We start from the raw sequence: 134,828 nt of genomic DNA on the forward strand, positions 1-134,828 counted from the left end.
AAACACTGAAATTGTGCAACTCTGGTTGTTCGCTGTTTAAAAGGATCATGAAAGCTGGAATTTTGACACAATGAAATATCCAGCATGAAAGTATCCCTTCGTTGTTGCCATCAAATCTGACACTACACAGCATCCGCAATGCAGGGATAACTGAGCAATGCACACACCAAGAGCGTATTACGCAGTTTGCAGCAATCTTAGGCGGGTTTCCTTAGAAGTCCCCTTGTATTGGCCACAGAATCGCGACCTCAATGCTAACAAAGCTTTTCTCAGCGGGATCCTTTTTCTCCGCCCCGGCACGAACCCTCGGACTTCTCAAGAGCAGATTTCCAGGTACTCTGGCTGGTTTTCTGCGGAACCGCCACAGGTTCCCTATCCGCTTATTGCCCGGCTATTCTAGTCAATACGGCACCAAATACCGCGGCTACCCCAAAGAGTTCGGTAGAGCCTCTAGCGGGCGCAATTAGGGAGATTCCAGCAGGGGCCGCTGCGCCATCGCCGCGTGACGACATCACCGCGCGCCGGCGCTTTCCTCCGCCGCTGCCGCCGCCACCATGGAATCCAACAGGGACGAGGCGGAGCGTTGTATCGCTATCGCGGTGGGCGCCATCAAGGCCGGCCAGGTCGAGAAGGCGCGTCGCTTCTTGGAGAAGGCGCAGCGCCTCTACCCGTCTCAGCGGGTCCGCGGTGAGCGGGGGCGGAGAGGGGCGGGAAGGGCTGGGGAGGCCGGCGGGGCCTGTGGAGGCTGGGGAATGACCTCTCACCCGCACTGCGCGTGCGCAGTGAGCTGCGACGCCGCGGGGCACCGTGGGAGTTGGAGTCCCTGGCGGTTCTGTGCCGCGAGCAGGATACGCGCCGCGAAGCGGGTCTTGGAGGGAGACTTCCCGGCGGGCGCGGGGGGTAAGGGGAGACCTGGCTGGGAGAGTCGCCTGGGAGTCCTGAGCAGGAGGAGTCAGCCGCTGGTCCTTGCGAAGCTGGGCTGGGGAGACTACAATTCCCAGAAGCCACCGCGCCGCGTGTGAAGGGGGGGCAACACTACATCAATAGAGGGAGCGGAATAGCCCCCTTGTATGCCCCCCGGCGCCCCCTTTCTCTGCTGCTTCCTCTGTTAGATCTGACACGCTTAGGCTCCCCCCGCACCCAAATCAGTGGCTCGCTATATCTTTCCTCTAGGCCTTAGTTTGGGGTTTCGCCCCCCAACCCCCTTCATCGTGGTCCCCCAGCCCTTCCCCGAAGCCCCCCGTTCGCTCTTGTATCCGTAGCAGCTGATTTCCTTCAGCCCCACAACTGAGCATCTTCCCCCGTCCCCTGTTTAGCCACTTCCTTTTTAGAAACGACGCCAAATCCATACGGTAAGCAGAAATCTGCCACCGTTGGCCCCCAGTATATCGCTGGAGATCGCGTGTGTCTCAAGTATACTAGGTGTTATTGGTGGCTGCTGCCTCCATTCCCTCCCTTATCGTGGGCTTCTGCGAGAGTCGTTTTGCTGGTCACTGGGGTGGAAGCAGGACGTTGGGCTACTGCTGTACGGATTGTTTGGGCTGATCCTCAGAGAGAGGCTCTTTATCCTCTCTGAAATGGTTACACACATCCTTGCCCACTGCTTGCCCCCCAATCTCCTGGTCTCCGGTTGACCCTTCAGCTCTTAAGCAACTTGTCCAGCTTTAAGCTAAGATGGCAGCACAGAATCTTTGCTTTCTGTGGTTCTGTTTTCTCAGCTTCCTCTCTTTCCCCCCTGGATGGAGTGGTCATCTCATCTGTTCTTGCTTCGCACTTTGCCACCCATCTCTCGGAGCATTACAACTTTCCAGCCCCTTAACTTACAGCATTGCTCTATATTCTTAGTTACAGCACAGAAACCCCTCTACACTTTACAGAAATATGGGGTTCCTCTGTCTTTCACTCAGCTTCAACCCCCCCCACCACCTTCCCACTGTCTAATTTCCCATTCCTACAATACACGTTTTTGTGGGGAGCCAAACAGATGCAATCTAGCTATACAGAATTAGAGTTGCTGCTTTTTCTGCCTTTGAAAGTTGAGTAAACAAGTTCACTTTCTAGTTGCTTCATCTCTAGGGATAGATACACGTATTGAATTTCTGTTTGTCATACAACTGTTAAAAAGGAAATGTTGCAACCCCTTGCTCTGCTGCTGTCAATTTTGTGATGTGGAGCAGAGAAAATTTCACATAGTGTTTTCTAACATCTATTTATTTCACCTTAGCCCTCAGACATGGAACAGGAATATTTTACAACTTTGAGAGAAAGGAAATGAATATTAAGAGACCAATCTTTAAAAGCCTTACCAAGAAAGACAGAAATAAAATAGTTACAGAATAAGGATGTATTGAATATTCAAATGTGAAATTATTTTTATTGTGGCCTTAAAATATTGCTGTGGGGGCTTGGCCCTCAATCTTGCTTTAAGAAAACTAGAGCAGCTGATTCATGGAAAGTGATCCCAGCCAATTGGGAATCAGGTAGTCAGCCTATCTCATAGCCAATCAGATTTGGTTACACAGTGATGTCATGATGTTCTTCCTGTTTTCACTTTGAATGAGGAAATGCTTTATCCTGTGTTGCAGGATAATACAAACAATAAGCAAAAGAGGAGGTTTGTTTTTGCAGATGGCCCTTTCTATATTTCAGCTTAACTTTATACAAGAATGCCTGTGTGGGGATAGTGTTCACAGATTTTGGTGTGTGTGACTGGGAAGAACTGCTCTGCTTCAGTTTTTGGTGTGTACACACTTAGGATTGATTTGGTAATCCACATGTGGATGCTATGCTTATTTCTATGAAGAAGTGCTTTCTTTTTAAGAATTTTGTGGCATTCAGGGAAAATATAACAAACGGCATTGTCCTACTGAAATCACTTTGTTTTTACCTGAACTTTCTTGAAAGTCATAAGCAGCTCAATCCTATAGTTCTGCTTGTGGATATGTTCCCTTCCTTTTTTGTTTCTGTCATAGTTCCTTGGGTTGGAACATTTTTAAAAGTTTGTTTTTAACCTATTTTTCCTTAATTAAAAATGGCTCGTTAAGGCTGGACAGGAACAAAACAAAATGAAGGCTTTTGATAAGGTGTCACTTATGTCTTCTGTAGTTTAAATGTATAATTAAGTACCTAAGAAGAACTTACTACATCACTTCAGTGGCCCATTTAGTCCAGTATTTTGTTCTCACAGTGGCCAACCAATGCCTATGGGAACTGTAGATCAATCTGCGCAATTGCTTGCAATAATGTAGGCTTGCAATAAGTGCTTATTTCCCCACTGCCGCCGCCACCCAGTTGTGAATCACCTCTTTAGAATTATAATCCCTTACAATTTATTTTTCATCATCAGATCTACCCTGTGAAATGGGTCGTTTTAAAAATCCCATTTGCTGATAGGGAACTCAGGCAAGGAGGCAGTGGCTTCCCTACAGCCATTAGGTCAATGGATGATCTGGTGTTTAAACTGGGGAGAAGGGGTGTGCATAGTGCCAGTGACCACTTTGTGACCACTTTGGCTCGCCTATAAATGTTGACAGAACAAATTATTGTATCCACTCTCCAGATTTGATGCTTGTTTTTGTTTTGTTTTGCAAGATAAGGGTAAAGGAGACCCCTGACCATTAGGTCCAGTCGTGGCCGACTCTGGGGTTGCAGCGCTCATCTCGCTTTACCGGCCAAGGGAGCCGCTGCACAGCTTCCGGGTCATGTGGCCAGCATGACTAAGCCACTTCTGGAAAACCAGAGCAGCGCACGGAAACGCCCTTTACCTTCCCGCCGGAGCGGTACCTATTTATCTACTTGCACTTTGACGTGCTTTCAAACTGCTAGGTTGGCAGGAGCAGGGACTGAGCAACGGGAGCTCACCCTGTCGCGGGGATTCGAACCGCCGACCTTCTGATTGGCAAGTCCTAGGCTCTGTGGTTTAACCCACAGTGCGACCAGCGTCCCTTTGCAAGATATAGAAACTTACATTAGATTTGATACAAAACCTATTTGCACTTATCTAGAAATACTTCCTTTATTTATGGCATTTATAACCCAACCTTTCTTCCAAGGAGCTCATGGTGCATGCATGACTCTCCCCCTCCTCAGTTTGTCCCCACAACAACTCTGTGGGGTAGGTTAGGCTGAGAGGCAGTGACTGGCCCAGGGGCACCCAGTGAGCTTCATGACCCCAAGTGGGGATTCAAAGCCTGATCTCCCAGGTCCTAGTCCAACATTCCAACCAGTACGATATAGAGAGATGATTTTTCCCTGCCCAAGGGTAAAGCATACAGCAGCACTAATCTGAAGGGAGGTGACATGACTGTGTTTGAGAAGTTGTATAAAATCATCGTGACTGGATTTCATGGTGCTCTTTTGACTGGCTTTTGGCGGTGCCACTAAGGGAAGCCTTTATTTGCTTCATTTCCTCTAAAGCTGGGGAAATAGACACATATGTTTGAACAGTGCTATTGGGCTGCCAACTGACCAGGACAAAAACGCAGCCTGGTCTGCTCTTGCACCTTGAACAGTAGTTTGGTATTGAAAATGTTTCATAGCATGGAGATAAATATTTCCACTTGCTGATGTCTGCACATTTAGCTATAAAAGACACAGCCCGGCTGGGTCAGATCTATAGTTGGCAACCTTAGCTTCTTGGGCCCAAGAACTTGGGGGAATTGGTGATGGATATTGATCCCTTTGTTCTTTCTTTCCTCCCAGTAGGAGGAATACAGGGACTGGCCTTTTATTTTTGCTGTTGCCTCCCTTGGACCCAGGACCTGGGTTCAGTGCTGTCCTGTGTTGAGCAGCGGACAGAGTACAGTCATCTAGCCACATGGCTGTGCTTCTTGCTGTTTTAGCCTTAAAGGCTGCTAGCCTAAAAGAGAGAAAATGAACAACCACTTAGCTTATGCTATTTCATTATCCCATGTGGGTAACTACTACTCACTGTCAGAGGCTAGCAAATTATTTTTAATTATTATATTTTACATTTGTATCCCACCTTTTCTTCAAGGAGCTCAAGGTGACATTTATAGTCGTTCCCCGGTCCCCTCCACCATCCATTTCATTCTCAAAACAACGCTGTGAAAGAGAGAGTGACTGGCCTAAGATTACCCTGTGAACTTGATAGCTACCTCACTCCAACTATGGCTAGTTGGTTGGAGTGTGGTGCTGATAACACCAATGTTGCAGGTTCGAACCCCATATGGGAGAGCTGCATATTCCTGCATTGCAGAGAGTTGGACTAGATGATCCTCAGGTTCCCTTCCAACTCTATGATTCTGTGATAGTAAAAGCAGGTCAAGCATACAATATTGTAGGATGAGTGATAGTACAAACAATATTACAACTAATCCAGAATGTGGCAGCTGGACTGGTGACTGGGAGCAGCCGCCAGGGCCACCTAACACCGGTCCCGAAAGACCTACATTGGCTCCCAGTATGTTTCCAAGCACAATTCAAGGTGTTGGTGCTGACCTTTAAAGCCCTAAACGGCCTCGGCCCAGTATACCTGAAGGAGCATCTCCTCCCCCATAGTTCAGCCCAGACACTAAGGTCCAGCACCGAGGGCCTTCTGGCGGTTCCCTCACTGTGAGAAGCGAAGCTACAGGGAACCAGGCAGAGGGCCTTCTTGGTAGTGGCACCCGCCCTGTGGAACACCCTCCCATCAGATGTCAAGGAAATAAACAACTGACGTTTAGAAGGCATCTGAAGGCAACCCTGTTTAGGGAAGTTTTTAATGACTGATGTTTTAATGTATTTTTAATCTTTTGTTGGAAGTCGCCCAGAGTGGCTGGGGAAACCCAGCCAGATGGGCGGGGTATAAATAAATTATTATTATTATTATTATTATTATTATTATTATTTTATTTTTTATTATTATTATCATTATCATTAGCAGAAGGATCTTGTTGGCATGTGGATCTTGCTAACAGTATCAATTCGGGGTGGTGGTTCTGCTTATTATTGAACACTGTCTAGTTTGGTGCTTTCTTTTAAATATTATAATCACTTTATATATTTGATTTTAATCACCGGGTTGTCTTTTTCTAATTTTCCTCTTGTCTTGTGCCCTCTGATTGAACATGAACCCTTAGATACATTCAAAGCTTAAGGGGTTATTGATTTGTTGGCATAAGTAGATTAGACAACAAATGATTTGCATTTCTTTCTGTAAGGATGTAAAAGAGTGAACATCTCAGCTGCCTAGATTTATTAAAAATAAAATAAAATTGGATGAAAGTACTGAAGCTTTTTGGAAGTGGACCAGCAAAGAGGGGGGGGGGATATGAGAACATTTGGTAGTAACTATGAAAGAAATGAAAATATTGAAAGAGCGGAAGAAATTTGACCCATTGCTGTGTTTTCTTCCTTGCAGTGCTGCTCGATTCTCTCACCAGGAGTGAAAAATCATCAAATGGCCATTCGCAAACCAAGGAATCCACAAACCCCCACCTTAGAAAAATGAGTGGGGACATCCCTGCAGCCAATGGAGAGGCAGGTGGGGATATCAGTAAAGGTTACACTCAAGATCAGGTAGATGCAGTTAAGAGGTAAGTGTACACATCAGATTTTGTTTGTGTATTGGAGGGCCCTAGCTTGCTATCACAGAGTCATTTTTTGGTCACATTTGGGAGGTAAGTTCAGGGTGCAGGTGCTGACTTACAATGAATTATGGCAACGTAGTCATGGAGAGCAACATCTACTGTAAGACAGGTCTGTTTACCTTAGGAATTGCTTCTTTGCATTCACCAAAGAGGAGCTGGGCTGCTTTTGCTGAAGTTGCTGAAATTCCACAATAAGGACTTGTTATTTTATTTGGTTCCCAAACTTCCACCCCCACAGACCACTTGAAAATTGCTGGGGGGGGGGATGTCTTGTGGGATACCTTACTGGTTATGATTATAATGCAGTAAATTACAACAGAAGAAATAGAAGATGTAATAAAAATGCAGTTAAAAAGAAACATGACTATTTAGCATGATGGCTGTGTCTCCCACCTTCAACTGCAAATCCACAGGCAGGCTGCGGACTACCTGAATGAAGCTCATGTATCACAGTTTGGGAACGCTGGGGTAGACAATACAGAGCTAGATGAACCAGCGGTTTGATTAAGGCAGCCTCCTTTTGTTCCTGTGTTACTTTTGAACTTTAAAAAAGGTAAAGGTACCCCTGCCCGTACGGGCCAGTTGTGTCCGACTCTAGGGTTGCGCGCCCATCTCGCTTAAGAGGCCGTGAGCCAGCGCTGTCCAGAGACACTTCCGGGTCACGTGGCCAGCGTGACAAAGCTGCTCTGGCGAGCCAGCACCAGCGCAGCACACGGAAACGCCGTTTACCTTCCCGCTATAAAGCGGTCCCTATTTATCTACTTGCACTTAAGAGTGCTTTCGAACTGCTAGGTGGGCAGGAGCTGGGACCGAACGACGGGAGCTCACCCCGCCGCGGGGATTCGAACCGTCGACCATACGATCGGCAAGTCCTAGGCGCTGAGGTTTTACCCACAGCGCCACCCGTTTTGAACTTTATACCCTTCCAAATAGCTCAGATGAGCCCCTAGGGCTGCGTACAATATATGCATCAGTGAATAAAACATGTACTAAAATTCAGTACATTAAAAGCATTATTATTCTTTTATTTATTGCTTAATGTGCAATAAAGTCTTAATGTGATTTACAAGAAAAACAACTAAAAATGTGTTTTAAAAGCATGCGGAAAACATTGTTTTAAAACCCACGATCCTAGGCAGAGACCTAAAAACAACAACATCCAGTTGTAAAAGCTGGGTGAAGTAGAACAAAACCATAAAGCTATAAAAATGCAGTCAAAGTCCATCAAAACAATATTCCCATTAAAGTCTCCTAAGGCGGCGTGGGCAACGGGTAATTTCTCTCAAAGTTTTCCAAAAGAAAACAGTCTTTGCTGGCTTCTAAGAATCAATTCAAGTAAACCCGCCAAGCTTCTCTGAAGAAGGAGTTGTGTAGCAAGGATACTAACACTGAAAAAGTGCGACCGCTTGAGCCAGACAAGCTGAGATATAGATATAGTATTAGCAGGTGGACTAGGGCCTCATTTGATGACCTTAGCACCTGGGGAGGCTGAAACAGGAAGAGGTGAGCCACAGCGGTTGGCAGGACCGTTCCCAATAGAGAACCCTTATCCATGCACACCTTTCAGCATCAGAGATTGCACACCCATTAGCCTTACAACTAGAATTTAAGCAAGCTGTGATCTAAGGGCTAGAGCCCTGTGGTTTTTTGTCTTTTATTATGGGGGTTAATTACTTGCTGGGCATTGTGTATGGTTTCTAAATTACACTTGCAATCCGCTCTTCCTCCAGAGAACTCTCTATGGCTTACATGTGATTCCTAGATGATCTCTCATTAGAGACAGATCCCTTTAGCTGCAGGAATAGAACTGCATCATGTGGCTTCAGACTTGGGAGGTAATCCTTTACACATTTACCTGAGAGTAAGTCCAGCTGAAATCAGTAGGGCTTACTGCTGAGTAGACATGTATAGGATTGCACTGTGAGTCTCAGTTAACTTTTGGTTTCTTATATTACGAAACCAGTTGTCTGTTTGGTCATTGACCTTCAACGAGGAAGGGTATTTCTTTATACAAGGCCATTTAATCTTTTGTGTTTTTTGCCTAATATGAAGGAAGTTCGTCTTGAAGCCCCGAATTTTAAAGCTAACAGAACATGCCTAAAGTTTGGGTCAGGATAAAGGCAAGCTGTTTCTGAGGTGTTTTTTTAGCGTAATGCACGGTTGTGTCACTTGGGGGCAGCATTTTCACTGCATTGCGTCTGATCTTTGAGGGCCAGTTCTCTAGAACTGAACCCAGAAGTCACATATAAGTCGCATACAAATGCTTATCTGTAAGTTGCTTTCTTGCACTTTGTATATTTGGGGTGTGGTTTTTTTGTAGCCAAGCTTTGGATTATCACCTGCACTGTAGGAAACCAGTTCATCGTGTGCATAATGTGCTTACTTGGCCCCCGAGCTTCACATGGTGTTCGTGTGCATACAGACTTCCTCATTCCTTTCAGTATAGGGAGCAGACATCTTCCTGCACCAATGAATGTGCATGTAGACCTGCTTATTCCTTGGGGATGGATAGGGAAGCCATTGAGGGTAGCGGCATCTCCACAGCTTTTGTGACCATAGAAATCTATTTTAATGTAGACTTCAAATGTATCTGCTATGGACATAACGTAGGCAGCTTCTGCCTGCATTACTGCTGCTTCTTAGAGGGAGAATTTGTCCTGCCACCTGAGAGCTGCTGCTTTAAATCTAGAAAAGACAGTGCTATGTCACGGTGGCAGCACCAGATGACTGGAAGCAGTGCAGAGTCTGGAGAGTGAAATTGCTGTTGCAAAGGCCCTTCTTCCCCAAAGTGATTTCCATGTCATGAAGCCTGACTATCCTGCATCTCGGAGAGTAAAAGAAACATTCCTCCTGACCACAGACATTGAGCTTTGCAGCCTCCAGACATCTCGTAAAGGGACAGGGAACATATGGCCGTTTAAGGTGGTGGCCGGACTTCTTCCCTGGTTGGCTGGTTTTGGGAGAGTGTCAGGGATGCCCTGCTCCTCTTTGAAAGCCGGTGTTGGATTAGTGTCCAAGCCCACAGATCTTTTTACATGCAAAGCAGCAGACTGCATACATGCAGCTCTGTGTGAGGAATCTGTGCCCCTTCCTGCTAAAGTAGTCGTCAGTGAGCTGAGACAGAAGAGTTTAAAAGGTTCAAATTCAGAAATGTTTGAGAAACCTTGCTTGCATCCCTTAAACGCAGCTCAGGGTTGAGCCAGCTTGCACACACAACTCTGCTTCTCTCTCTTCTGGCCTTAAAGGGACAGTAGAGGTTGAAGGCTAAAAGAGAAATCCTTGTGTGTAAGGCAGGTGCAGCTGGCAATTTAGGATTTGCAAGGGGTCAGGTGTTGCTTGCTGCAGGTGAGTAGCAAATGGTTAAGCTGGGTAGCTGAACCTCTGATGGGGAAAGGGTGAATGGATGTCCCAGTTAATGGTGTAGCATCAATGAATGCTTTTGAACCAGTTGAGGAAATAAAACTAGAGGACAGTATTAGTCTGAATTGTAATTTGGGGAAAATGGAAAGTTAAACTATTTTTTAGAGTAGATTTTCTGTCTCTTATTAACAGCTGCTATGTGCTCTTCTCTTTACTTTTTAGGGTAAAACAATGTAAAGACTATTATGAAATTCTGGGTGTGAGCAGAGACTCCTCCGACGAGGATCTGAAAAAGGCGTACCGGAAATTAGCACTGAAATTTCACCCCGATAAGAATCATGCACCTGGTGCAACGGAGGCCTTTAAAGGTAAAATGTAGTCTCTTTTTTGTGAGCCGTCTCTCAGGACCATGAAAGGTAGTGCCTTGGGGTGGCAGAGGTCAAGAGATGAGGGTTAGTAGCTTTTTCTTGGTTAGAATTAGTGGGTTTGTTGTTGATGTCTTAGCATTTAAGTCTTGGAGATCGGGGTTTAGTGTATTGCTTGTTGCCACTGTAAACACCTTGAAAAATCTAGGAGAGAGAGTGTGTAATAGGAGAGGCCAGCTTATTTGTCCCATTCGTGGATCTGACGCTGAGACTTTTCTACCACATCTTAAAATTGCAGCATCTAAGATTGTCCTGCAAGTCCCCTTGATTTCAGTGGCAGAAAGTTACCCTTGCACTAAGGGGGGTTAAACTACCTCTCTAGGTTCTTAATAGCTTCTTTACTACTCCTAATTGTATTGGAAATCATCATGGTGGCTGAGTTCAAACACAGCTTTAAAATCCAAAGGTTCTGGTTGTGGGGGGGGGGGTGTCCCTCCTGATTTTCAGAATTGGAACTGGATCAGAGCTCTCATTTGAGTAAAATAATGGAGGAGTAATTCTACAGAATACAGAATGTGTTCCCATATGTTATTGGAAAACAGAAAGCAAGTCTGTTCGGTCCCTTTTGGGATCCTAAATCTAGGCCCGTTTCATTTGACAGGAAAAGGGTCTAATTGACCCTTTGTGTGCTCAGGTTATATTAAAACTGCACTTGTCTAGACATCTGGCACAAAAAAAGCTCTTCAATAGTGTGTTCTCCAGGGTGGCGAAAGGCAGGTTTCTTCACCTATAGACTTTGTTATTATGTTTACTGAAGGCTTTGCTAAGAGTTGCATGTCACAACTCGGGCATGAAGCAAGATAATGCTTTATCCTCCCTGACAGGGCCATTTTTCAGGAGGTTATCTTTACCAAAGCCGATTTCATTCCTCCTTTTACCCTCTTTGTGTTAGCACCCACGTGCCCACTAAAGTTCACCTCTTTACCTTTGGGGAATGGAAAGAGGCATGCACTCCTTTCTGGAAATCTCTTGGTTAATATTTTTTCAGATGTTAGCTGGTGCTTTAGTGTTCCTTTTCCCCAGTGATCTCTGATAAGTGTGACATTTTTTGCCTTCGGACCTTGTTTATGGTCCTCTTCTTTCTTAGGAGTGTGCTTGCAAGAACAAAATAACTGCTTTGCTGCATCAGAATGTAGAGCCACTGACAGATATGTCCTCAATAGAATTGAACCAGGACATAAGAATATGTCAAGTCATAAAGGTGATCGGGATGGGGCCTAATAGCTTATCAAATTCTTGGCATAGCCTGTTTGGAACGCTTGGACTTCGTTCATCATTTATGAACTCCCTTTCCAATAAAAGCAGAACCATTATGAAAAGGCAGGCCATTAAAACAAAAACTTATTATTGTTATTCAGTTGGACTAGTTGACTCTTGGGGTCCCTTCCAACTCTACAATTCTATGATTCCATGAACTTAGCAAACCGGTTGCACCCACTGCATCAGTAGGCCAGATTTTTCTTTCATGCACATTTATCCTTTAGATGCCTTTTTAAAATGGAGATTTAGTAAGGGCTTTAAAATCAACTAGAGAAGGATGGAAAGCAGACAGAAGAGAGGCTGCTGTTATTACGAGTATCGAAAACACATTCTTTTAAATGCTTGAGGCACTTCATAATGAATATGTAGGGTATATCTGCATTCACTATCCCCATTCTACAGGTGGGCTGAACGAGACCACCCACTTACTTCCTGCCTGATGTGAGATACGAACTGGGGACTTTTCCAGTTTGCTGGCTTTAGGCCACTGGCTGACATTTGCTGTCGCTGGAGGCAAAAATACGAATCCTTTCTTCTTTCTTACATTTCAGCTATTGGTAATGCATACGCAGTATTGAGTAATCCAGAGAAGAGGAAGCAGTACGACCAGTTTGGAGATGCAAAAGTCAGTCCCACACGGCACGGGCATAGCCCTACGGACTTCAACCGAGGGTTTGAGGCCGACATCTCTCCTGAAGACCTCTTCAATATGTTCTTTGGTGGTGGTTTTCCTTCTAGTAAGCCTTTTGTTTTAAATCCGGTGGGGGGTGGGGAGGTTGGGGAAATGAGGAGTCACCCACTCAGCTGGCTTCCCTCCACAGTCACTTACCAGAACCAAAGCAGGCCCTAGATAAGGCAAGATAACCCCCCCCCCCAGTTGAGCAGGGATGTGCTAATAGAATCCAGATGTTAGAGCAACAACTCGACTTTCTAGCAAGCAGGGTGAAAGACCCTTCCGCAACGTATTTGGTGGCAGTTCCCTTTAAAGTTGAGTTGGAAAGAGACTACTGTTTTAAGGAAGCTTCCTTTCTCTCCTGTCTAACCTTGCATGAAAATGAAAACCATTCTGACCCAATACACCCTCCTAGGTTTCCTTATCGGTGCAACCAGGACCGGCCCTACTGTTAGGCAACTGCCTCAGGTAGAGGACATTGGTGGGCAGCAGCATTCCCTGGTGGTTCCTCCTCAGCCACTCCTCTCTGTTGTTACAAGGCCTGATATGACCTGCTGCCTTAGGTATGGTGGAGGACACGATCCTGTCACTGGTGTTGGCGCAAGAGTCGCTTACGGCCCCGTTGGCTTCTGCACATGAAATGAAGAGGGGGCGCCATCTTGTCCTTTGCTGAAGGCACCCGAATTCCTGAGCGCTGCACAACTCCAGCCCAGCACTGGTGCGGTTGCCTGCTTGGGCTGCACAAGCGAAAATGGAGCTCTTGAGTGAGAAAGATTCCCTCAGGGGCTGTGTTGTGCTTGAAGTACGCTTTCCCTCCCTGTAGGTAGAAGACAGGACCTGTCGCCCTCCAGGTGTGGTTGGACTTCCATCATCCCTGCTCAGCATGGCCAGGGGTCAGGGATGAAGGGAGCTGAGGTCCACCAACAACAGGGGGGCAACAGGGTCCCCATCCCAGGGGTAAGGAAAGGAAAATCATTGCTGCCTACTGGACAGATTATTCAGCCAGCTGAGTGGAGGTGTTGTGGGCCTCCCCCTCTCAACCTGCAGAACTCACAACATAGAGAGATGCTGTGTCTGAGGCCCAATATGATCACCATACTTGGAACTAGGAAGGCCTTTTCCTTGGGGTCGAAATTGACTAGAGAGGTGAAGGATGGAGTGTTTGGGAGAGGTTGCGTTCCCTGCAGCATGTGCCTTGGCTCCCTTGCTTGAATCCTTTGGAATTAGTTGCCATCCCGGTTCCTTTTCCGCAGCGTACACTGTTTGTGGTTTCAATAATTGGTAGAGCTGCTGGTGACAGATTGCTTAGTCTGCGGCCATTTGCCCTCGTAAGAGCTCCTTCCCGTTCTTCTTTCCGCACTAGATAATTCGGAGGCTCTGCCAACCGCCAGCAGGAATGGATCTGATCTGCATCATCTAGCTAAATTTAAACCTTGCAAGGGTAGCAGGTTATATAGGAAATGGTGCCGTAGGCCTTGCAACACATTAACTAGTTCTAAAGTCACTCTTGGGTTCCCATAAACAGCAGATGAGCTGGCAAAACTGTTCCTGAACTGTACCACTTCAAAGTACAGGTGGGGGGGTTGTGTGATTGAATGATCCTTGAATAAAAAAAGATCTCGGCACATAGAAAGCAGAAATATCAGAGAGAGGAGTTCTAGCCTATACATATACATCCACCCATCCACCCACAGGGTGAGTCCTTTAAAAGAGCCCCCGTGGATACAGAGTACGCATGTTCCACGGGCCCTCTTTTAAAAGACCCACCCTGTATATATATGCACTTCCTATGACCTGCTACCTTCAGTTCTGTACTAGCATTTGGATCCAAACTGATGCCATGAAACAATAAATACCCAGCTCCCATTTGACATTAGCCGACCCTCCTAAAACATGCACTATGGTGTGATTACGCATGGGAAAAGAGAATCCCATTTTTTCTCTATGGTCCCTGGCCATTGTGGTTTTGTGATTTCTTCCCCTGGTCACTTCGCTGGTGTTTGTGATCAACAAAGCTTGACGTTGAAACAAGACTCTGTGGCTTTCTAAATGTTTTGCATGCCACAAAGAAAGGCTTTGCGGTCCAGGGATTGGATTAAACCACCATATCTTGCTCTAGTTTAAAAATGCAAGTTGCTGGTGCTTTTGTGCTGCCTGGGCAATAGTCACTGTTAACATATCTCTGCTCCTATCTTTACTCGTGTGAAATATAAGTCTGCTGTACTGTATCCTAAAGGCAGAAAATCCCAGGCCTTTGCAAAAAGCTTTATTAGTTCCACAGCTGTGTGTTACAAAAGAAGTGCATGTTTCAATGGAAAAAGCCCTTCAGGTAGATGAGAGAAATGGATAGCGGCCCATTGATGAGATGCCCATTGTAGGACTTCGCAAATCTTCAGGGCATAAAAACAATAAGTGTGTTGCTAATATTACAGCTTGCAGCTGAATGGAAATAACAAATGGAAAAAGCAAATGGAAAATTACAGCTTTAAAAAAAATCTTAAAAAATATTTATATAGCATCAAAGCCAGTGTGTTAAATATGCACATTTATGTGTTGATAAAGACTCCTAGATGATGTACAGGTGCAATATTAGGGTGCTTTTCAAAGAAAAACACACATTGGCCAAATTACATTTGTTTTCAATGTTTCCACAGCACAGATCCTCGCCAAAAAGTACTCCTTGAGCAGTAATGTCAGATCCAAAGGGGGCAAGCACATGTTCAGTTTCCAAAACATCCGTGAACATGCACTGTTTACTCTCCATCTCTCGAGTGTGTCTTATGCCTGATATGCATGTTGGAATTCTGAGCTTTAAAAGCACTTAAGAAACAAAAATTAGGGACCAGACTGATGCATGTACTCCTTGCCCTCCACTTTCCCAAAGCTTTTGGCTCTCTAACCTATTGTGATCCCCAGCAGGTTGCTGTTCTCTATCATAAGCTTTTGGAGGGATTTTAGCATGCCTTAGAGCCTGGCTATTGAAAGCACTAAACATCCCCTAAAGATTGGAAAGCTCCGTAGTGGCAGATGTGTGACAGATGCAAGGGAGCCTAGCCAAGAAATCAGGAGGCAGATTTCCAGGAGCAAAGGTGTCATTGCCTGCACCAATCTTAAGAAAACCCCTGACCTCTCCCTCCTCTTTCTAAGGAGTAATTTCTGACCGGTGTATCGGTGTCAGTTTGGTGCCAGCTCCTGACCACGTCTAGGAGACGATATGGTGAACAGGTAGCCAGAGCAGGAAAGCGGGGGGAAAGAAGCAAGGGGGAACAGATGAGACTGAGGCCGAGTGACCTGTAGGGCTCTCAAGAACTGAGGAAGGGCTTTTGAGGAGAGGAGGGGGGTTGTACTTATCTGAGTCTCCCTGGCAGGCCCCACCCTTAATAGAGAGCCCAAAGGAAGACGACACAGGGAGTGCACCGTCTCTGCCTGCAGCAGGAAGCCTCCGAGAGTGGTGGAATCTACCTGGAGGGAACGTCGGGGAGAGCCACGTGAGATGATGAACCTCCTGGGAACCAGAGCCCCCCCCCCCCCCGGCTCAGGGAGTGGGGTGGCTGAATAGCAACCGCCTGGGGATCCTTTGTCTTAAGAGCCACAAAGTGGGACATGCAGGAATGAGGGGAACAGGCCTGTAAAAGTAATTCCAGGGGACTGTGAAGGTCCATTTCTATGACCACTGCCCATCTTTCCTGAGCGAGAGACTCACAACTCTGTGCCGGGTGACCTACCTGCCAGGTGGCATATGCCCTGCGATAAAAGTAAGAGTTGCAAATAAGACAAGGTTTTGTCATTCTTCTCTCGAGCCGAACTGCACCCATGTCAATAGCCTAGGCTACTTTTGCAGTTGTGACTTGAGCAGTTCTGCCGCTTACTTTTTGAGAAAGCCTTTAAAGTTGCATTGTTCTTCCATTCATATTTCCTTTGACACACCAAGGGGTTAGTTGCTAAAGGATTAGAACCCTGATCGTAAATACGACCTACCTGTTAGTGCAGTGGAACGCATCTTCCACACGAGCGTAACTCAGTATAAAGTCTTGGTTAAGCTGGTTTCTCTGTTGCAGCCTTTGGAACAACCCAGCCTGTCATCTCACCCATTATGGAGTTTGTCCTGTCATGGGGCTCTTACTATCACCTTCTAACCTGTCGCTGCACTTGTTAGGGCCTGGTTAAATTCCATTCCAGCAGTGAAATATTCCAAATTTTGCTGTGACCTCGGCCATACGCTGCCTCAGTTTGCTGACACCATATTATTGGTTGCTCTTAACAACTCCTGCTTTCACCCACAGGTAACGTTCACGTATACAGCAACGGCAGGATGCGATATACCTACCACCAGAGGCAAGACAGGCGGGAGCATCAAGGAGATGTAAGTTGCGGCCAGAAGGAAGAGAAAGTAAAAATGCTTCAAAACATACTGACCTGTTCCAGTAAAGCATTGCTTCTCCGTACTCCTCTGTCCCAGCTGGTTTGTTAACTGTTAATTAGCCGAAAGCTAAAGCAACCCCACTGGGTTTTTGCTTTTATATTTGATTGCGATTTTTTCCCCCAGGATGCAGCTTTCGCCCTTAGGACTGAGTTGCCAAATAGAGGACGAGTGACTACTAGTCTTCAATTGCGTTTAACTACCAGTACAATTGCATCCTCCAGTGCACTGCACTGAGTGCCTTTTTAAAGTTTCATAATTCAAATGCAGAAGAGCCAAGTGCCAGGCTGTGAACTAGGATGTTCACCTCTTGCCTCTGGACTTGCTTGGGGCATTAGGCAAGAGAGACTCTTTTCTCAGTCCCTGCCCCCATCTGTGGTACAGGTATAAGGATGATACTGGCCTACCTTACAGCCATGTTAAAAGGCAGGTTTGGGGGCCCTGTGGGCCACCAAATGATGTTGGGCTCAGAACGCCAGCCAGCCCCAGCCAGCATGTCCAGCCATTGTGGATGGCTGTCCATTGAGACTTACCAATGGCTACTAGTTATGATGGCTGTATATTTCCTGTAGTATTGGAAGCAGCGTGCTCTGGAATAGCAGTAGCTGGGGCACGCAAGTGGGAAAGTGTGACTGCACTCACATGTTGCTTGTGGGTTTGCAGTGGAATCTGGTTGTCCACTGTGGGAACAGAATGCTGGACTGGAGAATTCCTGGGTTTAACCCAGCCTTTCTCAACCTGTGGGTCCCCAGATGTTGTTGAACTACAACTCCCATCACCCCTAGCTAGCAGGGCCAGAGTTCAGGGATGATGGGAGTTGTAGTCCAACAACATCTGGGGACCCACAGGTTGAGAACCTTCCTTGTGTCCTTATGATTGTAGCTCCAACAACATCAGGAGGGCCACATCTCCGTTACAATTATTGCTGAGATAAAGCCTTCAAAATAACTTTTGAGTACTCTTAATGTGCTGTGAAATTGCTTGGTGTTACTACCATTGCAGTGGCTGGTCTTTCAACATTAAGTCCCTCCTTTCCTCCCTGCACCCAGGGCTTGGTCCGAGCAAGAATGATGAGGCCCTTCTGTGAATGCAAATGCACTGATGACATTCCCTTCTTCCTCCCTAGGGTGGCCTTGGGCTGTTTGTCCAGCTGATGCCTATTCTCATCCTCATCATCGTTTCTGCTCTCAGCCAGATGATGGTCTCCAGTCCACCTTACAGTTTGAGCCACAGACCGTTAGTTCCCTTTATTCTTCTACACAGTTGGCTTAAGTCTTTTGCCAATTGCTGTTTTTGTTTGATGCATTCTTTCCCCTGTGTTGCTTCTTTTCCTTTCCGTCTCTTTCTCTCACACTGATTAAACCTTTTAGATCTTCACGTGGTCAGAATACTCTGTGCACAGGACTTCAGGATGCATGGGGGGCAGGACTCACTTGTGTGAAACTTCCCCTTGATCAGAATCTGTCTGCACATGTCTTCTGTAGAAACCCGACTATATCTGTTATCATGAAAACGGTTGCTGTTTCAGAAAGAGACATTCTGTGGTCATTGCCCAAATGAATGTGTTACTTAACAAATCCCTTGTGTTGCTTTCCACATCGGCAGATCTTTGGTTTGGAATTTTTCATGCATTCATTTTATAAATTTTCCAAGTGACATTGGCACAAGCTTCTAGGTTCCAACATGGTTTGCATGGGTGAGTGTAAAGTGGCATTCCAAGTTATGCAGGGGTTAAGAAAAAACTATTCTTGGAAAAAAGGTTTTGCAGGAGTGAAGAGAACCCTTCACCTCTTCCTGCAGGCTTTCCCCTGTGGTGTCAAGTTGAGGTTCTTGATTCCTGCAAGCTGCTTATCAAATCTTGTGGGGAAAGACAAAACCTGTATCCTCTGTAATTGGTGTCTTCTCTGCCATGTGAAAGGTTTCATTAGTTGTAACGTGCTTGAGACTATAAGCTCAGCTCAGCTCTCATGGTGCAGTGACCAAGTTGACCAGCTGATTAAGGCTGACGATGGTGCTATCTGGGAAAGAACTAGATATACTGCAAGGAGAACATTTCTGAATGTTTAGTCCATGGACTCTTCTCCCCCCCCCCCCCCGCCCCCGTGCTTTCTCTGCAAGCCACAAGCTGGATCTGATCCTGTGATGAATGTGTCTCCTCTCTCATCTGCTACTTCCACTTCTAGAAGGGAAAGGGCATCTGGACACCTGAGCCCATGAGAAAGAGAAGATCTGTTTTGGTCTTTCCCTTCCATTCTGCCTTCCAGGAAGGAAGGGAGGGATGGCGAGGAGAACGAGATGCCACGGATGGAGAAGAGTGCTCCGTTTGGGCTTGTCCTTTGCAATGCACCTTTCTGGCCTAAACTCCACTTGGAGTGGCTCACTGGGAATGTTGTGCCCATGATAGGATGCTGTGGCGCTTATCTGTGAGATGGGATGTTTGAGAATTAGGCTGAGTAGGCAAGGGTAGCTTACTGCTAAGGGGCTCAGCAGTTAGCTCAGGTTCTGTATGACCAAGTGAAATCTGTCTCCACCCTTATTAAGTAGGTTGGAAACCCCCAGGGATGTGCTGTTATTTCTTGGAAGATATTCCCCTGACAGAAGGGAGCCATCTGAATGATTTGGAATATGTACAGGAGCCCAAATATGTAACACAGGGAGGATGATTAGATTTAAAATACTACCACCCCATTTTACAAACTGCAACATGGATGGTATGCTACATAGATGTAACACTAATTTTTGAGCAGTGCATAATAAGGTTGCAAAAGAGATACAATAGACATAATAGATTTACAGCTGAAGTCAGCTATAAAATCGGGGGGGGGGGGGGGGCTTACTTAAAATACATGCTGGTGTGTTGGCTTGTTTTTTTAAAAAAAGAAAATGTCTTCACCCAGAATCAGGAGTTCAACAGGGAGGGAACTGGTCTGATCTGAGGAGGGAGTTGCGCAGAATTGGGCCCACAGTACTGAGTGCATGGCTTCCGCTTGATACAAGCCATGGGGCAGGGGTAGATTTTGAATGAAAATCCACATCTGCACTATTTGCTTCCCTGAGCAGCAAACGTGCATTTGCTGCAGCATTATGTCGAAAGCAGTTACCAAAGTAGCATCAAACAGGAGGAAGCTAGTAGCTTGTAACACAGGCTTTTCCTTGTGTATATTTATTAAATAAAGGCTTTTTGGGTGATGTCGCTCAACTGCTTCCACTCCATCCATGGTAAGGATTGGATTAATTCATTTTGGTGGTCCTTACATTAGCTTCGTTGCTAAGGTTTGATACTTTGTTCCGGGTCCCTTTGTATATTTAGTAGTCTGGAAAAGGCCAGGAAAAGGGTCTGAACCCTTAAGCCTGTGATTTCCCCTTCATGCTTAGGGCCCTTGAGCTGCCTCCTTTCTCAGACTCCTTTTATCAAACTGCATATCCTTCCCCCATTGAGATTAGGATGGAAAGCCAAATGCATCAATTCCACTGTTGGCTCATCACAAGCAAATTAGCTGCCTCATCCAAGTGGCAAACATCTTGGCAGCAATCCCATCCCCTGTCTGAGCAACTGAATATAATATAAACGCATTCTGCTAGCGTTCCGTCATTGCAGCCGCAGCAATTATGACTGACAAATGTGCAGTGTCGGCCAGCAGGGGGCGATGCTGACTCGCCAGCTACTGCTTTGCACTAGACCCTGCTGCTGTTGGGGAAATCTGGTAAGCTGAGCTCACCATCTGTCTTGGCTGGTAAAAGGAAGTGCATTGCTGCTGAAAAGTTCAGAAGCCATCTAAATGCTTCCAAGTGATCAGTTTAATACTCTTTTGTAAATCGTCACCTGTGTAAATAAACCCTTGAGAAGAACCTCTAGCATGTTTTCTTAAAGTCCCCCCTTCATATTTGCTACTGCCCTATGCTCTGGGTACAGGTAGCCTTGCTTTTTGCATTTCCCTTGGCCTGTTGCTGGATTTTGATGCAAGGCCAAGTGACCTCATACTCTTCATTCTAGTGTGTCTGTGTCAGGGGTCAGTCGGAGATGGAGTCACTCCACAGATGATCTCAAAATTCCTCTTCTAGGAGTACAAGCTCCTGTAATTTTTGCCATGGGCAGATTTCTTGCATTAGAGATTAAAGGCAGCATTTTTTTAAAAAAAAGAAGAAAGAAAATTGAATGTATTTTGATTTTGTTTAAAAGACTGTGAAATTATACTCTGTTCCCTAGAAGAAGAAAAACTGCTTATTAGAGACAATGTTAGGGAATATTTTCAGGCAAGCATATCAATCTTGCCAGCAGCCTATTTTAGTCTGGTCTCCCGTTGCTTTAGGGGAAGAGCAGATCTTTTCTCTTTCCAGGTGAATAATGGGACTTGAAAGTCATTTCTTGTTAGCACAAGCTGGTGTTTTTAGGGTTGGTTGCCATCAGGAGGGGTGAAACCCCCCCCCCCCATGTTCCTCTTGCCATCAGCCATTTTAAGTGAATGTGAGCTAATGGGCACCCACCTCTTGTGCTGGAACCTATATCGGGAGTTCGCTTGCAGAGTGAAGAGGTTTTCTTGAAGATGGCTTGCCTGCCTCAGTTGGCAGCCCAGAGGTCCCAAGCTGATAAATGCGACCGAACATCTTTCAGGCATAGGATGATAAATGTGTGGGGAGGAAATGGCAAAAGAAGGTGCAAGAGCATACTGCTGGGTCTGAGGAGAGACTGATGAAGTCAATGACACTTTTTCTGTTCCGAAACACGTGTACTATTATTCACTTTTCAAAGTACTTCAGTGCAGTAAGTGAAATTGTAGTTGCTTAATAGATTTAGTATTATCCTGCTGGGAATGCCTCCCGTGTCCCTAGTCCATTCTGCCCTTGCAGTTTGTGTCCCATTGAGCAAGGTACTGTGGCTTGCAGGGTACTTCACAACCACTTTGGTTTTGCTAGACAGGGGGGAACAGAGGTTGTTGTTTTTTCCACCTTACAGGCCACCGTACATGGCCGAGGGTCCTGCATTTGGTTTGGGTGGGCCTCACATTTTAGCAAGACTGATCTATGGCTTATTATCTCCTTATTCAAACTCATTTGTGTTGTTGGTTTAGATCTTTCTTTTTCTTCCCCTTTCCCAGGTCGGTCGGCCATATATACAAGAGAACAACCGAACACTTGAAAGTATCTTACTTTGTAGCTGACAACTTTGCAGAAGAATACACTGGGACAAATCTGAAAAACGTGGAGAGGAGCGTGGAAGACGACTATATTGCAAATCTCCGAAATAACTGTTGGAAGGAAAAACAACAGAGTGAGTGTCCCAACCTTTGTGGAGCTAGATCTGGTTTTCAGGCTGGCTACTGGGCCATCCCTTAGAGAAAGCTGTCTCTCCAAGTTGACTTTTCCCATCCCTAGAGCTTGACAAAGGTGTTGGAAGGTTCTGATCCTAAAGAAAAGACAACCCTGACATATTTACAAGTCTGGTTCACGGAAGGACCTCGGTCCAGTGTATTCAGATGCTACAGCTAAATCTTGTTCTAGACAAAGCTGATCATCATCACCTATGGTCAGCACAATAACTTTGCTGATATAATCCTCCAAAAGGTAGAGACAAAGACAGGTTCTGATGTGCTTTCAGTAGTAACCAAGCTGTCTGCCCTGTTCCAACCCTACTTTAGAAATCGTCCCTAAAATAAGCTGTAGTTGCAATGTCTGAGGCAGGTGCATAGCAGTAGATGAATGTTTTTTGTTGACTCCCTTACAGCTCCCTGCTCAAAGGGACTTGTGACAAAATGGGATAGGTGGTGGGAAATGTCCTCTTTCCAGAAGCAACTAGGAAGCAAACCATCTCTCCAGTGGGGAGTATCTGGGAACAAGTATTATACAGGCCCAAGGGAATAATTATGCTTGCCAGCCTTCGTGACAATTGCTTCAATGGTAATGGCTTTCTTTTGCAGAGGAAGGCTTGCTGTACCGGGCACGTTACTTTGGAGATTCAGATCTGTATCAGAGAGCACAGAAGATGGGCACGCCAAGCTGCAGCAGGCTGTCTGAAGTTCAGGCATCTATGCATGGATAACTATTGCGGAAACAGTCCATAGAGAGCTAAGTAAGAGCTGGTGATTAATGCCTCCCCCCTCCCCCCCATGATTCTCAAGCACGGCACCATAGTCCTTATTTGCTGGCTTAGTCTAACTTATAGATGTAGGTCTTCTTTTCCACGCACAGACATCCCTTAATCAAGAAGTCACACGTAACGCCAGGACATTAGGCTTGGTTTGTACTTTGGCCTTTTGGGGTCCTTTCAGCTTCTCCTCCATAGCATTTGGGATCAAAACAAAATGACCTTGCAGCTGATTGGCCTGTCACATGTTTATTTGAGAGCATCCTTCTACTTTCTCATCTAGCTGAGAATTTCAGAACTTATCTGAAAAGAAAGCGGTTCCAGCTACTACCATGGAAGCGCCGTTAGTGGAATGAGCAGTTTAGTAACTTCTCATTCCGTTGTAGGTGCTTCTCTGACTTCTGAAGCTGCTCCAAGCAACTGGGCCACTTTGCCCACCTGTGATAAGCCCGTTTGTACTGCCTGCTGCCTCTTGAATGGGAAAAACGGTTCTATGGAACCAGCACAGAACTCGAAAGAACTAGAAAATGGGGGGAGGGGGAACTCTTTAAAGAGGAATTGTGATTTTTATTGTGTCGTTGCAAACAACCAAAAAAAGCAGGTTTTGCAGCAGCATGGTGACATCTCCGGAACCATTTGAGGAGCTGCTTGGTGTACAGATATGGCATACAATGTGTGCAAATGAGGTTGCAGAGAACGGCAAGGATTTTATCACTTTGTGGTGAGATTTCCCTGTAAATATTGGAATAGAGAGACGTAGAGAAAATTAAAACAATACAAAACCAGCACAAAGTTCAAAAAAGATCTGTATAAAAATATGCCAGTGAGGAGTGTATCTTCTCCTTCCCCATTAAGGCCTTAGTGCTTCGGGACTTCCGGGGGCGGCGCGAACGGCAATGGCGGTCCTCTTCCACTAGCGAGGAGGAGGCTCCGCAGAAAAGGGTCGTCCGCTACGGCGAAGCGGAGACCCACGTCGGAAACCCACAGGCAGTAAGAGCCTGTGGTCCTGAGGCTCGGTGGGCGCCAGAAGCGACCCTCTTAGCGTTAAAGGAACCCCGTAAGGGGCTCCGGAACGTGGAGGGGGGTTGCGGCGCTGTGAGCCGTTTCGCAATCTGCGGAGCGAAGCCGCGCTGCTGCTGCCGGTGAGCACTGATCCCTTTTCCTGCAAATTTTGGATCCGGAAGAAAACAACAACCTATTCGTGAGTAAAGACTGAAATACTTTAAATTCGAGACTAAAAGCTGAAACTAAAAGATTGAACTTGGCTGAAAGCGGAGAGACGTGGAAACAGGAAGTCCGTCTTCCGCTGCCATTGAACTTTAAAAAGCAAAGAGCTGGAGGAGTGGAGGCTGAAAAAAGAACTTTCAACCTTATTGATCTGAGCACCCACTGAATCTGCTATATAAAGTAAAGACTTTAAGTTTATGACTTGGAATTACTTATTTGCATTTGGCTTATCCTTCTTTTATTGGATTACAATTGAAAGGTGAAACCCAGGGTCCGGAGCTGCCTGAGCTCTTTGAGAGACTAAGCTGTCAGTTTTGCAGATTTGGCTATTGTGTATCAGAACTTGCAACAATCTGAGGGTATTTGGACCTGCTAATTTGAAACATCTTTTGGAGACCAGTAAGCACTGTTTGAAACAAAGTGACTATTAACATCAACTCTGCTAAATATTTGTATTTGAAGGTTCTTGGACATTAAATCAGACTCTAATTATATTAAAATTCTTCCCGAAAGACATCTTAAGCTCCCCCTAGAGGATTGGAGATTTAAAATAGTGACTTTACATTTACTTTCTATTTCCCGGCTGCTTGCTTTCTCTGGGCCTCTCTTTTCCCATGGGAATAACTCAGTGTGACCTTGACTGTTAGATAACGTTGGAATGAGTGGCACAAGAAGAAGAGGAAGAGCTAGACAAACAACTTTGACAACCCTAACCTCAGCCTCGCAGATACGTAGATCATCTGTACCTACTCTGCCTTCAGAAGTAGAAGAAGCCGTTCTGCCTCAGGCAAAAGAGGGAGAAATAGAGCAGTTACAATTGGAAGATATGGCCTCAGGATCATCTGCTTCTATTTTAGAGAAAATTTATGAAAAATTGGAAGCTTTGGATAAGAAAGCAGATGAGCAAACAGCTAAGATTGATCAAAATACAGAATGCCTAAATAAATTAACTGGACAAGTTGCACAGAACACACAGGCAATTGGACAGTTGACGGAGGCCACAGCAGAAAATCGGAAATTGGCTGAGGATACTAGACAAAAATTAGAAAACTTAGAACAAGAGGTAAGACCACTCACCAAACAAGTAGGGGAACATCAGATTTATCTTTCTATGATAGAACTGCGAAATCGTGAGAATAATCTAAGGATTAGGTCGTTACAAGAAGCAGAAGAAGGTAACCTAGCTGAGTTTTTAACTAAAGAATTCTCCAAGTTTTGGAATTTAGAGGAAAAGGATTTTAAAATTGTGTCAGCTTTCAGGCTTGGAAGATTGATAAAAAAAGGAGAGGCCCAGAGACTGCCTGATAACATTGAGATCAAAGGAGGAAAGGGACAAGATTTTGGGCCTACACTACGGAAAGTCACTGGACATTTTGGACAGAAGAATTGAAATCTACAAAGATATTCCTAGACAACTGTTGGACCTCAGAGCCGCCTATTCTGAACTTGCTAAATTACTAAGGAGCAACTCAATTGCTTTTAGGTGGGAATTTCCCCAAGGAATATCCTTTACCTTTAGAGGGAAGAAGGTCAAAATTAGAACACCGGAAGAGAGAGACAAATTTCTGTCTACATACGGAGAGGACCTCCAAAAAGGAATTGAACTACCTTCTGGGCCTGGAGCACCGGCAGTACCGGCACCTGTGGAACCTGAAGATCCTGTGAATAAGACACCACCCCTTGAAAAATAATCAGATTTATTCAGGATGTCTCTGCAACTGTTGAGCTGGAATATAAATGGCTGTAACATTCCAGAAAAAAGGAAGAAAATATTTCATATATTAAAAAAAGAACAATTGGACATTATTTGTTTACAGGAAACACATGTGACAAGGCTCCACAGAAAAGTGTTAATAAATAAAAGATTGGGCCAGGAATTTATATCTTCGGACAGAGTGAAGAAGAGAGGTGTGGTGATATATGCGAAAGAGAGCCTATCACCCAAACTCTTATTTAAAGATGAACATGGAAGAATCTTGGCAATTGAGATACAACACCAAGGAGAGAAACTTTTGATATTAGGAATTTATGCACCTAACGAAGGGAAATCGGAATTCTACAAGAAGTTGCATGAGACTATGCTGGATTATCTGGACTATAACAACATCATAATGATGGGAGACATGAATGGGGTCGTATCAACTAACATGGACAAGTCACAAAGTCAAAATGTTACAAAAGACGGCAGACTACCTAAAACTTTTTTTGAAATGACAGACAATATGGATTTGATTGACATTTGGAGGACAAAGAACCCACTAGGAAGAGAGGGAACATTCTTTTCTGAAGCCCAACTGACCTGGACAAGAATCGACCAAATATGGATATCTAGAGGCCTGGCACCTAAGGCTAGAAAAGTGGAAATCTGCCCAAAGACCTGTTCCGACCATAATGCAGTAAAGATGGATATGACACTATTACCAACCGGCTCTTTTAGATGGAAGATGAATGACAATTTGTTTAGAGATCAGGAAATTACCAAGAAGGCCCAAAAGGCTTTGAAGGACTATTTTGAGATAAATATGAATACTACGGTGGAAAAAAGAATCGTCTGGGACGCAAGTAAAGCTGTAATGAGGGGATTCTTGATACAACAGAATGCTGTAAAGAAAAGGACACAAAATGAGAAAAAAGACAAGATTCTGGACAAAATAAAAGAATTAGAGAAGAAGCTAAGATTAAACCCGAAGTCACAGCCAACTCTGAGAGAAATTAAACTTTATCAAACACAATATTCTAAATTGATAAATCAGGAAATAGAGTGGAAGGTTAAATTAATGAAACAAAAAACGTTTGAGTCGGCGAACAAATGTGGAAAACTGCTAGCTTGGCAGTTGAAGAGAAGACAAAGATTAAATACGGTTACAAATTTAGAGATTGAAGGAAAAAACATCCAGAATCCTGTGGACATTAGAAAGTGTTTCCAGAGATACTTTAAAAAATTATACACCCAAGGGCCGCAAGACGAGGCTGAGATTAAACAATTTTTGGCAAAAAATGGATTATCAAAATTGTCACAAGAAAATAGGACAATCCTGAACTGTAAAATAACACGACAAGAGATTGAACAAGCCATTCAGAACATGCAATTGGGCAAATCTCCAGGGCCAGATGGGCTGACCTCCAAGTACTACAAGACATTAAAAGATTACTTGATACAACCTTTGATGGAGGTCAGCAATGAAATTATGGAGGGGAAGAGGGCACCGGAGTCGTGGAAGGAAGCGTTTATCACATTAATACCAAAGACGGAAGCTGAAAAGACACAACTTAAGAACTATCGTCCCATCTCTCTCTTAAATGTGGATTACAAAATATTTGCAGACATTTTGGCAAGTAGACTTAAAAAAGTTTTAAATGAAGTAATTCACAAGGACCAGGCAGGCTTTCTCCCAGGTAGACATTTGCTTGCTAATACAAGGAACATTATTGACATTTTGGAACTTTTGCAAACAGATATAAACACAAAAGCAGTTTTAATTTTTATAGACGCGGAGAAGGCCTTTGACAACATCTCCTGGAAATTTATGATGGGAAACTTAAAAGAAATGGGAGTGGGACGGGGTTTTGAGAATGGGATCGAGGCGATATATTCAGAGCAGAAAGCCAAATTGATAGTTAATAATGTGGTTACAGAGGAGTTTAAAATTGAAAAAGGAACACGACAAGGTTGCCCTATCTCCCCTTTGTTATTTATTTCGGTTCTGGAAGTGCTATTGAATATGATCAGAGGGGACCGGTTGGTGGAAGGAATTCAGGTCGGACAGAAACAATATAAACTAAAAGCTTTTGCAGATGACCTGGTTTTGACCCTGCAGGAGCCAGAGTCTAGTACGAAAAGAGTATTACAACTGATTAATGACTTTGGTCGGGTGGCTGGATTTAAATTAAATAAACAGAAAACTAAGGTTTTGGGGGAAAACTTGACAGATACAGAGTCAGAACGGTTTCAGAAAGAGACAGAACTTAATGTGGTTAAAAAAGTAAAATACCTAGGGGTAAACATAACAGCAAAAAATCTAAGTCTATTTAAGGATAACTACGAAAAATGCTGGGCAGAAATCAAGAGAGACTTAGACAGTTGGTCAAAATTGAAACTTTCTTTGTTAGGCCGAATTGCTGCTATCAAGATGAATGTATTGCCAAAGATGTTGTTTTTGTTCCAAACACTTCAGGTATTGGACAGAACGGAGTGCTTTCAGAAGTGGCAGAGAGACATTTCTAAATTTATCTGGCAGGGCAAAAAGCCCAGAATTAAGTTTAAGATATTAACCGATACGAAAGAAAGAGGGGGCTTTGCCCTGCCAGATTTAAAGTTGTACTACGAGGCCGCAGCGTTCTGCTGGCTAAAAGACTGGCTACTTCTTGAAGACACTGACATGTTGGATTTGGAAGGGTTTAACAATGCTTTTGGATGGCATGCATACTTATGGTATGACAAGGTTAAAGCAAATAAGGCCTTTAAGAACCATATTGTCAGAAAATCACTGTTTAATGTCTGGACAAAATATAAAGACTTGCTGGAAAATAAAACTCCAAGGTGGCTTTCACCTTTGGAAGCTAAGGCCCGAAAAAGACCCAATATGGAGGCTAAATGGCCTAAATATTGGGAAATATTAGAAAAAGATGGAGACAATTGGAAATTGCAGAGTTTGGAGAAAATGAAGGATAAAGTGCGAGACTGGTTACACTACGCTCAGATTAAAGAAGTTTTTAAAAATGACAAGAAACTAGGGTTCCAGGTGGAGAAATCGAAACTAGAAACAGAATTGTTAGAACCAAAGACTAAGGTACTTTCAAGGATGTATAACTTGCTGTTAAAATGGAATACACAAGATGAAATGGTTAAATCGGCTATGATAAGGTGGGCACAGGACATTGGGTATAATATCATGTTTGAGGACTGGGAAAGGTTGTGGAGTACTGGATTGAACTTTACTGCATGCAATGCTTTGAAAGAAAATGTAATGAAAATGATATATAGATGGTATATGACCCCAGTCAAACTTGCAAAAATTTACCACCTGTCTGATAATAAGTGTTGGAAATGTAAAGAGAGTGAAGGAACATTCTTCCACCTCTGGTGGACCTGCCCTAAAGTGAAGGCGTTCTGGGAAATGATTTATAATGAACTGAAAAAGGTATTTAAGTATACCTTCACAAAGAAACCAGAGGCCTTTCTTTTGGGTATTGTCGGCCAAGGGGTGGTAAAGAAGGACCGGACATTTTTTATGTATGCAACAACTGCAGCAAGGATACTACTTGCAAAGCACTGGAAAGCTCAAGATCTACCCACACTGGAAGAATGGCAGATGCAACTGATAGACTACATGGAACTAGCTGAGATGACCGGCAGAATTCGTGACCTGGGAGAAGAGAAGATGGAGGAGGATTGGAAGAAATTTAAGAACTATTTACAAAAACATTGCAATTTGAGTGAATGCTAAGCAGGATGCTAGATCATAAATAATTGAGCACCACTAACTTAGACGATTTAAGAAAATAAGTGAGATTGAGAAAATATAACTCTTTCTGAGAACTATAAGATTATAAATATATAGAAGGGATACAAGAATGCAAATAAGATAACAAATTGCTGGTAAAAAGTTATAACGATGAAAGTGGGAGCGGGAGATGTGAGGAAGTCCAAAAAAAAATAATGTGAAAGTATGTTAAGATATTTGTTATATTGCCTGTTACATTTATTCTTATTGTAAACTCCAATAAACATTATTTAAAAAAAAAAAAAAAAAGGCCTTAGTGCTTCGGGTCAAACTGCATAATACTCAGAAGCGCTGTGATTGAAATTTCCAGTTTCAAAAACCTAGCAAAATTTAAAAGCAGCTGTGCCAGTAGGGGGACCGAGTGGATGAGGGCTATGATGCTGTGGGAACCTTTTCTCCCCAGGCCTGTTGTTTCGGAAGCTATGGGCATGTTTTGGTTTTTCTTTCTTCTGGTGCTTCATGCTGTTTTAATATCTCCTCTACCTAGAAAGTGGCAAGGCCTCATTGTTGACTGTTATGGGAATTTCCCCATGTACCAAGTTGTCAAATGGCAAGACTATATATATTTAAATGTGCAGATTAGCATTTCCAGTTAGTCCAGTTTATAGGGGTGGGAGAAACTGTGGAACATGCTCTCTGGGGTTGTCATTATCCTTCTAATACTGTTACTGCTTTTATTCTCAGACTCTTCAGATGCCTCAAGACTTTGGGGGAAGTGCACTGAGCCAAGGAGACTTTCTATTTAAAGAATCAGACCTTAAATTAAAATGGAATTGGAGAATTAGCAACGCACAACTGCCCTCTCCTCTCTCTCTCTCTCTCTCTCTCTGTGTGTCTCTGTCCAGCGTTAAGACTCGGACATCTCTTAGAACAGGGGGGGAAGACCATGTCTTTTTTCTGCTTCCTTCACTATCAACTGTCATATGTCTCTGAGAGCAAGCGTTGAGTTGTTTTTCTTTTAAAGCCTGGAGAAAATCAGAGAGCTTTTGAAATTGCACTGGTCACTTCGAAGAGAGTGGGAGATCTGTAGGAGTTAAAAAGAAAAAGGAAAAAAAATCAATTTTAAAAAGCAAGATAAATTATTTAGAATTAACTTATAGCTGTAAATATGTTGTACTTCTAAACTATGCAGGGATAGAATTAAATTATTTCATTATTTTGCCGAACTTCATAGCCCAAGATGTGTGAATTTTAGCCTTTTCCCCCTCTCTTCCTCTCTCTCTCTGTTTGACCCCGTGAAAACTTTCCTACATAAAGCAACCTTGTCTGATGACACACAAGTTTTGTATTTTTTAATAGCTTGGTTTTACTGGAGAAATCGTTCCCCCTTTTTTTGTATAAGAGAATCACTAAAATTGCTAGGGAGGTTTTTTCTACACACAATTTTCGGTCCAGTTTTGGATTTGTGGTCTAAATCCATGACCTTTCAACAGAGGGCTTGATGCTCATAGAGCGAGAGAGATTTGTCCCTTTACTTCGTTGAGGTTGCTTGTGCTTTTTGCGTGGAACTTCTTATTTTTATGTTTTGCAGTCCCTGTGTTCTCTGCCTTTTAATCAGTGTTCATTCTGGTACATGGACGTTCTTCGTGGAAACCTCCTCCTGGCCATCCCCCCCCCGCCCCCGATGATTTCCATCTTGCAGTGCTATAAAGTTGTAAGCAAAGCTGCCTCCTTTTCTTGGCAAACAGTGACTGCTGATTTCATTCCAGGAACCTGGTGTCTGTCAGCAAAGTGGGTCGCCCCCGATACACATCCTCAATTCATACTGATGGGGCTTTGGTAGCCCAAGGAAGGGAAGTCCAAGGCATGGCAGCCTTGTTTGCTGGCTTTTGCCCTTTATCGGTTTCTGTAAGAGAACAGGGTCTTTTTGTCAAAAGAGGTTTTGCTACTGTCTCTGTTTGCTTGAGCAAGTTAAAAGAAGGGACTGGTACTATTCCTTTTACTTGACCGGACAGTATAGTCTATTTTCCATTGGATTTTTAAAAAATAGTAACTCATTTCCCTTAGTGATGCCCATCCTGTTTTTTGTTTTGTTTTGTGTTTTTAGAAGCAGATACTGTGCTTTTAACATGACTACATGCAGCTGAGTAAAGGTTAATGCTCACAGTTCTGACGAATCTAGTTGTGTGCTCCTCCTGTCTCTGTGCTGGATCCTCCATTGTCATCTAAGGAGGAAGGCTACCCTGCATTCTTTCCTCTTGCGTGGAACTAAATAGGTGCTCTTGACCAAGGCAAATGTGTCCTGTTAAGAGAAGACTTAGTTACGCTGAGTTGCCACTGACCACACCAGCTGGATTCCTCTCTGTTTTGCTCTTCCTTTTCATCCATTGGCATTTTCTATACAGAGCATTCAGAATTCCTTCTGGAAATTCGCTTGTTCAGAATAGAATACCAGGTACCAAATGACAGGTTAGGTGTAACTGGTAAAATATCCTTTTAACTCATCCTGTTCTTTTGGAGCCGACAAACTGGATATTCATTTAAGATAAGCCACTGAGTTTGCCTTTTAATCAGTCTTGATACCTGCCATAAGTTTGCCCACACTGAAGGACGGATTTGCTCAGTGTGTACTTAAAGCCACAAGAAGACCGCCCTGCCCCATATTGTTTTGTGATGGAAGACCTGGGCCACATCTTTGTCTAAAACCTCAGTCCTGTTAACTAACCTGCAGTGATCCCTTGAGCTCCAACTGTGTTTGGAGGGTCACCCCATTCAGCATGAAGTTGCCGGCGTCTCGGAAAACGGCATTGGCAATCCCGGTGCCTACCTGTCCACAAACCTTTTGATTTCTTAAGTAGATAGATAGCCATGGATGTTATGAGCGATGTGCAATAAAAAAGCATAGATCCTGAGAGATACTTGCAAAGGCTGTGTTTGTTAATTTAGAATTATACAATTGTACATCTATAAATAAAGATTTATAACATGGAAACTGTCTGCCAGCATTTATGTCATGCAAGGGTCAAAGCAAAGAGGAGTCGTCCACTCAAAAAGGGGATGCAATGCTACCACTGCCCCACTGCGCACTCCTGGGCCAAGTGCCCTTACAATGAACTATGCTGAGCTGATACTTGTTTTTAGTGCTGAACACATACTTCTGCCCTTCAAGACTGGCAAAACCCAGTTGTTAGCAGCAGAAGGGATTAAGTGTCCTGCTGGTACAAACAACATAAGCCAGAGAGTTTTCTAGTTCTGTATGTGAAAAGCTGCTGTAGGCTGAGCATTTTTGTCAGGCTATCTAACGAAGAACACATTTTCAGCCGCAGCAACTTTCAGCCTGTGCTGTTGCCTGATATTCTGTCCTACTCTAGCAAGACCAAGAATCAAAACTCAGTCCTAAGCACTGGCTAGTTGACATTTTTGGCTAAAGCTTGCAGGAAGACAAAACCCCAAAGTGGAGCCTTGTTTACTTTTGTATAAGTGAATGCCTAGCGTTTCAGCTGCCTAATACTGTATTTTTACATTGTTGTAACTGACCCCGGGTGAAAGGTGTGTAAGAAATATTACGAAGAGCAATAATTTGCTATTCTGGGGGGATAACTGCATTTGATGACAGTGTTGTAAAGGGTCTGGAACCTGCCCACTTTCCCCGAAGCTGGGTGGATTGGCTTTGACCAACGCAGGCCCTGCTATGGCAGAGGTCCAGCATGTGCTTGAACACACAGAGCACATTGTATGGTATGGGATGCCATAAAGAAGGCTCTCAACCCTTCAGGGACTCAAGCACTGCAGGAAGAAGAGAAGGGTGGTGATGTTTGGGGACTCCCTACTGAGATACGGAGGTGGCTGTGGGGCCACACAGTCGGTTAACTTCTGACGCATGCTGCTGCATATTCATCTGGGGCGCAGCTCATGCTAAACCTTTGAGAGGACAGCTTTGGCCCAAAGTTAGCAATCATATTCAAAGGGAATGTCCACACAGTGATAAGTAGCACCTGTGGGAAAGGAAGTCATCTGGGGTGGAATCTGAAAATTATGTGGAAAAATATGCTTGAAGGAGGATACCCCAAGTTTGGCAGGCCTTTCCTCGCAGAAACACAAGCTCATGCAAATTTACTTGTTTCAGCAGTGCCCGATTTAGGGCAGTGTGGGTCGTCCCCGTCCCCCGCACAGGGTGCAGAGCCCAGGGAGTATTAGTAAAAACAACAATACCTATATTTATATGGGTACCTGCAGAGAAGATCCATAAAAAAGCAGCTGTACCAAAAGGAATTATTATGAAAATAAAAAATTGGGGATGGGTGGGATTTTTGCCCTTGCGCAGGGTGCCATATTGCCAAAATCTGTCCCTGGTGTGAGCATCTCCTCCTGAAACTGCCTCTCCTGGGTGATTTACAGATTTCTCTTGGTCTGCAACTTCCATCTGTAATATGTAGCTGATAGACAGCTGGAAGTAAAATATACTGGCCTTTACCTGGCGCTGAGAACATCATGTGCTGTTTACTCACCTCCTTCAAGCCATTAATAAAGATGTTTAAGTACAAGCGATGGGATGCTGAGAAAGAGTGAGAGTGTCTATTCCCCAGCTGCCTGGAGCTGAAGCTGCAGGCTGTTGCACCAAGCTGTTACTGAAAAACAGGAGAAGCAGATGGAATGTAAACAGAGTGGGTGTCCTTGGCAGCAATCCATTCAATTAAGGGATGGAAAATTAGAAGCGAAAACAGCAATTCTACCTACAGTTGTTACAAGGGTGGCTGGTATTCAGTTCTCCCTTCTCCCCAAAAAGGAAAGTCGTTCAGATTATCCTTTTTCGCACCAGTTTTGCTGACAGGGAAGTATGCTTTCAAGCTGATAGAGTTGCCACTTTCTTTGCTGGCAGGGTTGCTGTGCCTTTAATTGGCATGTGCCAGGCAGAAATTCATCGGGTGATGCGCCACATTAAGGTGTGCAGTGAGTGGGTGGCAAGCTCCCTTGTTTAATTTTCTGCCTACGATGCTCCTCAGCCTTATACTGTGCACAATATTAATGATTTGTAGAAGAGACTTTACAACCTGAAACTAGAGTCAATGCACATATTTTTGCAACCCAAGAAAATCATGCACAGAGGCGCAACAACAACAACAACAACAGCCTTGCTAGAAAAGAGAGAGGAAAATGGAACAAGAGAGCCACACTTATTGTTTTATGCAGAGCATTTTAAAAAGTAAAAACAGGCCAGTGTGTTATCGTCTTAGCATAACCTGCCTCACAGGGTTCTTGTGAGGATAAAATGGGGAGAAGGACAACTCTGTATGTCACCTTGAGCTTCTTCAATGAAAGGTGGGATATGAAAGCAATATAAAATTTAATAATAAATAATGTCTGATTCTCTTGAGAGTCCCATGGACTGCAAGAAGATCAAACCTCTCCATTCTTAAGGAAATCAGCCCTGAGTGCTCACTGGAAGGACAGATCCTGAAGCTGAGGCTCCAATACTTTGGCCACCTCATGAGAAGAGAAGACTCCCTGGAAAAGACCCTGATGTTGGGAAAGATGGAGGGCACAAGGAGAAGGGGACGGCAGAGGACGAGATGGTTGGACAGTGTTCTCGAAGCTACCAGCATAAGTTTGACCAAACTGCAGGAGGCAGTGGAAGACAGGAGTGCCTGGCGTGCTCTGGTCCATGGGGTCACGAAGAGTCGGACACGACTAAACGACTAAACAACAACAACAATGTCTGATTAAGGTCTTGGGAACCCATTTTAAGACAAGTACAAATAAAGTGGTTTGCCCCCATTTTAACCAACACTGGCTCACAGCCTTCTTTTGAAAAATCCTCACCTCCTTCTAGGCGAGTTCAGTCAAAAAAAATAACAAGCAAGGTCCATAGATCCAAGGTCAATAGATACTTTAACAACTCGTTTCAGAGCCTCAGGACTACCTCTGCTGCCCTGTCACCCTCCTGCTTTTTATGGGTGGTTCTGGGGGAGGGCAAGTCCTCTTGTGGCCATCCCCAAAAGAAAACTTTCTGAGGGCCTGGCACCACAATTTTAATTTGTGACAAGGAGTGCCATTTCGATTTCCACCCGACGTCTTGGGCCAGCCCCAAATCTCTCTCTCTTCCGTGTGGCGTTATTACGGCCAGTCACTCATCGCCTGGCCCTTCAGATCTTTACTGAATGTGCGACAGAGTGTGACAGCTGACACTCATCAGGAAATTGCCTTAGGACCCCGTCCCTCGCTTTGCCTGGGCCTGGATGGGTGGAGGAGAAGTAGACTTCTAGCCTGCCTTTGTTAAGAGAGGAAATATAGCTGCCTTGAAGTAAGATGCAACTTCCTTGTTGGCTGAGACTCAGCGGTAGATGTACTAAGATAGGAGCAGAGGAAGAAAGCAGGCGAGGCCTGGGGTAGAGAGCGCCATGAAATAATCTAAACCTGACCTGGTGTGGAGAAAGGCCACAGCGCAGGCATAATCTGGCTATGATTAAAATCCGACATAGAATATAATTGGCTAGTGGTGGGAAGGGGAGCGGGGACCCACAACAAATTGTTGCAGCGTATCTCCAGCCCCAAACAGGAGTGCTGCTATTCAGCCTGGAACAAGAGTCATGTCTGGGGTGCTCATACTGGTCACCTTTTTTTTTTTTCACCCTCCCCAAATGTTTAGCACAGTATTATATGCTGCTAATGGGATGCGGGTGGGCTGTGGGTTAAACCACAGAGCCTAGGGGTTGCCGATCAGAAGGTCAGCGGTTTGAATCCCTGCAACGGGGTGAGCTCCTGTTGCTCGGTCCCTGCTCCTGCCAACCTAGCAGTTCGAAAGCACATCAAAGGGCAAGTAAATAAATAGGTACCGCTCTGGCGGGAAGGTAAACGCTGTTTCTGTGTGCTGCTCTGGTTCGCCAGAAGCGGCTTAGTCATGCTGGCCACATGACCCGGAAGCTGTACGCCGGCTCCCTCGGCCAATAAAGCGAGATGAGCGCCGCAACCCCAGAGTTGGTCACAACAGGACCTAATGGTCAGGGGTCCCTTTACCTTAACTATATGGTGCTAAAGGGCCTAGGGTTGCCCAAACGTTTTATTGCATTATAGCAGGGATGGAGCTATAGGAGGAGAGTTGGGCATGAGACCTACCTAGTGAAAACAACAAAGAATCATAGAATTTTAGAGTTAGAAGGGGCTCCATGAGTCATCTAGTCCAACCCCTTGCAATGCAGGAATCAATCCAGCTTGGTGTGACTGGGTAGCAATGTTGCCATTTCTGCCCATGCACACTCGGTTAAAGGAGAGTGCCTGCCTTAGCATTCAGGGTAAACTCAGAAGTTCCCTCTCTAGACCACGAGATGTTTGGGCTACTTACATGCCATCCATTTAAAGCACATCCCGACACACCAAAAAATGCTGGGAACTTTAGTTTGCTGGGCGTACTGGGAATTGTAGCTCGAGGGATAGCAATGAGAAAAGCACCCTGTACCTCCTGCCCCACAACAACTCATATTTTTCCCACAGCAAAAATTATGGTTTATTATGACAACTGAACTGCAAACCATAGTTTGCGTTCAGACTAGAGAATGAGACCAGGGCCAAGAGGACTACATCCGCCTGTGAGGGTGCTCCTGTTGGCTAAAAAATGGTTTGGCCACTGGCAGGATGATGTCCTTGTAATGTTTGTGGTATTTTGTGCATTGCGACTTGCCATTAGTTTTATTGATTGTAGTTTAACAATTGTTTATTGTTATAAGTGTAAACGGTTTAATTATTATATGCTGATATTTAATTTTACTGCTTACCATTAGATTATAATGGTAAAAAGGTAAAAGGTAAAGGACCCCTGGACAGTTAAGTCCAGTCAAAGGCGACTATGGGGTGCAGCACCCATCTCACTTTCAGGCTGAGGGAGCCAGCATTTGTCCACAGACAGCTTTCTGGGTTATGTGGCCAGCATGAATAAAGTGCTTCTGGTGTAATGGAACACCGTAACAGAAACTAGAGAGCACGGAAACACTGTTTACCTTCCCGTCTCAGCAGTACCTATTTATCTACTTGCACTGGTGTGCTTTCAAACTGCTAGGTTGGCAGGAGCTGGGACAGAGCAATGGAAGCTCACCCTGTCGTGCGGATAAGAATCACCGACCTTCTGATCAGCAAGCCCAAGAGGCTCAGTGGTTTAGACCACAGTACCAACCACATCCTTCTCATTATAATGGATTGTTGTTTCAGTATAAGTGGTTTATTTTAAAGTTATTGTGACTTTTTTGTATTGGATCAGATTGTTATTAATGTTTGACATTTTATTATGTTTTTATATGTGTTGGAAGCCGCCCAGAGTGGCTGGGGCAACCCAGCCAGATGGGCGAGGCATAAATAAAAGGATGATGATGATGATTCTGTCAACATCTGCATTGTGGAATCCTTCCAATGGAATGTCCAACTGGCTGGATATTTGGGTTTTCCAAAGGCATTTTCCTGGTGTAGTAGACCCCTGACATTTGATCTGCTGTTTAAAGCATCGTATTCAGTTTTTGACTCCTCTGAGTGTTTTTAATACAGATAACATGCTTTTTTATAGCACCTTGCCCACTTTGAAGTGGAACGGTGACTTTAGAACACACACTCCAAACTTCCTTAAACAACATTGCTGCCCAGAAAAAAAGAAATCCACCTACAGCCAATTGTATTGATTCCTGTGTGTTGTGTGTGCAAAGACCCAGAAAAGCAGAGAGAGGAGGAAACGTCATCCAGACTGGGGTAAATTGATAGCCCGTGTTCTCCTGGTGCCAAGTTCCCTTCTGTTGATATGAACCACATGTAAGGTCTTGCGGAGTTAACTCTGCCCTTCCCGCACGGAGCCAACTTCTTGGAGAGCTGGAGGCAGCTCGGAGAGCAGCTGCGAGGAGCCCCCTCTCCCTCCAGGCAGGAATTTGTTTGGCAGCCCTTTGCTTTTCTCACTGGAGAGGAGCTGAATCTGCTGACTGTGTGCAGTTTTCCTCCGCCACCCTGAGCTGTTGCTGCAGCTGCAGTTTAGCTTGTGTTGCTGGGTTTTCCTAAGCCATTTCCTACAACCCCCTCCGCCCCGCCCCCAACATTTCTTATCTTCGCCATGTGGGACATGAGCTACGTGCCCTCTCTGAAATCCTGAAGGGGTCTCTTCTCCCCCCCTCCTTCCACAGCTGTTCTTCCCACCATAAACTCCATGCCTCTAAGGTCCCAGGGAGAAGGCGTAACAGTTCCAGCTCCTGTTGCAGATGCCTGCCCAGGGACCTCTGCTCATCAAAGGCCTGATGCATCAGTTTTGCGTTTTATTTTAGTATGTGGAAAATCCACTCTGCCTTGACCTGAACCATCTGGGCTTTTTGCGTCCTTTTCCTTTTCCTGGTGTGTCCATGTCCCTTGTCTCTGTCCGTGTGTGTGTGTGTGTGTGTGTGTGTGTGTTTGCCAAACAAAATGTGGTGATTTGATTACATTCTGCTTTAAATGATTGAAATATACTCAGAGTCGCAAAGTGATTTCATGCTCTTTATTCAGCTCATAGTGGTGAGGAGGAATGAATGAAAGTCCCCTCAAAGTATCTGCTTTATATACATTCTTTACACAATGGGCTGCACATGATTGGCTAATTCCGGAATTTTACTGTAAGCCAATCAGGTTGTGGATTCACTTCTATCTGGAGCATGATTGGGTGGTTCCTGCCAACCAATCATACTGCTGCATTGTTCTAGGACCAATCAGACTGCTGCATTCTGAATCCTATTGTTCTAGGACCAATCAGACTGCTGCCTTTTGGATCCTATTGTTCTAGGACCAATCAGACTGCTGCAGTTTGGATCCTATTCAACTCAGTACATAACAGTGATAGAGTGTCTTAAGAGGCTTATGTTGTTTCAAAACCCCTTAATATAAATGAAACTGCTAGTCATAATGTTACAGAGCAGAACAAAGCATAAATATCAGTTGTGGGTAGTTGTAGTAGTAATAATAATAATAATAATTCTTATTATTGTTATATTTATTTCTATCCTGTCCTCCCCCAAACTGGGAATGTCAATTTATTCTTGAATTCTACTTCGCAGCTGATGATTTTAAGGTGTGACAATACAAAGAAAATCCAGGAGATGCGAGAGAGTTGCAAAATGAGTTTCCATGGGTGTTTTCATTTAAAATAACGACAGGGTGATATCAGAATCAGTGAAGTGGTGGGGTTGTCATCAAACAGGAGTGTTGTCACCCACTTACCTACCCACCCAGGCCAGGGCAGAAACTCAACTGGTGCTGCTTCTTCAAGGACTCAGATGCTGCAATGTCAGAGAAGCTGCAGTGCATGCATTTCTTCCTGTTGTGCAGCTGTCAAAAGACACAGGGAAGCTGCAATCAAAAGTGTTGATTGTTTTTCTGGAAGAACACTCCATCTGTCCCCTCCTGTTTCCCCAAATATATTTTTTCCCCCCGAGCACACAGCCAAACCACATTCCCTTTCTTGCCATCTGGCCTACACAGACGGGACTATGCTCGTGTCACCCCACCCAGTAAAATTATTTTGCTCTAGTGAGAATCCCAAAATTTCTTCTTCTTCTTTTCTTATTTCATATGAACCCTAGTTAGAATTTTCAGGTGCCCAAATCAACAAAAGTCTAAAGGAAGTAAGAAAATAAACAGCTACACCTTGGAGGAGTTGTACTGACCGACACAGAATAAAGTGGGGAAAGAAGAAAAATATAGTATGGAACATGGGGCAGTGATGTTGTAAAATAAAATACAATCCATTGAGAAACAGAGATAAGATTGTCGTCACAACTGTGATCCACAGTCTGCTAACCACGTCTGCTAAGGTACCTACTTGGCACCCTCAGGCAGGTTTACTGATTAAGGGAGCAAGATTTATTTGTTTCAGCATGATAGCTCCTTCTATCACTCACGTAAACAAAGCAGTCCTCTAGTCGCTGTCCTCCACCAGCTCAGAACTGGAATTATGCTCTGATGCAGCCTTTATAAATATATTTTAGGTATGACTTAGGAATGCGTGATTTCTGGGATCTCCTGATTTCTGGCAAATGTTCTAAGTTATTTATGAGCTACGTTTCACTTTCCGAAAACAATAAAACAACTAAACCCAGACAAGTTTACTGAGCCCCTAGCTTGGCCCAAGATGTGTGGCTGATGGGCTCGTTTTTTGCTGCCTGCTAGTGGTGCAAGCAAACCTTTCTAGCAAGCAACTTATCCTCTTCTGCCTGTTCACTATGTCCCTTATTTTCTTCGGAGCTGACCTCCCATGTTCCCCACACATGCACGTTCAGTGATCTGACCATGTCCCGAAATGGATCCAAACAAACTCCCTGACACATTTCCCAGTTGGCTGGCATATGGTGCGCCTCTCGGAAGGCTTGTGGCTGCACATCCCCTTGTTAGATCAGGAGCAAGCTCAGCTGCCTAGGAGTGGCAGATGAGCTAAACGCGGTACTCATATTGCCTCACCGAGGAGCCACAGGCCAATAGGCAAACAGCATAGCCCACACTGACCTCTCATCAAGCTATGGCCCTTAAGCCCAGGGGTCACCAATCTTCTGGGGTCCATGAGCACATTTGCAAATTGTTGTGGGTACCACACACACCCCACAACCAAGCACAGATGACAGCCTATTACAGGGGTCAGCAAACTTTTTCAGCAGAGGGCCGGTACACTGTCCCTCAGAACTTGTGCGGGGCCGGACTATATTTTTTGGGGGGGAAACTGAACAAATTCCTATGCTCCACAAATAACCCAGAGATGCATTTTAAATAAAAGCACACATTCTACTCATGTAAAAACACGCTGATTCCCGGATCATCTGCAGGCCGGTTTTAGAAGGTGATTGGGCCGGATCCTGCCCCCGGACCTTAGTTTGCCTACCCATGGCCTATTATATGGGCTTTGAAGCCTTATTTCAGCAGGCGGAAGGGACCCAGAGGGTGCCAGGGAAGACCTCTGCAGGCACCAACAGGCGCCAGGATGGCAACCCCTCCAGTAAGCCTACAACTCGGGTCTCTGCTGTCTTTTTAGCCCTAAGCTTTTGCCCATTGTGAGGTTCTACCATAAGGCATATTGGCAGGATCTCCCAAGGACATGCTTGACAGAGAGCTGGCTTCAGGCACCAAGCCCGTTGGCAGACCAACTCTGCATTAAAAAGTTGTCTGCAAGTGTCACATGAAGGCTGGCAGCATCAACGCCGCCATGTGGGAATTCCTTGCAGGCGACTGCAGTGCCTGGAGACAGACAGGTTGTGCATCCATAGCAGTGGCCAGAGGAGGAAGGACTGCTGGGAGAAGCGCAGAGAAAAGAAACGCCATGGTGCATCAGAACAACTGGAGACCTTCATGTGCCTCGGCTGCAACAAAACATGTCTCTCCCATATTGGTCTCTACAGCCACAGCAAACGCTGCAACCTCCCACTCTTCCATTTTCTCCCAAGACAAATGGATGCCAATGAACCCTGTTGCCATACAACACAGCAGCTGTCAGGCTCCAGACATTACCTGTTACAGCAAATGTCCCACAGCAGGAAGGAGGAATTGAGCAGAAGTACCTTTTCACTAATTGACGGCATCTTGGGGTCCAAGCCATTGCCTGTAGTATGACCAGCAAGGCTTTTCCATGCTAAGGAAACCTCGTGAGATTTCAGAGCTCTATTAGAACGCCACATTTCAGTGGTAGTCCCTGTTGCTTGAGACCTGTCAATTTACACTTCTGTTCTTCTATGCATAGCTTCTAAAATTGCTGCTGCAATTCTGATTCTCCCCCCCCCCCCAGGTAAGTCTTATTGATCTCTGATTATATAGGGCTGGCCATGCATCCTGATTTTCCAGGCCATGTCCTGGAATTTGCCTCCGAAAACGGCATCCTGGATTATTTTCTGAAATACAGGCAAACGTCCTGGAAAACTGGCAATGGGAGTTAAATTGTGCTAAAAATGCCTTAAAAAACCCCAAAACTCAAAAATTCTTGTAGCTTTTACTAAAAAAAAAAAAAAGAGAGCTCTGTTGGAGATATGGCAACCCTAGGTATTTAGGAACATGAAAAATGGCCGTTTGTTTTTTTATTAAAAAAAAAAAACATTTTAAGTTCTATGGCACCTAGGGTGGCCTTTAAGTCTGCTTCTGAACTTTCATCATCATTCCATCAGATGTATAGGTGACACCTCTGATTATAGAGTCAAATTTAAGAGTGGGTTTTATGAAATCAACAAGCTCCAACCCCTGACTCCCACCAAATTTTAGGCAAACCATGCTGCCGCCCCACTCGACCTTTCTAATCACAAAATATAAGGGGGCTCTTTCTCCCTCAATTCTTTGCAACCAGATTTAAGCTTTGAATAAAACAGTACACAATGCTCACAGACTTGGCGTTGGTTAGAGCATGGTGGTTACAGCATGGTGCTGATAACACTAAGGTTGCAGGTTCGATCCCATATGGGATAACTGCATATTCCTGCATATTCCAAGTCTACAATTCTATGGTTCTCAGATTCTATGATTCTCATTGTCTGCAGAACAAAGAGCCCCATGAAAACACAGAAGTGGGCATTCCTACCCTAAAAGATCAACAGCCAACCCTGTTACCTGCAAATCTCTGATCTCTCAATTTCTCCATCTCTCCTCTTAAAAGTGGTACCACTACGATGAGTTAATTACAACCTCCGGGTTATTGCTACAGGTGCTGGAGAGGCAGGAAAACCACCAGTGGAGGTTAACATTGCAACTGACGTAGCATGTTGCGCAACCCACATTTTAAATGTCCCGGAACTGAGGGTGGATGTAAACCATTGTTATCTAGCACTGAATGACCTATCAGACAGAACCTCATACTTCCCATCTGCAGAACAGGTTTGCCAGAGCAGCTTTTTGTAACTCTGACATCTCTGCTAACAAGGAAAAGGCAGGAGAAGTTTGGCTTAATGGAAGGTTGCGTAGGGAACAAAACCTTAGTGAGGAATACCTGCTATTATTTTTGCTCACTGTATATAATTAGCAGCCAGATTGCCATCTGTCTGTGGCTGTCTGGCCAGCCACCAATCAAATTTTTCCGGTAGAATTTGTAGCATGGAATTGGAATAATGGGTAAAATTTCTGACCAATTGAATTTCTGGCTGAATAGCTTCCACTCCCAAACAACGACCCCTTCAAAACAGGACGCAGTTCTAGCAATAACCATTCATATCAGGGATAGATAAGCAACCAGTGATCTAAAAGCTGGATGTCATCCACCAAGCCGGGTGGGGGAGATGTCAACACCCCACAGAAAAGTGCAATTCAGGTGTTTCCTGAATTCCCACACTATTTCATCGGAGAATCACATGGCCATGCTTAATCACTGTATTTAAAAAGGGGAAATTATTTAATATGCATGTGAAAATGGCCTATTAAAAAAGCAAAGTGTGGATTTAACAGTACTTCCTTTTATGTTTTTGGTGCAGTGAACAGGATCGTTTAATTGATAGGACTGTTTCCTTAACACGGGACGAGCCTTCTGTCCAAATGGTGCTGCGGGTGATTGCAACAGATAGGAACTGTGAAGAAATAATTTGCCTGTGTCAGCACCGGGTGGTGTCAGGGAGCTGAAAGAATGAATCCCAGCAGGATCGGGACCAGCAATGGATGGGTTTCTTGGGGCAGATCTATAGGAGGGTCAATCAGAAGGCAAAGTCTACTGCTTCCAAGCCAAGAAGTCCACCCAAAGTAGGATGGAGCAAGGATGGAACAAGGAATGGTTAGGGAAGCTGGCAGACTGACAGGAAGAAAGGGAGGGAGAGAACAGGAACAAGCAAGTTGACAGGCAGCCACCCAGAGCAAGACCAAGGAGACTAGAGTCTGGCTCATGCCCACACAAATATCTAGTTCCACCCGGAAGCATTTGAAGACATTCTAGGTCAGTAGGAACCAACATGCTTCCTAAGCGGGGAGGACAATGCCGCCTTCTCTTCTGCAACCTGAAATGGCCCGTCACAAAGAGACAGCAGCCTTTAAGTCTGCTCCTGAACTTTCATCACCATTCCATCAGATGTATGGGTGACACCTCCGATTATACAGTCAAATTTAGGAAATCCACAAGCTCCAACCCCTGACTCCCACCAAACCATGCTGCCGCCCCACTCCAGACCTTTCTAATCACAAAATATAAGGGGGCTCTTTCTCCCTCGACTCTTTGCGACCAGATTTAAGCTTCGTATAGAACAGTACGCAATGCTGACAGACTCAGCGTAACTATGAAGCCACGCTGCACCGGGTATGATAAACGGAAGCTTTACTAGTAATCATTCTGAACTTCATTGCTATCAAAAGCTACATCTAAAAATCAATGTGTATTTTAAGAGAATGTCCTGTGCGCTGGCATAAGCCGCAGATCTATATTGGGATCTGTTTAAATAAAGCGTTCCAATGCATCTCCACGGCTTGTTTGCCTTCCACATGCATGTGTAAGTGAGTAAGTGAGTGTGCACATCAGGATTTTAAGTAACCCCTCACTCGAGCTGACACACACCACATGACTGTGAAGCCATGGATTCACATGTGGCACTACCCTGTGGGCTAAAATCCCATGCATGTTTCCTCAGACCTGTCTCTCAATTACCTGGGCTTGCTCCCAGGTAATTAATTGTGCATTGCCTGGCAGCCTTATAGACAGCAAGGCAGGGGTACTTGTTGGAAAGCCTGGCAGCCTGAGCACCTGAGACAGTGCTTCGAGTGCTCCCACTACGAGTGCTTCCAGACGGAGACTTAATTTTGTAAAGGGTTGTTCAGGTGTGGGGCCCAGCCAGGTGAGGGGTGAAGGCCTGCCCTGTCCATCTAGCAGCAGCACCGGTTAGTTGTTTCTATGACAACGCAGCCAACTCCTTAGTCATGTGAAAAGGGTGCTTAGGAGGCTTGCTAGGCCCGTTAGCTTAACAATGAGACTGGTTTGATCGCCTCAGCAGTTCCTTCTACTACAGAATCCCATCTTACTGCTATAAAATCGCAGATGGCATCCAATCCAAAAGAAAATGGGCTGTTTCATGTGTGACAAAATTCCCATACAGAAAACAAGGTCAGGGCTGGCAGATTGCAGACTCAAAATTTCTCTCTTGGCACAACGTACACAGACACACACACACACACACACACACACACACACACACACACTCTCTCTCTCTCTCAGTGTACTTTTAAATGCCCACTTGAATAGATAAACAAGGAATCAGTGGCTTCTCCCTCTCATTCCTCCCCTCCTCCTTCTGTCCCTCTCCCTCCTGTTGCAGAAGGTAGGTTGAACAGCAGGCGGGGAACGGTGGCAGATGAAATGACCTGGAGAAAAAAAGAGGTGGAAGGAGCAGTTACCACTGCTGCAACTCCTGAGTCAGCAGGGAATTGAAAGGAACCAGTGGAGTCTTTTGAGTTGCCATCTGGCCACCTTACCCAGTCATGGATAATTGCGCACATAATGTGCTGCAAATTTTATGCATTTAGGGTCCATCCATATAGAATCCACCTTAAGATTTCTCTCCACAACCTATTTTCTTCCCCATTGCCTTGATCTAGCTTGGAAGTGTGGAATATGGGGAAGATTGCAAGAAGGAGGGATGAGGAAAAGAGGTTAATTGTTTCTCTGTTCTGCCTGCAGGGATGCCCAGATTCAAGATCAATTGTGGTGCAACTGTGGCACCCCCTTTCCTCTCCCATGACAAAGATGTTGTTGTTGTTGTTTAGTCGTGTCCGACTCTTCGTGACCCCATGGATCAGAGCACGCCAGGCACTCCTGTCTTCCGCTGCCTCCCGCAGTTTGGTCAAACTCATGCTGGTAGCTTCGAGAACACTGTCCAACCATCTCATCCTCTGTTGTCCCCTTCTCCTTGTGCCCTCCATCTTTCCCAACATCAGGGTCTTTTCCAGGGAGTCTTCTCTTCTCATGAGGTGGCCAAAGTATTGGAGCCTCAGCTTCAGGATCTGTCCTTCCAGTGAGCACTCAGGACTGATTTCCTTAAGAATGGATAGGTTTGATCTTCTTGCAGTCCATGGGACTCTCAAGAGTCTCCTCCAGCACCATAATTCAAAAGCATCAATTCTTCGGCGATCAGCCTGAAGTAAATAATTAAGAACTTTCAACTCTTTTTGGTCTGGATTGCCTATTGTTGTATTACCGATGCTTCAGACCAACTTTTACAATGGAAGCACAAGCTATAAATCTTTTAAATAACACAGGAGTTGAATCCCATCAGTATCATTTGGGCATGCATTTGGAATCTTAGGACCACTGCAAACGTCAAGTAATTCCTAACCTGAAAAGCTATTCCATATAGGAGACGAGGATGAAATGTGCATGTGCAAATGTCACGCAATCCCAGAAAATCAGAGAATTGTAGAGCTGGAAGGGATCCTGAGGGTTCATCTAGTTCTAGCCCAACCCTCTTGAATGCAGGAATCTCAACAGTCTCCCATCCAATTTGAAACTGTACCAGACCCTGCTGAGCTTTGCAAATGTTCTTGCAGTTTTATTGCTGCACCACTAGGGGAGTTGGAACGTCATTTGCTCAGTCGGCAGAACATCTGCCTTGCATGCAGAAAGCCCCAAGTTCAATTCTACGTGTGGATTCGGCATGATGCCCAATCTGCAAGCGCTTTCCATGCAGGCGCTTTCACATGTTTGAAAGTGAACTTCTGGCTCTTTGCTTTCCCACAGAGAGCTGGGAATGTGGGCCACCTCCCTGATCTTGCAAGAAGCCATTAAGTGGCAAATGTTCCAATAGCCGTCCCCAGCAGCTCAGCCAAAGGTCGTTCTGCTGGCACTGCGATTGTATTACATGCCCTAGGTCTTCTTATTATCCAGATTCTGAGAACCACAAACGGGGCTGTGAAATCATTCGGGGAACTCTTGGCATTCTCGATGGTATGTTTCCATTTACTAGGGAGGGCTGTTCCAGAAAGAAAACAACAACAACCAGGCGTTGGTGGAAATATCAGGAGGCTGACAACAGGGTCTTTCTAGGAAATTCCCAGCTCACCACTTTGCAAAATACAAATGATTTATGCCTTGCTTGGATCCCCAATATAACTTGACAGGAGGCCAAAACATTGCAATCAAAAGGAAAACTGATGGCCAGGCTCCATGCTAGCTTGAGAAATCTGTTAATGGCCTCTGTGTGTTTCTCCATGTAGCCTGGCCGGTTCTGTGGTTCTTCTGCCCCAGTTCAGATAACTTTCATGCAGCGCATCCGATGCATGCAGAGGGCGAGTGCCGAAACTCTTGATTGTCCCTCATTACTAGGGCAGCTCATGAAATCTGAGCACCAAGAAGCTAAATCCAGCTTCCTCCCTATGAGAGGGGCAATATGTAGAATTGCCCTTGGACTGAAAGTGAAGTATGATAGGAATTTGGGGGTGGAGAGGGGAGATGTTGATTTTGGACCGTGGGCCACCCTTTATATTTCTAAGAACTGTAGTTTCCAAGGAGAAGAGAAAGGATGTGTTAGGCTTGGAAAGAGGCAAAGGATGTAACTGGATATTAGCCTTCCCCCCCCCTCCCCCTAGCATTTTCCAGCTTTCCTCCAAACTACATTAGTATTCTTAAGATTCGGTCCATGTGATGCATTGAAGATTGGGGTGGCGATCTCATTTATCCCGCGGTGCCATTTTGAGGGTTTACTATTGTGCCAAGCGAATTCATTTACTAAGGAGCACAGTGGGGCATTGCACCTATATAATCTGAATGGATGAATCTGCCTTATACAGAGTCAGACATATGGTGTGTATCCAAAACATGCTTGTCTCCTCGAACCGGCGCAGTTCGCCAAGGTCTCTGGGCCAAATGAGACGTGATCCCTATTCAAGCGATTAGCAGCTATGTGAATATGTGTACTTTTTAAAACGAGGCCCTGGGCTCCCAATCTTGTACCATTTGCCCCCTGCTGTGATCCTACTCAGTATTTGGGGGGGGGGGCATCCTGTGTCTGCTTTTTGCACCAGGAAAAAAGTTCTCCCAGAAGAGCTTTCCTTCTTTGCAAAGGCAAGCAAAGCTTCTGAGTCTTCCCCCACCCATAGTTTTAAGCTGGCTTGGAAGAAATGCAGCATTTAATTAACTAAACTTTCTAAGCCCAGAGGGCTTCTTCCAAGAAGGAATTCCATAAACATGGTGTTCCATAAATGTGGCTGCACCACAGAAAAAAGGGCTGCTATGCATCATCACCAGACTAGTAGCGGATCTATCAAAGGCATGCCAAGCAAACTTCCTTAATATTTATTACTCATTATATAATTAAGAGATAGGACTGCTCCACAAATTATGCTTCGTCGTATCAGAAAACACCGCAGTGATGGAGAAGGCATGTAGATTATGAGGGGCATCAACAGTTGCAATTCATTGACTGGGAAGTTGTGGCGGTTGATTGTAACTTCTCAGTGTGGGCGCATGCAATGAATCGCACATGTGTGCAGTCACCACCAGCAGTGATTTGCATGTGAACTGAATGTTATGTCCAGAAATGCTTGGGGGGGGGGGTGCCACATGAAATAGCCTTCCTCTAACAGGACCCAGTAATGTCATCTGCAACAACGTTCACAAAACCCTCTTCCAAAGTGATTTATGCCATCATCCGCCAAAGATGCTTCTACAAAGCATAGGCAGGGGAGTTCCATGCAAAAGAATACATCTGACGTCAGAAACAGCAATATTCATAAACCAGTGAGTGGACATTTTAACCTCCTAGGATGTCCTGTAACTGACCGTTCAGTAACAAAATAACTTCAAAGGGAAAATAGAAGGGAAACAGCTGAAGTTTAATGCCACGGCACTACACGCATGATGGCTTACCCAGGATATCTTATGACTGTTGCTTGGGCAAGGTTTCCTGTCCCATTAGAGGGGATGACTCTATTATTGTTTTAACAATCACCTGCTGCTGTAAAAGGTTAAAGGCATGCCTATTTAGCATATAATTAAGCTCTAATTATCAGAAATTTTTGCATATCATTGCCATTTAACTTCCACCTTCCAATTTCCTCCTCGTAGACCTGCCTATTAAGATTTCACTTCATGCATCAGACAGTGCGGATATGAAAGCTTATTCTCCAATCAATGTATTAATCTTTAAGCTGCCGCAAGATTCTCTGGTTGCGAGGCTGCCCTGTGAAAAAATTTACTCCCTGATAGCTCACAAATCAAACAAGGGTGGTGCGCAACATTATCAAACAATTTACAAAGCATAATAATAAAAATAAAAGAATCACAGAGAAGAATCATAATAACAGTCCCCACCCTATTTAAAGCCCATAGATTGTTTTATGGCCAAAGGCCATAGGTAAAGAAAATATTTTCCCCTTGAATCTAAAGACATGTAATGATTGCATCAAGCGAGCCAGCATTCCACGAACAGGGAGCCACCACAGAAAAGTCCCGTTCTCATGTTTCCGCCCTCCAAACCTCCTTGGGAGGGGGGACACAGAGAAGGGCTTCGGATGACAAGCACAGAGTCTGGGCTGGTTTGTATGGGAAAAGAGAATCCTTAAGATAGTGAGGTGACCCTGAGCCACGTAAGGCTTTACAGGTCATCACCAGCCTGGAAACTAATCGGCAGCCAGTGCAGTCGGGCCAAGATTGGTATTATATTCTCCACTCATCTTGGCCTTGTGAACAACCTGGCCGTTCAATTTTGCACCGGATGAAGTTTCTCAGCCATCTTCCAAGGCAGCCCCACATCTAACACATTGCAGTAATCTAACCTAGAGGTTACCACAGCATAGGCCACAGACATTAGACTACCCCTGTCCAGATAGGAGTGCATCTGGGCCACCAACTGAAGCTGACAGAAGGCATTCCATGCCACCGAAGCCACCTGGGCCTCAAGTGACAGCAATGGATCTGGGAGCATCCACAAGCTACGCACTTGCTCCTTAAGAGGGAGTGTAACCCCTTTAAAAGCAGACAGTCTCCCTCCTGAGAGTCGCCCACTAACGGTGCCTCAGTCTTAATTTGGATGGAGCTGCAGTTTGTTGGCTCTCATCCAGTTCATTACCGAGGCAAGACAACAGTCCACTAGCAATCCACTGCCACACCTTTAGCAGAGCTGTGTGTCATCAGTATATTGCTGACATGTCCTGCCATATTTCCTGAATATGTCCTACCATTGTTATAAATCTTGACTGTTATTTATGTAGAAATTACGGAAAGTTGATTCAGGCATTGCACAGATATAACTGCTCTCCCCTGTACTGGAAAATTGTATTGTGGCAGCTGAATGTATGAACATCCACTAAAGAGCATTTCATTTGAGGCAATGCTTAAGTTCTTTGTGTGATTTTAAATTCACTGATGTAAAACACCATGATGCTGCAGTGTGATTGGCTGTGACCCAGGGTCTGATGACTGTTGTCCGCATGTATGAATTGATTCCAATAATAATTAAAAAAGTTATACCCATGGCATTACACCTAGGATGTTCATTAACACAAACACACCATCAAGTAATGGTCATGCATGTGTCATAATAGTCACACGTATGTGCAATCATCAGGACAGATCCTGAAGCTGAGGCTCAAATACTTTGGCCACCTCATGAGAAGAGAAGACTCTCTGAAAAAAACTCTGATGTTGGGTAAGATGGAGGGCACAAGGAGAAGGGGACGACAGAGGACGAGATGGTTGGACAGTGTTACAAAAGCAACCAACATGATTTTGACGAAACTCTGGGAGGCAGTGGAAGACGGGAGTGCCTGGTGTGCTCTGGCCCATGGGGTCACGAAGAGTCGGACTGAACAACAACATGTGCAATCATCACACACAATGATCTAGATCCCAGTTGCATAAACCAATTGTTTTCTGCTGCCCTGGAGGCTTCAAGTTACAAGAATGCCAACTAAACCTCAGGAATAACTTCCTGGTGGCAAAAGCTGTTCAGCAGTGGAATGGTCTCCTTTGGAAAGTGGGTTTTTTAAAGCAAAGGTTGGAGGGACATCTGCCATGGATGCTTTAGCTGAGATACCTGCATTGCAGGGGATCGGAATAATGACCCTTGAGGTACCTTCCAACTCTCAGTTGAGAGTCGGATCAATAGACAAACAGGAGCTGCATGAGCTCAGTTTGGGCTACCTCCCCAATAAATGGGCTTGTGCCTCCCTTCTCCATTTCTGTTCTTGGTCCCTGCATTTCTTTCTCTGCTGCTGTTTCCCTGCCAGCTCTGGGCTCCGCTTCTCTCCTTGCTAATCTTCATTGCTGCATGTGCTGCTGCTGCTGCTGCTGTTTTTGTTTTGTGCCTCTCTCTGGCGAGGACACATTAGCTCACTCTTTTCTCAGAAAGCTGTGGGAACAGCCCCACCCTTGTTCCCTGCTCCGCGCATGTGTCCCCAGTCGAGAAATAAACAAGCCCTTGTTATAAATGGGCAGCCGGCTCAGCTGCCATTGTCGTCACGCTGCCTCTGTGCCATGCAAGCGCTGCCGGGAGGGGAACACTCTGTCTATAAAGTGCCGCGGGAACAAATTCCATTTGGAGCAGCGGTTGCGTTGGGGCCTGCAGGGAGCAGGTCAGGAGACGGCTTCAGGCCTGCCGCCTGCGCATTCCTGGTGTTCCCTTTGCACGCTGTTGCCCGGGAAACGGCACAAAGCTCCGCTGATAAAGCCAAATGTGAAAGGCAGTCCTGCTGAAGCAGTTTCCAGTGTGGGAGCCAGGAGAGCCAAATTCAGTGATGGGAGGAGCGGATCAGGCACAGTTACGGATGCCACTTGTGGATAGCTCAGCTGCCTAGAGCGTGGTGCTGATAACCCCAAGGTCACAGGTTCGCTTCCCTTAAAGGGCAGCTGCATATCCTTCCAATTCTATGATTCTACTCAATTTGCTGAGGTGTGCTCATCTCATTCAGGAGAGATGGGAACTATTTCCAACCCTAGGCCCACATTCCCTTTGGGCAACTGAACCTCCTGGGGACTACAAGCCTGTGGTGGGCAGGGCCAGAGGCCTGCATGGGTGGATCAAGGAATGCAAATATTACCTTTGCACAGCTGGTTTTGACCTAAGCACCGCTCTCCGTTATCCATCCAGGCATGCAAGAATCACTGTCAGAGTTCAAGAACACCTTCCAGTTAGGAGAAAACACCTCAAGGTGGGTGTGGCCTGGAGAGACTCCTGAGGGCCAGAGCGGGCTGCATTTGGCCTCCACCCCTCTTTCAATTCCCAGTAGTCCTGCTGGAGAGACAGCTCCACTGAACTCGCCTGGAACTTACTACTGAGCACCTGCACAGGACTGGTCTGCAATCTGTGATTGTTGCTGCAGTGGCCCAGCACATTTGAGTCTGCTGCTGGGGTGGGGTGCAGCCCAGAGCGTGATCAGTCATCAGATTGTATCTCTTTAGCATTGCACTTTGGGATTCCACAAGAATATGAATTGCCTAGCCTTGGTCCAACCAGCAGTCCAACTTTTATCTCTCGTCTGATAGGGAAGCTCAGAAGCAGGGCCTGAAGGCGACTGGCTCCCCTTGTTTGTTCCTGGACTGCGTATGTGGAGACTACATTTAGCAATCCAGGCTAACAGCACATTTCTCATTAAAGTACTAAAACCCTTCCTGTGATTGACCTGGAAAATCCATTTCCCTTTCCATCTATGTATCGCTTGTCCTTTCTCCTTCATTATCATCATCGCCATAAAAAAAACCAAACCCCAACAAGTATACTTGCAGCATGTTTTTTTATGAGTGGTGCTTACTGTATTTACTCTATTGCTCACCTTTTTCAACCAAATTATGTTGCAAAAATTAAGGTGTGCATTAGATTTGATGGCACATTTACATTTGCCAGCAAATACTTTTTTTTGGTTTCAAGGTTCTGGAAATTGAGGTGCGCATTAGGTTCAATGGCGCACTAGACTCGAGTAAATATGGTAAATTGTTTTTTGCGCTTTCCAGATCTGTAAACTCTTCATTGGCTAGAAAACACGTTCAGTTGTTTCAAAAGGCTCTCTTCTATGGCTTATCAAACTCTTAACATATTAAAACATCCTCTATTGCAGACTAAAAGGAACTCGAAGCATCACTGGAGAAAAATGTGTGTCAGAAGAGTTCCTCACATTTCTACAGCCTGGAGTCTGTGGTATTTTTGGAAGAATCAGCATGGTATGGCCGTGTCTTCTTGGTTATTCTGGAACAGAAAGCACTTGCTACTTTTTAAAGCCAGCAATGGCCTTGTTATAAGGCAGCCTTTGCCGACTATAGGTTTTCTGCTACAACTCCCATCAGCCCTAGGCAGCACAGCCAGTAGATCTCTTGCTGTATGTAACATACCAGCTTAGACCAGCGGTCCATTCATTCCAGGGATGGGGAACCTGTGACCATCCAGACATTGTGGGACTCTGGTTCCCATCAGCCCCAGACAGCAGGGTCAGTGGTCAAGGAGTTGTGGTCCACTGGCACCTAAAGGACCATACTGGTTCCCTATCACTTCAGCAAGAGACAATTTCTCTCATGCAAGCCTGAGAGCATGCAATCAATGCTCCATGGTCAAGGTCAAAGAAGTCTCTGCTTGATCAGTGCCGTCATGGGGAGCCCCTATTTCACCCACGTTCTTCCCATCAAGTGGCCTCTAAGTCCTCACAAGCAGGGCATGAAGGAGATGGTCTTTGCTAGAAGTTTGTCCCTCCCTAGCATCTGACATGCCTAGAAGTATACTGCCCCGGTATGTGGAGGCTCCATCTAGCTTCCATGTGATACAAGATAAAGCTTCCTATTTTTCCCTCTACTTCTAGCTTCTGAACTAGAAGTTGGAAGTACAGTTTATAAATTGAACTCATTTGCATCCAACTCTTCTTCCAAGGACCTAGGTAAGCAGCCGTTTAGCTTTTTACCTCGTTAACAACCCTAGGAAGTGGTGATGCTGAGATTTGCCCAAAGCCAAGGAACTCTGTGGCTCTGCGTGGAGGTTTGGTCCTCCCCCTTTCTCATCAAGTCAACACTATCTCCACTCTTGGTACCCGATTCCCCTACACCCACCCACCCCATAGAAACAAGCAAGCTTGGAAGAGTGTTCTTTTTAAATCAATCTTAGTGCTGTTAATGGGGCAATTCTACATTTGCACATATTGAAACAGATAAGCATTTGTTCTGCCTAGCTTTTAGCATGTGTGTTATCTACTATGGACTGAATATTTTCTGGTTTTATTGTTACTGATTTTTTAGATTGTTTTTAACTACTCTGGGATTTCTAATGGAAGGCGCTGTACAAAGGATTTAATATGCATGTTGCAGTTTCCTCCCCCTGCTCCAATAAGAAACAGATTTCACTGTCTGTGTGTCTCTGTGTGTGTCCATGCATGTGTATACTTAGGGACAGATCTCTTCCAAAGCATTCAGCTCACTCTTCCCTGACTAATTTCATCCACCAGTGTTGCAATAGGAAGACCTGCCGCTTCCATCTTCTGAACTCATTGACTCATCAACATCACTAGTGGGTTAACTCTACAATCATAGAATTGCTTTCTTCTCTGTGGGACTCCAATAAAGAAAGCCTTTATTATGGGACTGTAATGTAGTTCCATCTTTCCATTGCAACACTGGTGGTTGGAATGAGAAGAGTTCAAACTAGGGCAGGAGAAATGGAAAGCTTTGGGAAAGGCCTGGCTTGACCTCCTTGCCTGCCTGCACACACACACACACACACACACAAAATTTCTTATTAGTCCCACTGATTTCCCCAAGGACTATGGTGTTATGGCACTGCTATGATGGAATCTAGCATGAGTCCCATGACCCATGGGGAACTGGGTATGGATTGGCAGGCTCAGATGGAGATGAAGAATGAAGAAGCAGCAAGACAGAAGTTATGGGAACTGGAGATTGAGGACAGACGTTCTCCTTTTTGATGCCAGCTACTATAGAAGTAGCAGGTGGCGCTGTGGGTTAAACCACAGAGCCTAGGACTTGTCAATCAGAAGGTCGGCGGTTCGAATCCCCGCGACGGGGTGAGCTCCCGTTGCTCGGTCCCTGCTCCTGCCAACCTATCAGTTCGAAAGCACGTCAAAGTGCAAGTAGATAAATAGGTACCGCTCTGGAGGGAAGGTAAACGGCATTTCCGTGCGCTGCTCTGGTTCGCCAGAAGCGGCTTAGTCATGCTGGCTACATGACCCAGAAGCTGTACACCGGCTCCCTCGGCCAATAAAGCGAGATGAGCGCCGCAACCCCAAAGTCGGCCACGACTGGACCTAATGGTCAGGGGTCCCTTTACCTTTACCTTTACTATAGAAGTGGGAGCAGGAACATTGGCTCCTGGGGGGGGGGGGACCACATTGGCTGAAGAGGTCCTGGACTACTAGGGTAAAGGAGAGCAGCGGAAGCAGCAACATAGTGTCCTTGGTTCACCCCTCAAGGGTCCCCAGTCATCCTCCTGGATATTGAGAAAATCTCCCCGAAATAACCTCCATCTCACAAGAGCCAATGTTCATATTAAGGTTACCAGACGTCCCCGTTTCCTGGGGACAGTCCCCGAATTTACAAATCAGTCCCCTGACAAAATCCATCTATTTAGTAGGAAGTTGAAAAGTGTCCCCAGATTCATTGAAAAAAATCTGGTAACCTTCATTCACATACACTTGCTGCTGGAAAGATGAGCAACTGCAAATAGCCCTGTGTTTATATATTCTGCCTCACAATCCCCAATGAATGGAAGACTTTGACTTATGCATGCTGGAATTGCAATACACCCCACCCCCAAGTTGGGGGAACTACTTTTTGGAACTTCAGAGCCACTCCCATGGTTTTTTAAGGACCCTTTCTACTTCTTTACACTGAAAAGGAAAACAAGCCAGTAGAAGCTGCACCCCTCCCTTATTTCAGGTGATTTGAATACAGTTACAGTAGAATTAGTTTTTACTTACTGTTTGCAAGCCAGCATTGATTTGGAGTCCACATAAAGCCCATGCATAGGAACACAAGTATCTGCTTCCAGACTGTTGCTATTTTCAGGCAGGAATCAATCACAGGCCAGCAAATACAGGTTGCACAACTATAGTTGATTGGGCCGTTATCCAGAACAAACCCATCTGTGGCAAGGAAAGTGATGGGGAATTGCCCTGGAAAGTGTGAGATAGCCCTTGCTTTGATGTAAGATAATCCAATCAGGATGACTGCTCAATGAAACAGGTCATCTGGAAGTGCCCTACATGTCTACCAATCAGTAGCCATTCTCTGGGGTTTGAGGGAGGGACATTGCCTAGCTTTCATTCAAGACGCCAGGGAATGAACCCAATATTGTCAGCATGGAAAGCGTGTGTGTTCTACCACTGAGCTGAAGCTCTTCCCCTGCACTGCTGAAATCACCTGTGAACCTGTGGAGGTGCAATCGTCCACTGGCTTGAGAGTAAATCAGTAGGTACAAATATTCAGCAAAGTAAGCGAACACTGCAAGCCTTGTCAACAACACACACCCATACACTTTGCCAGGGTGCCAACTTGAATAAAATTTTGAAGGGGGGGGGAAGGTAAGCCCCGCCCCACATAATTGATCACAAGATGCAGCAGCAATGCCCATCAATTTTGGGGGCCCTTGGCCCTCTCAAATATTTTTTTGGGGGGAGTGTGATGGGACCTCCCCAGGAGTTGGTGTCTGTGCACTTTGCTGTCAACTTCACCTGCAAGTGAAGGTTTGGTGGTGGTGGGTTGTGCTGCTTATCCTTTGTAATTCTAGGGTTGCCAACTGATGAGAGATAAAGGGCCTAGTTTGCTCCAGGGCTTTTAACTGTAGTACTTAGCAGATGACTTTTTTCGCAGCACTGAGATGAATCATGTCTGCATTTCAAGCCATCATTAAAAGCACAGCCACAGTTGCCCAATTGTTAACCTACCTCAGTCCCACAAATTTGCTAAATGAGCCTCAACAATCACACCGATGTTTAACAACTTTTGGGTGGGGGACTTGCAAACCCTGCACTCATTTAAAAGTTTCTGTAAATTGCAACACTCAGTTACAACAGAGCCACTCTCATGTGGCTTGAAAAACGTGGGAAAGACCCAAGAAGGTGGATGTTTGAAACTCACACGCAGGCATTGTTTTAGCATTGCCAGATTGCTCTGAAATACCCCACTGCATTCGGATTCTGAGTGCTGTGAAGCAGATATACTTTATAAAGGAGAGTCCTCTGTTTTGAAGGGGTCCTTCATTCCTTCATTCATGCCTTTAAAAGTATTTCTGTACTGCCATATTAGGGCCCTCTACAGCAATGAATGGACAGTGTTCTCGAAGCTACAAACATGAGTCTGACCAAATTGCGGGAGGCAGTGGAAGACAGGAGTGCCTGGCATGCTCTGGTCCATGGGGTCATGAAGAGTCGGACACGACTAAACGACTAAACAGCAGCAATAAAATGCAAAACACCCCCCAAAAACCAATATAAATAGTCAATAAAGTGCCTTGGCTGATCAGTTCAAGTCTGCTTTAAAGAAAAGAAACCATAAAAAGGAATAGCAGAGGCTTTGATGTTGCCTAGATGTACTGAATTTCAATTTCAATTACAGTAGTTAGGTTGCATTTGGCATTAGTCATACTCAAAGTAGACTCATTGAGATTAATGGGCATAACTAGTCACCCTAGACTAGAGAGGTGGCCATAGATCTGCAGTCATATTTCAAAATCTGTACACAAAAGTTTGTTGAGCTTTTTTTGCAAAATTGCTTTGAAACAAACAATTTATATGTCTGGATTTTTATGACGTATGGCAACCTTATCTCCAGTGTCTATTTTAGCCTCACTCTCTGAGATCTTTTAACTTAAGGCTGACCCTCAAGACTTTGTATATTCAAAGCACTGAGCCTCACCGCACAAATGCTAGGGACAAACACGGTCAGTTTCTTCAGGTGCAGTAACTGGAAATGAATCCAAATGTGTTGCTTGCCTGTCATCACAATCAGGATTGTTGCCTGACTGGTATCACAAACACCCTTCCTGGCGAATGGCAAGGGAAGGGCTCACGTGAATAGGACTCATTCATTCCTCACCTGTTGAGACTTCGGGTGACTAATTTCCTTGCAGGGGTTTGTTTGTTTTATTCTAAGTGGCCAATGCCTTGACTCAAAATAGGCTGATGCAGTGTGGCATGACTCTCGGCTGGCCGAGCTACATTTCGATCCAAGGCAAACACACACAAGCCCCGCAGCTCGGATCCTTCTTGTTCTTTTTTATAAAAATCAAAATGACAATATGCATTTAGCATTTGTCAAAGGAGTCAGTGTTCCAAAGCTACCTTTAGTTAAAGATTTTAGGATCCAAGACAGCACCCAGTGGGAAATGTTTGTTTGTTTGTTTGTTTGTTTGTTTGTTTGTTTGTTTGTTTGTTTCAACCTGACTCTTCACCCTCATGGGTCCTCCAAGGCAGTGCACAACGTTCATTGATACAGTGGTACCTTGGTTTATGAACTTAATCCGTTCCGGAAGTCCATTCTTAAACCAAAGCGTTCTTAAACCAAGACGCGCTTTCCCATAACAGCGGGGGACTCAATTTACAAAGGGAACACACTCAATAGGAAGCGGAACATGTTCTGCTTCCAAGGCAAAGTTCACAAACCAAAACACCTACTTCCGGGTTTGCAGTGTTCTTAATCCAAGTTGTTCATAAACTAAGCTGTTCTCAAACCAAGGTACCACTGTACTATGGGCTTAGCTACACCTCCAATTCCCACCCCCCCACCCCCCAGGGAAACCCGCAAACAAATGGCAACTGGGTTTGCTGCAGATTGCTGTTTGTTCTGATTTACCACAAAAGAGCAGGTTTTCTGAGGGACGGTGGCAGGCAAAGGGAAAAGTCCTTGAACTCATGCCTAGAAAGTGCAGGGTAAGTGGAAAACCCTATTTTCCCCACCAGCGCCACTGCCACCAAGCTCGGAGAGGAGGATGAGCCAGCATTTGTCCCGAGCGGCAGCAGCAATGGGAACATCCCATTGCTCTCTCCGTGGCCGCTGCTGCTGGCCTTCTCCCTTGGGCAGATCAAAGCAGAGAGAGCAGACAAGAAGGCGGAGGAAAGACTGCCACATGACGTGCTGCCTCAGCGGGGTAGGCAGAGGGCACGGCCACCCTGGGTGGGAAGAAAGGGGGAGTGCAGCAGGGCACAAGGAGTCTTGAAAAAATGCTTTGTGCGTCCACATCTAATCTTGCCCCTTTCTAAAATTCATTTATTGCTGTTTACAAGACGAAAACCTCCCAAAGAATAAAATGAAGTAACACAAGAATTAAGGGGTTTTCTCAGGACAGTGAAGAACATGTGTGCTGAGTCCCACTGATGAAGTGGCGGTGACACTTGTCCTCCTTCTGATAGGAAATGCTCTACGACAAAAACGGTGGGTTGAGGAGCATCACTTGGGGAGGGGGGAAGGAATGAGAAATGTCCCTATTTTCATTTTAAAGGGTATGCCCCGTAGTCCTGACAGTCCGTAACTGACAAGAAGCTGAACTCAGAAGGAATAGGACCGGTGCAATTTACACCGAACGGAACTGAGATGCCAAAGAGCTTGGAAGGCTTCAGGCAAGCTGTGATCTGAGCCTCTTCTCAGCAGGAAGCGACAGTGTGGCCAGGATGTGATGTCACTGATTGCCATATTGCAGGCAGAAGAGGAGTGTTTCAGTGGAACTCTACATCAGGCGACTGGGCTGAGCCCTCCCATCTCTACTACACCTCCAGGGTTACACCAGCAATTAACTTTGAATCATCGGATGATATGAACAGGCTGGAAGACTCAAGCAAGGCTGACTCAGCAGGATATCTTACTTTTTTATGAAACCACACAGCCCCCAGAGCCAAAACGCCCCAGAAGAACTAGCACCTAACACGAAACATTGCTGAAACAATGACACAGAGTATCTACGACTACTGCCTCCTCCATCATTTTGTGGGAGGGGTACATAATTTGCATACTAGAAAATGAGGTTTGAAGGATTAAAGTGGACTTAAGTGCTCTGGTGCAACAGACTCCCTTTCTGAAAAACAGAAAAGTGACAAGGAAATGCACTAAAAAGTGTGAGATAAACAACTGATTGGCAGGACGATGTATAGCCTCCACACAAGTAAATTATGACGGGTGCTGATTGTCGTATAACTTCCACAAATTAATCACGGTGCACAATAAAGAATGGACTTCATATAACCTCCATGTAGGCTTTGGGCAAGAAGATCAGGACGATGAACAGGTCACCTGTAGGAGCCTTGAGACGCATCCGTTGGATTAGTCCAAATATTATAAATGTATTTATTTATTTATTTGTTAAATTCCTATCTCACCTTTCCTCCTAAAAGAGCCCAGGGCAGACAACGAACTAATAAAACAATGCTGTACATTTAAAAATAAAATAAAGATATGTTTTAAAATAAAAAAACAAAACGCTAAGAACATCTAAAAACATTTCAAAACAGTCACACACCCACACAGCTAATAATTTCAAGGTTGCCAGGAACAATATCTTTCAGCCATCAAACGACTGGATGAACAGGAATGGTTTTTTAAAAAATTCTTCCTGAATGTTAATAATAAGGGAAGCAACAGAGAAGGAACAAATTGCACTACACCAGGGAGGGTATTCCGCAAACAGGGAATTATCACCAAGAAGGTCCTGACGTGGGTTAACACTAACTGGGCAGCACCCAACACTACAACCACCCAAAGGGTCTCCCCTGGCAATCATAAGGTCCAAGATGGTTGATACTACGGAAGATGCTCCTTTAGGTATTTGGGTCCCAAGCCATTTAGGGATTTGTACGCTAGTACTATTGGGAAGGGGCGTTTCCGTGCGTTGCTCTGGTTTGCCAGAAGCGGCTCAGTCATGCTGGCCACATGACCCGGAAGCTGTACGCCAGCTCCCTCGGCCTGTAAAGCGAGATGAGCGCCGCAACCCCAGAGTCGGCCACGACTGGACCTAATGGTCAGGGGTCCCTTTATCTTTACTATTGGGAAGGACCATAACTCAATGGTGGAGCATCTGCAAGGTCCCAGTTTCAATTCCCTGCATCTCTAGGTAGGACCAGGAGAGAACCGTATCTGAAATCCTGGAGTTGGGAAGCCACTTGAAAACCCCTTGTTAAGTGAACTCACATGAATAACACAGCTGGAGTCAAGAGACAAAAGTCTTGAGAATGCTTTACTGAGGAAACTGAACAAAACCATATACAATTTAAGGAGAAATTAGTCTTCCTTAGTTCAGGCCTTGTACATAGCAGGAAGACATTCAGCAAAAACATACCACAGGAAAACTCCCTTAGAACTACAGGCCAATCAGAGCATGTGCCACCTCAGTGAAGATCATGCTACTCAGCCTGGTTGCTAAGCGACACCATCACCACCCATGGGTAGCTGAGTGAGAACAAAATCAACCCTTTACATTACAGACTGAATGATTCCCTACCGTTGTACTTCTCATTACTCCTAGGGAAGAAAGCTGGGAAATAAATACCTTAAACAAATTTTTTTGGAAAAGATGTCAGTTCTCAAGACACCCAAGTAAGATCAGAAACAGCTATGTTATTCATTTATTTCCCCCTTGTCCAGGATAAGAGGGTCCCCTGAATCTGGCAGCAAAATTGTCCGCCCATAGAATGACCTTTATATAAATAATCCCTCCTATTTTAAATGCTCTACCTAGCAGACCAGATAAGCTACGTTGAACAAAAATCAGAAATATAAGAGCATTAAGTAAAGCGTCTGTTTTTTGAAAAGGACATCATAACCAATGTACTGGAATTGGAAGGTTTCAGTTGGTGCAAGTTCCAGACAGTGCAGGAGAGTCAGCCTTAATGGCCTGGGGTAAAAATACGTGATGAATGTCACACTGACCATTCTGTTCAGAGGAGTGGTTTTTTTTATAAAAAAAAGTTCTTACTGCACCTCTTGCCTCTGTTGCTTCATAAGCTCCTGCCAGTTACAAGCCAATTCACAGGCTTCTTGTGACTCATGGAGCCACCTGGGGAGTGTTTAGAGAACCCTGACTCCTCATTATTCACTTTTTACAATTGCTTCAGATGCTATTAGCCAATGTCCAGTAAAAAAAAGAAGAAAATCCCAGGCTGTTACACGTAGACAGAAGACACTCCACACACACCCCTTGACCAACACCCACTTCACACATGATAGGAATTGGCAGCTACGTGCCTGGATCCTGCATACAAGACTTAAACTCTTAGCTATTTATTAACTGAATCTATATAGCTGCCTCTAGATGGGCCACAAAGCAAAATAAATACAATATAAGACAATAAAAACTAACAACACAACTAAAGCAGGAAAACATAGCTCTTTCACTCTCTTTTCTACATATACTTCCTGTTGGATCCCAGAGCCAACTTTTAAAGCAGGATCATATTACTTTTGAAATAAAAAAATTAAGGTCTTGTATATATAATAAATGTTCATAAATGTATCAAGCAAACATGTACATAAATATATAAACCACATGTCTGAAACACAGGAAAACCACCCTGAAACCATTTTGACTCCCAAATTGACCTCAAATATTTCTCTGCAAGGTCAAAGGAAAATGGAAAAGCCTCCCCATTGTCTTTTCATTCACAAATCCTGTCTTAAGGGTATGCCTGTGTATGAATAGGGTGAGCCTGTGACCTGGCTCAGGAACTAAGTACCGTATTTATCATTACAAAAGACTGGCCAGGCTCCCCAGAGTATCCAATCATGTAACCATTAACAGGTAACCTGCCAGACAGGAGATAAACAACGCACGCAGCTTTCTGTTGTAGACCGCCTCTTCTGTGATGTAGGTATGATGTTTCTTGGGGTGGTCTTGGACTCCAGGGTGGGCAATTTAAAATGCCTATATAAGGGCGGGCACACCTTTGTTCTGGGTCCTCCTCCTTTCCTGCGTGTGAGGGGAGCACCCTGTTGCAACAGTTCAATAAAGATCAAGCTTACGAGCTGCTTTGCTTCTCAGTATTCTCTGGTTGGCTTCTGTTATATTTTCCGACCGATGGAGAACCTACAAAGGACTCTGTAAGGGCTCTTGTGTCCCCTATAAGGGAATAAGGGCAGATTTTTGTTTATTACACTTTAAAAAGTCATAGCTTCTCACCAAAGAATCCTGGGAACTGTAGTTTATTAAGGGTGCTGAGAGTTGTAGGGAGACCCCTATTCCCCTCACAGAGCTACAATTCCCAGATAACTCTGCACAAACTACAGTCCCCAGGATTCTTTGGAAGAAGCCATGACTTGTTTAAAGTTGTGTGATACTGCTTTAAATATAGGTGCAGGCCTCAGGTGGCCCATCCCATTTTACCGCCTGAAGCAAAACAGGAATGTGCTGTCCCCTGCTGCCCGCTTTGCCCAAGTCTCACTTACCAGGGTCATGAAGCAGCAGCTTCTGACAAGATCTCGCAAGAGCTTGTGAGATCTCATGAGACCTCACTGGAAGACGCCATCGCCGAGGTGGGTGGGCACCCACGGTGGTGCCACCCCAGAGGATTTCACCATTCAAGTGGGCTTCTACAGTCCGCCTCATGAGTGGACACTGGTGCAAGGAAAAAACAGAGAGTGCAGATGAGGCCTCAGTGTGTGGTCCTAGAAACAGAGGCAGATATTATTGGATTGCAGTTCTCATCATCCCTGCCTGTTGCCCATCCTGGCTGGAGCTGATGGAGGTTGTAGCCCAAAACATCTGAGAGGAAGCAGGTTGGGGAAAAGGCTGCACCTTGCCTGGAATGTCACAGGTAATTTGCCTACAGGCAAACAAACACTACCTTGGGGAAAATGTTAATATAGGAATCTGCCTTAAGTGAGAGCTGGACCATAAAGAAGGCTGATCAACGAAGAATTGATGCTTTTGAATTATGGTGTTGGAGGAGAATCTTGAGAGTCCCATGGACTGCAAGAAGATCAAACCTATCCATTCTGAAGGAAATCAGCCCTGAGTGCTCACTGGAAGGACAGATCCTGAAGCTGAGGCTCCAATACGTTGGCTATCTCATGAGAAGAGAAGACTCCCTGGAAAAGACCCTGATGTTGGGGAAAATGGAGGGCACAAGGAGAAGGGGACGACAGAGGACGAGATGGTTGGACAGTGTTCTCGAAGCTACCAGCATGAGTTTGACCAAACTGCGGGAGGCAGTGGAAGACAGGAGTGCCTGGCGTGCTCTGGTCCATGGGGTCACGAAGAGTCGGACACGACTAAACAACTAAACAACAACAAGCCTAGAATGATCTTTTCCAAGCACATGCTTCACATTCAGAAGATCCCAGATTCATCCCTTAACAAAGGTGTGTAAGTGGTCTGAAGTTGTAGAGGGTTGAAGACCCATTATTATTTCTTCAGTACCCAGCAGTGTCCCTGTCTCCATTGTCCTAGAACTGCCCAACTGTCATGAAAGGGGAGCTTTTTAGACACTTACAATAAGCATTAGAATCATATAATTGTAGGGTCAGAAGGGACCACAAGGGTCATCTAGTCCAACCCCATGCAACGCAGGAATCTTTTGCCCAACGTGGGGCTTGAACCCTTAACTCTGAGATTAAGAGTCTCATGTGCTGCCAACTGAGTTATTATTATTATTATTATTATTATTATTACTACTACTACTACTACTACTACTACTACTATTACTATTATACCACCATTTATCTGAGGATCACAGGGTTTTTTAACAGTATAAAAACACCAATTTTATCCCCCTTTCTGCAGATTGGAGCCAATGACAGTCAATGGAGGCGTGTAAGTCACAGAGAATTGGTTCCTAGGGTCACTCTGGAGAAAGTACATAGGAAGAACACAGAGGAGCTGTTCCACATGCTCCAAAGTTTAGCATTTAGGAACTAAAAATACAAGGGGCTTCCATTTCGAGAGAATAGCGTGCAAGTTCCATTATGTGCAATGGAACTTAAAGGGAAACACAACCAAAGTGACTTCAAAATAAAATATGCACAGAAAATAGCTCTCACTGAAAGGGAACACATGGAAATCTGTATTAATTGTTGCAACACATCCCTAATAATAATTATTGCATGATGACAGGATTATGGTTTAACTTAGAAGTTTGCAGAAGGGGCGTGGCTATCAGGGTGTGTGGCTGTGGGGGCATGGCTACGGCTGTGCACTTCCGAATTTGCCACTACAGTGGTGCCTCGCAAGACGAAATTAATTCGTTCCGCGAGTTTTTTCGTCTTGCGGTTTTTTTCGTCTTGCGAAGCACGGTGTCAGAAAAGCTTTGGAAACGCTTCAAAAATCACCAAAGTCCTCAAAAACCTCAAAAAAGGCTACCACACCACGTGCTATGAGTTGCTCCTCGAAGTCAAGTCGCAACTGTATTAACGGTTTTAAGAAAAAGGAAACAAACTTGCAAGACGTTTCCGTCTTGTGAAGCAAGCCCATAGGGAAAATCGTCTTGCGAAGCAACTCAAAAAACGAAAAACCCTTTCGTTTTGCGAGTTTTCCGTCTTGCGAGGCATTCGTCTTGCGAGGTACCACTGTACCACACTGTTCCTTACCATCTTCATTTTAAAAAGTTGCTGTCATATAGACTTCTGCTTGAAACCCTAGAAAGCTTCTGCCGCCAATCAGAGCACATGGTGCTTTGCTAGATGGACAAGGAATCTGACCTCACATAAGGCAAACCGTCATTTGCATGTTGCCTAGAAAATGCTGGCTCTGAGCTATAGTTCTTCCCCTTTTTTAATGTTTCAATTGGTGTTGTGTAATCATCCGCTCACACTTTTTCTTTCCCGGTACTATACGACTTTATGACGCTGTCTTACATTGAGTCACACTACTAGCCTGTCTAGTCCAGCATACTTTTTTTGCTGTAGCAAAGGGACGCTTGAGCAATTTGATAGCTGCAAACTGGTGCATCCAGCTGCAGTCCAGGTACTCGCTGCATTCCTCACTTGCTGAATATTCTTGGCTCAAAACTACCTGAATCCTTAAAAGTCTGGGATGCAAATTTTCTCAGCCCTCTAGCACAGTGTTTCTCAACCTGTGGGTCCCCAGATGTTGTTGGACTACAACTCCCATCATTCCTAGCCAGCATGACCAGTGGTCAGAGATGATGGGAGTTGTAGTCCAGCAACAGAAGCAATTAATTTAGTGTTAACTTTAGAAGTGTATATTCAATTCTGACCAAACTAAGCTTCCTTATGTATACAGTGGTACCTCGGGTTAAGAACTTAATTCGTTCTGGAGGTCCGTTCTTAACCTGAAACTGTTCTTAACCTGAAGCACCACTTTAGTTAATGGGGCCTCCCGCCGCCGCTGCCGCATCTCTAACCTGAAGCATCTGTAACCTGAGGTACCACTGTATTGTAGTTTGGTCAGAATTGAGTATACACCTCTGGTAAATGAGCTACCATAGCTGCTAGAGGGGCATGAAAATGTGTGTTCCGGGCTTTTTAGACTCATCTACCCATATACTATCTGAAACCAAAGGGATGCATAGTTGTCAGATGTGAAATATATTGATATTATTTTCAGCTCTCCAACTCCTCTAGTAAGTGCTGCTGGTTTTTTAAGGGGTATTCGAGGGTTCCTGGAGGTTTAGAGGGTATTTGCAGGCTTTTCCAATGGTGTTTCAAATATACGTGATTTCACATAAATACGCGGCACCTCGGAACGTAACCCCCCTGTAAATGGGGAGTTGCCTGTATAGGGTTAGGAATAAAGTTTGTTAAACCTTTTTTATCCTGTTCAGCTGCACACGACAGCTGACCTCTTTCTACCCCTCTAGAAATGAGCAGGCCACACACTGTGAGGTAAGGTTAAAATGATTTACTTACAGATTTAAGGTGTCAGTCTTGCATTGCTCCATGCAGCAGCAAGGATAATACCGGGGAAATACTGTCAGATACAAAATACAGAATATAGTTCCAAACGCTTGTTGTAAGCTTGGAAGCAACCTTACACATTTCCTCCTTCATTGGTTAAATGTTGCAGAAAGAGAAAGAAAGGAAGAGGAAGGGAGCTTCACTTCCTCTCTGGAGAAGAGGGGGCGTGACTTAACTGAGACAATCTAGCAATACTACTCTGTAGTCCTTAACCCCTTCATGCATTAACTAGCAGTTGTGGATAGTTATGTTTGACTGCAATCTCCCACACAAGCAAATCAGGATAAGTGTTCCTTGTCCTATAACTGTCCCACAAATATAAAAGAATGAATGCTCAATAAAAGAGCAGAACGTAGTCAGACTCTGTGTAAGGAAATCAGGATGAATTGTCAATAAACACCTTTCAATACCTTTTCCCATCACTTTCCAAAGCACAGAAAATCTGATGCTTTTTAAAGTGGATTTGTTGCACTAGGGTGACAGAACGCTTTCATCCAATTTAATTGCGTAAATCTATAATTACTGTACAGTGGTACCTCTGGTTACATACTTAATTCGTTCCGGAGGTCCGTTCTTAACCTGAAACTGTTCTTAACCTGAAGCACCACTTTAGCTAATGGGGCCTCCCGCTGCCGCTGCACCGGCAGAGCACGATTTCTGTTCTCATCCTGAAGCGAAGTTCTTAACCCAAGGTACTATTTCTGGGTTAGCGGAGTCTGTAACCTGAAGCGTATGTAACCTGAAGCATATGTAACCCGAGGTACCACTGTATGTACTTGAATTTATCCCACAAAATACTGACCGAGGTGAGAAAGCAAGTACTTGTCACATCCATACTGTAAAGCACATTCAGTGCACATTTAAAGCACATAGCTTTCCCCAGAGAATCCTGGGAGCTGTAGATTGTTAATAGTGCTCTGTGAGGAATGAACTACAATTCCCAGAATTCCTTGGTAGGAAGCCATGGGCTCTAAATATCAGGTGTCTGGGGGGGTGCAGGGGTACACATACCCTTAAACATTTTATGAATCTAAGTTTTGCCTCATTGACGGGCAATATTTCAATATGAGTAGGAAAATGAGAGTACCCCTAAACATATTTTTTTAGGGAGGAAAGCACTGGGTGTGGGGGTATCCACAGTGGGTTTCAAGCCCAAAACGGCTGTACTGTGTGCTTTCACTCAATGAGAAAATTGAGCCCAAGACACACCTCTCTCATAGAGGCAGATATGCATTATGTGATAGCCATTAGTCAAAGAAAACAAAAGATTATACAGCTCCACAAACAGTCATAAATTGACACAACTCAGAGTCAAATTCTTCTACTTTAAAAAAAAAAACTTTTAATGGAGTTTATATTTCCCTGGATACATATTTTAAATCTATTTAATTAGTATATTGATTGTTAAATTCCACTTTGACCATTTTAATGTTTATGTGAAAATTATGCTGACATTTTGGTTTTACTATGCTGGCTGTTTAGCCACAATAAACTGCAAACTGCATTTACATTATGTGGAAGATGTGGAGATGGTCATTTTTAAAGTTTGCAGGGCTTAAGCCTTGTAGGTTAAAACTCCATATATTTACTTGTCTCTGTGAACACACAGAGAAAAACAGCCTTAATGCTGGTTATAATGCACTTATAGAAATTATAATATCTTGCTAGTAATTTTTCATTATTTGGAATAACTGTGTTACTTATAGACGTATATTCCATATTGCAATTTCAAATATTTTTTTCCTTTTATTTTTGTTTTGTTTTTTCTTTCTTTTACTTTATTTTCTCACTGAAAATTTTCAGTAAAATGTAACAACAGTAAAAAGGTCTGGTGCTGAAGGCATTGCTTTAAAAGGATCCCATACTGTCCCCTCCAACGTTATGGAAAGTGATAGTCTTGTTTATCATCTTGAGGTTCCCAAGATGCATTGCAGCTAACCTAGCCTGGTCAGCCTTTCACTGCTACGGTTACTACCCGTGGAAGATCCCCTTTCATCCATAGCATCTAGGACAGGGGTCAGCAAACTTATTCAGGTGGGGGCCGGTCCACTGTCCCTCAGACCTTGTGGGGGGCCGGACTATACTTTGAAGAAGAAAAAATGAACGAATTCCTATGCCCCACAAATAACCCAGAGATGCATTTTAAATAAAAGCACACATTCTACTCATGTAAAAACACCAGGCAGGCCTCACACGACATGTTCTACTCATGTAAAAACACACTGATTCCCGGACCGTCCGCAGGCCGGATTTAGAAGGCGATTGGGCCGCATCTGGCCCATGGGCCTTAGGTTGCCTACTCATGATCTAAGATAACGTTAACATGAGCCACAGCTAACCTCGGTGTGCATGGGGTGAATGCCTTTATAAGGAACTTACCCCTCCTCTCCTCGTGAACTTTCTTAATAAGTGGGATGAGTCAAGACTTTTCACTTCTGAAAATCAGATACTGCCCATGTCAGTGCTTACTGAGCATGCCTTCATGATGTAACTGCTGCGGCAAAAGTGGTGGCCTGTGTTGCACGGAATTGCTTTGCATTGCAGCATGCATGCCAGCGCCACATGACTTCAACTGTTGGTGTCATGAGAGACAGGAGGCCTTTCCTGGGTTGCTCTGCTCACCACTGACAGCTCATCCTATCTAGCTGTGTTATGAGTCAATGGTTGCCTTAAATACCCTGCCTAGCAATCCTGGTTCATCTTGACCTACAACTGCTAAACGGCTGCTGTGACTTCCTTGATTGTACTAAACTCTCATTATTATTGTTAACATCATAATCACAGAGTTGTAGAATTGTAGAGTTGGAAGGGACCCCCAGAGTCATCTAGCCCAACCCCCTGCAATGCAGGAATCTTTTGCCCAACGTGGGGCTCGGACCCACGACTCTGAGATTAAGAGTCTCATGCTCTACTGACTGAGCTAAATATTCTCCATCTGTTTATCAGTTGCCTTCCAAACAACCATCCTAAAGTGATTTACTCTAAAGATAATTAAAAACTCTAAAACAGCAAATACATGTTAAAACCATACAAAATAGGCACTCAGCGATGGCCCATTTATCTGGCTGGGAAAGCCTGTTGGAACAAAAATCTCTTCCATTGTTTCCACAAATTGCAGGCAGTGGGTGGCTGCCAAATCTCAAAAGGAATGCTATTTCACAGAACAGGGGCAGCCACACTAAAAGCCCTGCTCTGAGTTATTGCGGAGTGGGCTTCTAAGATATCTAGGATTTGCAGCAAAAAAACCTCTCTGCAGCAATTCATTGAATGGTCTCTCAGGTAGCCTGGCCCAGAGCTGTATAGAGCTTTATATGTTAATACAGGGGTAGGCAACCTAAGGCCCGGGGGCCGGATGCGGCCCAGTCGCCTTCTCAATCCGGCCCGCAGACAGTCCAGGAATCAGCGTGTTTTTACATGAATAGAATGTGTCCTTTTATTTAAACTTCATCTCTGGGTTATTTGTGGGGCATAGGAATTCATTCATTATTTTTTTTCAAAATATAGTCCAGCCCACCACAAGGTCTGAGGGACAGTGGACCAGCCCACAGCTGAAAAGGGTTGCTGACCCCTGTGTTAATACCAGCACCTTGAACATGACCAGGTAGCAGATTTTCATCCAAACTGCCTCAGGGGTTTTTGAGGTGGCAAATGGTGATGTCAATCATGTGACTGATCCTTGTGTGTTTGCTTTTCGTTTACTAAATAACAGTTGCTGGAGGAGGCTCCAGACTGGGACCACAGTCCGGAAGAATTTAACATTAGTCCCTGCTACAGTTCCACTCTGGTGTCTTTGTGGTTGCTATTTGCCTTGGGAGGAAAGTTGACACTGGTGTTAATTTATTAAGATATCTCAGAGTAAACGTAGCATAATCACCCCTCTCTCCATTGATGGGCTGTGTCCAATATTAGTCCTACTCAAAGTAGACCCACTGAAATGAATGGGCATGAACTCGGGTCTATCCATTTCAGTGGATCTACTCTGCGTATAACTTAGCTGGATGCAACCCAGTGTTGCTTAACTCAGGGAGAATATTTAACTCTGAGCATTCAATTTCTAATGACCTATCTTAACAATAACAAAGGATTGGAAAGCAAGTTGGCTTAAATCCAAAATCTTTGGTTTAATGATTTCTGGTTCATGGCTGCTCATTGCCTCAAAGTCAAGGTGGCACCTTGCCTCTGTAGTATTCTGTGGGTTTGTGAAGGGTGCTCAGTATGTGGGCAAACTTTGCAATGGGTCTATCCTAATACCAGGAGTCAATGAAATTTCAATAGCTGTACTTATTTGTGAAAAAACAGCTCAGCAAAACAACTGTGACTTATTCCATAGGGAAGAAAACAAAGGTTCCAACTGGTTGCCACTGAGCTACGGAGAGAACCACACCGAGAGTCTCCATCACAGTCAGGCATGTCTCTCAAAAAGACAGGCCACACACACTTTCCCCCCTCTGATCCAACATTTTAGGATACGTTGCATCAAGGAAAAGCCAAACGTTTGTCTCAAAGCCATTCCTCTTTTCAGCTCTGGTCAAATAAAGAGAAAATGAGTTTTTGCTCATAAATATGCAGTAAGGGAAGAGACACATCATTATATTTCTACTTCCAAAGGGAAAGGGAGGTTTGTAGGATCTTTTCTGCCACACGTGCAAAAATGACTTAACCAACTTGGGTACTATGCACTTTTATTTAATTGTTGAGTGAAGTCCACACTGTACACTTAAAGCACACACATACCACTTTAACAAAGAATCTTGGGAGCCATAATTTACCCCTCACAGAGCTTCAGTCCCCAACACCCTTAACAAACTATAATTCCCAGGGTTCTTTGGGAGAATGTATAGTGTGGATGACCCAGCTTTGCCACAAGGTCACGGGGCAGGTTACAATAATAAAATTATGCAACAAATGCAACATTTTACAACCACAGAGCCACCTTGACCTTGCAAGGTGGAGAGAACCATTTCCTGCCCCTACAGGCAGCATAATGTCTTGGGCAGGCCCTGACCAGGAAGGTGACTTACCGTATTTTTTTTGGTCCCTTTTCCTCTTTTTGATCAGTTCTCAAAATGAGGGGAAAGGGCGAGGCTGGGTTTCTCCTGCCTTGCATTTCAATGCTCAAATTCCCTGAACAAATTATTGACGCTGGCAAATTGGCCCTTTGAGCGGACTTTGCATTAATCAGTGGGTGTGATTTGGGATCGCAGCACACATTTTCCCTCAAAAGTTTTGTTGTTTTTGCTGGCTTACAAGGCTTTTTCATTTGAGGGAAAGAGCAAAGGAAGGAAAAACCTGCCATCTTTCGGCTCAGATAACCTTCAAAAGTGTGACTGTGGACTTCTTGTCTTTGAGAGTCTCCAGAGAGGCTATAAAAATAAAAGCCAAGAGAGGTATGAACTTCCCCCTGCACAGTCAACTGTGGGATCAGATGTGATGACTATTAAATGTCAGCTTTCTTAACCGTTTCTCTGCTGACTCTCACAAAAGAAATCACGTCTAGGTTATTAGATTGCGTGGCGAGTTCCCGCCCCCCACCATGGTAAATAAAGACACAAGACACCATAATTTAAGGTTAATTGGGCGAATTAGGCCACAACTTTATTGAATTCAGGAATGAGAGGCATTGGCTTAGGCATTGGTCCTATCGACTATCCGGCTCCAGCCCATTTGCTGGAGACACGGGGAAGGGTTAACACTATATCGGGGGAGTCTCCTGCCGAGGCACGTCAACTAGGAGCTCCCCCGGGTCACCACTCTGGGGCGTGCCTTTGGCCCACACCTCCATAGGCTTCGGACAGGGCCACGCCCCTCGGAGTCCTTTAACGGACCACCCTTCGCTCACTGGGGGGAGGTGATGGCGTTCCTCCCCCCCCACACATCCTCTTAACCCCTTCTTACCAATGCCTACCGCCAATGCCGAAGAGTTGTGACGAGTTGCTACGAGGTAGGCGAAAAACCAAAAGGCTGTAAATTGCCAATTGGGAAAAATTCCTACCATGCCCCTTGCAGCGACAGACCGAAGTCCATAGCAAAGTCAGAGACCTGCCTAAAGCCTACCTAGAGGGAGGGAGGGTGGGAAAACGTGAGGGCTAGCCGGCGGAAAGAGGGCGAGCCCCCCCCCCGCGCCGGCCCTAAATAGCCCAGGCCACGCCCCCCCAGCCAGCCGATTGGCTGGCTGGGGGGGGCAGACCCGGCCGGGATTCCCCTGTTCTCGCGGGGGCTGAAACCAGCCCCCGCTCACGTGGGGTGGGCGTGAAGCCCGCAACCCCACCTCCTGGGCAGGCCGGAAGTGGCTTCGTCTTCCTCTACCATGTTTTGAACCTTTTAAAAAAGTACACAAATGAAGGCATATCATCAAGGTACATGGGTAAAAAGAAAACTGAACTTTGAACATTAACAGATTTGACACCATGTTTACTATTTTGCCACTGAACTCTATCATTCCGTTGTTTGTTTGTTTCCCTCCACCAAGGCACTGTCAGATGAGACTGATTTCCTAGGCCCAGTCCAGGGTCCTGGTTTTAGTACTGAAACCACCTTGACCACCCTGTCCCTTGGTCAGGAGAAAGGCAGAGGGAATGTGAGCCAGCTGTTTCTTGATCTCTCAGCGGCTTTTGCTCCCATCAACCATGGTATCCTGTTGGTGTGACTGTCTGTGATGAGGATGAGCAAGGCTGGTTTGCAGTGGCTCTGGTCCTGCTTGGCTGGTTGGGTCCAGGAAAAAAAATATAGTACTCCTACCTGGCTTTCTTTACTTTGATGTAAGTTACCTTAGGTCTAAAGCACTGAGCCTCTTGGGCTTGCCGATTGGAAGGTCGGTTCGAATCCCCGCAATGGAGTGTGCTCCCATTGCTCTGTCCCAGCTCCTGCCAACCTAGCACTTTGAAAGCACACCAGTGCAAGTAGATAAATAGCTACCGCTATGGTGGGAAGGTAAATGGTGTTTTTGTGCGCTCTGGCTTCTGTCACAGTGTTCCGTTACACCAGTTTAGTCATGACCCAGAAAGCTGTCTGTGGACATATGCCGGCTCCCTTAGCCTGAAAGCGAGATGAGTGCTGCAACCCCAAGTTGCCTTTGACTGGACTTAACTGTCCAGGGGTCCTTTACCTTTTATAAGGTGATTAATTCATAAAGGAATAGTAATAACCACAAACAATTGATCCATCCATCCATCCATTAATAGGCAGCTAACATACTAAATATTATTTAGTTGGTTGACAGCCCTATTTTTAACCTGTAAATATGCATAGATGTCCTCAGGCACATATGCCACCCATCACCAATAAGCAGATGGTGTTACAGGAAGCACAATGGAGTGATTTACCATTGTTTGGTTGCCTGGTAAACCTGATAATCTAAATGCTGCCACTGCGGTCATGTGATGGAAACAGGCTATCCTGGGACCTGCAGTCTGTTATGTGAAAATCCCTATGGGTACTTTCAAATGTATTTTAGAAAAGCTGTGCCAACCCGGGTCAAGTTGACCTGCCCTGGGCTGCTGCCCAACATGCTGAGTGCTGAAGAAGCCATTCATAAAGTGCTGTCTAAGTCTTAAGATATGTCATTGTTCTTGACAGGAGCTGACTGAGGTCCTCTTTTGATTGGTTCCTGGAATTGGAATCATGGCTCTACTAAAGTTTCCTCAGGGCAGATCCATTGAAATTAATGGACTTCTCTTAGCCATGCTCATTGCATCTGCGTTGTTGTTTTTTTGTTCTTGTTCTTATTATGTATTTTGTGTTTTCATTTTGTATCTTTATTCTGTGAACCGCCCCAAGATCTTCAGATGAAGGGCGGTATACAAATAAAAACAAACAAGTTGAATATCAACCATGTAGTGACTAGAAGAAGCAATTAAACTTGGCACCATCAACTGTTTTATTCTGAATTTTAATTAAATGGATTTATATTTGTTTGATATAGTTTTAATACTTGGAAACAGCTGAGAAGCCATTAAACTGTATATAAATAAACAAATGCATAAATTTATTTATTAAAAACTATAACCGCTATTTCATAAAAATATCAAAGTGGTTGACATAAAAAATACGTAAAGACACACAGTAAAAACATATAAAAAAGTTAAAGCGGATATATTATTTACAGGAATGATGATGACCAAACCACTTTATTTAGAACAGGGGTTCCCAAACCCCAACCACCACCACATCACGTGAAAATTACTGAGGGTCTTGGGGGATCACTTAATGATTTTTCTGTCTATTGCAGCAGTTGTCACGTGCTGTATGATTTTTAATTGCATTTGTAGAGACCTCCTGAATGCGGCTCACTGGATTGGGGGCCCCTGATTTAGAAACAAACTCGGCACAGACTAGGCCTGAGGAGAGGCCACCAGATCTCTCTCTCTCTGGCCAATTGCCTCAGGGCTTAGTCTCTAGAGCTGCTGAGCTTTGTGTAGAACCCAGCAGTATCTACTCTAGAGGCCAGTGAACTGGAATGCATAAAACATGGATTCCCTTAAACATTACAGCATGGTGGGCCAGTGCAGTTTGTGTGTATCTTGACAGCTTTCAGGAGTTCAGCTGATGCTCAAAGGCATCTTTGGCCGGTAGAAGGGCATAGATGACTTTTGTGGGCTCACATTTTGACCAGATTTGCTTTGTTGGTACTCTCTCACAAAGTGTACCATATAACGTGCTGTTAATACTTTAATAACAAATTCTCAGGTTCCAGAGATTTCATATTTCCTCTGAGAACTTTAAGATGGCACACACACATCCCTTTTCTGACTTAATAAGAAAATATATCCGTGCACAGGAACTGCTGAATGGCGGGTGAGCGATCCTGCAGCGCTGTGTGTGTGTGTGAAGCAGCAGAAGAAAGGTAATCACTACCATGTGTGAAAATGAGGCAAGAGCATGACATGAAAGGTGGGGCAACACAGAGAGCAATGAATGTTGGCAGGAGAGAGCCCTGGGTGTCTCTGGTTTGGGGAAGAGAGACTGTGCAAAGCCAGCAGTTTGGGGTTTTGGGTTTCATTTAGCAGACTGAATTGAGCGGTAACAGCCATGGCCCTTCATATCAGGGGAGAGGGCTGTGGCTCTGTGGCAGAACAAGCTGCCTTGCATGCAAAAGGTCTCAAGTTCAAAACCTGGCAGCTCCAGCACAGGCTGGGAGAGACCCTAGTCTGCAGTCCCAGAGAAACGCTGTCAGTGTGGATGATGTGCTATGTGCCCCAGAAATATTACTTAGTTGCTTAATCCCTGTTAAATTGATTCATTTGCCAATTAATTGAGCATATGGAATATAACTTGTACAGCGCCAATACCTCCATCTAGGCAAGTGCCCTTAAGGAGATATTTGTCAGGGGCTGGTTGGATGCAGAGGAATGGTGGGAAGAACCAGCTGGGGTGTGGTGGTAGGATGACAATGAGTGGTCAGAGAGGAAGGAGAAGACTGGGAGGAAGACATGTTGGATGTTGAAGAGGCAACAGGCTTGGTGAGCTGGGAGAGTCTGGTCTCCAAGAACCAGAAGAGGCATGAAAAGGGCAGCGGAGAGGGTTGGCTTAACGTAGGCACAGTCTCCAATTGCTTGGGGGAAACCCTGGAGAGGATGGAACTTAGATGGCTTTGGGGAGGCAGAGACTGATCCAGGGGTCAGACGTACTAGGGATGAGCTTCTGTGCTCATTAGACTTAACACTCCACCAAGTCTGTGCAGATTGTGTTCTTGTGGATAAAGAGTTAACTCCAACTTGCACAGTGTGATTTACTGTCAGCTCGCTTTTGACAATATTGCGAGATAACTTAATATCTTAGAAACCACACACACGCTCATTGTTAGAAGGAAAGTCTGCCTTAATGTTTTATTTTTCATAAATGTTTTATTTACAGCGGGGGTGGGGAACCTGCAGCCCTCCAAACGATTGCCAAGGTTAAATCCTGGAATCCACTTTCAGTGCCTGGCTTTGGGAGCAAGTAATAATCAAGTATATATGCAGTTAAAGTAGGGGCTACCCTTGCAGAACTATGACTACCATCATCCCTGACCACTGGCCACACTGTCTGGGAGTGATGGGAGTTGGAGAACAACTCAAGTGGGTAGCTCAGTTGGTTAGAGGTTGCAGGTTCAATCCCTGTATAGGACAGCTGTATATTCCTGCATTGCAGGGAGTTGGACTAGATCAGCCTTTCTCAACCTGCGGGTCCCCAGATGTTGTTGAACTACAACTCCCATCACCTCTAGCAAGCAAGGCCAGAGCTCAAGGATGATGGGAGTTGTAGTCCAACAACATCTGGGGACCCACAGGTTGAGAACCCCTGGACTGGATGATCCTCAGGGTCGCTTATAACTCTACAATTCTGTGATTCTGACATTTAGAGAGCCCCAGGTCTCTGAACTCTATTACAGTTACTAGAAGCAAAAGGGGTCCAACCCTCCTCCCCCAATTGCAACTTTCCATCACAACCACAATTAAAATTTACTGCTATTGAATAGTCAACTAGGGACACATACTTGCTCAGGGGAAAAGTCCCGCCAAGTTTTATATGGCTTACTCCCTAGTACATTATCTTCATGGGCGTAGCCAGAAATTGGGGGGGGGGCAGAACCGACGTGATTGGTCTGTTAGTTAAGTATTTCTATTATTTTACTTGATCTGCGGGGGAGGGCAGCTGCCCCCACCTTGCCTACGCCCATGACTTTCTTAGCATTGCACTGCACAGATTTAGTCGACCAATCATTTGTTGTTATAAAAAAATAAAATAAGAATCAGTACGCATACACATTTTTAGCTATACGGTTCGTACACTTTTTGTCAAATGTTTTTCAAACCATCCGCAGCAACTCGCACAACTATAAGAAAATTATTCAAAGGTTCCTCCTTCTAACATATGCATTCCAGAAGTTTCCAAAGGAAGTCCACTCTGCTTCAACGTTATTGATGGCACCTCTTAGGTTTCTAATGCTTATTGAACTTGTCAGTGTCACCGACTCTGCTGAGGTCCAGGGTTCTCACAGCCTTTTCCACTTTATTGCATGTCTGGAGTAATCCGTCTTCTCGCAGCTGCTTCTGTTCCTGCCCTTACTGTAATACTTAAAATTAATTCCAGATCTCCTTCATCTACCAGGCCTTGCAATCGTTCCAACAATAACGTTAATGGCTCTCAATATGTCGCTTTTATGGAGCAATTCACGGGCCTACCAGTTAAAGCAGCACGTGCCACACCTCAGGAAGATGGAGCATGTTGCCATCTTATCTTTGAAATGAGAGGCGCCGGGCTTCACTCTTTCAATGGGGAGTTTGCGCACTTGGAAAATCTACTTTAAAAAAAGGAAATCCTGAGGGAAAGCAAGAACAGTCAATCACACAGAGCCCGCGTTGTACCATTTTAAAGAGTAATGGCTTTGTTAAGGGGACTGACAGTTGCGAGGGGACCCTTATCTCCCTCACAGAGCTACAGTTCCCAGTTCCCTGGGAAAAGGGATTGATTGTCAAACCACTCTGGGAATCGTAGCTCTGTGAGGGGAATAGGGGGTCTCCTAACAGCACCCTTAACAAGCCACAGTTCCAAGGATCCTTTGGGAGAACCCATGACTAAACAGGGATACGATACTGTTTTGCATGTATCCCCCATAAGGGAAAGGGAGCAGTTTTTCCCCTTATAACGCATGTATAGTGCAGAAGGGGCCAGTAATACAAAGAAAAGCCTCCCGTGCGATGGGTCGTTTATCATTCCTTAAGCAGAGAGTCTGTGATGTACTGCATTAAAGGGTGCAGTCCTCATTGGGGGAAACCCAAGCCAGGGTAAATGTCAGTTCCTCAAAAGCAGACTTTGGGGAAAGGATCCAGCATTTCCCTGCAGAGAGTTTGGTACTTGCTCCAGCCCTTTGCTCAGGAACAATAATTTGGCATCTGCTCAAAACCACACGAGGAGCTGGACTCCATACAAGCAGGGCCCTTTCTCAGAGATCAAGATCCCCGTCTCTCTTAAATTCCTCAGATCGTTCCAGAAAATGCCCGTCTCCAGGCCGCTCCCTCCTCTGCAATCGCAACCCTCGCCAGGGCCGTGTCTCATGTTACGGGCCTGAAGTAGTAAACACGTTTGGCTCTGTGTGCAATCCTTCCTCGGAGAAGCCGAGCCAAGGAGATCTTGGCACCCGTCGCTTGCCTTGTGTGTTCGGCCAGAATCTGATGTCAGCCTTGCCAAGTGCCTGTTCTTGCCACCAGGCTAATCAGATGCCTCTGCTGAACTCTCCCAGCTCCTCAGCAGCGTGAAAACAACCTTGTGCGGCTTCTGGCTCCTCTCCAACTGCTGAGCTGGCTAAATAAAACTTAGTCGATACAAAGAACTGCTGGTGGCTCCTAGAAAAGCCACAGAAAAGCTTCTTTTTTTGGAAACAGCTCCCTGCTCCCCCAAATTTAGGGCTTAGGTACAAACAGGTTGGGACAAGTAGGAGTCTGTCTGTCTTCCTTTCTTTCTGGAATTCTACCCAGAGTGCTCCCATGTATATTCCCAGCAATCCAGTCTACCCATCAAGAGAATGTGATGGTAAAGTCCTGGTAGTGGTCAAATGGGCAATGCCATTTCAGGCTGCAGGCAGGGGGTCGATTTTTTTCATGACCCGCCCCTGTCGAAAATGCCCTGCCTGTAGGAAAACAAACAAAGGACCTAGAGCTTTTAGCTCATGTCAAACAGAATGATAACTTGTAGGTTTTTTTCTTTTCTTTTAAGGGTTCAAAGTACTTTACATCCGTGATCACAAGTATCCTTACAGCTGCCCTGTAAGGTAGGTGGGTATTATTGGCCTCAGAGTGTGGGGCTGAGGGATATCACATGCCTTAAGACAATGAAAAACAATGGTGTACCAGGCCTGAGAGTAAAAGGCACATGTGTGAAAACATCAGGAGCCTGTAGCTAAAATGAACAACTGAAATGCGTGCAAACAGAACCAGCCAAAGTTCAGCAGCCAAGCCAATCTGCTCTGGGAATCTGCAGCTGAGGGTGCACTGAGAATGTGGTCCTGCTAGCAAATCTTTCATTGTAAAATGATTTTCATGCGTCAGAGGTGCACTACTCCAAATCAGGGGCTCCCAAACATTTTACTTCCAATGGCTACCAGTCCTGATGCCTATAGGATCGGAAACAGCATGCCTGAATAGGGCTCATTCTTGCCCTCATGTACTGCTTGTGGGCATTGAATAGGCATTTGGTTGGCTAGTGAGCTCTGGGTATAGGGCTGTATATAAATTCAATAAATAATAATAATAATAATATTCCGGCTTTTTTATGTCATTACTATTAGGAAGATGCACTCAGGAAATTTTATTTTCAGATTAAGCTTCTCTGTTCTTCTTTCCCCAACCCAGGGTTTAATTACTAAAAACAAAGTTGGTAGGCTGGAAGTTTCCCTGGATATACTACTCTGTGGTCCGAAAGTCTTTCTACTATTTTATTTTATTTTATTTATTTATTTTGATAATTTTTTATTAAGGTTTTAAACAAAGAAGAAAAAAAACAACACACACAAAAAACAATACAAAACTTAACAATAAAAACACAAAACATAACAATTAAAAACAAACTCTCTTTTCCTTTTCCAATTTTAAATTACTTATTTTCTGGACTTCCTCATACCTCCCTCTTTTGTATTCCAATCCACATTATTTGTCCAGCAGTTTCTTTTCCACTTTTTTAATCCCAATCTTTAATTTAATAAAATGTTAAAATATATAACTTCAACTTTTTTTAAACCTAATCCTTGATCTTAATGTCATATAGCTTTAAATTTTTCCCTTTTATTATCAAATTTCCATTTCTTTAAACATCTTTAATCTTGATCTTTAATCTTAATCTATCCTTAACTTTAACCTGTACAGCTGGAAACCACTTATTTTCAATCCAACATCACTCTAACATTCCTTAATTTTGCAATGTTTCTGAAGATAGTCTTTGAATTTCTTCCAGTCTTCCTCCATCGACTCTTCTCCCTGGTCACGGATTCTGCCAGTCATTTCCGCCAATTCCATGTAGTCCATAAGTTTCATCTGCCATTCCTCCAGCGTGGGAAGTTCTTGTGTCTTCCAATACTTTGCGATGAGTATTCTTGCTGCTGTTGTTGCATACATAAAGAAAGTTCTATCCTTTTTTAACACCATTTGGCCCACTATGCCCAGGAGAAAGGCCTCTGGTTTCTTGGAGAAGGTATACTTAAATACCTTTTTTAATTCATTATATATCATTTCCCAGAACGCCTTAATCTTTGGGCACGTCCACCAAAGGTGAAAAAAAGTACCTTCAATTTCTTTACATTTCCAACATTTGTTATCGGGCAAGTGATAGATTTTCGCAAGCTTGACTGGGGTTATGTACCACCTGTATATCATTGTCATAATATTCTCTCTTAAGGCATTACATGCCGTAAATTTCATACCTGTGGTCCATAACTGTTCCCAGTCAGCAAACATAATGTTATGACCAACGTCCTGTGCCCATTTAATCATAGCCGATTTTACCGTTTCATCTTGAGTATTCCATTTCAGCAGCAAGTTATACATTCTTGACAAGTTCTTAGTATTGGGTTCTAGCAATTCTGTTTCTAATTTGGATCTTTCCACCTGGAAGCCAATTTTCCTGTCCAATTGTCTTTCTACTATTTTAAATCTATCCCACTACACAGTTCATTGTGTCTGATTCTTTGTATGGCATTATAGATACTAAGGATGAGCAGCTATAAAATTCAGAAAATGTGGTTCTGATTTGGGTCAATTACATCAAACTACTTTTGATACAATTATATCAAACTACTTACTGTCTGACAGTAAGAGCTGTTCGACAGTGGAATTTGCTGCCAAGGAGTGTGGTGGAGTCTCCTTCTTTGGAGGTCTTTAAGCAGAGGCTTGACAACCATATGTAAGGAGTGCTCTGATGGTCTTTCCTGCTTGGCAGGGGGTTGGACTCGATGGCCCTTGTGGTCTCTTCCAACTCTATGATTCTATGATTCTATGATTCTACTATATCACAGGAGAAAGTTGGGATTAGTTCGTAGTGCAGGAAAGACACTGCACATTCACAGTGCCTGCCTACACTTTTCCAGGCTATCTGGACTGCTTCATTCCTGACCGGTTCTTCTAAGAACTGTAATTTAAGAACTAATGCCTGATATTGTTTTTCAGCTCCTGAGAGGCGTATGTGTGTCACGCCTTTTCGACTTTAAGCCCGCAGGCAGGGACTGTCTTAACTCCTGGTTTTTGCAAGCTGTTCTGGAGCCACATCAGCACTCTGCATTTAAAGTGGTAAACAGTCATGGCTTCCCCCAAAGAATCCTGGGAACTACAGTTTGTTAAGAATGCTGAGAGCTTGTTAGGAGATCTCCTATTCTCTTCAGAATGCTACATTTCCCAGATTTCCCTAGGAAGAAGGTTTCATTGCTCCGAACAGTCCTCAGCACCCTTAGCAAACTACGGTTCCCAGGATACTTTGGGGGAAGCTTTGACTGTTTAAAGTTATATGATTTAAATATATAGCGCAGGAGAGGCCTGGGGGTGGTATGAGGATACTATAGCTTTACAGATGCATATTGCCAGTGTGGTGTAGTGGTTAAGAGTGGTGGACTCGTAATCTAGTGAACTGGTTTTGATTCCCTGCTCCTCCACATGCAGCTGCTGGGTGACCTTGGGCCAGTCACACTTCTTTGAAGTCTCTCAGCCCCACTCACCTCACAGAGTGTTTGTTGTGGGGGATGAAGGGAAAGGAGAATGTTAGCCGCTTTGAGACTCCTTCGGGTAGTGATAAAGCGGGATATCAAATCCAAACGCTTCTCTTCTTCTTCTCACTCGTCTCGATTTAAGTAGGACATCCTGGAATTACAGAAGCCATCCCAGCTTCTGACTGAATCCAGGAATGTCCCATTGTTTTGGTCCAGCACTCTGGTGCGAGTCACCAAAAGAAACTCGTTTTATGGTCTTGCACTTTGCATGAATCAGCTGGCTCCTGCAAGAACTCGGGACCAAAAAACCCCGAGTGTCCAGATTTTGGCTAGAGGTATTTTAAAGGGTATGTTGATGCTGTGGGACTCCAGCTTCCATCATCCCCAGCCAGCAGAGCCAATGGCCAAGAATGATAGGAGTTGGAATCTAACAACTTCTGGAGGGCTGCAAGTTCCCCAGCCCTGCTTGCACTGTACATATACTTGATTATTACAAATCAATACTCGAAAGCTTTGGCACTGAAAGCAGATTCCACGCTAAGTCCCATGATCCCGCTATCAAATTAAATCCTGCCACCATGCCATTTTAGTAGCTGCAAGTCTCATGTTGCGTTCTGCCCCACACAACAATGAATAAGACAGGTGAAGCATTAAGATGAAGACACTTGTCAAATCTCATGTAATATTGTGGCTGAAACATCTCTGTGGCACTTAGCTTCTCTTCTCCATGGATTCTTCTTCCTTTTTTTGTTGGTTGGGGGTGGGGGTTGCTGATGGGACAGCGTTTGAGCGTTTTGCCTCTCCCCGGCCTCTACCCACTCACTGGCAATTTTTCTGCTCGTGGGCCGAACCTGACCACCTGTGGCTTTGGCAATATGGAAAATAAACGGGATGGGGGAAGGTGGTGAGAAGGCTGGATTAAAACTGGGCTTGCTTCTAGTGGGAATGTTTGTTTCCCAAAGCTTCCCACAAAGCCTCAGCATTGCTTTTTCAGAAGCTATTGTTGTAAGAGATTGCATATGATGCATGTTCCAGGCCATCAGCTGCCAGTAGCAAATTCACATCTCTCCAGCTAAACATGAAGCTTTCGGGGAACATTTCCACCCTCCATGGGGTGATATGCCTCCCATGGAAGAGGCAAAAAAGCAGGCTGAAATGCAGGGCCGGCCCTACCATTAAGCAGAGTGAAGTGGCTGCTTCAGGCAGCGGGTGCTTGGAGGTGGCTTCCTGCCACATCTCCTAAACTAGCCTGCCCTGCATTCCCTGAGCTGGTCTGCTGCCTGCAGGTATGATAAAGGGCACTGTCTGTCCTCTTTCCAGTGTGATTCTGTATGGGGAAAGTCGGGTCGCCATTTTGTTCTTCTGTTTCTCTTTCAGTTTTCAACAAGCTTTCATTATAATTTCTTTCCTACTATGCAGAAAGTCATTCCAAATACAATAAATTAAGAACAAAACAGGATGCAGACATAATACTTATACAGTGGTACCTCGGGTTAAGTACTTAATTCGTTCCGGAGGTCCATACTTAACCTGAAATTGTTCTTAACCTGAAGCACCACTTTAGCTAATGGGGCCCCCTGCTGCCGCCACGCCGCCAGAGCACGATTTCTGTTCTTATCCTGAAGCAAAGTTCTTAACCTGAAGCACTATTTCTGGGTTAGCGGAATGTGTAACCTGAAGCGTTTGTAACCTGAAGCGTATGTGACCTGAAGCGTATGTAACCCGAGGTACCACTGTACATAAAAACCAGAAGGGAAAGGTCAAAAGGATTAACAAAGCATTGAGGAAAAAGAGGCGAGGGATCTCTAGGATGTGTGGGGTTGACAGTGACTGTCTGGGAGGTATGTGGTATAAGATGGAGGTGCATCAGCCAAGTAAAATGGCCTTATAGGCAATGCATGAAATTCAATTTAACAAATTTATACTTATTTCTTTTCCGGTGTCCTGGACGGGAGATTGAGGACCGTCTTCTCTCGCTGAGATTGCCTGGAGAATGGCCTGACACCACAAGGGTCTCGAGACGTCTTACATGAAATCATGGGAACCAGGAATCATGGCAGGTATTTAGTCCCATAACTAGCATTGCCTCCAAGCGCTTTTCCCCGTTAAGCAATCCTGGCTGAAAATAGTTGCTCCTCTCAGCCTCCGCATGTCACACTTTTAAAATTGTCAGTATATATTTTGCTGACCCTAATATATTGCTGCCCTAAGCACTCTGCTGCAATATTTCTGTAATCTCCCAACTGCTTAGCTTGTGTCAAGCCTCCAGAAGACTAGCAACCTATTTGTCTCCCCTCCTCAAAAAGTAAGCAATATTCCTTGACAGGATCAGGCAAGGAATATTCTTTTTTTAAAGAGGGATTGCTAGTCTTAATGCATACCACAACATACACCATATGCTGTTCAAAACAGATTCTGGATTGTAAAACTTACATAGGCTCTGCCTTACAAACTCTGGTCTGGAATATCTGTGGTGGCAATTCTGGCTTCCCTGTAGTCTGAGGCTTCCTGTGAGAACCTTCTGCATCTATAATTAGGGCAACACTGCCTAATTACGTTAACTGATTCTTCCCAATGTGATTTCCCTTTCCTGGGGCAGCCATATGCAGTTGTTTCAGCCATATATAAATACCTATTGTTCATAAGGACTTCAAACGAATATCGGGCTCCTTGTTTCCAACAAGGCATTGTAGTGGCCTTCCCTTCGCAAGGAGAACATCCTATGTGACTCAAGGTTGTCAGGATCTTGACTCATCACTTTCGTTTGAATAGACACGCACTGCACAGCAGTATCTGCCAAAAGCTGATACGACGCCTTTTTTGACATCGTGATCCTGAGACCTTTAAGATATTGACCCTAATTCCTGTTTATCGTCTTGGAAGGGCATTAGTTATTAAGAATGTTTTTATCTGGAGATTATACGTGCACACACATAGGTTGCATGCCCAAGAGCGTGTGGTGTTTTCTTGCATAAACCTTGTTTTGGTGTAATAAGACTTCGGCTCTTTTTTATTCAAAATACTTGCCGTCCACAAAGATGGGGGACATGCTTTATGCCGTGGCAAACTGGCAAGATAACTCGGAAGCAAAAGCAAAAAGTGAGGAACGCTTTGTTATTGTTATCAAGGGTCACATTCCCTTGAGGGAACTCTGCTGGGTGGGCACATAATAGCGGTGAGCAGGGCAGAAGCCGGCAATGGATGGAACCACAACCGGAGACGGCTCCCTTTCCCCTCTCTGCCAACCACTTTCTACCTTGTTACCAGCATGAAATGAGACTGAGAGATACACGTGGTCCTAGAACAGAGGTTGCCCACCCCTTAATAATAATAATAATAATAATAATAATAATAATAATTTATTTATACCCCGCCCATCTGGCTGGGCTTCCCCAGCCACTCTGGGTGGCTTCCAACAAAATATTAAAATACAGTAATGCATCAAACATTAAAAGCTTCCCAAACAGGGCTGCCTTCAGATGTCTTCTAAAAGTCTGGCAGCTGTTCTCTTTGACATCTGGTGGGAGGGCGTTCCACAGGGCGGGTGCCACTACCGAGAAGGCCCTCTGCCTGGTTCCCTGTAACTTGGCTTCTCGCAGTGAGGGAACCGCCAAAAGGCCCTCAGCGCTGGACCTCAGTGTCCGGGTAGAACGCTGGGTGTGGAGACACTACTTCAGATATGATAGGCTCTTACTCTCACCTTCCCATGTGAAGAGTGAGGAGGCGGCAGCTAGGTTAATTCTGGCTTTCCCTGTCTCACTTGTAAGTGTCCAGTGTTCTGAAAGCTTGTGGAATCACTTCCAGGGCAGTCTCTGGACCACAACGCTTGCATAAATACACGCCAAACTAGATCTGCCCAGATGTGTGTGGGAGACTAACCTTCCCTCTGAGGAAGTGAATTTCATTCAAGTCAACCGATCCCATTCCAAACAAAAATTAGGTCCGGGCTAGCAGTTGTCCAAGGAGATTAATGAGAGAAATTCAAAGTGATGGTTCATTTCGCTGAAACAAGGAATGTCTGAAAACCGGTTTGGCTGGTCAGATATACCTCATGTATAGGATATTCTTGGAAATTAAGAGGTGGAAATGTGGCTTTGCAGAGGTCTGCAGATTCAGTTGGTAGAGCGTGAGACTCTTAATCTCAGGGTTGTGGGTTTGAGCCCCATGTTGGGCAAAAGATTTCCTGCATTGCAGGGGAACTGGATTGGACTAGATGAAGCCCCGTGCTCCCTCCCAGATTTATAATTCTATGATTCTGTTATTTCAACTGGCTGTCGTGGAGCATGAAGGCCGAGGATTGTCATAGCAGCTTATTGTGCTCTGTGTGCTGGACCTTGGAGACTTGCACCAATTCATTCAATTGGCGAAGAAGGTCCATAGCTTAGCATCTGCTTTGTATGCAGAAGGTCACATGTTCAATCCCCAGCATTTCCTAATAGGGCTCAAAGAAAACTCTGCCTGAAATCCTGTGGGGAATTGCTGCCAGTCCATGTAGATCATAGTGAGCTAGATAGACCCGTGATCTGACTGGGTATGAGGCAGCTTCCTAACCATTTCCCCACCATTTTCTTTCCAGAGAATTTGTTAGTAGACAAATTTTCATATGGAAAAAAGTCTACACGCCAACAAAAAAATGTTAGTCATGTTTATAAGGCCCACTGACTCAAAGTATGTGCTCAAGTCTCCTGCTGAAATCCATGATTTTTTTTTAAATTCCCAATTAATTCATTTAAAGTTTTGTTGCAATTGCTAGCATAGCTTAGAACTGTTATAGATATGCCCATTTGTAGACACTCATTGGGAAAGTATAACTACATGGTTTTAAACAGCATGTTTATTGAGGTAATCCTATGAGTACCCATTGACAACAGTGCTTTTTGACTTAAATGCTTTGGGTTGATGTGCTGTCTTCAGCTTTTGGGGTAGAAACTCCTATCAGCTGAGTTAGTGGCTAAAGAAACTTTATTCTTGATGAGGCCTCAAAGCCTACACAGAGGAGGCAGCCCTCTGAGCTAGCAGCTTCTGTTAAAGGGGCCACATGCCAGGTTTTTAGTCAATAACACCTACATCGCATGTCTGTTCTAAGCATCATTTAACTAAATATAATTCCACGTTTCTAAATGCTGCAATAAGCAAGCCATTTGCCTTATTCTCCAAATTTTTAAAACAGTTTATTCTTCTACGCTGGAGACAATCTTAGCTCTGGTTCTTACCTGGGTGCACATAATTTGATTTCTCATACAGTTCCCTATGAGTGTGAGAACCAATTTCAGGTTCAAGTGACTGACCTGAATATTCTGTCTGTGGTCTAGTTCACAAAAGCTTGAGCAATTATTTGATGACTGCAACGCCCAGAGACATTGACTTGACTTGCATCTGTGAATATGCTGGGAAGGCTCTGATGGAACCAATATACCTCAACTGCAAGTGCTTCTCAGTGGAATCTCTTTGCATGCGCAACTGCCCATCAAATGTACATTAAACAACGATAGCAAAATCAAATAATGTCTATGCATACATAAATAAGCACTCCATGCAGAAAGTGAAGTGCAAGCTGTCATTGCTGCATTGTGACACATATACATTTTTTTAAAAAATACAAACTCCTGGATTGGGAAGTTGGTATATGCTATAACTTCCTGGGTTTTTATCCTAGCAAAACTCTCTTACACAAGTTTATATTCACTGAATACTAAAAAAGTAAGGGTTTTGAATGTAAAGTGAGAGGCTTGCTTGTTTCAGCATTTCGTGGTGGCATATCTGTTTTTCCTCTACAACATAGAAGTTATCTCTGAGTATGAAACAAAAAGTTGTGTCTGAAATGGCCTTCTGACCTAGGGATTTTTATCTATTTTTTTATTTTTTGCTTTTGGACTAAGATTTTATCTTTGTGCCTCAGTCTTATCTGGGGGTCTCGTTTCAACACGGTACATTAGAAAAGATGTCAGCACAATTTTTAAAACTCAGCAGTGCATAGACCTCGGCTTCTGAGACTGTTTGGCTAAGGAGGGAAACTTCAACATGAGGAGAGGGGTGCTTAAGAAGAGGGGGAAGGGGGAAAGGCTGAACTAACTCTTATCAAGAGCCAGATACAAGGTCTTTTATCTGCCTGTGAAAAGGATAGTTGACAGAAGACAAGCTGGGTAAGCAACACTGTTGACAAGGTATCAAGGCCCCCAGGCAATCTTCCTTCAAACAATTAAAGACGATAAAGCTGTATAGCTTTTGGGACCCTAAAGTGATATGCCCTAATGTTTCAGTGGGTTTGAAATGGATGGTAAAACAAAGGAGCTAGGAGCTAGCCGCCTGCTATCAGCACAACAATTCAGAAAATTGGAGGTGAAGCATTTTTAAATGATGCCCTGATGAGGAAGAGCATGCTGATAGGCTATGCCCGGGTCACTATAGGTTTATCTACAGTATATCAGCTTTATTCCAGTTTAACTGCCATCACTTTCACAAAAAAATAAAAAAATAAATCCTGCAAAACTGTACTTTAAGAACGTAAGAATAGCCTGCTGGATCAGGCCAATGGCCCATCTAGTCCAGAGTCCTGTTCTCACAGAGGCCAGCCAGAGGCCTGTGGGAAACCCACAAGTAGAGCGTGAGCACAAGAGACTCTCCTTCCTGTGGTATCTTGCAACCGAATAATTCATGGGTAGGCAAACTAAGGCCCGGGGGTCGGATCCGGCCCAATCGCCTTCTCAATACGCCCCGGGAATCAGCGTGTTTTTACGTGAGTAGAATGTGTCCTTTTATTTAAAATGCACCTCTGTGTTATTTGTGAGGCATAGGAATTCGTTCATCCCCCCCCCCCCAAAAATATAGTCCAGCCCCGCACAAGTTCTGAGGGACAGTGGACCGGCCCCCTGCTGAAAAAGTTTGCTGACCACTGGATAATTACTGCAAAACACAGCCATCATGGCTAGTAGCCATTGATTGCCTTATCCTACATGAATTTGTCTAATCCTCTTTTGAAGCCCATTCAAAATGGTGACTGTCACTGCCTCTTGTGACAGTGACTTCCACAGTTTAACCAGGCATGTTGTGAATCCTCTGTTAGATATTCTTAGAGATGCCTAGGTCAACTCCTCCAGGTATTCCCTGAGGACAGGGATAGACTGTTAAACCAGTTTAAGGCCTCGATCCAGTCAAAATTAGGCTGAAACAATTTATCGCTTGGGACTCTTCCTCCACTCAAGTGATCACACAGTACCACTGTTATCGTGTTAAACTGCATGTCACCACAGCTAATGTAGGAGAAGACACTCCCTCCTCACCTATCCTGGGTGTTGATCTGATGCACTAATGCAGAGGAAATTCCACAGGTATATTTTGAAATAAACTGTTGCCTTCCCTCATGATGCTTTCATGAGACAGCAAAGAAGCTGAGACAATGAAGGAAATGGGCACTAGCAAAATTAATACTGTCAGCCCCTGATTTGGTCAGTTTCACTGGAGATCAGAGGAAGTCGTTATTTAAGGGAATCCGTGCTGGCAAAACTGACAAGGATAATGCGCCACGCTTCTATGCAGAAAGAAGACATGAACATTAGAGATGGTACCATGCTTAGTATTTTCCAGCTCAGAAATCCAAATCTCATCAGCTCTTAATGATCACCTCAAAAGTCATTCCCCAGTTTGGATTTTAATCCAAACCAAGAAAAGAATGAGTTATTCCTTCCTCCCACCCATTTGTCTACCTCACTCATCCTGGGCCAGGAACCTTCCTTGCTTCCCCAATGGCAACCCAAATAGAGTAAGGGAGAAGTGTATTTTAGGAGCACAGGGTGAACTACATTTCCCAACACCCCTCATGTTAGGCACCAAAGAAGGAAGGGGAAAGCACACACAGAGAACTTCTTTGCCTCCTTCATCCCAGCACCATTTCTGCCAGTTAAACAACTTAGGTGGTTGAGAGGGAAATATGAGAATCAGGTGGGAGGAAGCAGGAAAGCTCTCAATGCAAACTTGTATTCAGGCTGCAAAACCTGGCTTTGAGGGAGTAGAATTTATGTTTCCTTGGTTCAGGCATTATTATTATTATTATTATTATTATTATTATTATTACTAGAGAGAGCTTTTGACACAAATAATTATAGTCATGAACACACCTGTCAATCTTCCAAGATGGTCAGGGCAATGGATTGTGTGGTTCACCTTGAGAACTAACAGGCTATCCATTGATAACAAAAATAATTTTCCTGAGCGAGCGCACACATCGCCCTCTGACCTTTTAAACAAGCAATATTGGTTTGTTTAAAAACTGCCTGGGGTTTATCTTGCAGCAATAAACTTCTGGATTTCCAAGCAACAATCTGATGCTGGTGAACTACTAATGGCTTTTCTCAGCAGAGTAGCCTCTGCCTCCAGCTTTAATGGAATTTGCAGAAAAGATTCAGAGGAGACAGTGCCTTGGGATGTTTGTTTATTTCTGTATGCCATACAATTGATTTTTACATCCAGGTAACTTGATTAATGGAGAATGACTGGTGCAGAGTAATTCAACATTGAATTGTTGTATTTATACAACATTTTAAAGAAGGGCTTCTCATAACTACCCCAAAGAGGACAAAATTATGTTCCTATATTGCAGCTGGGGAGCTGAGTAAATATAAGAACTGGAGAGATTTTCATTCATTCGTTCATTCATTTTATTTGTGTGCTACTTTCCCACACAAAAATATCATACTCAAACAAGCACTACACAAACACTTTTTTAAAAACATACCAAAACAATAGCATAACAATTTCCTAATGGCTTTGCAAAACAATAGCAATTATAATAATTACTTAAACAAGATTACTTAAACAACAAGCACCACCCAATAGCAAAAATAGTAAGATTTTAACCAGGGACCTCCTGTGTTTATCAAGAAACAAGAGCTGTAGCAACATAAGTAACCTGAGTGTGAACTGTAAGCTGGCAAGCGCTGTGCTTCGAATCTTGCCTGAGCTGCAAACGCAGTGGGTGGCCTTTAGCTAAGTCACCATTTCCTTAGCTCCTCAGGCACCCACACAGTCTCAGTGACATGAATATGCAGGGTGAATACACAGAGACATTTCTTAAGTGGTAAATTATCACATGCTGCATCTCGCCACTCAGTGAGCCAATAGTCTGTGCTGCCCTGGCAAGCAGTGAGAAGAATCCAACCTGATTGCTGAGACTTTCTTCCCTACCTGACAGGGCATGTCAGGTGATCAGATTACTGAATAGATAGATAGATAGATAGATAGATAGATAGATAGATAGATGATAGATAGATGATAGATAGATAGATAGATAGATAGATAGATAGATAGATAGATGATAGATAGATGATAGATAGATAGATAGATAGATAGATAGATAGATAGATAGATAGAGGAACCTTCACTGTGTGGTTTTTGGTGCGTGCTAAAAATGTTCTAGTTGGAGCAAGCCTGTCTAGATATCTAATTTTTATAATGTATGTTGTTGTTTAGTAGTTTAGTCGTGTCCAACTCTACGTGACCCCATGGACCAGAGCACGCCAGGCACTCCTGTCTTCCACTGCCTCCCGCAGTTTGGTCAAACTCATGCTGGTAGCTTCGAGAACACTGTCCAACCATCTCGTCCTCTGTCGTCCCCTTCTCCTTGTGCCCTCCATCTTTCCCAACATCAGGGTCTTTCCCAGGGAGTCTTCTCTTCTCATGAGGTGGCCAAAGTATTGGAACCTCAGCTTCATGATCTGTCCTTCCAGTGAGCACTCAGGGCTGATTTCCTTAAGAATGGATAGGTTTGATCTTCTTGCAGTCCATGGGACTCTCAAGAGTCTCCGCCAGCACCATAATTCAAAAGCATCAATTCTTCGGCGAGCAGCCTTCTTTATGGTCCAGCTCTCACTTCCATACATCACTACTGGGAAAACCATAGCTTTAACTATACGGATCTTGGTTGGCACGGTGATGTCTCTGCTTTTTAAGATGCTGTCTAGGTTTGTCACTGCTTTTCTCCCAAGAAGTAGGCGTCTTTTAATTTCGTGACTGCTGTCACCATCTGCAGTGATCATGGAGCCCAAGAAAGTAAAATCTCTCACTGCCTCCATTTCTTCCCCTTCTATTTGCCAGGAGGTGACGAGCCCAGTGGCCATGATCTTCGTTTTTTTGATGTTGAGCTTCAGACCATATAATGTATATTTATAAATATACATTTTACATTATTATTTATAATTTACACATTATAAATATACATTTATGATGTATATTTATTTCAAAACTGCTCAGTATCTCTATTTTGATTATTTTTATTTGTTTTGCAAAGTTTGCCTTTATTAGTATTTTCTTATCCATTGTATTGTTTTATGCTGCTTAGAGGTCTTTTGCTGATCAGGCGGTATATGCATACAGAAATACATACATACAGGGCCATTTCGGCAGGATCAGGTATCTGCTGAGGTCCACAGCCCAGCAGGTGACACAGGGCAAAACCCCAGAGGCTTGTGACTGGGCTACTTCCTTGCCTGTTCACCTGTCCTCTCCAGGTAGGAGAGTACTAACAGGGGCAAGGAGGAAGAGTTGCAGCCTCTGCCCAGATATTGCCCTTTCCTCCTGGGCACTGGTGTCGCTTTGGCCTACAGGGACAGGACAAACAAAACACCAGCAGCCATCACGAGGAAATGGTGATGTGGGACTATTGAGAGGAGGAAGAGCCTGCAAAGATTTCTTAGCCAAGTGGTTCCTCCCCTTCCCTCTAAAAACCTACCCTGGAACTGCAACTGGTGAAGTGTTTTTGAACACCTGAACTGGGCTATATAACAAACATTTGAAATGTGCCATGCAGAAACTGAGTGAATTTATGGTGTTCATGAAACTTTCCCAATGCGATTCTGAGCTCAGCCCACGCATAGGTAATCTGTCTGGATTTTGTGTTCCCAAAGCACCGAGTTGCTACAGCAGCCTTAAACTGAGATGGTTGACTTTTCCCAGCTGCGGCAAAGCGTTTGAACTCTGCCAGCTTACTAGGAGTGAGTGACGGTGCAGAATGTAGCCTTTCCGTTTTTCATGGCTTTGTCTACTAGCAACGTGGTTGTGGCCATGTGCTCTGAGAGACCCAATTGGGAGGTGGTGGTCTCTACCACAGGGGGGTCGAAATGACCCTATCCGTCTCCTACCTGACAAAACTGAATGGTGCCTACCTTCTGCCAGGGAACATGGACAGCAGAGCACAAGATGGAAACACAAGATCCACACTGGTCAAAACTGGAAGCTTCTGTGTGTGGGTATTTAGGCATGAGCATCAGCTTACCATTTGCTTCCCTTCAACCTACAAGAAGGGGTAGACTTGTGTCAAGGGCCATAGTCCCTCTAGGGTGATCAGCTGGGGGCCTCATGTTGATGAGCGGACTAATTCAGCAGCCCCAGAGTCAAAAGGGTCTCTCTCTCGCTCTTTGCTTCCTTCCCTCCGTTGTCTTTTTCTGCCACCAATTTACTCTCTTCCCTCCTCCTCTTCCCCCCGCTCTGTTCATTGCTGTGCCAGGTGCAGCACCAATCACATTTGCCAGAGGTCTGTACTGAATGCTTGCAGAGGGCCACTTGAAATGAGGCTGGGGGCCACAGGTTGCCAACCCTTGCCTGGAACCTGAGCTCAGAAGACCCGTCCACTCTAAAACACCTCGCTGGTGAGAATCCTTCAGCAGGATTTTTTATTTAATAATGTTTCTTCACTTCTGCATGCAATAGAATGAACATCTCTATTATTACTTTTCATTGCCCCAGCTTTTCTTTTTCCAAGGTCTATTGATGTGCCAGTCACACGTTTTCAAACTTTCCCCCCACAACCGTGAGTGCTAGTAATGTACTATTTTGAGATTATTATTTTTGTTAAAGGAGAGAACACTGAGTGTCTCAGGAAGCCACATTCTGCGCCCGATTTAGCACAGCACAGGATGTCGATGAGCATGCAAAGTAGGCAGAGTCTTGTTCACAGGTGGCTGCACATAAAATGACAGAGGTTCTCGCACACCATGGCTGCTCATGCACCATGCATTTGGAGAACATGGCTTCACCCCCCCTCCCAAAGAATCCTGGGAACTGTAGTTTGTTAAGGCTGCTGGCGATTGCAGCTCTGCAAAGGATAAACTAGGATTGTGGGGTATTTGGAGGCCAACCAAGACAGATTGAGTAGATCTAGTTTAGTATTGCCTACTCTGACTGGGGAGTGGCACTCGGGGTCTCAAAAATATATCTTTCCCATCACTTGCTACCTGAGCCTTTAAATCAGGGGTCGGGAACATGTGTTCCTCCAGATGTTGCCGAACTGCATTTCCCATCATCCCTGCCCATTAGCTATGTTGGCTGAGGCTGAGCTGGAATCCAACAACATCTGAAGGGCATCTAGGTTCCTCAGTGTTTCATTTCTTCCTTTATTACATTTCTATACCACCTTTATCTTCCAAGGAGCCCAAGATGATGTGCATGGTTCTCCTCCTCCCCATTTCATCTTCACACCAACCCTGTGAGGTAGGGTTAGGCTAAGAGATGGTGACTGGCCCAAGGTCACCCAGTGAGCTTCATGGCTGAGTTGGGATTCAAACCCTGCTCTCCCAGGTCCCCATCCGATACTCTAACCATTATGCCACACTGGCTCTGAACATGGCTTTCGATGGAGATTCCAGGGATTGAACCTGGCTATTCAAAAAAACAAAAAAAACCCAGCCTCCTGCTTCTGTTTCGATACTGAGGTGCAGGTCTGCAAGAGATGAAGTAAACATAATTCTAAAAGCCCTCAATGTCAAGTACCACAGCACCATCTCTATGTAAGATTAGGGAGGCTATTGGAGGTCTTTGAGCCTGCAAGCTCTATCTGTCCCTAGAGTAGGAGTAGCCAACGTGGTGCCCTCAGCTGCCATCAGCCTCAGCCAATATGGCCAATGCTCAGGGATTATGAAAGTCGTAGTCTGCATATGGAGGGCACCGCATTGGCTACCCCTGCCCTAGAGCTCCAATGAGCATGAACGAATTGATACTTAACTCACACTCTATTCAGAGAAGGCTCTCCAGATACAAGACGCGGGCGGCGTTATTCGTAAAAGTGTATGTGTTCCATATTATAAAGAAAGGGTTAAGAAGTACCCAGATGAAAGGGTCGTGGAATAGGGAAAGATTTGTGGCATCAGGGTTTCTGTTATTCTTTCTCAAAATTAATCAATTATTATTTCTCAAAATGCTTGAGTGTGTTTAAAAACAACAACAACAAAAAGTGGGCTCCAAAAAGAACGAAACAATAAAATTACCAGCAAAAAAACCCAGTTGAAACAACTATTTAAAACATTCAAATCATAATAATTAAAACCAGATTAAAACATGTGTCAACATATGTGGATCTGGATAGGCTTGCCTAGACAAAAATGTTTATCAGCTGCTGGAAAGAATACAGCCAAGGCACCTGCCTAAGGTAATGAGGCAAGGAGTTCCAAAGTCTGAGTGCCGCCTCACTAAAACACAGAACATGGTGTTTTGTCTATCTTTTTTGGTATTTTTTGTGTCTTTTTTGTGTGTCTTTTTCTCTGCAGCAGGCCGGGCAATAGAGAGCTGCTGATGGCTCACTTTTACAGCCAGAGAAACCGAAAAAGGCAGTCACCAAAGACCAGGATGACAGCTCACCGGTCTCCAACTCCTGTTTGCAAGCTGTAATTACAGCACCTCAGGTGATGGCTGGTGTCATTCTAGCAACGCCTCTCTGGTGAGCAATTAGGATTGCTCCACTGCTCCAGCCTTGTTGCGGGAGGCGGGTGGAGAAGGAAAAGGCAAGTTATTTCTGTGATCAATAGGAGCCTAGTGAACACTTGCCCCATCTGTATAATTAAAGCTGTGACTCAAGAGGAGTGAGAATGCCATCGCTGTTCCTTGGGGGTGGCTTTCTCAAACGCTCTTCATAATGAGAGGCTGGAAAAAAGCAGCAATATTCAGGCTCTTTAAACCAAGAGCCTCAGCAAAGGGTGTCATTTAGCATTTCACAGAGGAAGGGGAGACATGTTGGGGTGTGGGAAGAGAAGCAAGATTCTCACAAAGGTTTACAGGCCCTCTTTTCTGTATATATTTGAGGTAAAATTAATGGCAGAACGTAAAACAACATTTGAAAGAAAGTAGCGGCTGCAATACACCACACACCCCAGGACCCTGGGAACTGAGATTTGTTAAAGAGAGCTGGGAATTACAGCTCCGTGAAGGGTAAACTACAGTTCCCAGGATCCAGGAGGGGTGTGCTTTAAATGTTTGGTGTGTATCCAGCCAGGGAATCTGTGGTGGCAAGTCAGCTCTCGGTGTGAAGGAGCCTCAGCAACATGAGTCTCTTCCTATGCTAATCACCCTGCCGCCATTTAAAATTTCCCACAATGCCCCACAGCACCCGACCTAACAGGGCTACAGGGCATTGGGGGATTTTAAAATGGCAGGAGCCAGAGCAGGTAAATAATTTGTCCTCATGCTATGATTTCTAACCATCAAACTGCTATCTTTTGACATTGGGGGCAGCCCTCTCCCCCCAACCCTTGTCATTTGGTAGTCTTAATAGTCAGTGACAGTGTCATACACTGGAATCTAGTGCATGTCTGCTCAGAAGTAAATCCCTCTGAATTCAGTGAGACTTACTCCCAGGTAAATTTATATAGTAGGGATAGGGAATCTTAGATCTGGCCTCTGTCTTTTAATCTTGAAACTCTTCCCCAGATTATACACCCCTTCACCCCAGGCTGCACCCCTTAGCAAGCTAAGTCCCCTACCTGTCGAATTTTAAAGAGGTTTTGTTTTTGTTTTTTACATCTCATCTCCCCTTGTACCTAAACCTGTATTTTCAGTTGAACAAGCTGATTTCAACATGTCACTATTAGTAATCCTCCACATGATCTGGTTATTATGGACCTTGACTCATTAGTCAAAGCATTTGTTCATATTTCGTATTATCGGCCACCATGTTGCTAGCATGATGGACCACTCCAAAATAGGGAAACTTCCTCATGCCAATCCATTGTTTGGTTCATCTTCCCCTGTTTTAATATAGCACCCTTCTGTCCAACAGAAACTTCCAGGACGGCCTACAATGGAATTAAACAGATAGTTAAAACAATCAAAATAAAGTTATAAAACAATGGCCAAGGCAGCAGTACAGACTGAAAGGATCAATAGCATGAAACAGATTGAAAAAAATTGATCAACTGTATAATCCTATGCATATCTATTTAGACGTAAGCCCCATTGAAGGAATGATACTTCCAGGTAAGTTGGTATAGGATATTTGTTTGAGAGTCCCAATGGCTGCAAGAAGATCAAACCTATCCATTCTGAAGGAAATCAGCCCTGAGTGCTCACTGGAAGGACAGATCGTGAAGCTGAGGCTCCAGTACTTTGGCCACCTCATGAGAAGAGAAGACTCCCTGGAAAAGACCCTGATGTTGGGAAAGATGGAGGGCACAAGGAGAAGGGGACGGCAGAGGACGAGATGGTTGGACAGTGTTCTGGAAGCTACCAACATGAGTTTGACCAGTAGAAGACAGGAGTACCTGGAGTGCTCTGGTCCATGGGGTCACGAAGAGTCGGACATGACTAAACGACTGAACAACAACAAAATTTGTTTACCTGGCACAAGAAATACCGTATTTTTCGCCCTATAGGACGCACTTTTCCCCCTCCAAAAATGAAGGGGAAATCTGTGTGCGTCCTATGGGGCGAATGCAGGCTTTCGCTGAAGCATGGAAAGCGAGAGGGGTCGGTGCGCACCAACCCCTCTCGCTCTCCATGCTTCAGGAAGCTATCAGCAAGCCTGGGGAGCCCGCGGGAGTTCCCGCAGGGCTCCCTAGGCTGCGGATAGCAGCCTGCTGCCCGGAGCACGGGGCACGCTGAAGCACTTCAGGCAGATATCTGCGGCTGGGGGGGGGGAATAATTTTTTCCCCCTTTATTCCCCCCCCAAAAAACTAGGTACGTCGTATGGGCCGGTGCGTCCTATAGGGCGAAAAATACGGTACATGATAGGTGAATCTGTCTGGCGAGAGAATTCCACAAACAGGGAGCCACCACTAAGAAGGTCCTTTGCCTTTTCAGCACCAGTCTTGCCTCCAAAAGCAGGAACACCCATAGAAGACAATTTCAGCATTCAGGCATGCCCATGACACTCATTCCAAGTCTAAGGGAAAACCAAAGGAAATGAGGAAGATCAGGACAACATGCTCTCAATCCTTGTCTATTTTGTATTTATTTATATAGGCATTACTGTGCCATGGTTTCAGAACCATGTTCTGGAGAATTAGGAATGTTGTTGCACTGAAATTGACAGAGGGTGTGTATCATTACTATCCCCAGCAACCTACAGCTACAAGGACATACTGGGTTTCTTCTAGGCTGAGAATGCTCTCCGTTCATGACGGTCAATGGTGAAGCCTAAGAGGCTTGGCTGTGTGAACTTAGTGTGTCTTTAGAATGGTCCCCAGAATCCTTTGCAACATGCATGGATTCCATGACAACTAGACAAGACAGGTGGAGCCGTTGTGGTACCCTCCTGATGTTGCCAGCTACAACTCCCCATCATCTCTGAGCATTAGTGATACCAGCTTGGAGCTGATGGAAGTTGTAGTACAACAACCAGAGGGTGCACAGTGGCTACCCCTGACATGAGAGTTCCTCAATGGACAATTTTGTTTTGGACAGGGTTTACGTTGACATTACAAAACTTGGAAAACACCACCATGGATTTATTTCAAGAGTTACCCTACAGAGTTGAGTTCTTCTGATCTGGCTGGTCCAAAAGGAACAGCTGGTATCTGGCAGAGGGACGAAGGATGTTTGGCTGGTACTACCTGTACCTACTTTCTTCTCCAGAGCAATAACTGTGGGTTTTGAATTACATTGTGCAGCAGACTCCCATCAGCCTGTGAGGATCGTGTGATGCTTGCCTTGTGCTCAGTTAGCCTGACTCGCCTCCTGCAGCCAATCGCCATCTCATCTGCTCTCCTCCTACCAGTCCCATTCCAAAGCCAGCGTTCTTGGAATTCTGCAGAGCAGATTCCTTCTTTCTCAGAAACACACCGGAATGTGTTTCTTGACATTTCAGAGACTCCAGAAGAAGAGCAGGATAGCAAGGGAGAAAGAGCTTTGTTTTCATCTACGTATGGGATTTCTGTGTCTTCCTGAACAGCTGTGATTGTCCACTGAAGTAATTTGGGTTCTTTTTTTGTCACACCTCACACTGAACTGCAGCCCAGTGAGGAATTAATTCGTTTAGAAATGACTGGTGGTAATATGTGCGCCAGTCAACTGCATGGAAAGCTAAATTCTCTGAGTGCAATCTGCAAGCTTGATTCAGAGGTAAAGGTAAAGGGACCCCTGACCATTAGGTCCAGTCGCGGATGACTCTGGGGTTGCAGCGCTCATCTCACTTTATTGGCCAAGGGAGCCGGCATGCAGCTTCCGGGTCATGTGGCCAGCATGACTAAGCCGCTTCTGGCGAACCAGAGCAGCGCACGAAAATGCCATTTACCTTCCCGCCGGAGTGGTACCTATTTATCTACTTGCACTTTGACGTGCTTTCAAACTGCTAGGTGGGCAGGAGATGGGACTGAGCAACGGGAGCTCACCCCGTCGTGGGGATTCGAACCACCGACCTTCTGATCTGCAAGCCCTAGGTTTTGTTGTTTAACCCACAGTGCCAGAGGTATCAGCTCACAATAGGGTACTGAATAGGACTAAGGTCGAGCATGTTTCCTTGATGCTGGTGTGCAGTTGCCCCTACACAGGGATACTGTTACCGCCTAATATGGGCCATATTCACACACTTTGCCATGGGTGGGGTTTGATCCAGGCACCAGCCACTGCATGAAGATGCTCATAGTCCAACAGGAACATTAGTTGGCTGTCTACACATTGTGCCCAGCTCTGCAACACCTTCCAAATACAGAAACAGTTTTTTGCAGGCTCATTTGCATGGAATTGCTTCGATTCTGGGCAGGTTTCTGTGTGCAAAAGGAATGGCAGTGACTATGGACTTCCTTTTCCATAGATGGAGGAATCCCATGGTTATATGTGCACAACAGCTGATCGCGCAACATGCTTCCATGTCCTTGCATGCTAAAACGTGAAGACAGGAGAGCTGTCTTTTCAGCCCCTTACTTGGCTGACCTGACTGTGTTTTAATTTGCAAACAGCTTCATGATGTTTCTGGTGAAGCAGCTCAGTTGGTTAGAGTGTGGTGCTGAGAGTGTCAGGGTTGCAGGTTCAATCCCTGTATAGGAGAGCTTCATAGTTCATAGATGATCCTCGGGGTCCCTTCCAACTCTACAATTCTATGATTTAATTGCACATTTAGAGAATTACCCATTCCTGAGCCTTATTCTTCACGATTGAAGCACAAAGTTCAGGAGACCTGACTGGCCTCTCCTTGGATTCTTTGTTTTACATTAAGCTCCTTTCTGTGAGCCTCTGAATGAAGCTTGTACATTGCACCCAGGTGTTGTTTTTATGTGCTTCATGTCTATTGGCTGAACTTCTTCTTGAACGATTTGTGTCGCATCCCAGAGTTGGGTGCAGAAGTACTGGTCAGCAAATTCACAGTGTGACCACAGAAGACTCCCCCTCCCCTTTGCAGGATCAACATTGAGGTTTAGCATTATAATGTGGGAAAAGGGATTATTCTGCCTACAATTATGGCATCATAGGCATTTTCCAGTGGATGCACCCAAAATCACGTCCCCGGAGACTTGCTTCAAGGAAGTATGCAGGCAGACTTTGTTCGAATGGCGCAGCTGCTGTGGTAGGACACACATCACCTTGAATACCAATGTACAATTCTCTGTCAAGGATTGAACTTAAGGGTACCGGTTTGGCCAGTGTTCTGCATCAACTCTTGGGATTTGTGTTGTGACAAACCTATCTCTTCCCCCACTGCTCACAAATCTCTGGAGAGCGGTTTCTAAGTGGGTGCTTTTTATCTGTTTTCCTCAAAAATAAAGCTACAAATTAAAATTTAAATGAATAAATGTCACTTAATTTATGCATCTAAACACTGGAAGAGATGTAAGCAAGACAGGTGATTGAAATCAAGCTTTTTAATGGCTGGTAAATACATGTGCTGAATGTGTCATGAAGGTAGAGGGAAGTCTGGACAGGGGGCAGGTATGTCCTGCTTAAAAGTGCATAGACCAGTACTCTATAATGCTATGGTTCAATATTTCCCTACTTTCCAGCACCAATGAAGGGCCATGGCTCTCTGGCATAGCACCTGCATACAGCCCCCAGGTTGAATCACCAGCATCTCCAGGTCAGGTCAAGAAGGTTCTCAGTCCAAAAGCCTGGAGAGCTGTTGCCAGTCAGTGCAGGCAACACTTAGCCAGGTGGGCCAATGGCAGCTTCCAAGGTTCCTATGGAAAATGCAACACTCCCGAGGCAGAGGATCAACAGAAAGGATCCTCTGCTGGATTGCAGCAAGCTCTAAAACAATTTCACTCGAGGTTCTGCTTAAGAATCTAAAACTAAGTCAGTTTTAATGGAACACCTAAATCCTGATTTGCCCAAACATTCCAAAATGCATTGTCCCAAACAGCAATTGTTGTTTTTAAACATTTGACTGTACTAGAATGCTTTTGAGGGATTCTTTAAACATTTGTTTCTGTTCTATCCATCTCCAGCAGTTTTCCTTGAATAAAGTGGCAATGTTCTAAATTAAGAGAGAGAGATTTGGCTCAGGATGGTGGCACAGGTCCACCACAGTTGAAGTTTGTCATATTTCAGGGACATCCCTAGGAAAGAATGTGGATTGTACCTGTGTTGTAGATTGCTCTCATCCTTCCTTTAAAATGTAACTGAGCCCCATGCAATCCGATTCACTTACCTGGAATAAGTAACACTGAAGTAAGTCTTAAGCTATTCTTCCCCCACTCACTAGAAGGAATGAGTTTGTGCATGTGCTTTTACTAATAGCAAGGTGCCTTTTCTGGTTATGTCATGATGGGGGTCTTACGAATCTCATAAATACGTAAAACGATAGCTGTCAGGGCCTCACATCGTCCATGAGCAGATAGACTCATCCTGGGGAAAATATGCTTGTCTAGCAGCAACCATATGCTGCTTCTGCAATGCATAATGGAGAAACGGAAGCCTGTTGCCCATTCCGCAATGTGCTGACATCGAGCTGAAGTCAAACATTCGTGGTCAGCACTGTGAAACGGAATGCACTGCGAGGCTTGTTAGGCGATTCTACAAACTTTTGTCGAGAGGCCACTTGTAGAATTCAGCTCTGCACATCACATATTCTGTGTATTTATACCTATCAAATAGAACTCTATAGCAAAAACAGAGAGGTAGTGTGTGCCACTGTCATCTTCACAACACACATATGATCGGGAAGACACTTGTCTGTAAACGGTTATGGCCATTGCTGCCTGTGGCGCTGGAGCTAGTGAGGCTGCTGGGCTGCCGTCATCCGCAGGTGTCAATGCAGTGGGCAAATCCCCATTTGCAGAAGTTCATGGTCTCCTTCCACGACTGGGTAGCATGGGGCCATTATTGGCAGCACAGTCCCTAGCTGGTGGGCTGTATCCATGTTTCCATGGATGCTGCGGGTGTCTCTCTTTCCCATACCATGTTGGCATAATTGCCTTTTGTGGTTCCCCCCCTTCAGTCCCAGATTCTACTTAAAGACAGGTAAAGGATTACTCAGCCAAGTCTTTAAATACCAGTTGGTGGGAATCACAAGTGGGAAGAGGGCTATTGCGCTCATGTTCTGCTGTGGACTTTTTTGTCCGACGGGCCACTCTTGAAACATATTGGACATTGTGGGCTTTTAGCCTCATCTGGCCAGGATCTTATGTTTGCCTGTGCCTAACATTTCCACCAAAATTGATGGCCCTTCAGCTGGATTACGCTCTCAGCTTTTTCCCTTTTTACTCTTATGTTGCAGGGGCTCCAGGCGGGACTTTAGTACACTTCCCCAAATTCTGTATGTACTAGGTGTTATCTGCCAAAAGTACAACTCGTGAACCTGACAAGATGGGCTCTGCATTACAGCAGCTTATGCCACACTCAATGGCTCAATATTTATTTACCTTTTACTCAGTATTAGCCTTTAACTTGCCACTTAAACAAAACACCTACAGCTGACTTACTCGCAGGACTGGTTACTTTTGTTGAGGTTTTTGATTTGTTTCCCCAAGCAACCTTCTTAGAGCAAACACAACCTCTGTTGTACCACTGATTTCAGCCATTAGGGAAGAATTCTCATGCACATTCACCACTGGAGGAATACCAATAGCTGCCTTCCTGCAGCAGATGAGACATTGGCAACTTAAAGCCAATCCCTTGGTTTTCAGCGGAGGGAGTGTCTCTAAGGACTGATAATGATACTTAAGAGTTCTATTCACCAGGCCCTGCAAGGAGAATGGCTAACAATGGAGCAGGCCCCAGTAGAGCATCTGATGCAAGGCCCCTTCTGTGGTGGCTCTGGGAGTAGCTGTGGGGAAGGAAGTAAATAATTCAGATAGGTACAACACACAAGGCCTTCTGCCCTTGATGGAATGATCTCCATTGTACTGGTAGACATGCCCATATCCTTTTGAGGCCTTTATGCTAGTTGGTTTAAACCCCATTTGACAACCTGGTCATGAACAGGCATTTTTGGCTACGGGTCAATTGGCACCCTAGGCTTAGCAAATTTGAAGAGGCAACCACAGAACTACTGACCAAGGTGTCCATTCCAATCTTACATCAAAGCAAGGGGCTTTTCTCTCCAGCTCGCTCCCAGCATCCAGGTTCTTAAGACAGTACAATCTGAAGGAAGGAGGTATGTCCATAAGATGTTTGAAAATTGGGATTCGGGTGGAGAGAGGCACAGTGGGAACAACCGAGTGCATTGTTTTCCCGTCACTCAACCATATTTGAAAATAGAGGCCGCAGGCCAAATTTGATTCTAGGAAACCTCCAGTGTCCCAAAGCCCATTTCAGAAATCAATCATCCAATTTCAGAAGTCAATCATCCAACTCCCATCACCTTTTTGCAGCCCCAGTTAAAACACTGGCAAGGAAAAGGAAGGAGAGAAGCAGATTATTAGAAATGTTTTTATTAGAAAAGTAAAAAAACCAACAGTTGCATAGGAGTCTTCAAAAACTTGAACATCAAGTGTATTCCATGTGAACTGTAACCAATGGAAGCACTACAGACCGACTGCGAGGGTTCCTGCCCCCCCCACCCAACCCCAGCCCAGCATCACCTCACACCTCCCTCAAACATACATCACCAGGATACCCAACCATGACAGAGCACACTCCACCTTGTGTGCCCTGTGCCTCCCACACTGGTCTCATTCAGGAAAAAAATAAACACGAACAGAGCTGCGTAAATGATGCATGGTGGATTTAACGCCCTCATTCATTCAGAAGTCCTTATATTTAGCTGCCCTAGTGTGTCAGTAGTGGAGCTTCTTCATGCCCTTCTGTTCAAAACAATGCAACACATTCTTGGGTCCCTTTAGACCTTAAAACACATATAAACAATTGTCCATGCACCTCACCACTCACCAGATATCCATTGATTACTATCTAAGATTTTTTCTTTCCGATTTCTAAAAAAAGAAAAGTTTATCACAAAAAAGCAGGCAACCTTCATCTATCCGTAGTGGCAGCCCTGCTGTTATGTCATCAGCTGTCAGGAAAAAAAATACTGCTAAAGTTGTCCCACGTGTCAGACAAGGATTTTTTTAAAGCTAGCACATTGTTTCCAGGGGGCTTTTTTTTGTCAGTTACTAAAAAGCAGAGTGCTGTTGTTGTTGTTTTTAATTTTCAAACCTTGCCTTCCTCCTCCTCTTTGGACTACCTGCCTAGTATCACTTGTTAAGTCAATCTTCCATCTAAATCTAACCTACAGTGGCTCAAGAGGACAGCCGCGTCTTGGAAACGGCTTGTGTTCCACAGCCCTTTAAACACGCCTCCTCCCCACTTTGGACCGGTGCTGGCCATTATCTTTAAGAGAGTAAATGCTCAGTTTTAGTTCCAACCAGGAGACACTTCTCAGCACTCTTCTATGAGCAACTGCTCAGAGCTATACAGTTTCTTTTTAATGACCCTGAAGCCAGTGCTGAGCTTCAGCGATTGGCTGAAGCCTGGAGAAAAAGCAGAGCCGGAGCTAAAGAGTCCCTGGATTTTAGGCCAGAGGCGGGAATCCAGTCTTAGAACGAGAGTCAGCTGGAAGGTAGGCACCAGGCTGGGGTCCACAGCAATCTGCCCCACACTATGGCAACCCTTCCCTTGTTCCACGCACAAGTCGATGAGGGCCCCCCTCAAGCCACAGGGCTCCCTATAGGCCAAGTGGAGGAGCTCCTTGCCAACTTGGGCGATCAGCTGGCTTGGCATGAGGAGCCTGGAGGAGCGGTTGGAGTTGATCTTCGCTTTATTCAGACTGACTTGGATTAGCTTCATGAGATTGGCACACAGGAGCTCATCCTCCGGATCATTTAACAAGTCAAAGTCTGGCAAGGACACTTCATCCAGATATTCCTGGGCATCTGCAAACGAAGGAGAGACAACAGCCCCGTGACTACTCTGCTGCTAATGCTGCTGCGATACCTTTATTGCCACCCACCCTGCCAAGAAATCAAAACAGCTTTGTGCATTTCGTTGTTTTTAATTGGTGGAAGCCATTCTGGGCAACAAAAAGATCACATTATAAGCTTAAGGCAGCCGCTTCTCAGCAACCCCTCTGCTACAGAAGGCAGGCAACAAAGGCAGTGGCTGCTTGCTGGTTTGCCTATTAAACATACATAGCACTTTAAATTCCTATTTTGACCTGTAGTTGCCCATAATGCTCACTATCTCCCCCACCCCCCCCATCCTCCTCCAAGGCTTCCTTAAAGTAGGCCAATTCTGCATGCACTTAAATGGGAATCACTGAAGAGCTCCTTTTCTGCTTTAAAGGGGTGGGAAGGGGAGTTTTTAAACGGAATTAAGTAAACATGATAGAACTCCACTCCCACCCCGTCTATGTATGCAGGTCCCCAAAGCTCCCCCTATATTAGCATCCCTAGTCACCTCCCCCCAATCTGCTTAGACGTGGTACCCATTACAAGCAGCTCCCCGGCCCCAATTCTCCCGGCCCAGACCCGCATATGGAGGCCTAGGAGCCCGTTTTGCAGACATTAAGACAGACACCCCCGGTGAGATGGAGAAACCCCCACTTACCAGCTTCGGAGCTCAAGCTGCTATCCAGGGACTCGCAGTCGGAGCTCTCCAGCCGGGCGCTGCGGCCGACGGCCCCTTGGTAGGCGCTCTCCTTCTCCCAGGCGAAGGCGGGCGGGTTCTCCCTCTGCTCCGGGATGGGAGGCAGCGGGGAGGAGAAGCTGTCCCACGAGACTGGCATCGCTGCCCTTCTTCCCACGGCCGCTTTTCCACACCGGGGGTCGGAAGACGGGTGTCCGCTACTAGGATCGACGGCTCTGCAGCAAGGGGAAGAGGAGGGCGCAGGTGAGGATCGGAGTGGATCGGATCCCTACGTCTTAAGACCAACTCCAAAAGATAAAGGTCAGCAGAATCGACCACGGGACCCGTGCAAAACGGGCATCTAATGGAAAACCCATCTACTTACCGGCTTCAGGGCGCCCGTCGAGGAAGCTAGTGGAAGTAGCAGCAGCGCTGAGCCGTAGGACCCGTAAGAGGCGCGCAGCTGCCCGAGCGACCCCACTGCCACCCAACCTCCCTCCTCTGCCCTTTCGTTGGCACTGCGGTTCCACCCCCCCCGTCGCTCCGCCTTTAAATAGTCGGGTCAGGGGGTGTGCGCGCTCGGAAGCCCCGCCCCATTCCCTCCGCCGCGTTCGCCGCTTCGACTCTCCTGCTCCGCCGCAGCTCATTGGCCGGGAGCGGGAGCTGGGCCGCTCCAATGGAGAGGGAGCGCACGTTCGCAACGTTCTCTCCTGCCCGGTTACAGCAGCCTGGGACACGCCCCCTCCACCTTCTCCTCCTCCTCCTCCTCCTCGGCGCTGTTCTTGTTCTGCGGCTGCACGGGGATGGGGGCGGGGGGGGGAGGCTTGTGGCTGCGGCGAGGGGGTGGCGCAGGCTGCAGAACAATAGGCTGGTGTTGGAAGGTGGGGGGGGGACGGGGGAAAGGGGCGCAAAACAATGTGTGTGGCACCCACCCCTAAACTTCGCAACCCTCGATGCCCGATTGCAAAACTGCGCGTTTGCAATTGCACCCGGGTGCAAAGCCTGCAGAGTTCAACGGGACATCGCTCCCAAGGAAGCCCGAGGTGCATGCAAGCAGAAGGTCCCACGAACGCGTTTACTTGGAAATCAAGCCCCCCAATTGTGTGTGACAGAAAGAGAAAACTATGTAAATAACTCCCGCTAGGGATGGGAAAGGCTTACGGCTTCAGAAGAGCTTCTGCCAGTCGGTGTAGGCAGCACTAAGCTCGATGTGTGTCTCAGTATAAGGCAGCTTCCAAACTGGGGAGGGGGGGTTGCTTCTGAGTAAACCGCCCTTCAACGTGCATGGGATTCTAAGAGTGGGGAAGGCAAGCGATGGATCCCTCGCTGGGCGCCCATATCACGTAGCCAGCAGGCTCCGCTACAAACCAGTAGGGCCTGTTCTTATAACGCGCACTAGGATGGACGTTAGGAAAGGATCGGCGCAAGCCTACTGAAAAGCCCGTCCTATTGTATTCAAGTGCGGCTTACACCCAGGTAAGTGTGGGGTTAGGACCGCAGCCTTACAGAGTGAGTGGCGAGGTAGTTTTCATGGAATCAAAGAACTGCAAGGGACCTAAAGGATCATCCAGTTCAACCCCCCCCCCTACAATGTTGGAATCGAACACAATCGTGGAACTCGAACCCGAGACCCTGAGATTAAGAGTCTCTTGAGTTCTACGGATTGAGCTACCTGCTTTGTTCTCAATCCCAGTGTTACGGACGACCTGCGCTTTCCTCTCACGAAGCAGTGGCTCCTTTTGCATTTTGTTTTCCCCCGACACACAATAGATCTGTAGTTAAAAGGAAGGACACCGGTATCTCTCACACACCCCGATCCTAACCACGATGCTTGGCCAGAGAAATCTCTTGGATTTCAAGGGAATATCTGGCTGCCAACTTTAATTATAATATACCTCCGGACACTTCCAAAGCTTAAAGGATCCGTTTCCTATTTACAGTGTGCTCTCCCAAAGACCTTAACCGTGTAGGTATATGGCCGCGAAAGTAACAGTTGCATTAGCAGCCAGGTTACATTATTTTGACAAGCAGCCGAAGAAGTGAATCTTCCACAAAGCGGCCTGTAGAGGGATGTGTGCGTGTTTTGTTGCTGCAAAGATCAGGACACCCGCCCCCCGCAAAAGTACTTGTTATTATGCGCATTTCCATCGGGCTTTTCCTTGCAATACACAAGAGGAGTGATGTAAAAACGGGTCGGGACCCGTGTCGGACTCGGGTTCACACGTTAAGTGTTCGCCTCTCTGTCAACACTTTGGATCTCCAAAAAATAACAGGGTTTTTTTTATTATTATTGCGCCTGCATTGACGTCAGCTCATGTCTGGGCGCTGGTGCGCGCAGGGCCGCGCTATCGACTGACCGCCGCGGAGCTGATAAGGGCGGGTTTTGTTGCAATTCCTCGGGCAGAGGAGGAGGAGGCCGGTCGGTGCGACGACGAGCTCGGCACGTCGGGGAGCTCCGTAACTCGAGCCGAGCAGTCCAGCCGCAGCCAGAACTCACACGGCGAGCTCGGCTGGGCCCTAGCGCCTCCCGGGTTCCCAGCCGTGTAAATTGTTGCGGTAATTGCATCATGAGCGAGGGGGGAGGGAGGGGAGAGGAAGCACCCGGAGCTGCTGCAAAAAAACATATCGTTTCATCAGAAAGGAGGAAACTCCATATAATAAACTGCAGGACCTTTAAGAGGGCTTAAGGCCGGACTGACTCACCCGAGGTTTCTAGAAGAGAGGGCACTGAGTTTAGACAATGGGTAGGCAAACTAAGGCCCGGGGGCCGGATCCGGTTCAATCGCCTTCTAAATCTGGCCCGTGGACGGTCCGGGAATCAGCGTGTTTTTACATGAGTAGAATGTGTCCTTTTATTTAAAATGCATCTCTGGGTTATTTGTGGGGCATAGGAATTCGTTCATTATTTTTTCCCCAAAATATAGTCCAGCCCACCACAAGGTCTGAGGGACAGTGGACCGGCCCCCTGCTGAAAAAGTTTGCTGACCCCTAGTTTAGAGAAAGATGGGTCCAGTCCAATGCAGGCTTCACACATTAATTAGAGTAGGGGGGGAATAAATGAATTCTGAACATACTAAGAGCATCGACCTGGTGTCACAATAAGTTATTGGTTAGGTTGAAAGAGCAATGAGCCAGTTTTCGGATTTCCCCAAAACTTTTCTTCTTAAGTTCTTAAGTCAAGCAAAACCAAAACTAAAACAGCTGGCAGTCCTGGGAAATGGTAACTCGGGAAACGGTAATTTCTCTGTCCAGCGCACCAAACTTTTTCTCCCATCTGCTGATGGTGGCAGCAGGCCTTAGCAGATGGCTAGCCAAGTTGCATATATTTTCGTTTTCTCCCCCTTCCCCCACCTTTGCTACACTTTCTCTGGCCCATAAGTTTGGCTCCTGTTTTTATTTGCTTTTATATCATAAATGCTTTCAAATAGGCAAAATAAAAATATTCAGTGAGAGCAGATACATTTTTAAATGAAAATAACGGGGGGTGAAATTAAGCTTGCCAAAATGGAGAGGAAATTTGAGCAGGTATGGGAGTTCTGTGCCCCATGGGATGCGGGTGGTGCTGTGGTCTAAACCACTGAGCCTCTTGGGCTTGCCGATCGGAAGGTTGGTGGTTTGGATCCGCACTCCTGTTGCTCTGTCCCAGCTTAGCAGTTCAAAAGCATACCAGTGCAAGTAGATAAATAGGTACAGCTGTGGCAGGAAGGTAAATGGCGTTTCCATGCACTCTGGCACTCGTCACAGTCCTCAGTGCACCAGAAGTGGTTTAGTCATGCTGGACGCATGATCCGGAAAGCTGTCTGTGGACAAACGCCGGCTCCATCAGCCTGAAAAGCAAGATGAGTGCCATACTCCAGAGTCGCCTTTGACTGGACTTAACCATCCAGGGGTCCTTTCCCTTACCTTACCCCCTTTTTTAATCTACCTGTGTGCCCTATCCTGGGTTTCAGTTCACAGCGCTGCATAAATTGAAAAACAACAGAGCAGGGAGGAATACAAAAGAGGCCTCTCTGCCTCTTCCCTGGCACCCTCCAGAACTTGACACCCTGGCACCCCGCTCCACTAGCTTCTATGGGTAAGACGCCCCTGAGAACTGGTCCCCGCAATCCATTTAAAATGTGTGTGAAGCTGACTTAGGTTTATTTCCATCCTACTCGGGCACATCAGTGGCTGTGTTGTGGTACATGTCCAGACAAAAATCCACCATGCCCTGGCAAGTTTTAGGAAAGCAGGCCAGTACAAATCCATGAGTCAGGAGATTTGCCTTAGTTTTGTTTCCCCCATCTTGGTGCTCTCTAGATTATTATTATTATTATTATTATTATTGGTACTACAACTCCCAACATTCCTGACCATTGGTCATACTGCTTTGGGGTGATAGTAGTTGTAGTCCAAAGCATTTGCAAGGCACCAGGCTGCCATAGCCTTTGCATTTCTGCTTATGTTCCCCACATGCACATAAACAGTGAGACTGAAATGAAGAAGAAATCTAGAGAATCCTAATTAAAATGTCTCTCAACCTGATAGTAATAATGCTGCTCAGCATTTTATAGAGTGCTTGAAGACTGCTCAGAGCACTCAATCTATATTATTATCTCAATCGTTCTTAAAAGAACCCTGTAGGCATGCCAGTGTTATTATGTTCATAATGCCAATGGGAAGAATGGAGGAGGGGCAGACTTCAAGATCCCAGCTGGCCTAAGGGCATCTACTGAGTTCAGGGATGAGGTGAGATTTGAACCTGGGGAATTCCCAGCTCACATCCTGAGTCATTCAGCTGCTCTTGACATGTCCGCCCTATCCCAAAGTGACCAGATTTCCCATCAAAGGCGGGCACATTTATTTAAATGTTCACATGTTGCTTTTCCAACATTCAAACTGATTTCCACCTGTAATTTAAGTTTTTTATTTTAAAAAAATACAAAAAGAAGCAGTGTGTGTTCCTTATTTCAACAAGTTACTGTTTTCCTCCATCCTTCTCCAGAATGGCCCCCGTGATTTAAACTAGCCTGGTCCCATTGTTGCCTCGCAAGGTACCCCAAATTGCTCATCATTCAATTATTTTCATGGCAGCATCTCGTTTTACCCTTACATATTTATTTAGGAAGGTTTCTAGACTGCTCGATCACACAATGCTCAGGAACAGTATACATAACAAAAACAGCCATAAAACACAGCCCAAACCTATAAAACTCTCTGGGTTTATTCACGCTTACCTTTTGCTTCGCTGTTTCCAGGCACAGGACTGTACAGTGGTACCTCGGGTTACATACGCTTCAGGTCACATACACTTCAGGTTACATACGCTTCAGGTTAAAGACTCCGCTAACCCAGAAATAGTGCTTCAGGTTAAGAACTTTGCTTCAGGATGAGAACAGAAATTGTGCAGCAGCAGCGCAGCGGCAGCAGGAGGCCCCATTAGCTAAAGTGGTGCTTCAGGTTAAGAACAGTTGCAGGTTAAGAACAGACCTCTGGAACAAATTAAGTACTTAACCCGAGGTACCACTGTACTTGAAAGCTCTGTGTCCAGTGGTTTTGTTTGTTTGTTTTGCCCCAGAGTTCCCCTCCCCATGAAAACCCACTCTTTAGCACTCAATCAGAGCAAAAGTCCATTTTTGTTTTCCACAAATTTGTTTGTTCCAATTCAGAGCTAAAGAGCGGGGGTTTTCTTCTTGTGGAAAAGCCCCGCCCCCTTCACATACACGTCTATTCCAAGATAATCCAGATTCTGTGGTTTGTGGATTGCAGTCACAGAAGAATTTAAGTTGCATCAGTACTAGCATTTCTGCATGCCCAATGGAATAATCACACACACACACACACACACACACACACACACACACACGTCCTGCAGCTTCTCCTGATCCTGCTTCCTCAGCCAATTTAGTGGTGCATAGGGTGGGGAGAGAGGACGCCCTACTGTGCTATCGGTAGTCCTTGCATGGTTTTATGCTTGCGGGACCAGAATTCTCCTCCACCCCCACCTCCCATCCATTCCGGTTTCCGGGCTGCTGTGCCATTTTGGCCAAGAAAAAGTTAAGTGAGTGCAGCTAAATCAAAGTCAAAAGTCTGGTGGTCTAACCCAAATCAAGCCATGGAATAGAGGTGCAAGTGATATAGGCACCACAATAGGAGAATGAGAATGTTGTTTGTATGACCGTGAGCGATGGAGCGTTCATCCAGCATTCACCCCGATCCACTTTTTGGTGCATTTCCCAGCCACTTTCTAGACACCAAAAGGTTGCGTTTCAGAAGTGGGCTTGTAGGGTGACAGAGCACTTTAATCCACATTAAGCTTTATAAACACGCACCCAAAGCTCTGGTAGGTGCTTAAAACCCTCCAGCAAAATTCAGCAGGCTAGAACTGTACAGAGGTGGAGGATCTCCCCACCGCTGCCATGTCAGTGCTGTATATGTCAGAAGTGGAGAACCTGTGGCTTTCCAGAGGGTGTGCAACTTCAGATCCCACCTTGCATGGCCTTTGTGTCAGCCTTTGCTCATCCTTCCCCACATTGGTGCCTTCTAGATGTTGTTGGCCTAACCATTCTCACCATCCCTGACCACCGGTCAGGCTGTCTTGGGATGATGGGAGTTGTAGTCCAAAGCATTTTGGCCAGGGGCGCATCATATAGGTAGCTGTTTCATGGCTGTATTTTCCCACAGTTCTGCAGGGCAATTTTGAGCTGAAGAATGGCAGGAAGGAAGAGCTAAACATCTGCTTCTCCCTGTGCCGCTGCCCCTGAACAAAACTGGAGCCCCGTGTCTGCTTTAATTGTTGTTGAAAGTCAGGAAATTTGATTACAGATCTCCTGTGTTGTGTCTGTTTAGCCTTGGATATGTTCCTCCATAAAATGTCCCAGAATCCTTTGCAGCATGATAGGGTTCAGTGCTGGACACTAAGGAGCTCTTCTTCAGCCAAAAACTGGTGTAAAAAAAGTATTATTTAAAAGCAGAAAGATGGAGGGATTAAGTAGGCAACGACTTAATGATCAGATTCCTTTTATCTTCATAAAGCCAATGTTTATCAGGCATTGTAAACCAACAAAGTTCACCATTGAATATAGAAGATTATCCCCTTCATCTGCCCAGCCCTGTTTCCTCTCTCGTTAGAACCTGACATCCTGGTTGTGACTGCAAGCAATTGCCTTCTATTAAGATATTCCCCTGGTTTTTTCTCTCTATGCAAGCAGACGCTGGCATTGCTACAGAGGCTTGATGTCAATGGAGGAGGGGTGGGTTCCTAGCACAGCAAATGAGAGAGGAGGTGGATTCGTGAATCAGCCTTTCTTTCCTGGACAACTCTGAAGGAAATGATTGAAAGCCTCTTCCAATGGAAATTTACAGGTATTTTTATTAGCTGCCATAAAACAAAAGGTAGCAGCCCTCGGACCACACTTAGAACCATGTGGTTCTCTCTATGTGGTCATGTGACCTTGTGTGGGAATATCGTGGCACCCTGGGTTGTGAAACTGACCGGCAAGGGTGTATAATCAAGGCTGCATGGACAATGTGTAGCATCATTGCTGATAACACGGACACACAAAATAGTTCAACCCACAGATTCATTTGTTCAGTAGCATGTATTTTCAGTAGCAGGGAATTCACTTCCTTAGCCGTTCACTGTCATAAACTAGACTGATGGATGTTAAAATGGTGGCTTCTACTGAGGAAAAAGACCCCCTGCATCCCAGCCCAGCCTTCAGTGATGATGAGACCTGAAAAATAATGAATATGACAAACTTTTATAAGCCCTTCCGCTCACCGCTCCTGTAGTGCTTTTTTACTACTATGACTTCAAAATTATCCCTGCAATAATGAGGACTCAAAATCTGTTTTTCTAAGAAGCTAAATTAAAGGTTTTATACATTCTCACAATGTTCTGTGTGACGCACAAAACTGCTTTGCGGACTGTCTCATGGGACCCGCAGGATATGCATTACAAACCCCATATATAGTGGCTCATAGATTGTAAAGTCACTCCCAAAAAACATATACACTGCAGAGAAAGGTGTGTTTGTGTGTGTGTGTGTGTGTGCGCGCGCGATGTAGGCAATACATTATTGCTATTTACATTGCATCTGTTAAAATACATGTAGCCCTTGTTTAAAAATCCGTATTATTGTCTTGATATGTGGAAGCTTGCAAAATAGTGTGTGGTACTCAAATAAGTTTTACCTGTTGAAATGAATAAAGCTAACTTAAGTCCTATTCATTAACTTCAGCAGATGAGTAAAAATGAGCACATCCCTTGGCTGGAATTCAAAGTCATGCTGTGTTGAATGTTCCACCTCTACAAACCTATTAGCTTGCCAGACAGAACAATCCCTCCTCAACCCTGTGTGCTGTTGTGGGGGTTCTTCCATAGTTAATTTTGTGGGGTTCAGGGGGCAAACAGAAGGAGGAGAGGGGTTCATTAGGTTAACCCCACCCATTGCTTTTAGAAAAAAATGATGGTAAAATACAGTCTTAAAAAGGAAAGCAGCATTTCAAATCCCCCCCTCTTGAAAAAGCACATGCCCTTGCATGGCTGTGAGTATGGAGGACCATAAATGTGCCAGTCTCTGAAAAGCAGTGCAATCATTCATATGTTTTCAGTTGAATGCCACCCTTTTTTTCTGGCTGGTGGGGGGCTTGCTTGCTTTCTTTCTCTTCCGAGGGTCCACAGGTTGCCTTGGGTCATATCCAGTAGATCCTATGAAGATTTTATTTTTAAAACATGCACCCTGGTTTAAAGCAGCTAGCCACATGAAGACCAGTAACACAAGAATCATGTCAAGAAAGTAGCTCCAAACAGCAGCAGACAGGAGCAAAAGCAGCCAAATAGATAACCAAAGCTAAGCAAGCTCATAAATGTCATAAAAAGTAGTAAAATCAGAAGCAGAACATTGAAAAGAGGAGCCTAGCCCCAGCAAGGCAGCAAACAGAAGGGACCGAGACTGATGGTAAAAGGCCTCTCTGAAAAAGGCAGGTTTTATTTAGGCAGCTGGAAATATTCAGGGTAGTATCCAACATGATTAGATCCATTTAAATCAATGGAGTTATGTTGCTTAAATCCGCTGGTTTATGATTAACACTGGGTATGATCCTCAGTGTTGGTGCCACAACTGAAAAGGCCCTGCTTCTTATGGGTAGGCTGCCAGGGACGGTTTTGTAAATCATGTGTGCTCATGTGATGCACCATCACTGCAAAGGTTCTGATGCATTATAAAGGTGGTATATTCAAATAAAGTGTCGTCAATGTTTAGATGCAGGGAATACAACATTTTCTTTTGGTCTCATACAGTGCTCCTTTTATTTTGGAACTCTTTAGCTGGCAGCCCCAGCAGGTGAATGAGGAGGCAACAGCAGCGAAGGGGATGAACGGCAGGGCCTCTGTATCAGAGCACACCTTGACAGATGCCTCAGTCATGCTGGTCCTAGGCATCATCCCTGGTTGGCGAGAGAATATGCAGCAGAAACTCAGGTGTTGAGTGGAATGCAGGCGTGGGGTGGGGGGAAGATGGGAAGACATATGGGAGATGGTGGTCTTTAAGTTGCCCAGGTCCCTGAACCACTTAGGCCCTTAAAACTAAGAACTAGCACCAGAAGTGCTTCCTCCCAAGCTGTACCTGCACTGCTCTGCTCTTGAAGCCAGTGATTCAGCAACAACCTGACCATTTCTTTACATCTAACTTTAATTTTAAAAAAAGTGGCATTTTCTGAAAATGGTTTCTTCAAGCGTCCCCTGAAATGTCTGGCAAATGCTCTAAAATTGCATTTACCTAGGAAGCATGCTGTATTAGCAGATTCACGTTTTGCAAAGTCAAAGAAAAGGAACTGGACAAGTTAAGCATTTGACGCCACTGGACCCTAGGATGCAAATGAGTTTTATATGCTACAGATGGCGCACCATCTGTGCCCTGGGCTCAGCCTCGGGATCTGTTTTTAATGCCAGGGCTCTGAGTCCTGGAAAATGTGAAATAATCCTAACGAAACATGCCTTTGAGCATGTGCAGAGTGTCCCCTGCTCCCCATGGCCAACAAATAACCACAGCCTTTCTCCACACACCTAGGGCTATGGAACGGGGGCTTCTAGGACAGATGGCATCCTTGACCGCAGGCACACCTCTCCTGTTTGAATGTAAGCACTGGTTAGAGAAGGAGGGAAGGAATTAGGCCAGCTAGTTCTATTTGTAGATCCCACTAATGACTCAGCATGTCACCTTGGTGGCAACAAGGAGGAACCGGGTTTTTGCTCCAGTGAATCAATCTAGAAAAGAATTTAAAACTGTGTCTGATGCCTGCGCGGTGCTCTCAGACAGGTTTATACCTGAATGGTGCTCCTGTATGTCCAAATCTGCAATTTATTATCAAGCAGCCAAAGATCAGAATTTGTTAAAGGCTGGGGAGCATTTCCCATGGAAATGTAAGCATCTGTATTAATTCATTGGTAGCAACCCTCAATGTTTATTTTACTGCATTACTAAGGATAACTTTGATCATTGTGGAAGTCAGTATATATTTTTGAGCACTGTCCCTTCCTAAGGGATTAGTTTAGGAATGATGGAGCGGAAGATACAGGCAAAGGCTTCCAAGTGGCTGAGGGACACAGATTTAAGCTCAACCTGTTATTTTGCCCATGATTCTTGTGCCGGCCGCAGATTATTTGTGGGGGGACTCATACATCATTTGACCTCAATTTTCTCAGGACAATCGGTCCACTGCAGCTGACCTCAATTCCATCTACTGAAGTCATTTGTGTTGACTACAGACAAGCTGGCGACAATTCAGGGCGGGCTTGATTCGCGTTCATCATCGCCGACAGCATAGGTGACCTGCGAAGCAAATGGCGAGAGGCACGTTGTGAAGGGAAAGGTGCCGAGAACAGGAAGGACGGTTGCAGTCTGCACAGGACTACCTGTGATTACAAAATGTCGATAATACACAGGATGGCTCTCTTTGCTGCCTGGGGAGGGTGCTGTTAGCAGGGAAGAGGCTAACCCTTTACCACCACCACCACCCCGGCACCCACCCAACAGCTTATTTCTCCTTGTTCAAATAGCAGTTCTGGGTGGGTGGGAAAGCAGTATTCATTAGGCCCAAAGGCACAAAGAAAGAAAGAAGTCTAAGAAGACCCCACCCTAGCCCTGCTTAATCCTGGGGAAGAGGAAGGAGACACAACCACAACCACATTCTCTTGCCCATGGTTCTGGCAACAAGGACTTCAAAGCAGTCAAAAGCTTACCCTCCTTTTCCAGTACAGTCTCCCACACTGCTCTCAGGTTTCAGCCTTGCTGAATCTTTTAAGTGGCCGAAATCTTTCAAGTGGAGATTTGTATCCCAGTCTGTATCCATATCAGACTCAACAACAATGTTGCTGTTTCTTAATCAAGGCTTTTTCATTATTGGGTTGTTTTTTTAATTGTCAAATTGCCTTGGGATATTTTTTTATGAAAAGCTATCCGTAAATGAAATAAATAAACACATGAATAAACTGGCTGCCCATTATATATTGTCAGCGAAATAATTTCCTCACGCGAAAGCAAATTCATGTAGGTTTTCATTCTTTGCGAGGGGGGCGGGGAGGAGAGATGGTATCTTTATGTTGATTCACATTTACTTGCATCATATTAGGAGACAGAGCAACATTTTGTGGGGGAGCGGAATTTTGTCGATTATTGGTAATTGTCAAGCAGCTAAATAAATGAATAAAAGCAACAGCTGGGGGGGAAACCAACAGCCTAAAACTAATGGAACATTAGCATAAAAGCCACATAGAACAGGGACTGATCTTATGGGTTAAAGCATGCTTCCTCATCCTCAGCCCTCCAGATGTTTTTGGCCTACAACTCCCATGATCCCTAGCTAGCAGGACCAGTGGTCAGGGATGATGGGAATTGTAGTCTCAAAACATCTGGAGGGCTGAGGTTGAGGAAGCCTGGGTTAAAGCCTGGGCGAATGGATAAGTCTTTGCAGGATGTCTTCAGCACCTGATGGTTGCTACTTTATATATGGCAGAGGGAAGGGCATTCCATAATACAGGGGTAATGGCGGTGTCACACGTAGAATTTCCCCACAAGTAGAATGTTGGCCGAATGTCTGCAACAGACCATGGAGCTACCTATTAGGAGGTTGGATGGAGTTGGCTCTGAGGCCGTCTACCCCCAAAGGATTTAGAAGGATTCTGGCCTGTGATGTTAGAATCATGACTTGCAGGTCCTTCTGGTGCTCCAGGAAGGAGTAGGGCGTTGGTGCCTTACCTGCAAGGTTCCTGTCATTACACATCACAAGAGACCACTTGAGAGGTCCATCTTGCCATTTCTCAGTCTCATGGTATATGGCTGCTTGTGTATGCAATGAGAGGGAGAGGTGGGGAAATAGAAACATTCTTCCTTGGATGTTTTTAAGCAGAGGTTGGATGGCCATTGGTCATGTATGATCTAGTTGACATTGCGGTTGCATTAGATGACCCTTGGTGTCCCTCTACAATTCTATGATTCTATGTATTTATTTATTTTATCAATTTAGATGCCCCTTGCCAGCTCTACAGCTCCTAAAAGGCTATGACATTAAAATAACAAACAGTCACCTCATGTCTGCATTGACAGAAAAGTCTACCCAGGTTCTAACTGGGTAAGAAGAGAAAGCTGAAGATAAATCTAGATACAGAAAGAAATGTAAATCCTGGTTCTCTAAGCCACACATCAGATGATATACCTGTCTTTGGACCTTATGATTTACTGATGACCAGTTTTCCTTAATTTCAGATTTCATTCCCCCCCCCCCCCGCTTCCTGCAACTCTTGATGGCTGCATCCAAGAGATGTCTTTCCTCAAAAGCTGAAAAATAGCATTTTATTGCAGCTTCCTGTTGTTTCATTCCAGTGAATGGGCCTCTGTACCTTCAGTCTCTAGCACACTTGAACCAGTCTTTCTCAGAACCATCAATGGCAGCATAACACTGTTTCTGTTTTCACCTTGCTTTTTACGCTGTGCTGTGCTTCCGAAAAAAACAAGTCCACTGGAACTGAATATAATCCCTGCATCAGCAACACACTTGACTGAAGGCAGAGCTGAGAGGGTGGGTTTAGACTCCTCACAGGGATCTTTGGGAGGAGGGGAGGTGCTGAGGAACAGTTAAGAGTTACTGCAAATTAAAAACAGCTTTCCCCTCCAAGGACGTCATGTAGACAACAGTTGAAGCTGCGCATTGTGGAAAGGTAGAGTGAGCTACAGAGTAAGGTTGGGATCCTATGCCCACTCACTTGAGAATAAGCCCCATTGAACCGAAAGCAACTTACATCTGAGTAGACTTGCATAGGATGGGGTCTTGCAAGGGCTGAAAAATACTTAAGTATGGATCATAAATTTAAACACTGCCATTGCAACCCTCTGCACGCTTGGTGGCAAGCAGGATTTACCCCCTAGCCAGGGTGCAAGCAATTTATTATGGTATTATTCTGGTAGCTATAGCTTCCCCAAACCTTCTTCATTTAAAACCAAATTTGAAAAAAACACAACAGCACTATGTTCTGTCATCTTTTGTAGAGTAAGTAAAATGCTGGGTATTTTTGTAACAGAGGATTCTAACAGTCCTGACCTAAACTTTAAAACCAAATGCAAAAGCTATATTTCTTGCAAAACAGTTTCCATTTCTTTTCTACATTCTACCCCATGCATTCATAGTGTGGCAGGTACTCAAAGGCACATTTGAATTGCACAGGTGTAAATGCATTCACCACCCGTTGCTAAGGATTTAATCCCCGGTGTGCTCTTTTTAGAAGTTCGGTGGATCACACTGGACTGCCCATCTGAGTATGTAAACAAATGTTGGCTTTCTTTAGAGGCTGCATTTGGATGTTGTAAACTACGGTTTATTTTGATGGGCTCACATGCACCGCCCACCATTCTATAGTGCAGCCACAAGGAAGAGACTGGAAAATTTTACTTCCAGTTTCAACCAGCCACAGTTTAGTGTGTCATCTCAGAGGGGCAACAAAACTGGGCTTTGTGTGCACTGTTGGTGGCCCAAAGACTAGTGTTACAACACTGGAAGGAGCATATGTCTCCACACACCCCGGCCAATTGCTCAGTGGTCAGAAGACATAACTGCTTTTGCAATTTATGAAAAAGCCACCTGAAGCAGGTGGCAAAAAGGAAAGAAACACTCAGAAAGTGGGGACCCGGACTTGAAATTGTTTACATGAAGTAATGACCAGCAGGCTTTGCTGGGACCTATTTTTCCTTTTCTCTCTCCCCTTCCCACCTGCTTCCCGTTTTGGTTTTGTTCTGATTGTATTTACTTTTACAGTGGTACCTCGGGTTACATACGCTTCAGGTTACATACACTTCAGGTTACAGACTCCGCTAACCCAGAAATATTACCTCAGGTTAAGAACTTTGCTTCAGGATGAGAACAGAAATTGCGGCGCGGTGGCAGCAGGAGGCCCCATTAGCTAAAGTGATGCTTCAGGTTAAGAACAGTTTCAGGTTAAGAACGGACCTCCGGAATGAATTAAGTACTTAACCCGAGGTACCACTGTACTATAAATCAATAACATTTAAAAACAAAAACAAAAAACAGTTTCATATTCCATCTGAACCCTAAATTGTGGTTTGTCTTAATTGTGTTTTGTTGAAACAGGCCAGCTTCATAACCCATGGTTTGAAGTTGGCTTGTTTCAAACTATCCGTATTTAGATTAATTGCAGTTTGTTAGAATTGAAGAAGACAACACGCTGTAGTTAGTAAGACAATGGAAGTGAAAGCTTCCAATCTCCTCCTTGTGGCTGTCTAGAGAAGGAGAGCATTTGACCCCAGGTTTTTTTTCTTTAATGATAAACCATGGTTATTATGATTCTCAAAAGTAGCCAGAGAATTGAAGACAGGAAGACAGAACCTTTTTTAAAAAAAATAATGTGTACAACATAGATGCATCACACTATTATAGGGTTACCAGACGTCCCTGGTTCCCGGGGACAGTCCCTGGATTTGCAAATCTGTCCCCAGACAAGTTCCATCCCTGGAATGTCCCCAGATTTGCAAATCTGTCCCTGGGAAACGTGGCAGTGGCAGCCTCAGCAGCCCGGAGCCAGCCTGGTAGCGCAGTTGGCTCTGGCTGGCTTCAGGAGCTGCTCGCTGCCGCCACTGCCAAAGGAGAACCGGGGATGTTTGGTGGTACAGATCTCCTGCCCCCTTCCCCCTTTGTTTTGGCAGATCAAGGGAGGCTTGGGAGTTGTGGGTGGGCAGCTGTTGCCCAGGAGGGGCGTAAGGCACACGGTTTCTCTGCCAGGCAAGGTGCAAAGCCCTTCTTTCGCACCCTGTGAAACATAAATGTACAGAGTTTTTAAAAAACTGGGCAATGGCCACCTGCCTGCGACTCCTGAGCCTCCCCTGATCAGTCAAAACAAAGGGGGAAGGGGGAGGAGATTGGAGGAGGCTCAGGCAAGCCAATCTTCATGCAGCTTTAAAGGAAGGGGAAAAAACCACCCAATGTTTGCATGCCCAGTCAGATCTAGCATACCTACATCTACTGCTCCTTAAGAAAAACAACAGCAATTTGACTCTTTTTTTAAACTGCCATTAAGTTATTCCTTATAGATACAACTTTCTGGAAGAAGGGAGCAGGGGCATTTCCAAAGGGGGGGGGGCTATATAGAAAGAAGAGGCACCCAGTGACTTTAACTCCAAGAAATGGGCAAATAGAAGAGAAAGCAGTCTGAAGCACTGAAGGTGATTCATCCAAGCTGATTGATGCCTGTTTCCCTTTGGGGCAAGTTGGGGCATGTGTCTGCTGTGGTTTCAACCTGCTCTTACCTGTGCTTTCATTTGGTCTTTTGGATCATTAGGCATGCAGAGATCCCCTGCAAGCACGAAGGCCAGATTATCCACGGTGTAATTGGAGTAATTGCAGCAGGGCCAATGCCTGCAAGGGGTCCTTGCCGTCTGAACTTTCATTATATATATATATGTCCCCTCCTGGAGACAAGGTATGAATTAAAATGTGTAACCTGGCAGGGGAGCAGGTTTTCCAGAAGTTGGTGACACAGGTTTCATGCAGAACACTTCCAGAAGTCTGAAGGACCTTCCACCCTGATTGGCCCTGAAGTCATCATCTCCCACTCTCATTGCCTTTTGGAGGCAAAAGGTGGCAAAGGAGCATATTCTGTTGCCTAGGAGGAAAATGATGCCAGAGGTCGCTTCCTCCATCACCAAGGCTTTATTTGTTTTCAGCTGGAAATCACTGGAACTCAGTTCTGGCACTTCTCAGGTGGGCGCCATTGCCCTCCGATTGTCCCTATTTTCCAGTGACATCCCTGATTTAGAGAAGCCGTCCCGGTTTTTGATTTGATCCCGGAATGTCTGACTTTTCCTCAGGACGTCCCTATTTTCTTTGGAGAAATGCTGGAGGGTATGGAGTTATCTGACCCCCGAGCCATCTGAAGGCAATGCTGTATAGGGAATGTTTCATTTTTTTAAAAAAATTAATGTTTTATTCCGTTTTTATATATGTTGGAAGCTGCTCAGAGTGGCTGGGGCAACCCAGCAAGATGTGTGGGGTATAAATAGTAAAATTATCATTATGGAATGAGATGTCCTTGTTTTCATTGGAGAAATGTTGGACAGTATGTTATAAGAGAACAAGGGAGGCGTTCACGGCAAATTCTAGAACCTCTTTTTCTAGAAAAATAGCACTGGTCGTCACCCACTCACTTTTATGTGTTGGTTTGCATCCTTCCTGTGGATGAGAGTGATTTTGAGGCAGGTGAAAGCAAACTAGAGAGCTGGTAGGTTCCTTCCCAGTCTTTAAGATACCACAAGACTTTTCTTTGTGGTATCTTCTTTCATGTGTTGTGTTGCCCCAGGGACCCCAGCCACCTGGATCTGACCTTGGTAAGTGCATGCACAAGTTCTGTTTCACGTCCCCCAACATGGTACTTTAGCAAAGTATACCCATGAGCAGGCCAGAGTTTTAGTATAGCCCAGTTTTATCCTTCTGGCCAGTTGCCCAGACTGGAGGATGTGAAGCTCTCCCACAAATTGTGTCCTCAGTGTTATCATCATTCTTTCCTCTCCTTTTCTACAGAGGAAAACCAGCAGATTGTAACCTTCAGGGAGGTTGTTCTTCAAACACAGCGGCAGTCGATGCTATCTGACAGAGCGGACTCTGGCCCATGGAAGATGGCAAGGAGAGACATCCTTCCTTGTTGGTGTTGGCACTGTTTTGAAGCAAATTGGTCAACGTTGGGTTTGGGGGATAGCTATGACCCTAGGTTTGAGTAGCAGTTGCTCAGTTTGTGGGGCACAGCAAAACCTGGGGGTTTCACTAAAAAAAAATACAAAACAACTGCAACAGTTTGGCACCAGTATGGAGGGGGTCCCAAATTTTGGGGTTCATTAATGTTAAGTACGAACCCCGTTTTTGATGTATCAGTTGCTCAGTTTGTGGGGTGCTGCAAAATGTGGGGTTTTCGCTGCAAAACAACCTGCAAAACTTGTGACCCAGGTTTGGAGAGGATCCCAAATTTTGGGGTTTGTAGTTAATTTTCCTGTGGATAAGCCACCTTTGTATTTGGTCTCCCTCTTAGAATTGCAGCCTTGGTTGTTTATCCGCTAAATTGGTTGGCTATTTGACCTTTTGTTGAACTTTGCCCTGATATCAGTATTAGTGAAGGCTGGGTTATCAATCTTTTAAATGAGTAAATAAAGATTGATTAAAAGATTTATATGCCGCTCTTTTCAGTCTTAACTTTCACGGTCCTAAAACCACCGACCGCTGCCAAGATAAGCATGTAAATAAGAATGGCACAAATGAATTCAGCAGAGCCCTCAAATGCAAATGCTTAACCCAGCAGAAAGCAGCAAAAGCCACTGGAATTAAAACCAGGCAGATCACATGGTGGAAGAAAAGCCTAGGCGAATTATGGCAGTGATCCTGGCAGTCAGAATGAACCTAGTGACACTATTTTTGCCCTTGTGCAATTGGCTCATTTCTCCCGCCTCCCCGTCTGCTTTTGTCTGATGTGTCTGCAGTAGCTGGGATTCATCTGGAAGGAGATCAAACTCCAGAGCAAAGTAGCACACACTGTGGTACTACCATCCCTGGAAATGGTTAAAAACAAAAACAAAAATTCTTGGGCTGCCAGGGACATGCCTTGCAAGGCAGAAGAGGCACTCCCCCCCCCCAACCTAGCCCTCCCACCCAGCTCCAAGGCAGGCATGTGCTGAGCTCAGTGATTTTTGCTCACCTGAGGGAGGGGATTGGGGGGTCTGCTCAAATTGCACAGCAAAAGAAGGAAGCAGGAGCAGCTATACAGAAGTGCAGAAGATGGGACAGTCCTGGGAACTCCCTGAGGGCTGAAGGGATGCACTTAAAGGATGACTGAAAAAGCCTTTCTGCCTGCATTTATCAAGTTTTTCCTGTGTGCCAGGAAGGGAACCTGTGGCCCTCCAGATGTTGTTAAACTCTGGTACCCATAAATCCCAGGCATCCCAGGGAGGCTGGGAGCCAAAGTCCAACAGCAACAGGAGGGCAAAGCTTCCTTTATGCCTCCATGTAGCATTCTCACATTTTTCAGAAAGAGCCACTGGGGGGGGGGGGGACAGATAGCAAGGAGACAACAGTGTCCTCCTCCTCCTAAGTATTCATGTTGCACTGTGGAGTAATGTGAATAAAAAGGCAAGTCTCCGCCCCAAGGAACTACAGATTAACAGTAGGAGGGACAAGAGGGAAGGGAGTTTGTTGTTGTCTGCCTTGAGAGACAATGGAGTGAACCACTCAGGGTGAAGTCGAACTGCTGAATGTTAACAGCTCCTGCTATGGCTGCAGAGACGGGTAGCTCATAACTGCTACCTCCCCTGCACTGCTTTTGCTGTGTTAGCGGCACCAAAGTGACCTCTCTGGGGAACAAGCCTGGACAGTGTGTACGGAGGTCCAGGGCTGCCCAGACAACAATATCCCCTCTTGGCCTTGCTGAGGTGGTCCAAAGGAAAGCCTAGCAACACGTTTGTCACCAGCTTGGCTGCAGGAGTCGCTGGAAGGAGGCCTACAAGGCGCCATCCGACCATCTCAGGGACTCCAGATTTGTGTAGGGTTCACTGATGAGAAAATACACATGGATTGCAGACGGGCTAGGTTTAGGGCAGACAACCCAGGTAACTGCCTGAAGCATTAGGCCGAGAGGATGCCAGGCTTGGGGGTGCCAAGCAGCTGAGCTTGGTAGTGCAGACATGTCACCTATGGCTGGGGGGCTTTGCACCCTCAAATATTCTTGCCTGGCTGGAGTATGTTCTTGAACTCTGATTATGTCTTTTGCTGGTCTGGGTGGATGCTAGAGAGGGATGTGCGAGTGTGTGTAGAGACTAGCCTCCTGTACAAATGGTACATTCCAAAGGCTTCACAAGCTCGTTGCTTCTATGACAATACCCTTGTAGTTGACCAACTCTTTAGACATGTAAAGAGGATGCTTAACAAGAGCAGTTCCTTCTGTTACAGACTCTAACCTTCCAGATACAAAACCTCCCTGCAGGTGACCCGAAGAAATCGTCCAAATCAACCCCCACAACCATATATAGTGTAATGATTCTAATACAGCATAATAAAAGCATGATAATGAACAAAATCAATACAATAAACCATTATACAAACACACCCTAAAGCCCAGATTGCATTCCTGCATCATTAATAGAATTAAATATGCCCATATGCCTGGGAGAATATGTCTTGTCTGACTGGTACCATCAGTAAAGGACACTGGAGCCAATGTCTGAGGCCCCACTCAGCAGAACGAGTGGGAGAGCTCCCCAATGCGACAGGGCTGGTCTGCCACACTTTGAAGGAATACAAAGTAATGCACATTGCCATCTATAACGAGGATGCTGTGCATAAGACCAGTAAGCCCCGAATTGAGCCTGTATCTCAGGTCAGAGTCCATGCATAGCAGGGCCACATGGCAGGCAGAAATTGTTTCACCACTTCTTTGGGCACCCAAGGGCCACAACCAGTTTTTAGGGGACATAAAGATGGCTGTACCTTCTGTGCATGCCAAAATAAGGAGGTCCAAGGGAGATTCTTCTCGTGTTTGGATTTTGCTTCCTGACTCCAGAGCAATCCTCAATAGCTCAAGGGATTGAGAGGAAATCTAAAGGTGGGCTTCTTGCCAGAAGTAGCTGGTCTAGACAGAGATGGTCTCCGTTTCCCTGCCCCCCCCCCTCGCCTCCCCTTCTAGCTGCCAAACCGGTCTCCATGAATGCTAATTCTTCATGCACCCGGTCGGCTAGCTTCATAAAACAGCATCCAGACATCGAAGCACGAAGGGCAAAGGGCATTTCTCTGCTGGATTCGTTTCTACGCTATTCCCGGTGTTGTCTAAATTGGGAGCCTTTTTTGTTGTTGTTGGTGTGTAGCTGCACTTATGCGTGCCATCTCATCGTCTGGGCCGTCGCATTGCTGGAGCGTGAGGGTGCTGGATCATGTATCGCCTCCCAGAGAACGGAGGACAAACTGGGAAATGGAGGAGATTAGAGACGGGGAAGGAGTTCTAAACATCCTCTGCAGCAGCCGCCTTTCCCAGCCAGCAGGGCTGGGAATTGTGGGCCGGCACATCTTGAGGTCACCGGGTTGGGAAAGAGCTGCTCTGCACTGTCAGCTCCCTCTGTGCACTTGCAAAGCCGGGATGAGAGATGCCATCAGATTAGATCAGGCCTGTACAACCTGCAATCCATCACACCCAACACAGCCCACAACTCTGCAAGGCAGGCACACCAGGAGGGGGCTTGATAAATCTCCTGCCTGGAACTGTACAAACAAAGGGGTCGTGCAGCCTCTGGCAGACCGCATGACCGATGGGCTGCCTCTGGCTCTGTGGGGTGCATTTTGTGCAGGATTGTGCTCCGATTAGGTTGGACAGGGATTGGCTGTCCCCTCCTCTTGCTTCAGAGTGGATCTGTGATTCTTATCCTGGCTGGGGACCCCAAATGAAAATAATAAAGAGGATCCTGAAAAGCCAGAGGAGTTAAAAATAAGAGGGAGGAAAGGTTGCTGCAGAGGCAACTTGCTTTTAAAACTGAAAAGCGTCTTGCCTTTTCAGCAGAGCAGTGGATGGATGCATCCTCTGTGCTTCAGGATGGGCACAGAGGATGCATGCAATTTGGAAATGTTTCAATGACACCTCCCACAGTGTGGCTGCAATATTTTACTTTCAGTGCTGTGATCACCTATGAAGAACAAGAAAACCAGATTAGTGATCCTCACCTTGCCATAACAAGAGTTTAAGAGCTGAATGCTACAGTACGTACACAATAGCGTCTACTCTGGATCCATCAGACTCCCACCGCTGGTTTTTGAAGCCGGGCACACATGATGTTAGCCACAATCCATCTGCATCCTGTTGTAACTGAAGTGCAAAGTAGACTCTCAAGAGATACTCCTAATACACCCTCAAACCAGCTTCCATCCAATATGAAAACACAAGCCAGTTAAGCTGAAGTGTGGACAGTTCTGACAACCTTTTTTGCGTATGACCAGATGACAGCATGTGCTTAGATGACATCATCTTTGAATAGAAGTTGGAGGGGGTTGCCAGCATGGGGAAATACATCAGGTAATGAGGGAAGACATTCCTACCCCACCCCCCTCTGGTTTGTACAGCAACGTTAAAATGCAACTTGAAACATAATGGGGGGGGGGAACGATCTTGCAGCATTTTAAGTTGCTAATTGTGTGCATAGAATTAGTATTTTCCCAGGTACTAAAATAGGCTGTTGCAGGATTTTGTTATTAGGCTTTCTGTCATGGGGCTATTTGCCAGATGATGGGTGGGATAGTGAGCAGGTAGGCTCAAACTCCTGCTCATCCACACTGCTCATTGGGACTATTGGTTTTTTACTTGCCCACAAGTGATCTGGAGTTAGAGGGGAGCACTGAAATGTCCAGGTTTGCTGACAAACACCAAGGTAGGGGGAAAAAAAGCCCCAAAAGAATTTCTGAATGGGATGAATGGACAATAAAATGAGAAATCCAGTTCAATGTAAGCAAGTACAAAGTGATATGTTTTGGGCAACTCTGCCCCCGCCCCAATGCGTGTTTTTCATTTATTCTGCTTCCTGGTATGAAGCCCATCAAGCTGGCTGGCTCAGTCTCTCCCTCTGCATGTAGCAGAATCTCAGCCAGTCTGCCCAGACGCTCTAAAACCGTGGAAGTTTCCTGCGCTGTGGTGACCAGTGGCAAGCGACAACATTAAGACCCTCTTAGTGAAGAGCCCATTTCATGGAGCTGCTCTTTCACTTCCTTTGCTTCTAGTACAACCAGTTCCAAAGTAGCAGCAACAAACAAGGGGCCTCTGGTTTTGCTCTTGTTCCAAGGCAATCAAAACCCTCCCACTGGTGGCTTATGTGGGAGACTAAGAACTCCTTAAGAACCTTTTTCACAACTTAAGAGAGCAGCTGAAAGGAAACCCACAAAGCTGCTGAGGCTGTTTCCCTTTCAGACCTGCTTTTGGCAGATTTTAGAGCTACTGTTCAGCACCAGATAAGCATGGGGTTTTTTTTGTCTGTTTGTATACCTAAGAGGTTGTTGTTGTTTTTTAAGGTGCACATTTAAAAATATAAAGAGTGGGCGAGACAAGCACTTAAAAACACGTGTTCTTTTTCTGTGTGGTTTATTTCAAGACTACATGCATTACATAATCAACAATATAAAGTGCCTGCTAAGACAGATAAGCACCTTATCTATCTTATCTTTCTATAGACATAAAAATGTAAGGCTGTCATCACGCTGTAGTTGGCTTAGCTGCTGATAGTCGGCCATGCCAATTGCAATGTGAGAAATGGCAGCCAGGTGAGTGGGGAAGCAGTGCAGGCGGCAGGCATCCCAGAGCAGATGTTTAATGGAAGGGGACAGTTTAGAAAGATATTGTGTCAAGTGCCTCCCCCCTCCATTAAACATAGCTGCACTGAGGTTTAATGGAGGTGCTTCACACAGCGGTTTAACAAACTCTTCTTTGAAATGCCTACCTTTCCTTTAAAGGAGAGGATGCGAGGGGAAGGGGCTTGGGGCAAGCTGGGGGGGGGATAAATGAGGGGATGGGTGAGGTGTAAAAGGGGGTGGTCAGATGTGGGGAAAGGGCAATTGGCAAAAGAGTAGGTAGCCCCTAGTATTTGTATTTGTGTGTGTGTGTGTGTGTGTGTATGGTATATATGCACACACACACACAGGCTGGGAGAAAGAAAAGTCTCTCTGTAGCCATCACAGCAATTGAAGAGGAGAAATTGAAGCTGAAAAGGAGGGTCACACTCAGCTGGGATTCCCTATTTTTGGTTTAATCAGTGTGGCATGCATGCGCTAGAGTAAGTCCAAGCACGCTATGCACATGTCCACCTCCCCTCTCCTGCACATCCCAAATGCAGACCCTTCAAGTATCCCTATTTTCCTTAGGATGTCCCTGATTTAGAGAAGCCATCTTGGTTTCTGTTTTGATCCCAGAATGTCCTGCTTTTCCTTAGGATGTCCCTAGATTCATTTGAGAAACGCTGGAGGGTAAGGAGTTAGCCAACCCCAAGCAGTCTGAAGGCAATCCTGTATAAGGAAGTTTTGTTAATTTTTAATGTTTTATTGTGTTTTATATATGTGTTGGAAGCTGCCCAGAGTGTTAGGGCAACCCAAGAAGATGTGTGGGGGTATAAACAGCACAATTATCATTATGGAATGGGACGTCCCTATTTTCATCAGGAAAATGTTGGAGGGTATGCAAATGGAAGCATTTAGTTTTGCTTTCCCTGAATCTTGGCTCGCTGTGTCATCCATACCAAGGATCGGCATTTATAACAAGCTCCAGTCAAACCATGGTTGCTGAAGCTGATTTGTTAAACCAACCAGTGTTTGGTATTTGCTTTCTATTAATTTTATAACCTGCTCTTCCTCCCAAGAAGACTTAGCATCATCCTTGGTCCAGAAGTGCAAGATTCAGGGAAAGCTAAATGCTGGTTCAGTTTGATGTTTAAATGCAGCCAGTGAGACTTACACCTGTCCATCTTCCCTCAGAGAAATCAGGGGACAAACTCTGGCATATCAAGTATCAGTTACTAATAAGGCAAGTAAGGAAAAATAGGGAAGGACAAACAGCTAAAGGCATAAAAATTCCACAAGCAAGGCAATGCCTACATCACAATGTGTCACAGCACAGACATCCCCCTGGATTTCCTAATGGATGTTAAGACTTCAGGTTACTTCACAATAGATTTAGCTAAATCAGGGCCTTGTGTTTACAGTATGAGCAATGCCAGCTGCCGGAGAAACTCATGAAGCAACAGGATCAGTTATTTTCCTATGAGTATCATTTCTGTGTTCAGTTCTCTTACTGTGTTGATGCAGAAACAGTAAAAAGAAACATTAGAGTGAGCGTGGAATTCTCTCTCCCTGCCCAACACCCCCGGTGGAAATTTTCTGCTTGGACCAGAGAGCGTTAATGATAGGTTATATTTAATGTCCAGGGCATGTCACTTCCTGGAAATTAACAACTGTGCTGAAGATTCAGAAAGCATTATGGGATTCAGTTATGAAGTTAAGCAAACATCCGATTTCCTTATTCCAGCGCAGTGCAATGGAAATCTCCACAGCCCAGCGAGTGGCATGTTCTGTGCTTACATAACACTCAAGGTTCAACCTCAGGCACCTCCAGATAGAGGGCAGATCTTGAAGAGCCTTTGGCAATCAGAATATACCATACAATAGCAGACTAGGTGGACCAATGGCACGGCCCACTATAAGGACTAAGAGACAGATGGATGTCAACAACAATGCATTCAAGAGAAGATGATCAGACAGCTTGTGAATGGACTTTGAAATGATATATCCTCACAGATTGATCAGATAGCCTGCGAACAGACTTTGAAATGATAGCTATGTCTTCACAGATGGATCAAAGCCAAGTTATTTCTCCTTATCTTCTCGGAGGATGTCAGATTGCAAGTTGCATTGTTGTCCTATACAGTGGTACCTCGGGTTACATACGCTTCAGGTTATATACGCTTCAGGTTACAGACTCCGCTAACCCAGAAATAGTACCTTGGGTTAAGAACTTTGCTTCAGGATGAGAACAGAAATCGTGCAGTAGCGGCGCAGCGGCAGCGGGAGGCCCCATTAGCTAAAGTGGTGCTTCAGGTTAAGAACAGTTTCAGGTTAAGAACAGACCTCCAGAACAAATTAAGTTCTTAACCCAAGGTACCACTGTATTCATTGGGGATGGCCATTCCCAACGAGATGCTACCCATATCCTCAGGCAGTTGCAGAGTCTGATGATGCTTAATAGCAGATGAGAATAAACCATATGCAGAGGGCAACTCTCTGTTGACACTGGCATAGGAAATCGTTTCGCTCTCTGACTGATGTTTGCTGTCATTACAAAAATGTTCTAACAAGTGCTTTGTTCCATGCTGCCTCCTATAAATGCATTTTCAAAATAAGAGAATTGTCTGAGTACTCCTTAAACAAACTCCAGGAATTGTTCCAGGACACCGAGTACTGAGAAATTAAAAAAAACCGAAACAAAGACACCTAGGGCTGAAAGGGAATATGCGATCACCTGGTGTAATCTTCCTTAGGTCTGTTTACTAATTGATAACCTATATAGGCAACAATAACCGACTCCCCCCCCCCACCAGTCCCATTGGTATGCATTTGTGAACATGTGTGACATGCAGAAATTAAGCGGCTGAAGGCTTTCCTCTCATCGCACCCTTCATGTTTCATCTCTCCAATTCCTGCACAATAGACAGTTGATAAAGACATAGAACATCAAATTGGGGTCTTCTATTGCAGCTTCATGATCGAACCATTTCGTGATGTGGAGGGTGTCCCCACCCTGCCCCTTTAATGCAAGGACCTATTGTAGGAGCCAAGGCTGCCTATATAAGAAAAGCCTGCTGGATCTGGCCCATCTAGGCCAGCATCCTGTTCTCAAGAGTGGCCAGCCTATGGGGAAGCCGGCAAACAAGAGCACTCTCCACTCCAGTGGCTTCCACCAACTGCTATTCAGAAGTATTGGTGGAAGCATCTTGTCTATTATCCCCCTTCCATTAATGTTGCTGTTAACCACCACACGCCAAGCATGAATTCAGCAGGTGAAGCTATCCCCATCACTTCATCAGTTGATCTGCTCATGGGTTACCGGTGCCCTTCAAGGAGAAACAAAACAAAGCTGTTCAGAAGGGTGTGCTGCTCCTTTAGCACAGACAATGGAGCAAGTGGCCCCGTTCCAGGATGCAGGAGTCCAGCACAACAAGACATAGATGCGTGACTGAAGCCACATGATGGGGAACATGCCAGAAAATGTGCTAGTTTCAGCTCTGCAAGCACACACAACAGTGCAGCAAGCCAGGTCAGAAGTACTGGCTTGCTGTACGGCTTCCTTTTGGCTCGGATCGGTAATATTTGCTGTGCCGTTTGCTCCAAGTTATTTAAGAAGCCTCCCTTCTGCTGTCTGAATCTGGAGATGTTGGCTGGAGATTTGTTTGTACATAATTAGAGTTCATGTACAGATTGTAGCACTTTGGGAGGGAAGAGCTGCAGAAAAGGCTTGAGTCAGTACAAAATGTTCCTCTGGCAGCTCCTGGAAACCCTGAGAACATCACTGCACAAGGCCTTTTGTTGTATTCTCTCTGCTTGCAAACTATTTTTACGGCATGTTTGGCGTTCCACAATCCTCCCACTTCTAAGAAAGGACGATGCACTCGACATGGTGACCTCCACCACGAGGATTGGGATGGGTCAAAGATCCAAACGTTAAATGGAAAGCATTGATCAAACTTACTTCGCAATAATCTTCCCCTTCCCTCCATTTCTCAGAATGAAAACAAGTCAAGAACCACCACCACCTCTTTTTTCTTTTTTTAAAAGGGTCAAAATGTTAATGAAGATGTTGCAGGTTTCTTTTTAGAAAACCAACATGGGTAAAAAAATTATTTTATGGCCAAACTGTGCCCCTATTTGGATAAGGACAGCCTAACTACTGTTGTCTGTGCTCTGGTAACCTCCAGGTTAGATTGCTGCTGCAACACATTATACATAAGGCTGCCTCTGAAGACAGTTCAGAAACTTCAGCCGATGCAGAATGGGATAGATAATTCACAAAACTTTCCCCCTGCTTAATAACAAGTTTGCTATATAATCTGCTCTGCAATAAAAATTGTGGAATGCAGATTGCTAACAAATTTCAGTATGTGCATGCTTAAAAGAATGATGTATTGTGCAGTTGAGAAGTTCTAGTCAGACTAAACCTTGGATTAAGAATGCTTTGCCTCAAAGCCAGTGTGGTGTAGTGGTTAAGAGCGGTAGTCTCCTAATCTGGGGAACCAGGTTCGCGTCTCCGCTCCTCCACATGCAGCTGCTGGGTGACCTTGGGCCAGTCACACTTCTTTGAAGTCTCTCAGCCCCACTCACCTCACAGAGTGTTTGTTGTGGGGGAGGAAGGGAAAGGAGAATGTTAGCCGCTTTGAGACTCCTTAAAGGGAGTGAAAGGCGGGATATCAAATCCAAACTCTTCTTCTTCTTCTTCTTATGATCACCCACTTTCTATGAAATAATTTGAGATGTGGCTTTGTGTAAAGGATACGAGACTTTTCCGTATAGCCATTGCATGTGACACATTTCTGGACAGTTAACAATGGAGAGAGAAAAGGGCAGCTTGATCAGTCATGAGAAGATGGAAATGATTCACTAGTTGTCAACTTGTTAGATATTTCAGCTGTTTGCAATTTAATATCCTTTGCTTGCCA

General features: G+C 45.1%; 2 protein-coding genes and 3 long non-coding RNA genes across 8 annotated transcripts; 3 read left to right on the plus strand and 2 right to left on the minus strand.

Moving 5' to 3' along the window:
• Positions 1 to 500: 500 nt before the first annotated feature.
• Positions 501 to 32,473, plus strand: DNAJB12 (DnaJ heat shock protein family (Hsp40) member B12). Of its 4 annotated transcripts, none has more exons than XM_081004743.1 (10): positions 501 to 687; positions 6,362 to 6,536; positions 10,173 to 10,318; positions 12,187 to 12,372; positions 15,677 to 15,796; positions 16,592 to 16,671; positions 17,855 to 17,964; positions 21,825 to 21,997; positions 22,644 to 22,795; positions 30,226 to 32,473. In XM_081004743.1, exons 1-9 carry the CDS (start codon positions 555 to 557, stop codon positions 22,763 to 22,765), a joined length of 1,245 nt encoding a protein of 414 aa, XP_080860869.1. In that variant the 5' UTR covers positions 501 to 554; the 3' UTR covers positions 22,766 to 22,795; positions 30,226 to 32,473. The 4 variants fall into 4 exon arrangements, with proteins under 4 accessions (XP_080860869.1, XP_080860871.1, XP_080860870.1 ...); XM_081004746.1 differs by lacking the exon at positions 501 to 687 and adding an exon at positions 1,080 to 1,352; XM_081004745.1 differs by lacking the exon at positions 15,677 to 15,796 and having other exon boundaries at positions 503 to 687.
• Positions 30,746 to 67,370, minus strand: LOC308476843. The gene is made up of 5 exons (XR_013986128.1): positions 67,175 to 67,370; positions 63,755 to 63,923; positions 39,694 to 39,801; positions 34,219 to 34,532; positions 30,746 to 34,109 (listed from the first exon to the last, which is right to left on the minus strand). It is a non-coding gene; the product is annotated as an uncharacterized lncRNA (long non-coding RNA).
• Positions 51,866 to 54,722, plus strand: LOC308476849. Its single transcript, XR_013986135.1, has 2 exons — positions 51,866 to 52,548; positions 53,452 to 54,722. It is a non-coding gene; the product is annotated as an uncharacterized lncRNA (long non-coding RNA).
• A 37,562-nt stretch (positions 67,371 to 104,932) lies between the features above and the next one.
• On the minus strand, positions 104,933 to 107,622 carry DDIT4 (DNA damage inducible transcript 4). The gene is made up of 3 exons (XM_081007237.1): positions 107,465 to 107,622; positions 107,062 to 107,315; positions 104,933 to 106,388 (listed from the first exon to the last, which is right to left on the minus strand). The coding sequence occupies exons 2-3, from the start codon at positions 107,237 to 107,239 to the stop codon at positions 105,895 to 105,897; spliced, it is 672 nt and encodes a 223-aa protein (XP_080863363.1). The 5' UTR covers positions 107,240 to 107,315; positions 107,465 to 107,622; the 3' UTR covers positions 104,933 to 105,894.
• A 673-nt stretch (positions 107,623 to 108,295) lies between these two features.
• LOC308477799 lies at positions 108,296 to 118,438 on the plus strand. Its single transcript, XR_013986709.1, has 4 exons — positions 108,296 to 108,555; positions 116,390 to 116,542; positions 117,132 to 117,199; positions 117,767 to 118,438. It is a non-coding gene; the product is annotated as an uncharacterized lncRNA (long non-coding RNA).
• Positions 118,439 to 134,828: the final 16,390 nt, after the last annotated feature.

The sequence above is a fragment of the Podarcis pityusensis genome (assembly GCF_964106645.2).
Source record: "Podarcis pityusensis genome assembly, chromosome: 5".
Classification (NCBI taxonomy): Eukaryota; Metazoa; Chordata; class Lepidosauria; order Squamata; family Lacertidae; genus Podarcis; species Podarcis pityusensis.

What these genes read in the sequence shown, in the direction of transcription:
- DNAJB12 (XM_081004743.1), top strand. Translation starts at nt 555, where the DNA reads ATGGAATCCAACAGGGACGAGGCGGAGCGTTGTATCGCTATCGCGGTG. An exon ending in CAGGTAGATGCAGTTAAGAG is followed by an intron (nt 6,537 to 10,172) that starts GTAAGTGTACAC and finishes TTTACTTTTTAG; the next exon opens with GGTAAAACAATGTAAAGACT. An exon ending in TTGGAAGGAAAAACAACAGA is followed by an intron (nt 21,998 to 22,643) that starts GTGAGTGTCCCA and finishes TTTCTTTTGCAG; the next exon opens with AGGAAGGCTTGCTGTACCGG.
- DDIT4 (XM_081007237.1), bottom strand. Translation starts at nt 107,239, where the DNA reads ATGCCAGTCTCGTGGGACAGCTTCTCCTCCCCGCTGCCTCCCATCCCG. An exon ending in CAGCTTGAGCTCCGAAGCTG is followed by an intron (nt 106,389 to 107,061) that starts GTAAGTGGGGGT and finishes CTTCGTTTGCAG; the next exon opens with ATGCCCAGGAATATCTGGAT.